We start from the raw sequence: 144,179 nt of genomic DNA on the forward strand, positions 1-144,179 counted from the left end.
TATAAAACAGTAAAATTGTGAGCTTATATGGTACAAATAGGGTTTAAAATCTGTTATAGCTTTTTGTCCACAATGACCAGAATGCACTTCACCTAATGCCTTATTATTGTAAAGGTGTGCCAGCCATACTTCATAACTCCATTCTCGTTTTTAATTTTCATGCCTTGCTTGTGGATTATATAATGAAAATGTGCATTATTGTAACAGCTGAGAAAGATGCATGCTGATTAGCTTTCGTTGTTTTGCGTTCATTGTCTAATGGGCGAAGGCGAAAGGTTGTGCCGTAATATTGAAATGATTAGCATAGCTTTCATTGTATTTGAGCCACTGTGTTTCACAATAGTGTGCAATTTGACACTAAAACACGTTTACTGTTTGGTGCCTGTTTATTACATTGTTTTATAGTTTAGCCTCCTGTGAATCACAAGAGGGCGCTGTGTTTCTCTAGTCAGATACAGTCCTGCAGCACCATACAAACAGCTGTCTTGATGTTTCATTTTGTACAGCATTGCTTACGTAACAGGGCAACCATTACCAGTAAATACGACCAAGAAAAAAAAAAAAGAACAACAAAAAAACATTCGTTTGCCATTGAATTTACAATGGTTTATTTTAGTATTTGTAAAATATACACATTTTGATTGTTGTACAGTTATGGATGCAATAATTACAATGCTATTGTTGTAAGATGTTACCAAGTCGTTTCATACTATTTCATTATCCAAATCCTAGCCTTAAATGACTAACGACAGCCACATAAGCACCCACTGCCTTGTTTAGTCGGTGTAAATGGTTCAGAGTTACAGTTACACCTGTTTTCAGCCACTGCATAGTATTTCATTTTGTAGATATTGCTTTTAAACAGGGACCAGATCGTACCATTTCAAACACACGGTGCCTAGGTAAGCCCTATTTAATTATAACATCTTACTTTAAAAGGTCATCATATATGGGAATGCAGCAGATGCAATCAAACAGCAATTCATGTTTAGGGTTTTGAACGAAGAGCGGAGGCTGGGTGACTCGGGTCAACAGCAGGGATTTCATTTTGCAGGTCCAGTCCGTGCTCGACTAATTGAGCCACTCAGTGCGTGGGGCAAGTCATCTGGCTGTGCATCACTTTGTGTCTTTCTCACAGTTCTATGTATAACAGTGGCTACATACTTAAAAGGTATAAGCACAGACCCCATGGCTAATTAAATGCTTTAAAAAAAGAAAGAAACACAAAATAAATATGATACAAGTTATTTTCAGTTTCCAATTAAAAAAGCGATGTGAGTGATCTCTGGTGGCCCATGCAGAACGAGCACGACTGAAGTGCAGCGTAATTCATGTCACCAGGTTAAATCCCAGCCCTGCCGTGTTTCCAGTCTTCTCTAGGGACCCGGCGGGAGCGCGGAATTGACCTTTGCACTCCAGGCGGCTTGGGGAGGAAAATAGGCTGGGGTTAGTTTGTCCCACTGTGCAACAGCTATCGTAAGAGAATGAAGTGTGGAGTACTAGTGGTTAGGGCTCTGGACTCTTGACCGGAGGGCTGTGGGTTCAATCCCAGGTGGGGGACACTGCTGCTGTAACCTTGAGCAAGGTACTTTACCTAGATTGCTCCAGTAAAAACCCAACTGTATACATGGGTAATTGTATGTTAATAAAATAATATGATATCTTGTAATAATTGTAAGTCGCCATGGATAAGGGCCTCTGCTAAGAAATAAATAATAATATATGGGAAGCGTCTGTGAGGAGACACACTGGGATTAAACACTAAACTGGAGAGAATGGGGAAATATATATTGTAGGAACACCAGATCATTTTAGAACACCAGCACGCAATTCTGAGAAACTGCAGTTGCTCTGTAGCCTACTTAATGAAACTTAGTAAGTGGAGTGGGGAGTTCTGTTTTCTACAGTTAGCCTGATTCTGACAGTGAAAAGTGAGATCAAATCGGTTTACAGTGAACTAGGAGACAAATGGGGCTGAGAGCTCTGCTATCTTTATTTTTTTTATTATTATTTTTTTTTTTTTTACAAAAAAACTGCCATTTTATGTAATTGAGGTTACTTTCCCAGATCGAGCACAGCGTCTCTCTACTGCACCTCCCAGACGCATTTTTATAGGATTGAGAATACATTAGCGTTAGGTCCTGAAGTCATTATGTAATTTCAACTTCCATCCTTCTCCTTTTAGAAATGGGTCTTCCTCAGTGCCGAATATTGATAAAGCAACACAAACAAACATATGCAAAACATTATTGATTCATTTGCTACAAAAACTCCATAACTGTACAGTTAGCCAGACTGTTAAAAACTGTGGCGTTGGTTATATATATAGTCCAATCCAAAGTGTCACAATGTAGCTTGGTTAATGAAGTTATATATATATATATATATATATAGAGAGAGAGAGAGAGAGAGAGAGAGAGAGAGAGAGAGAGAGAGAGAGAGAGAGAGAGTAATTGTGCTCAGGCCACAATCTACTGAAATAGAGCAAATGATTAATCCTCTTCATTAGCAACACTGTATTTGTCAAGTTGAATGAACAATGTTTAATTGTGAAACAGGCTATATTTATATTTGACAGATCGTATATTGGATTTTACTGAATTTCCATGCTTAAGAATTGCATTACTTGGTAGAATCAATTTCTAGCTACTGTACTTCATTGTCTAGGCTCTAATAGGCTATATTTCCATTTTCAACATTCATAATGTAAATACATCTTAATGTTGCATGTCTATTTCAGGGTTGCTCTGTGAAGTATAACAGCCAGAGAAGAACTTATATTTCTGGTGGGTTCCTTTAAAACGACAGTCAGAAACAGTCTGATAATTACAGATTTCCAAACAAGGATGACATATTAGTGCACCAATCACATGTCCAGAAGGTTGGTCATGTGCTGATTTCCAGATGACAGAGTAACAGGATGTAGCCTCTTTGCTGATGAATTTCAGATCAGCCCTTTAGAATGGCCCTTAGGGGCGTAACGGAGAAGATGCGCTCCTGAAGTGGGGACCTTCTACAAGTTGTGAAGGACTTCCAGAAAGTAATCATAAAAAAAGGACGTACTACTATGCAAACTGAAGCAGACAATGCCATGCACATGCATAGAAAAAATTAAAAAGAAAAAGATGCAAGCTGCTTCCCTGGTCCCTCCAGCTGATGTTATTTATAAGCACCACGTTGTATCTAAGCCCCTGTCGGCTTGCTATCCTCCTGAACCCCATTTTCCAATGTGATGGATCCTCTTCTGCTGCATGGACCACAGGGTATTTCATTGCACTGCATGATTTCAAGTGCACTTTGTGGCAATTAACTGCAAGGTGCTACTGAAAACATTGACCTCGAAACAGTCTAGTTCATTATTTTTGAAAGCTGGGTTTGCATGGGGGGCGGCACGGTGGCGTGGTGGTTAGCACTGCTGCCTCACAGCTCCAGGGTCCTGGGTTCAATTCCGGCCTCAGGGGCCTGTCTGTGTGGAGTTTGCATGTTCTCCCCGTGTTCTCATGGGTTTTCTCTGGGTACTCCGGTTTCCTCCCACAGTCCAAAGACATGCTGGCTAGGTAGAATGGCCTCTCTAAATTGTCCCTTAGTTGCCCTGCGATGGACTGGCATCCTGTCCAGGGTATAGTCCCGCCTTGTGCCCCTATGTCTGCTGGGTTAGGCTCTGGCTCACCGCAACCCTCTATAGGATTAAGCAGCTACAGATAGTGGATGGATGCTGGCAGAAAAGCAGCTCGTTAATATTGTGGTTGGGAGAGCAGGGAGGGTCAGACAGCAGCTGAGATGGTTTGTGATCCCAGAAAGCCTTTGGCAGACATTGCTAATCATCTGCTTTAGAACTTGGCTTGATGTGTTAACTTTCAAAGGTGCTGTTTGCTCATTAGCTTCTGAGACATAATCTGACTGTGCATCTGCGCTTGTTAGTCCTGCTCTCTGCTATGCATCCTATTGATGCATAGCTTTAAAAAACCCAACCATAAGAAATAAGACTTACTGTAGTTTTAAAGTTAGACAAATGCCAAAAGATCTTCAACACAGCAAAAGGGCAGACCACTGGTCATTTTCCTAATTCTAATCAGAGAGAAGACAATGGAATTCAAATCCATATGAAATTGTGCTAATTCCTAGATTATTTCTTTAATAATAATTGAGGGGAAGTCACTGATTACATGCTAAACACATAACATACTTGAATAAATGACATTGCTCATCATTAATCATGCAAAGACGATGTATTTATATTTGTGAATAAATGATTATGAAATGCTTATTGCATAATTGAAAAAACAAACAAACACTATTGAAACAATGAACCCATCTACCAGCAGCCCTCGCTAACAAGATTTCTAACAGCAGTTTACCTAAGAGACGCTGCTATATGTACAGCGGCTAACACCTCCAGATAAGTGTCAGATTTAACTCCTAAACCCTTGCATTAATAATAATAATAATAATAATAATAATAATAATAATAATAATAATAATAATAATAATAGTAACAATAATGTCATGAGGCTCTGATGAAAACAATTTTAACATCTGTTTGAGAGCTGTCATCTAGGGAAATCCGTTACAACACTACCCATTGTTAGTTTCAAATGTTCATTCAATATCTTTATTGTGTTGCCCTGACTGCAGATTGCTTGACCTACAGAACAGTGAATGAAACAGACTGAAAATGTGGCTCTGGTAACAGTAAGATGAAATGGTCACAGTTTTGAGAAGGACGGAGAATGGAATTACACACGTCAGCTTCTTTCTGAAAGCTGTTGGGGGGGGGGGGTTGGTTATCTTGCTACAAGACAAGTCTTCATCTCTTTCTTCAATACTTTCCGAGATGCTGGTCATGCTTGCTGTAATGTGTTTCCAATTCCTGCACTGACTCGCTCTTGACTGAAGGAACATGTTGCCATATCCACATTTCAAAGCGCATCGCCACACTTCAGAAGGCGAACGTGTGAACTTGTAAAATTAGGTTTTAGTCAGAAAGCAAGGAATCAGCATTTTACTGGAGCAGTTTTTCTCCCCTTCTTTCTACAGTGCAGGTTTTCAAGGTCTCCTCCATGTGGGGTTATTAAAATCGACTGGTCTTTTACATTGACAATGGATCTTTAACAGTGAAAGCCATATCCCGGACCTCTGCTGCCTCCCTGCCACCCCCATGCTCCGTGTCTTTACACACTGACCTGCTCACTCTGAAGGTTAAACAGCTCGCTGCTGCCAGGGACCTGTCAGACCAGTCACTTCACCCGAACACCACTCAGAATGCCTGCATCAAAGCACTTGTACATCTTGCTGCTTGCATAATGTACAGAAACCATCAGTGAAGCCTTCTTTAAATGATATATTAGTTACATCTGAGGAGAGAGCCTGCTGCAGCTTCTCTATTGGAGGTGGGCCAACAGCACTGTTAAAAACACAATACACCAATTCATTTTAAATGATTTAATAGTGCTGTGGGAGATTGCACTTTAGCGAGTGGAGGACAACATCCACAGCACAAGGTCAGGCAGCAAGCAATCTGTATATCTCGCTGTGTAGAGTCTGGCTCCGCTCCTCTCCTCTCCTCTCTGCTCCTGTCCACTCATCTCCTGGCATCCCCCAGTACGACTAACTGCCTAACACTCACACTTCCTCTATATACTCCAGACTCCACCCCCAGAATCAGCCCTGCACTTATCCCTAAGGAACAGGTGCAACTAATCTAACAATGACTCAAGGAAATGGTGTCTGCAGCACATGTGTGGATTTCCTCTACCAAGATAGATCATGTAAAAACATATGCTGATGAAAATTACACTAAGCTGGTTGAGAGCAAAAAGATTTTAACTAAGAAAATTATAGTGATAAGACAATTATAGTGATTATATATATATATATATATATATATATATATATATATATATGTTTGTAACATGGCAGACACAGACAGAAACAGGTGTTGAAACAGCTCTATAAACACAATAGGTAACATGCTTTAATCTCATTGGTTATATTGTATGACATGCTGAATGATGGAGACTAGCTCAGATGTTTCACAAAGCTCTGTGTCTTTGACTAATTGAAACCTCCAATTTAATGGGTCTTATGATGACCTATGTAAAACAGGATGACAAATGCCTGTAGTTTAACAATTAATCAAGATGTCCTCTACTGAAAGAGTATGGGGATTCTTTTGCTGGCTTTTCTTCTTAATGTTAAACATACTGTACATTTTAATCTAATTTCTTATCACTGGTAATGCATTTCTTTTTTTGTAGATTAGGTTTGAAATTCATTTCCAGTTATTGTCTGCAGCTATATTAACTAATGCATTTCTGAAGAAGACCAGCTGGTTTTCATTCCAGGATTAATTTGGAAGATAGCATATTTTGTACGGCATGGAGAATTCTACAGCAAACTGCCTGACTCAGTCACTGCTATGAGTGCACCACACAGAAACACATAGCCACACTATGAGCCTCATGGGTGAGACAGCGTGCAATCCCAACTATATTCATTACTAATAACTGACCCTCAGGCGATCTCCGCTCATGGTGGCTGAATTTACAACCTGGTTAGGGGTTTAATGGTTCAATGTCATAATTAAGGCTGTGATCGGAGGAAAGGCGTGGATTTGCAGTGTGAAGGTTGCCTACCCCAGTGTCTTAACAACAGAACAAACCGGATGATACCAAGAAGCTGAACCCACACTGTGAACTTTACACAGAACATGTTCTTGCAGCTTCGCAACATCTAAGATACATTATTCACAGCAGTGAACCTTTCATGTCTTGGCGCCAGTTGAAAATCACCCTGTATCCCCTCTAACTGATGCTGCTGTACAATATAGAGCAATGTAGGCTTTAGGCCTGTTCATTTTTGTCTATAGTTACTTCATATAGTGTATCATATACAGTAGAATGGCCTCATTAGTCCAGGGAAGGGATGGGAGATTCCGTTACACAGCCTTATGAACCAGTTTCTTCACTTACATAACTGGACACTTGATCCTCTCCACCCTCTGTACCGGTTTTCTATTGCACTCATGAGGATATTGTATCCCCCTCATCTCCTGAAGAGAATAGGAGGCACTTTCTTTTTACACAGGGAGTTAGAAATGCATGGAATAGCCTGCCAGGTGAAGTAAGAGGCTCTAAAACACTGGGAACATGGAAAAAGACTAGATTCTGTTCTTTTAAATGAGTTTCCCCCCAGAATGGTGTGCTAACGATGGACGAGCCTTGATGGGCTGAATGCTTTTCCCCCGTTCCCAAACTTATGTTCTTATATTCTAATATGAAACTTGACAGCTGTGCATGTATTTGGTTTCAGTTCCCATTTAAAAGCACTGTGAGCAAGATAATCTATTCAGTGTGAAACAGCTGACTCAGTGGCACAACTGGGTAAAATGAAGTTCATAACAGACTGAACTTCACAGGGTTCAAATAAACTAGAATTTGCTTCTGATTTTTTTTTTGTTTACCCCATCATATATTACATTTAAATATGTGACTACTGATTTTTTTGATGTTTATAAGGTAGGTGCATTGGCTTGTACGCAAGACTATTTTAGAAAAGAGCATGTCAAAAAGTGAAAATTTATTAACCATTCACAAATATGGACATTATTATTTTTGCTATTACAACTTACCATGCTATTGTAAAACAATGCACATTTATAAAGAGATATTAGAAACAGGTTTGTCTGACCCTGAATATGCCTTCATGCTGTGCTGTACAAAGGGGTGTCAGGGTCTCAGTGCGGGGCTCAAAGGGGTGTCAGGGTCTCAGTACGGGGCTCAAAGGGGTGTCAGGGTCTCAGAACGGGGCTTCAGGCTGTGCTGTACAAAGGGGTCAGGCTTTACGGGGTTCCCTCTTATCAAGGAGGATTGTGCTGTTTGTGGCACCACTCTTTAGTGAAGTAATCCCAGAATCCCCACTAGTAACAGAGAGGAGAACAGTGGAGGATATGCAGAGAATTCCCCAGACCACCTCTTCCTGAAAATACTCTACCCCACCCACATTAACAGCATTGCCTTCTCAGCTGTTCAGTCTGCCCACCAGACTCCCTGCTGAGTCACAGACACCTGATCCCTCATGTCTGGTATGGTCAACCACAGTTCATTATGACTGTTTCCTGTTTCTAGAATATATTATGATCTGATATTCCTGGATATGAATTATTACTGATTACATCTTAAAAGCCATATCATTTTCAGGTTAAACTTTAATAAATATATCTATATCTATATATTTTTTTAAAAACCGAGTCATATCTGGGCTCAGCATTATTCCACATATGTCCAGAAAGAAGTGTGATGTCAGTATCTGGCGAGATGATGCCCCATATTTTGTTATTATGGAAGGTTGCTCATAATAAACAAACAAAAAACGTCAGACTTAAACTAGATTTTAAAAAATGACCTGTACCCTTTAGAAACATATAGAGACGTCATCGCTGCCAAAATGACACAATAAATGCCTCTGTTTCTGTCAATGCAATAAGACTTACCTACTGCACGCAGAACCTGTCCATGCGTGCTGAAACATGAAAGGGGTAAGGGTGATTTCGGGTGGGAAAATCCAGGCATGTTACCCCTGATTTATCAGTCTGACCTGGCAGAGAGCAGAAACAGAAACGATCTGCCTTAGGTTTTGTGTTGGCTTGAGGAATCTAAAAATCCCGGCTTTTCATCCCAAAACATTTCATGTTCTGTGTCGTATAGCGTGGTAAAACTACAGGGAAGTGAAGTGAAAGCTTAGCGAAACATCGTCAATTACAGAGAAGTATGACCAAACTTGGTAAAAGTGAAAATAATAATAATAATAATAATAATAATAATAATAATAATAATAATAATAATAATAATAATAATAATAATAACAGCAACATGTAAGCAGTTGTGTTAATTTAGCTTTGCTCATTTCAATATTCATTTAGCTTCAGGGTATATTCCTGATTGAAGCCTCAGTTTCGTCATGACCTCCGGTGGCACTTTGCGCTGTGTGGATAATGCAAGAAAGAACATGCGTGTTTTTCTTGGTAATGCGAAAACAAAGCAAACAAGCACGCGATAATTCTTCTTCTCCATACATGGACATCCCGCTGATGACGAGTTGTGATATATGCGAGGAATTGGTCGCGTAAGCTCCACCCCCCGTTTACCTGATACTGGGTGTGGCTTTTCATTGTCCTCGTTGAGTAACAGCCTGTTTGCACGCTATTCCAGGAAAGAGCCGAACCTCCCTCCGCACCCACACGCGAACAGCAGGACAAACAAGCAGTAAAAGAATATTTCTCATAGAGAGGAACATAACAAGTCGTATTCTGACTTTAGTTCCTAGCTTGTTTAGTTTGATAAGTTTCCATCGTTGTTTTGGTGTTTTATTTTGGGCAGAGGTTGTTAGATTAAAAGGGAGGGAGTGTAACAGCCATCTGATCCTATTTCCTCTCTGAGTTGGAAGTTTGGAGCTGTGTGGGAGTGAGTGGACGGCCTCCGAAACAGATTGTAAAACTTTTAAGAAATTTCTCAACGTCGTTTTTTTCCCTCTGAGTTTTGAATTAAAAGCAAGTTGGTCTGGGCTGTGTTTTGAGGTAAGTGTATGTGATGTTAGTATAATTCCTGTGATAAAATAACATTTTCTGATGTTTTTTTTTCTTCAAAACATTCCGGGAAGTGGTAAAGCTTGGGGAATGTTCATCCATGTTGAATGTTTGGGACGGTTCGGCGTGTTTTCATTTTTCACTCGTTTAGCGAAACGCTGCTAAATGTGTTTGCTAATTATCAGTTCTGTTTATGTGCTGTTGCACAACTTGTTTTGCGACTTTGTGAAATGAAAACAAGCAATTGAAAAGTGTTTCACTTTATTTGTATGCAATGACCGTCATTATTGCTCAACTTACTTTTTAGGTTGATTTTAACGTTACACATTTTAAAACTGGGTGGGGATGGGGTTTATAATGGGTTAGTTGCATATTACATTGTGGTAAATCTCAAGCGTTTGCAGCTCTTAATACTAGTTTCCAATGTAACTTTAAATGCGTCAGTCAATAATGTTGATCCTTATCTAGTTCAGCCGTGCCTCCTATTTCTTAAAACTGTGAAATATTACTAGCGTGAGAACCACCGCGAAAAAACAACAAAAAAGACACTAAATAAAATACAGAATAAGTGAGAATAAGCATTAATAAAATGGCCTAGTAAGGCAATTTAAGCCTCACTACTTTATCGTTGTTATATGGTCAGCACACGCACTTTGGCAACATATTTTTGGTGATCGCCCAGCAGTTCTGTACAGTGATCAATATACCGAGCCCATATGGTGGGGGATCTAACTTTGGCTATCTTGGGTCAAGAATGCCACAGCTACTGTGGCAAGGACTTGGTGTGTCTTCCGTCCCACCTGGGCTGTATGGTATGCATACAAATGCTTTTGCCATGTGCAAATTTAGTCTATTTCGATCTAATTGATTCAAGCCTAAGCATTCGGGTTGAACAATTTATAAATCCTAATGATAACAAAACCTTTTTTTTTTTTTAAAAACAAGACACTAAAGAAATATTTTGCAGATACACTTGTCTGAGCCACAGATTAGATATGTGGGAAATCGCAGCATATCGCTGTTAACTTTTGAACAGCACGAATCGCATTTCTGCTCGTTTTGATTTATTGGATTACAAGTTGCATTTTATGTGAGTCCCAGAAATGGGATCTACATCTTGTGACTTGGTTTTGCAGTAGATTTGTATTAGTTATGCGTAGTAGATAATGTAAACCATTTTAATTGGTTGTAAAATCACTGGGTGGAACTATCCCTTATCCCCAAAATGATTTGGTATTTGTGGACAGACCAAAGATTCAGGTCAGCGGGCTGAGGCTTTTCTTTCATGTTGCTCTTCGGTATAAACCAGTAGATGGATTTATTTTCTTTTGAGTCCTTCTGGTAACTGATCATTACTGTTTGATGAACATCGAGACACAGCTGGTTATGTCCTTCTGTCTGGTTCCCTAACACTCAGAGTACCCTCAGGGAGGGAGTGACCTTGATGGACCATGCTTGATGGCTAATTGATACAAATATGAGCATGAAGAATATTTTGCTGTACGGTATGCCTGAGAATTCATGTATTACAGATTGTCAGAGTATTATGTAGAATCAATCTGTTACTTGAACAGTACAGTAGGTTTATAATTTCAGATTAACTAAGCCCTTACAATATTTTCACTGGGTTTGTATAGACAGTACTCCTTGCTTCTAAGGTGTTCGTTTTTATTTAACATGTTCTGTGTTTTTGGACTATGCTGTAGGAACCAACAGCTTACACAAGTTAAAATGAGTGCTGTTGTAAAGTGACGTGATGTACAGTAGTGCAGGCTAAGTATTTTACTTGACATGTTTACTGTCTGGGTACTGATGGATAGACCAGTACAGCAGTTACTTGGGACTTCCTGCTGTGGATTCAATTTGAGTCTGCCGTTCACTATGTAGATCTGTGTGGTCTTGCTTTACATTTAAAGCTGGTGTTCTCCCCCAATACAGTGAATCACTTAAGGGAAAGCTAGGTTTATTATTACAGGGGCTAAAAGTAGTGTTCAGAACTGTTTGATATAACTCGTTTTCTTTCTTCCCCTCATTGCTACCCTCTTACTTTAAGCCACTGAAGAAAATCTGAGTTTTCGCTGTTCGTACTGTCCTCCAACACAGACTTGTTAAAGGACAAATCTTGCTGTTGCTCTTACTTTCTGTAGACTCTCATAGCTGTGTCTGTGACCAGTTAATGCAATCTGACACAGCTGCTGCAGATTCACACTGCTGGCTTGTGCCAGAGATTCTTTTGGAATTTGAAAGCTGTTAACGTGGTCTTGGAGTTGGATAGATTACTAGCAGTTTACTTGCCAAAAAGCTGAATTGAAAAAAAAAAAAAAAAAATTAAATGCTGGACGCAGTTGGTTTTAATTTACGACCCTGTAAAAGGCTAGCCTATAAACAAGCTGTGTAACTATTCAGTTGTGTGTTATGGTAAAACTCAGACTAGTGTTTCAGGTACAACCTTCTGTGCTTTGATGGAGGCACTAGCAAAAAGGTGTGTCTGCATGATGGGGTTGGTTTCACAGACCCAGATACGATCCAATGTTGAAATAACTTTCCTAATGTAACTTTTATTACATCATTAAGATTTAATGATCATTGACTTCTGTGTATTATACCTTTTTGTTAAATTTGATTATAAATGAATCAGCAGTGTGGAGTAGTGGTTAGGGCTCTGGACTCTTGACCGGAGGGTTGTGGGTTCAATCCCCAGTGGAGGACATTGCTGCTGTACCCTTGAGCAAGGTACTTTACCTAGATTGCTCCAGTAAAAACCCAACTGTATAAATGGGTAATTGTATGTAAAAATAATGTGATATCTTGTAACAATTGTAAGTCGCCCTGGATAAGGGTGTCTGCTAAGAAATAAATTATTATTAGGCTACCACTACAGCAATCGCAGTTAAATTCATCGGTGACATTTAAGATTTCGTAGGTGTAGTCTAATGCTGTCCATTTACAGCTGGATTAGCCATCTGTCTTTGCATACACCTTTTAATTTAGTTTACAATTACCATTACCATTGATTTTGGTGCCCAGTGGCAGTCAGCCATTGCCTGCAGACCTTGCCTGTGGTTTAGTCACCAGATGCTTCTCTGTACTTTTACTGGATTATAGTATAACATTCATGTTTTCTTGCAGATTTGTAGACCATGACGACCATCAACACAGCAAACATCAACTTCAAATGGGATCCAAAGAGTCTGGAGATCAGGACTCTGGCTGTGGAGCGGCTGCTGGAGCCCCTTGTCACTCAGGTACAGTAGGGTTTCACATACACTGCTGCCATCCTCTTTGAAATGATGATTTACAGTACTGTAGGTGTTCCACTGGAAAGCAAGCAGTGCACATTAGGATTGCTGTGCTACATACCTTTTGATCTTTGCTTTTATTCCTGCTTGTGGTTCTGCTTTGGAAAGCATTAGCTTGGGGCCTCGGTGCAATGTGCTTGAGTTGAGCTTGTAGAGGGGAAGTACCCGTGACGCTCTTCTGTAGCCAGTGCAATCTTCTTGAGCAACTAATTCCAAGAAGTTGCAGGATGTTAATTCTGTCTCCTTTTAGGTCACCACCCTGGTGAACTCCAGCAATAAGGGTCCCTCCAACAAGAAAAAGGGCCGCTCTAAGAAGGCACATGTGCTGGCTGCCTCGGTGGAGCAAGCCACAAACCACTTCCTGGAGAAGGGGGATAAGATCGCCAAGGAGAGCCAGTTTCTCAAGGAGGAGCTCATTGCTGCCGTGGAGGATGTGCGCAAGCAGGGTGAGGAAGCCAGGGGTTGGCTGAGTTTGTGTGTGGTGGTGATCCGTGTTTTGCTAGTCTGGTAACCTCTGGCATAAACTTACCGTTTTCTACGTAAAGTAAATGTGTGCCTCTTTGATCTGGATTTTTAATTCGATCTGCCAAACAAACGATAGACAGCCTTCTATCATAAGGTGTGTATTTGCATTCAGATTGCTGCTCTTTCAATCTCTGAAATGGCTTTTTATAAAGTAAATGTATTTTGTGATTTAATATTCATAAACCACTGCACTTCTGTCATTTGCAAGCTGGCAGGTAAGTTGTGCACTGGTATGAAGAAAAGGATTTGCATGCGGCGCTCAATGCATTGTGTTGTCTGGATGCTAATCCAGGTATTTCTGTCAGCACTGCTGGGCTGTTGTGAGGCTTGGCAGGCTTGTTACTAAGCAGCCAATGCTGCTGACTGGCCTTATGCTGCATAAGCAGGTCGGTTTGTATTAAAAACGATTGCCATGCCTATATAAAAAGGCGACTAAGTAGTCTGTCTGTCTCTTTCTCAGATACATTAATGGATACCAACATTCACAACAATGGTAGCAGGATCTAAACGGTAGTTTTGAACAAAAAAAAAATTCAACTGCATGCCTCTTGTTGTGTCAGTGGGTCATGCTTCCTCCTGGGATGCCTGGAGTTTTGGCCTGCTTTTATCAGGGTGGAATCTGAGGGCTGTTGGCTGGTGCCTGGGAATGCCTGCTATGCAGCAGTCACGGCTCTATTGCATGGTTGGAAAGATAATGCAGCTGCTGAGTAACAGGATAGCTTCAAGATTCACCCTGTCTAATCGCCCTGTCCAGCTCTTACGTAAAACCAAAGAACTGAACTGCTGTGAGGATCTTCATTTACATTGCTTCTCTTCCCTGTCAAAGGGTTACACGCACAGTCTTAAATGTTTTTGCTTAAGATTGAGTTTAAGCTTCTGCTTTCTAATGCAACTTGCTGCTATTAGAACCATTGACCTACAGCACTGGAATAGAGGGATCCAGGAGATGGCTTTAAATCACTTCAGCTTTTAAGTGAAGGATGCAGCTCTATGTGGTTCCCAGCTTGTACTGTGTGGATTAAATGGGAGTTCTTCCTTTAGAGAAGTTCATTTACCTAAACTGTACTTTAGGTTTTTAGCAAGACTCTCCTCCATGGTCTTATCTCCTTATTGCTCTGTCCTTTAGAAAATACACTACAGATTTCCAAAGTTACTTCATACAGTAGTCACAGATGTATTTAATAAGCCATTGGTTTAAGTATTGCATGTCGTTGTTTCTTTGGCTTGATCCCAGTGAAAAACGAAAGTGCTTTTTTCTCTGGAGGAGACTCGTTGGTTTGCATCATGGTCAATGATTCATTTTCATCCAGTATCTGTTTGCTGTATTTGTGCAGCAGGAAGTGGTGATTCATTCTAGCACAATGCTGCCAGTGACAGGTGGACGGGAGGGAAGCTTTGCTGGTCACTGCCTGTGCTGATCTCATTCTCTCAGAGTGAGAGAATGTATCGCCATAGTGATATTTATCCCCCCCCCCCCCCCACCTCCCTTTTGAGACAGGGCGGTGGTCCATATAATTGCGTTCTATAAATAGCTGTAAGAATTGCTGTATCAATATAGTGCCTGTCCATGGACAAACACAATGGAAATGTAGCACTTGGCACACTACAGTATCACCTTTGCATGCAAATTCAGCCAGTTTTGACTGTCGCATGTTATTCAGGAACTAAGGCTCTATAGGTAAATACGACCTTTCTAACCCTTTTTTCAATTTTTTTTTGTGATATATATATATATATATATATATATATATATATATATATATATATATATATATATATATATAACTGCCTCTAGCCTTTTAAAGTCTAATGGAATGAGATTTGGGTTATTGTAAACTGCACGTCCTACTGGGGCAACAAACAAGTAACAATAAAAACAGGCTGCTGTATGAGGTAGTGTTGCTGTAGCATTAAGAGAGCTAGCTGTAAAGGAGAGTTTTAATGAGGCTTTGCTTTTTCATGATGCAGATGCACCAGTATACCTGTGGTGATCTCTGCACCACTACAGTACAGTATGCCTGAGTGTTGACCCTCTTATGGTTTACCTGCTCCAGCAGTGTTTGTTTTCTTGCTGTTTTTTAGAATACATGTTTTTGTTTAGTTTTGGAACTCCCCAGTACACTTACAGTATGCCGTCTTGATTCTTCTTGGTGGTAACTACCTGCTAGATTGATCAGAGTTCTAATGCATTGCAGCTAGCATGTAAACACCATGTCTCCAAAAATGGTCCCCCTCAGACTTCCTTCAACAACCACTTGCTGTGGGGGCTGCTGAAGACCTTTGCATTTATATATTGATGGCTGAATGTGTTCATCCCTGCAGGAGAAGCGATGAAGACTGCCTCTGGGGAGTTTGCAGATGACCCCTGTTCGTCAATGAAGAGAGGGAATATGGTGCGAGCCGCCCGCGCCCTGCTGTCTGCTGTCACTCACCTTCTCGTCCTGGCAGACATGGCTGACGTCTACAAGCTTCTGGTGCAGCTCAAGCTGGTGAGATGGTCTTCAGTTCTGCTAAGCCCAGAATAAGTTCTGCTAAACCCAGAATATCTGCAATACTTCTAAATATTCTTCTGCCCCACCCCTTACATTTTGCTGCCATTCTGATATTTCTTATAAATCAACATTTTGATGGCTGATCATTTTTGTCATCTGGTCAACCTTAACCAAAATAGTGCTAAACCGGGTTTGTGAAATCATTTATTTAAGGTGTTGGTCTACATGGCTACTGACAGCTGTAATGTGTTGGTTATATCCTTGGCTGTGCATATTGTCATAGAGTACCTACTGAAAGAACTGGCCTTGACATTTGTATCTGCTGGAAACTGCAACGTACAAGAAGAGTAAAAGCCAAACTGCTTTTAAATGTTATGTTTCCGTAGGTGGAGGAGAGTCTTGTAAAGTTCCGCAATGCCGGCACGGAGCAGGAGCTCGGGATACAGTACAAGGCGCTGAAACCTGAAGTAGATAAACTCAGCTTGATGGCTGCCAAGAGACAACAGGTACAGTACCGCTATATAGTTTACTATTATTGCCCTCCTGCAGCGCGGCTCGCCTCTTCACTGGGCTGTGAGCAGTTTGCCCATTGGATGTCAAAGGCTTACTCTGTGTTTGAATAGAAATCCACATTATACACAATGGGGAAGATCTTGAGTGACACTTCTAAAGGATTTTCCTTGCCTGTCTGTGGCATTGCCAAGTTTTAGCTTTAAGCACTTTTTCCTGTGTTGCTTTCAGCAGGAACTGCAGAGAAACTTTTCAAAGCAGACTTAGAATTATAGAATCTAGTGGTTTGAATCACATGGGCTTTACTCTAGGCTGGAGGTGTGTTTGGAGAAGACTTTGCACTGCATTCTTATAGATCTAGTATACTGAACGCATGACTCTAAGATGTTAAATGCCGATCAGGGGTTGTGAATCAATCCCAGAACTGTAATTGGTTTAAGATTTCTGATTTCAAATGGCATGCAAAGTCAGTACATTGGCCATTTGTTTGATTAGACTCCCAGAACTAAAGAAAATCTGACCTGGGGCTTTAAGTGTAATATTAATGACTTTAGATAACATTATTGCATGCAGTTTGAGTGGTTGTTCTGAAGTTCTGACCTTGTTTAAGTAGGTTGGATGATGTGAGATTAGTGCTTTCCAATCAAAGTGCCAGACAGCCTTTCTGAGCACAGCCTGCATGCTGGGATAGCTTTTGGTTATGTTTTTTGTTCGTTCTCATAACTATGCCAAGAGATTTTATACTGGTGTTGACAGCCAATTTAATTGCCTCATTCACAGTGGTGAATGCAGTTAACCTGTATATCTAAAACCAATCTAACTGACTTGAATACTTCAAGTTAACCTTTCATGATGTCGACATCTAGTCTTATCATAAATTATGCTGCCATATTTTAATAGGGCAATTATCATAATGGAAAGTACTCTAATGTATAGCTGACATTTAGACATTGCCTTCTGTCTGGGGGGGGGGGGGTTAACATAAATAGGCTGATCCATTTAGAAGGTTTGACGGCAGGGTAGACCTTTCTGGTTGGCTATTTCATAAGAACTCCATATTTTGTACTTTACTAATTTCTCCTTGCAACTTTCCCTGTGTTTTTGTAAAGGAGCTGAAAGACGTGCACCACAAAGACCAGATGGCAGCTGCCCGTGGGGTTTTGCAGAGAAACATCCCCATGCTGTACATCGCCTCCCAAGCCTGCCTGCAGCACCCTGACGTGGCCGCTTACAAAGCTAACCGGGACCTGATCTACAAGCAACTCCAGCACGCTGTCTCTGGGATCTCCAACGCAGCTCAGGCCACTGCCTCTGAGGACTCCGCCCTGTCTCAGCCCGGGGGAGGTGGGGAGCTGGCCTACGCCCTCAACAACTTTGATGTGAGTAGCTTGGGGTTACTGGCAGGAGCAATGCAAACAGATGAATCAGGGTACTATTAATGCTAGGAATCCCATGGAGACAACCCCACCCCCCCACCCCCGGCGCTTTGAGAAATTCTGCCACTAGAAGTTGTAGTTAAACTCCGAGTCAGTAGCAATAATTCTTATCCTGCAAAAAACATGGCAAGGTACGCTATTGATGGCATGCCTAGATGCTGCTTCACAGGCAGACAATAACGAAAAGGCAGCTCCACTTCACCAGCTTGTCGAGCGCTGCCTGTAAAAGCTGGGAGCAGTTAAATGCTTATTGATCCCTTTTAATAATCCTTTCTTTTCTGCACTCTGTATACATCGGCTCTAGTCTGTCCCACAGCATGTGATGTCTGACCCGTGTTGTTTATTATTTGTTCCCTTATACATCACCTTGGTATCCATACAGAATTTGAATGATAAACTGTTTTAATTTTAATTCTAGGAACTTTTGTTTTGGCTCTTTAGCTTTTAAATGTAATATAAATGGCAGCATATGGGAGTACCAGGAAAATGTTACAACAAGATAAGTTTATGTAAAAATATTAGCTTCAATTTATTTTTTAAACAGTTCCGTTTGATGCCTGTAGGTGTAGCTCTTGAAACAAAATTGATGTATTGTCCATGGGTCCACACATACTAGAACAGTCTTGAGTAGTATAGAGCTGTCTAAAGGAACAGCAATAATTAAATGTAATTTTTATAGTACTAGATAATGTGCAGTACAAAAGAATGCAGGGTAATAAATGGATACATACTCAATAGCATGATGCTTAAAGGTTAAAGTGGAAATAGTCGCTCACTGAGTAACTATGTATATTGGGAATAACTGAGTGTAGTTACCATGGCATCAAAAGCCTAGAAGTACCTTCACTTTTTCTCTCTCTGTGTGTGTGCGTGCGTAATGCTCATACCAGTTTTATATATTATTTTGTCACATTAGTGCTCAGAATGGCCTTATAGGTTTATAGTAACAGTTGGTACATGCTCACTATTCTGGAGACTTGATTTCATGCAGCAGCTTCATAATTAAAACATCGGCTGTTTTCATGGATACAACGTGTAAGCAAAGCAGTTATGGCAGTAAGATGTAATAAATAAAATGCCTAATATGATAACATGGAACTAACAGTAGCTGTAGGTGGAGATCAGGGTACCTTCATGCACCTGTATGCTTGCAACTTACTACTGCAATAAATCCAGCTATATTAAAACAGTTTCATCTTTGGGTGCAGCATTAATTTTAAAATGTTTACTGTGCTGCCCTCGCTAACCAAAACCTTCATCCTTGGAAAGGACGGTTCACTTTGGATACTTCCAAGTAAGAGCAATACAAAGCATAGCTTATTATACTGCGCTGTTTTCAGAGACACAAGGAAATATGAAGTTTAATTATGGTCATTTACTCTCTACGTCCATTCACACGCTTACAAGGACATTTCAAATTTCAAGCCATTGATTTCTACTGAAATGCTCAGAGCCAGTGAATAAAATGGCTGGTTTACTGCACTGTAGTATAAAAGGCAGAACATTGTATAGAGCAATGAAATTCAGCATGTACTACTGAGCTTAATTACCTTTTAATGTTAACCAAGGCCCAGCAAAGATGCTGCACTGTTTGATGGATAGTTATTTAATTTGAGATAGTCCAACATGGATTGTAATGTGCAAATCCAACCCAGGTGCTGGGATCTCCGAGCTAACTGCCTGCATGACCTTGCAAGTCTTTCTGGGTTTGTTGTACTATTGCTCACATTGGAAAGAGCCACACTTTACTGATCCTTTTGGATTTTCCTTGCAGGGAGCTCTGAAATGTAATTGGTTTTGTTTTCTGCTGGATGTGAACACTAAAACTGCCAAACCCCTTTTTGAATTTGGCAGTGCTTGACTGCCATAGCTAGACTGAAAGACCCATTTCTCAGTACAGCAAAAAAAAAAACTGATCTAGCTTTGCCTTCTAACATCTTCTGATTAACTTGTTTCTTTTGTTTACATCGCCTTTATTACAGCCATGACTTAAATGCTTTTGCAGTCTGCTTTAGGCTGCTGCTTTTTTCATTGCTCTCTGGGCCCCAGCGACTGAGCTGATACAGCTGCTTGTTATAGGACTGTGGCTTTTTCTTTCTTTATTTTCTAGACTAGCATTTCTGCTATTGTAGCTAGCCAGTGCTTTAACAGCACCCAGGGCAGCAAGTGTCAGATCTGATGTGTGAAATGTAAAACTTTAAGAAATGAATTTGGCAAATCTGTTTTAATAGTAATGGATTAGCTTTATTTTGTTGGTATTCAATTAGACTGGAAGATGCAGTATTTTGGGCCCCCCTTTTTAAATGTAATTCAAAAAACAATCCCTGTGCACCACACTTTTTTGCAATCTGCAGATGTGCTCCTCCCAGTCGGTCTGTGCCTAGTTGCCAGGGAACGGCTCTGAAATTTCTTCATTCTAATTCGGCTAGCAATGTTTGCACCCTACCCAGCTCTTAGTAAGACTTGCATGCAAGAAGACATTTAGTGGAAGATGACATGAATGAGTAAGCAGTTTAATTAGATTGATAGTGTCTTGTCTGCAAGAGGGAGAACTGCAAATTTTTGATCAAAAGTATTTTTTTTATATGCATGCATACATATGCAAGTGGAGTTGTTTGCTCACACATGTATGTAGGTAGAAGACTCCAGAAGTACTGCCTTGTATTCTCTAAAGTTACTGGAGTAGTGTTTACTCGCCAAGAACGCAGTGTAGGCCAAAAGTCCCACAATAAAGGGTTTGCTGCTTTTATTTGAGCAAATGATCAAATTGTTGTTTTGGTTGTTGCAAACATGCCTGACCATGGGTGAGCCCTGAACACTTTTACATTGCATATTTTGCCTTTGCAGGGAAATTTTAATTGTAACATCAGAGTGTGTCTAGTGCTTACAGTACCAGAATACTTTACATACTCACCAACAGCAGCACGCCAGGGTGCCACATTTATAGATCAATTATCAATTGATCTATTAAATTTAAAACGCTCGATCATACATCTAAATACATTGCAATGGTTAGAAACTTACTCAAGCAGAAATGATTTAACCTATTTCCTCCTTCACTGTTTTGTCTGAAAAGCCACTTTGGTGAATGCCAATGTGTTCGGTACTGAATTTATTTTTGACTACCCTGCAATAGCTTGAACTCCCTGGAGTTGTTATATTCTCTTTTAAGTTGGCACTTCACCTTATCTACCAATTGAACGTGTTTCCTGGTGGGAAGGATTGTATTCTTTTTCGTTGGTTGGTTCTCCGCTAGTTCAGATTCTCCAGTCATTTTAATTCGTCCAAGTCGTTGGTTTTAACAGAATTTCGTTGCTGTATTATCTATGTTGTTCAAGCGCAGATTAATAAAGCTAACCCTTTTCCTCTTCTCCAGTTATCCCCCAGTTCCGAATGGCTGCCTAACTGATAAAAGCTTTGCTCGTCGGACTTGCTGGCCTCAATGTTTTTAAATTGCTTCTTTCTCTCGGCTCTTACCCACCCCACTTAAATCGGTGTGTGGTGTGTCCCCCCCCCCCCCCCCAACCCCCCCCACCGGCAGTGTTAAATTCTGAATAAATTGGGAATGCTGAAACAGTATTTAAACTTAAGCAAGTCCTTGCCTATTACAGAAAGTGTGACTTGGTGATTTTAACCCCTGTTTTTTCAACTCTAGTGGGCTGTGTGTGTAATATATATATATATATATATATATATATATATATATATATATATATATATATATATATATATATATATATATATATATATATATATATATATATATATATATATATATATATATATATATATATAATATATATATATAATATTTTTTAATTGATTTTTAAGATGGATCTTTCATAAATGTTAACACAATGTATCGATCCTTTTAGTCTCCTGCATTTAACAGATTGAGAATACAACCCCAGAGGACAAAGGCATCTTTCCCAAGTTTGTGTGAATTATTTGTTTGCTTTTATAAATGCTGGAAAGGACATCTTTTATTCCTTTTTTTTTTTTATTGTAAAAAGGACCATGCTATTAATGCAAGACGAGAACAATTCACTTCAAAAGTAGTTGCACTTCACTTGATTTGTACCGTGCTGGTGGTGGGATACTACTATAACTACATTAGTAAGGTTCTGAAAGTTGTATAAATATATTTGTTGTGTTTGTAAAGTGAGATTTATTCCACCCACTCTCTCCTCTCTCCAGAAACAAATCATTGTGGATCCCCTGAATTTCAGCGAGGAGCGTTTCAGGCCCTCCCTGGAAGAGCGTCTGGAGAGCATCATTAGTGGCGCAGCGCTGATGGCTGACTCGTCCTGCACACGTGATGACCGCCGGGAGCGCATTGTGGCAGAGTGCAACGCCGTGCGACAGGCCTTGCAGGATCTGCTGTCCGAGTACATGGGCAATGTAAGTCCTTTTCTTTCCCAATGTTCCCCAACATTTATGAACCCTAGCTGTTATGGAATTACTGCTCTTCTGAAGCCCTGTTGCGTTGCAACCTATCGCACACTTTCAACCCTTTTTAAAGGGCTTTTGATTTAATTTCTGTCCTACTGCAATTTTTTTCCCCTTCCCTGAGGTTTAAAAGTGTGGGTTATTAGTTCATGTTTTCTGACGAACCTGAATTTGTTGAACAACTTCAGATTAAAGATTAATCTTTTCTTGTTGGCAAACAAAATCCAAAGCACATTTTCGTATGGCTCTATTAATCTGGCAAAGTAAGACTTTTCTGAGAGTGACATTGACTTCAGGGCAGGTCTGCCGAATGCACTGAAGAGCTTCATTATACTCCCAGCCCTTGTCTGGTGTGTTTTTTTTGTAAATATAAGCTGACGTTAATTGACTAAAATCTAATTGTTTTGAAATGTGAGAAGGCCAAGCATCTGTGGCATATTTATCCATCTAATTAAAATGCAATTAGAGGATCGTGCACTGCTGGCTTTGCTCTTTCACCATGTTGAAGAAAGGGTTCTGGAATGCATTGCACTAACATGTACTTCATAAGTGGCTTGCTCTGTAGTGGAAATGACTGAACTGTGCAGTGCTAGGAGTCTTACATTAACTAAAAACCCATGTTTTAGCAGGGATGGATATAAGACTCCCATTGCATAGCATTTCAATCCATTCCTTGTTTTACCATTTTATAAGATGCATCCTGAGATTACCCATACTGTGGCTAATCCAGTTTGTAGTAAAATCTGGAATGGTTGAAACTGCTATGCAGTCTTATTTACATCCCTGTTTTTAGGAATGCTAAAAGGAGCCAGATTCCTGCATCCCAAATTTAGGGGGAATAATCCTAGCATGATGCTACAGTCCATCCAAGACTTTTTCCAGGATTTGCTGGCATGCAATGTTTGAGTTCAGTCTTGTGGACCTTATTCCAACTCAAAACTTGTTTGCTTTTATTACAAGAATCCACAGACCCTTCATGCCATATACCAGGGTTTATTAGATTTGGAATTAAAACGTCCTCCCTTGTACTATATCTTTGACATCTGTTTTGCCGTCTGCACCATAGAGGCATTCACATTGTCCAGCTTCTGAGTAACATTAGTGTCCGAACACCATGCTAAAGTATTGGTTGTCTTGCAGCTAATCTCAAGGCACTTTAACCTTGTTCTTTTCTTAATAGCAAGTATTACTTGTTTATTCCTACATGGATGAAGACTTGGTGACATTTGATTTTGAGAATAAAGTCTGCTTTACAGTAGGACTCAAGTTGTTTAGCTTTATTTAAAATGTCTTCTGTGATATAATGGAGAAAATGGGGAGCAGGATCACATGTGGGCTACAGGAAGACTATTACTGGCAACCTGTTCTTCCCTCTGCAGCAAGGTTAGATTAGTGAATTTAAAAATAAATAAATAAGTAGTTCAATAGCAATTTGATCCTGTTTCCCTGCTGTTGCCTGGTTGCTTAGCATGTTTCCGTGCCAAAGGCTGCCATTTGTATCACAGTGTCTGCAGCAATATATTTGTAATTTGTCTTGTGAAATAAAAACAGAAATGGTCATTGTACATTTGATTTAAGCTTTATTATTGTAGAAATGGAAGTGAACGCGCAAGGCAATGCACTGATGGAGATGTCTGCAGTGCAGGTGCTCTGCTTTTTATATTTGCATTCTGGGGAAAGATGAGCTGTTGAACGCATTAATCTGTGACCTTTTCAGCCTGCTGTCAGAACTAAGCTTGCTCTGGAGAAAGCTGCTCTGAATGAAGAATTAGCCCCGCCCTCCTCATTTTCCCTTGATTTACTTTATTATACTTCTGCACAAGGCAGGTGAACTAACAAATAACAAAAATGTGCTGATTTGAGACAAATTCCCACACAATTGAATTGTGATGTCTCACAGCTGTATTGTAGGTTCATTTAACAGCTAGATCTTAAAAGTTTAGAATTGTTCCAATAGAGGATGTGTGTGTGTGTGTGTGTGTGTATATATATATATATATATATATATAATCACACGTCTTACACAGAATCTTAAAGAATATGGAGACTGTAAATACACTAACCTAATGTGCAATTAAATTCCTATTTATAGAAATGAATGGCATAATTCTTAGTCTTGATGTCCCGCATGTGTACAAGACTTAATTGGCACCTAGCCTTCTCTCTAATGGCTGAGAACAGCTGGGATGTTTTGACATCTGGCTGTTGAAGGGGTTCATTAAGAATGCAATGTGTGACTGCAGCCGTTGACTGAGCGGGGCTTAAATCCACAGCATGCACTGGCATCTTCCTCCTGCCTGCTATTTCAGTCATGGCGAGGGTAGACACACTTCATAACCCCGTATATACAGACAAACACTTATCCCAGTCCCATTGAACACTCAGTCGTAAAATTCAGTAAACCAAAGAAATTCAATTTCAGTGATAGGTCTTTGTCACGGCCCTTGTCTTGATGACAAAGTTTGATATATATGACAGTTTTACAATACACTGTACACAAGTTAGTAAACATTCTGCTTATCTTAATTCCAGGACGCAAGAAAAATGCACATGGCCAAAATATATCAAAGCTTCACATTTGTCAGATTAATGAAGAGGCTTGGTTGTAATGATCCTTTGGCTGTTGGGCAAAATGATATCGCCCTGGCCTTCTGTCGCTCTGAAAAGTCTTAAATGGATATTGGGTAGGGAGTGCTTAGATATAAGTGTGGCTCTTTTTGTAAACATGTTGAGAAATTATTTTGCTATGAACGATCTGATGCCGACCTCCAGAGTAAAGTGAGTGGTCATGTTACCTGGGGAGGTGGGGTCAAAAATAAAGGCATTATTATGCATGCAGTTCCTGTATGTTGCTAGGAGCTACGGTTTTAAATCAGTTTCTATAGCAGCTGTGTAATAAGCACTGTTTCCAAGTAATTGAACAGTGGAATTGCTACTTCATTCCATGTCAAACTGACTTGTATGGGGCCTGGAAGATTAATCCATTGGCATTAATGTTAAAACTATTTTTTTTTTATAGTTCTGTTTTTCCCACAGTCCTTTTTTAGGAGGAGGGTGGGGGGCTCTTACTAAGAAGCTTTGAGGAATAAAAAGCACTAATGATCGTGGAGTGAATTAACAAGATTAGTGAATAAGGGGTGAATGCTTTAAATCCTATGCAAATCTTTAAATAGGATTTTTTTTTTTTTTCGTGGCAATTTGACTAATGCATCCCATCTTGGAGTCTTGTCTTGGAACAGTGGTAGGTGTGCAGCTTATAACTATGATGAGGGTTGAGTTGTTGTACAGTGTTTTTTACATACATGCTCAGATTAACAAAAAAATGTGTCTGTTTTCCAAGTCCCCTACAGTATAAGGTAGCTGAGCAAGATGGCCACACAGTGAATATCAAGCAGGCTTCCACAAGGGGATGCAATTGATGCAGTGCCTTCACCCAGCCAGACTTTGCTTGGGGGGGGGGGGGGGGGGGGGAGGTGATTGCTAACAAAGCACAGGCAACATACACGGGGAGCAATTATCAACTCATAAATATACTACTTCCAAAAGCTTAAATGTGCATCTTTTGTGACCTCGGGCTCCCTTTCGTTGTTTGGACAGCACCTTTTTATACAGTGTTTTAGTGACCATACTCACAAGTTTTGCCCAAAAAACTCTTATTGCTGCTTACATTAAGCAATCTACATATTAGCCTTTTATATATATTTTAATACAAATGTCCTAACCTCATATACCACAAACCAGCAGAGGTGGTCCAACACCTTTTTTCAGATTGCCATACATGTTGAGGGCCTATTTGGCAACCTGGGGCCAATCTTCTACTGCAATTCAGCCCGGGTTTTGCATTCTCAACTGATTTGACAGTGCTTGAGATGCCTCGTGCACTCTGCCACGAATGATGTCCGTCTAAGTGACAGCAGCTGCCCCTTTGATCAAGACATGGTTCATTATTGACGTGATGCATGTCATCTGCCAGTGCAGGGACTGGCTTTGATGCAAGTCGAGCTTTGGCAGTCAGCTGGCTCTGACCTGGTGTTAACCTGCTGAGTAATCCTCTCCTGAATGGAATATGGTTCTGTTGGGATATGCTTGTTTTTGTGATCTCCAAATAAGACTCCCTAATAGGTGATTGGTATTTTTATTTTTTTAAATATAAATTTGCCTATAGTCTCCACAGATTTTTCTGCTGTGTTGTGTGCTTAACATTGACAGTGTTTCATTAGTAATACAAGAGTAAGTAGCCCATGGTGTCTCTGCACTCTGAAGCAGATCATTTCTGGAACCCATTTGCTGAAATGATAGCATGCTGCTATTAAGTGTTTTTAAACTTCTCAAAAAGAAGGCTCGGGCTTGTGGGTTTATGCCCTCAACATAAAGTGCATATAGTTGGACAGTAAGTCAGCAAGGCCTTTATCCGAAAGGGCTCCCTTCTAGATCATGATGGACCTAGCATATTTGCACCACTCATTTCTCCCAAGTACAATTGATGGGTGTTTAGTGGTGGTAGGGATTAAGTGGTTCTATTTACACCCCACCGAAAGATCTTGGTTGGTATTAGGTTTAAGTGCTTTGTCACTGGTTTTGCAGTGACAAATTGGGTTATTGTAACACTTGTAATAAGCAGTTAGTTGCTGCTTTTGAGTGATACAGTAAGTAAAGGGCACGTTTATCAAGCAGGCACTTTGAATCGCCTTCCGTCTAGGATTCCAGCATCTTGCTTTGTCTGCAGATTTGCTGGCATTTATCTAGAGAATGCATGTGCTTTTGTTTTGTCAATGGCACTTGGCATTTAAAATAAAGCAACTCTTCAAGAGATGTCTGAACATCTGAATTAGTCTTTACATTTCAGTTGTATCCAATGTTAGTTTTAAATCGCTGGCTTCCTCCAGACCTCGTTGAATGTTGTTGGACACCAAGTAGGAGCATTTGCAGATAAACCTGAACAGAAGCATGAGGTGGGGGTAGTGGGGGGGGATTTTGCTTTTCACATTGTACAGTAGTAAAAAAAAAAAAAAAAAAAAATTCAGGTTGGGTCTTTACTTCGTTGGCTGAGGTTACAGTTTCAAAAGGGATCTTGGCGAGTTTGAGAGCTTACAGGGTGAAAGAACCAATTGAAAATCTGGCTGCAAACTGGTACTGAATTTAGTTGAATTCTGGTAAGCTCACATACCACACAGTTGAGGTCACAATTTTTCAGAAGTCCAAGTTTGCCCAAATTAGAATAATGTGTTGAGCTCATTACAGCGGGATTCCTTTGTTTTTAAAAATCAATCATTTTCTGGTTGGCATGGTTCAAAGACGATGTGCATTCATTCATCTTAATTGGGTTTTCCTGTACTTCTGCTAACTCATTTAAATGAATGTTGCAAGTGAGGTTAGTGCAGCTCTATTACATGGATTCAGGACTATATACCGAGCATCAAAAGAAACTTATTGGTTTCTTTTTAATCACTCGATCATTTCATCCTTGACCATGACACGCTTGAGTGAATATGACTGAAGCATATGCACTTAATCACCTAATTAGTGAGACAGTTGATTGGGTACTGGATATGGAGTGATTTCAGCTGTTGAATTGCAAGCTTGAATAAAAGCAATAAAGAAAATCGCAGAAAAAAAAACATGCCACGTCTTCAGGTAGTGCTGTTTATCAGAAGTGTGGATGGATGCCAATACCGAACTACATTTGTTGTGTATCCTCCAGTATCCCAAAATGCTTTCTGATGTGTTTTGGTGCATGGATATTTCAAATACAGTACTCGGGACAGGCACCTGAAGGGGTTGAGAGACTATCAATACTGCTGTACCGTATAAAATTTCTGAGGCTTGTTATAAAATGGTGGATCATGGAGCAACGTGATCAGATGCCGAAATCAAGGCACATTGATCTCTGGAGCGATGAAATCGGTTAAGGAGAAGTTCAGAGTTCAAAATGAAATACACACATTATGATAAAATGTACCCTGTGTTTAAGAAACCAAGCTATAACATTCATGCTAAGGAGCACTGTCTTCCATGAGCATGGACTCCATTTGCTGGATTGTAAACATAAAATACAGTCCATTGTGCTGCTAGGAACTGTAACCCAACTATTTTAATAGTGTTTGTACGCATTAAGCCAGACCTACACAAACTGTACTTTAGTGTGGATGATTTTAGATGGATTAATTAAAGTTTTGGAGTACGGTTCTTCAGATTGGTTATGTAGTGTGGACAGGGCCAAAGACGACTCCATTGACTGTCACAGTAGAAATCCCTTGTTTCTATTTAGAGTGCAGTAATCGATGGCTCCTTAAGGAAATATTTTTAGTTAAGATGTTGGTATTTAATTGGTCCATGACATTTATTTTTATTTAACAGTATTAGTGAATCCTTTTGTATTTCTGTGCACTGCGTGTGTGTGATACATTGATCCTTTTTAATTAGAATACTCTGACCTGGCATTCCCATCTTGGATGAAAGACTAAGTCTTAACACAGATTTGGCATAGTTTCAGTATGGCTCTCAATTGGTGTTGCTGCTGTGGATCTTCTGTTAGAATAGTAGCTTGAGTGAAGGAGCCCAGTATTGTCTCCATAGTAGCTTGGGCAGGAGGAACTGTGCAATTTTCCGGACAACCAGACGATGATTTTGGGGGACATGGAGTTGCTATGGTACAGCAGATATTTGAAGTTCATTAAATTTGTTATCCAGGCCAAAATGTGGCATTTGTAAGCCAATTGCCTTCACCTTGAGTTTTTGTTTACTGAGTGCAGCACTGCTAGGCTAGATTGTGGATCAACGTAAAAAAAGACTCTTCCCATCACTACTTACTTCACCCCTGCTGTTAAAGGGATAGAGTGAGACATAAAGCTGTGTGTGACACAGAGTGTATTAAGAAAGATTACCAAGTCTGGTATTGACTGGTGATATGAAAGCTACTTCATATTCGTTTACGGAGTAATTGACTTTTTCAGACCATGACGGATCAGTTATTGCTGGCAGTAGGAGCAAATGTTACCTTGGGTACTGAGATATGAATTGATTTTCTTGCACCTTTCTCTCCTGGTTTGTTTGCTTTCTGAGTGATCCCTGATGTTCTGCAACAGTCAATATTGCTAAGTGTTTTGCTTGGCAACTTCCTGTTTGCAGCCCCCCCCCCTTCTATTTTATCTGCATTAAGGTAAATGAGTGGTGTAGCTCCATTCAAGCAAGTTCCTCGTGTACAGAATCTTGGCCGTGTCCCAGAATGGGAGAGCTCTCAAATTGAAGGTTTAAATGATCCCTTCAATGGCCAGAAGTCTAATTTGCGAACTTGTACCTACAGTACTAGATGCTGGAGTTCCTTAACTGGGTTTATTTAAAATGCAGTATATTTTAAATGAAATAATTTGGACGCTTCCTTTTAAAAGCCATGGGCTCTGTTGCAACGGGTCCCACCTGACAAGCTATAGCTTACCTTGACTGGCTTCAGCGATCCCTCTGGCACAGGGCTGACTGTGACCTCCTTGCCCTGAAGCCCCAGTGTTAACCACCAGGTCCGTTGGACATAGCCATGAGGAAAATGAAAAACTGCTGTCAACGAGGCTCAATGCACAGTGTGACTTCATGTGTGCTGTGTTTATTTACAATGTATGGGGTTTTCAGTAATCTGTTAGACTTTAAGGCGATCTTGCTCATTCTAGGGTAGCACCAGCTGTATTCTGGAGGGGATGACTATTGCATTGCTGTAGTATTTCCCTTCTTGCAGAAAAAGAGGAATCAAAAAGTCTGCTGACTTTTCATTCTGACCTAAAATGGTCACATATGCATATGTTAAAATAAGTGACCATGGATGGGATGGGGGCTGTTTTGAATACCGTGTGCCTTTTCTTGCATGAGCTTAGTTTGTTCCCAGTTAGAATGGGAGATGTCGCATCTGTTCATGGTCAGTGCACAGGCAGCATCGACATGCCTTGATTTGCATGGCAGATGTAGCCTACCGTTTCTCTCTTTTTGGCCATGTTCCTGACCTTGCCAAGAGGAAATGTATTGTGCAATGTAGCAAATAGAAAAAATCTGGCCTCATTTATCATTTCAAAGCTGACATTTGTATTATGTATTGATATTGTATATTCTGCTCCAACGTGTTGACTGTTTCATTGCCCCTATCTTACAATATGTTTTTTTTTTTTCCTTTAATAGTCTCGGTAGGCTGAACAACCTTGCTGGCGTACTGTAGGCATGTGCTGTAGAGTGCTCTCTTTATAAAGTTACATTATACCACTGTTATAAGGCGGTAAGTAGATCCCATTGCCCCGTAGTCATTCTGCTTTTATCTGGTGGAACACAAATATAACGGCATGCCTTGAGATCCTGACTACATTGTGGAGGGCTGCATGTACTTAGTGTACAGTAGTAAACATAGCTCTAGTTTATTAACCCTTTTGCAAATTGGTTAGCAGTTAGTATTTCTACTTAAACAATGTTAATACTTGAGCATTTTTAAGGGTTGTATCTTGGGTTGATGCCCTGCAAAAAGTCGTGTGCTCTTCTTGGAACTGCTTGTAATTTAAATGTAATAAATATCCTGAGGTAAAGGAATAAATCGTCTGCAAACAGATAAACGAGGTCTGGAGAAGATTAATTGCTGCAAATATTTCCATTAGTTTTAAATGGAACACACACGGCTCTACGTGCTGTCAAAAACGTCGGCATCCAGAATTGATTACAAACGCTTTATGCAGCATTACAAACGCTGCATTAAAACTGTTTTGTGGACTTGGTCACACATGCCAATGGCTGTTTTGATTTTTGCATATCAATCTTAGAATCTTTGTTTTTTGGCAGTGTATACAAACTGAATCAAATTAAGGGATTCTAAGTCAAATGGATTATTTCATGCTAATTGATGCATACATGGTACTTTTTTTTTCTTGTGGTTTACACAGGCTGCCTACATGAGTACTTCAAAGATAACCAGAGTGTGCACCAGTTTCTAAACTGAGATGCCAGTGCTTACTTCACATAGCGATTTTGCTTTCATATCTGAATAAAGATGAAGGTGATCTTCTGTTCATTGCTATTGGAAAAATAACTCACTAGCTGATTGGATCCAGGCTATACCATGGAGAAGGTTAAACTAATTAGGACCCAGATTGTCCTTCTAATCACTGCCTGATGTGAGTTTCGCCTAATCCTACTCCCTTGTTGTAGAGCCCTATAGCAATGCTTGTAATTCTAAACAGCTCTCTCCAGGGTAGGGATTTCAATCATTCCACACATAGGCACAATGAGATGCAATGACGTGTGTTCATGCAAAGTACCTTATCACTGCTTGCTATGGCTTCACAAATTTAAATTTGTATGTACAGTAATTGCAGCACATAACTGAGGTGGGGAGATTGATGAATCTGTCACTTCTGCTTCCTTTGACCTTTTTTGAGGTCACTCGCTGTATCCATCTGGCATCTTTCAGACTTTTCATCCACCTTTTTAAAAATCTTTCAATTTGGCAGGGTTTTTTTTTTTGTTTGGCCCAGTGTTTGTAACCATCTCTTTTAATTAACTTTATGCAGAATTCCTGTATTCACATGCCATCCTGAGATATTGAAGGGCACATTTTGAGATTTCTGTTTCCACTGCATAGCACTTTATTGCTTGTCTAGGGTGCTTGAGGGACATTTTGTAAACTAGTAACCTTTTGGCTTCCTTCAATATTTTATTTAATAAGGCCCTTTTACAACATTTGATGTATAATTTGAAGAGTATACATTTTTGCATGCACCAAGTCTGTGCAAAATTGAGGACAAGATAGATGTGTGTGTGTTAATTATTTGTTAGTTTTAAAATCACTTTCATATGGACAACAAGGAGACGGCCTTCTGCTAAAGGTCAGGGTGATTCCTCAAGGACTTGGGTGGCTTGTTTCTGCATTGCTAATGGAGGTAGCTGTGACTGCTAAGCAGGCCAGTTCCCTGTGCAGGACTGCAGCTTGGCTGTGTTTCTGGAGCCTTGCATTGATTTTTACATTTACTTCCTTATCTTTTTATAATGGCTCTGGTGGGGTACTAAATATTAAAGCCATTCACCTGCTTCATGTTTTTAACAGGACTGGGGCCATAAGTGTCCATGTGTGCCTTTTTCGAGGGGCTAGGCATTCTATCTCTGTTCCTTGATCATGTGTGTAACTAAGTACAGATCGTTCTGTATCTTGTACTTTTTTTTATAGCGCAAATATACACTACGATGCTCCTAGGATAAATTTTCTTCTGACGAATGTATGCAATAATTATAAGTAGTTGTATTTTCGTGTGAAAACTTAGCCTAACAATCAGGCTTACAGTATGATGAATATAGCTTTCCTATCTTCCCTAACAAACATGGGATATAGCAAAGAGTTTAGTGTTCTGTAATCATTTTAAATCTATAAACCGATGCGGTATAGATCTAAACCTGTGTTTTCCAATAAAACTGCTAGTAATAGACCTGTTATAAAGACTGTTGCTAGCAGTTCCTATCCAAAAGTGCTTGGCATGCATGTGTTAGACACTTGGATCTGTTATAAAGTTTTATTGGTCAATTCCTTTTCTTATCTGTTTTCAAATTTAAAAGGCGAAGGCTGCCCCCCACCCCACATTTCGCTTTGCCGGGCTGGCTTGTGTTTTGCTGTTGGACTTGAGTCTGGCTGGCTGGGTGAGCAGAGTCACAGGTGGGGGGATGTGTTCGGAGCACTTCCTCGGGGCCTGACGAAACGTAATAAAGTTGGTTGAACTGATGCAATGTGCTTTGTTTAATTAAAAAAAAAAAAAAAAAAAAAAAAAACTCCCTACTTTTAGTGTCTGTTTACTGAGCCTAATCTTTATTTCCACTGATCTGATTTCAAACCTTTACATTTTAGCTTTTAATATCCACCCACCTCCCATTCCAGAAGCTACAAGATCTGTCGTGTGTGTGTGTGCATTCTTTATTTATTTTTTTTGCAGTGTGAACCCAGGGTCTTGTCTTTTTTAGGGTGAGCAAAGCATTCCCATAGGGATGTCCCAGCTACTGCTATCCATTACAGCTCTATTGGTTCTGGATCTTAGGGTTTGACGGTCCTTTCCGAATGAATAATCTTACACAGGGAAATAAAAGGAAAGGACATTTTAGCATGACAACATCTATCACTGGCAAGTGGGGGATTTAGTACTGGTGCCTGAATGCTCTTAAAATTTAACAATCCTCAAGTCGTGAGCTCCACGAAATAAAACGCATGCACTTAATACATTGACAATGACATCTTTCTGCAGTGTGGCTTTTAGAAAGTGGTGATCCCTGTGAGAACTGTAACTTGTAAAGGAAAATCCTCTAAGCATTGTCAAGATGGCAAGCTGAGCATGTGGTGGCTGTTGGTCCCAGGCAATGTGTCTGTTCTTGAATGGCATCTATATTGGATATCCCAAACCATGTATTTCGCCCTTGTGGATGTCAAGTAAGCAGAGTTGTCCTCTGCAGAGTGTGTGTTTGATTGAGGGGGTTGAAAAAGCAAACTGCATTGTAAATTAAAGATTTTGGGGATTGATATAGACTAGGGAATGTGATCTGTTTTGAATTGTTAGAATAAAGGTATGGTGTGTTATATAAAATCTCTCTCTCTCTCTCTCTCTCTCTCTCTCAATATAATAAATGGGGTGGGGGGGGGGCTAGAGTATATATTGCACCTTTTTATATTGCAATCCATATCTTGTCAGATACCTTGAACTACTTTTGCTCAATAGTGGCTTGCCATTTCTTGACCAGAATAAAGAGAAATGTTGCTGGGTAGTTATTCACTGCTCTGTAGGATCTAGAGGATTTAAGTTGACATAGAAGCAGATTGCTTTGTGAAGATAAATGACTGTTGGCTGGAAACTCGGGTATACAGTAGCTGCACTTTCACAGCTTGGTACAGCTATTGGTACCTAGATGATAGACAACAGGCTTCCTTTGTTAGGGTGTTTCTTTTGGAAGCAAGGAGCTGCCAAGGGAAAGGGGTTGGGTTCTATACGGAACCACAGCCGTGTACAATGCTCACTGATGAGAGCAACAACAAATCCAGTTAGTGTTTCTGAGACCACCATACAAACATGAAAACAATGGCATTGCTTGATCCAATAGGAGAGACTCCAATATATAGTGTGTGTTTTAAATGTCTTAATAAACACTCCCATGCTCATTACATTGGGATGGGGGACTGCATTTAAAAATGTAAATATGTTTGGCAATTGTGTCCTGATATGGGTAGGGGGGATGTTAAAGCAGCAATTGATTTCAATGCATGAGAGCTGTGGTGTGTGGTTGTGTTTTTGGGAACCCCTCCTAATAAGGTTGTGAAGAATTTCTTAGCAGCCAATACATTAGGCAGGTATTTTGCTGATGAGAAACTAGATCGATACGTCCTTCCTAGTAAGCATTTTGTAGATTTTATTGGAGGACCCGTAATGAATGCTTGAGGAGTGCACCAGACTGCAAGTCCTTGAACCCCGCAGGCTGTTGGAGTCCTGCGCTCCGCTTGTTCGGTGCTCTGTCCTGGCTGTAATCAGTAATTTTATAGTAGAGGCTGGGGCTGCTGCTCTTGGGAGTGTATGGTGTTGAAGGCAGTCTATGGTGTTGAAGGCAGTCTGGAGGTCTTTTGGCTGTAATATTGTACACCATGGTCAGGCTTTTATAATTTACTACAGCAGTGTCAAATATGTTCTGGCGAAAGACTGAAAGTATGTGCAGTGGGGTGGATTCGGATGATCCTCCACTTGTCCGTGACCTTTAGCTTTGTAATTGTTGCAATTGCTACATAACCAGGCTATAATATAGACTGCTTTTCTGATGCAGAACCATGCCTCCTACATAATGGGATATAAATGAGCATCCTTGCTTGGCTTATGTTATCGGAGCTGTCAAATGCAGATTTTTAATACAGCATACTAATTGTGGATCTCCTGACCTATTGCTTTTCTTAATGTGTACACAATAAAAGCAATATAAAGCAAAGAGAACATGTCTGCTTTGTCTGACTGGATCAGACATCCTTGGCCAATATGACTTGGTAGGTGACTTTTTTGTATTAGTGTTTCTGATAATGGCAATGATGAGATTTTTACAAGAACATATGCTTTCTGGACAGCAATATCTTTTTCCAAGAAATCTATTTTGGCTTACCCCTGCATAAACTCTGTTTCTGTATGTTCCCATTGATTTTTCAACTTTTAACAATGCGAACATGAAACTGCATAAGAAAATGCTTTTTGTAAGTTGAGTTGCTGCCAACACTGTATGCTACTTTTCAGCTACAATCTCCACCATCTAGCTGTCCAGTTCCTTTTGTGAGTAGAGCAAATGTGTTGTAACCATGTGTAGTGTATGTCTCCTTGTTAACCTGAGCATTGTTTTAGGTTTGGAGAGCAAGGACTGCTAAAAGATCTAGCTGGGGGCAGAGCTCTGCAGATAGACAGCTCTGTTTGTTTTACATACTAAAAGGTTGCTATTCGCTTGCTTTCACTGATGTTTTCAGGGTTTGTGTTGGCCAGCAAAGGATGAAACGTAGCCTTTGTAGCTGCTATAACACAGTCCTGGTTAGAAAGCCACAAGGGCCAGAGGCTGTCCTGTCAGGAACATTACAAAAAAATCTAATGCTGCAATCTGGTTTTTGTACAGTAGTCAGTAAAAATATAATGGCTTGACCACCTTTCCACAACTAATTTTAGAGGAAACATTTACCACTATTTTTTTTTTTCCCCCTCTGGAACTGTATGCTGTTTGGTACAAATGTACCCATTTACTTAGAATCTATGGGGTAGGGCTACAGTAGGCATTTAGCTGCTGCAGCATAGCTGTATTAACTTATTTATTAGACGCCCTTATCCAGGGCAACTTACAATTGTTACAAGTTATCACGGTATAGAACTGATTTTCATATGCCAGAATAAGGGGAATTGTTTGTCACCTGTGGAGAATAACCTTATTGCTGCTGTTCTGAAGTATATGCTGACAAAGCCCTTTCAGCCGCAACACCCTTCGCCCTTTGAAACTCCTGGCTGCAGCACTTGTGTGATAAGACCAGAATGTCATATAGAGAAACGGTTATTAGCATAGTGATTTGATACTCTGATTAGACACATCCAGTGATCTACCAATTCATTTGCATAATGAAAGATGAAACGTTAGAACGCAGTCTAATCGAGCTCCTCCCTTTTTTTTTTATTTTTTTTTTATTATTTTTTTTTAAATAGCTGTGTTCTTGCACAGTCCTGACTGGTGAAAGGGGTCATTTTGTTCTGTGCGTCATTTTATATACCTGCTGTCACTAAATATTTACCAGAGAGGACGAGTAATTTTGCATGTTGCATTAAATTTAGCAGACAGTTTACAGTCCTGACAGACAAATGAAGAATTGGTTCCAGTATGCTGTGTAGGCAGCATTCTGGGTGCAAGCTGAATCGCCGAGCACAGTGGAGACCAAAGTTGGGGCTTGAGGCTCTCCAATACTTTTCGCAACCTGATTTTGAAACCGAACTCGGTGGATGTCGGGGGTTCTTCTCCCAGGGCCTCACTGAAAGACTTTGTCTTTTTGAATAATATATCCCGGTTCCCATTGAACACACTGTCTGTTCGCTGCCGAGCAATTAAACCTGGCACCTGGAGGTACCATTTGGCAATGCCCAAAAGATTGCAGATATGGTTCCCTGGCCTCAGACGAAGTCTGCAGTCTTGGCCCCACTGTTCTGATCTTTTCCTATTTGTCTGACTGCATACTGTTCCAGTTGCATTAGTGATGAGGTCTGGGCCACTTTATAATGCATGTCCGCATAAGTGATGAGGTCTGGGCCACTTACAATGCAGATGCTCATTTGACTTTTTGTTTTTATGCTTGCATAAATTTGACCAGCTCTCAAATCGCAGATACGTACGCACCTTGCTTGACTGAAACAATAATGCTGGCTATAAAGCTGCTGAGGCTTATATATATAAAAAAAAAGTTGCTGCTTTGTGTGATGTTACAAAACATCTTGGAATTGAATTAGCATCCATGTAGCTAAAGCAGCTAAAAGCCGTTTACCGTTCTGTCAACTACCCAAAATTAGGAATTGCAATTCAACAAATGTATTCGATGAGTGTGGTTGAGAATATAAATTGTACACAAGACATGTGCATGAGGGCAAAAACCTATTCCAATCAAAAATATGCAACTTTTTCATTAAAGAGATTGAGGATCAGAGTCTTGCAATCAGTCACAGCAGTACAGGAGAGAAACAGTTGTGTATTTTTCTCCTGCTTGATAATTCTATTCAGGCACCCCTAAAGCTAAATGCCATGACTCTGGCTTGATGCAATTCCATCAAGTTGTCCAACTAGGCAACACTAGCTCATATTTCATCTTGACATGATTCGCAGGGTCAGGGTGCTCTAGAGAGGCTTGCTTTGTATTCCTAATATAAGCTCAAACCTTTAACCATGTCATTCCAGCTTTACATTGCTTTCAACATATTTCAGGAACCTGTGTTTTGTGGTTAATTTAGCCTTATTTTTTGAGGGGAGGGTTCCATATTTTTAATTTTATTTATTTTTCCCTCCTCTGAGGTTCAGGACTGAATGGTAGGAGTGAGCTGCCATGACCGTTGGTTGCCCTGAAGGCAGCTTCAAGGGATCTGAAGTCATTCAGCTTGTAGCCTGGCTTGTTCACCAGTACAGTGGGGTAGCTGATTATCATTTTAACAGCTCCTCGCTGAGTGGCGAGGATAAAAATAGAAGCCCAACTACCGTAAAGCTTTTCAATAATTTGACCGTCTCTATTTCCTTTGTTTTGACAATGAAATATTAAAAATGATTCTCAATTGTTACACACCACAGTAAAGTTCTGTAGCTGTCTTGTTCTTCTATTCCTAACTTGATTGTCTCTGCTTTTAACATGTGAAATACTTAGTTGAAGACGCTGACGCAGGATTGTATCTGAAGAGTATCACTGTTTCATGCAGTTCCCAAGACCAGGCAAAAGACTTATTTTTAAATTGTAACTATTTTTATTTAAAAAATATATGTTTTTAAGGAAAAAAATCTTCAGTTAAAGCCACATCTTTACTCACTATACAGATATGAAATTGTACATTTTACAATTAAAAATAAAGAGCGAGCATTAGTTATGTGCACAAGGGTGTGTTCAGTGAATAGGTGGGGTTGGAAAGTTCAGATGTCTGCAATAAAATGGGTTATGGAGCTGGAATGTGTGGGGTTTTTTTATGACATTGAATTAAAGCCTGACAGTCAAGTATAAGCTGTGTTGGACAGACTGCAGTCACTGTAGCTGCTGTCAACTTAGTCACTTAACTCTTTTTGCATGCTTGATTCTAGGGCTTAAATCTGCAAGGGAAATAGTCTTATCTGAATTTTATTATTTTTTTGTTTTTGTTTTCTTTAATGTTTGGCATGTTGCTGTTCAAGACACGTGATTTTATAGTTGACGCAAATCAGGCTCATAACTTGAGTTGGAATGGCTAAGTGGCCATCAAAGAAGGTGGTGGCACAATGGATGCGGTTCCCCAAAGACAATAGTATACTACAAACCAACATTGAAATAGTGATTCCAAACTGAAGCCTCTAACAAAGTTCTGCCGCAGTGCCCGGCAAATTGTATCTCACTTTTATATGGCTTACAAAGAGCTCACCCTAAAGGCTGCTGTCTGTCTCATCCTGGTACCTTTCATGCGACACTTGTGGATTACTTTAAGCAAAGAATAGGGGACAAAAAAAATCATGAATTTGCATTTCAAACACAGCTACAGGAAGTATGTCAAGGGTGTGTTTTGTGGTACATTTGACCCCTTATGCTGGGTTGACAATAAGACTCCTATTGCGCAGCAGTTTCATGCATTCCAGTTTTGATATGAGCTTGATTAGCCCCATGTATATAGATAACAAGCTCAGGCATGTTCTTACACTCCTAGAAAAAACAGGGATGATTCAAACTGCTATGCAGTGGGGGTCTTATTTCCATCCCTGCTGAAGGAGAGATCGCCACTCTGGCCTGTCCAAAAATACTGGTTTACTCCAACCTGCTTGAAAATAATCCCTCTGCGAAGCAGACTTGAATTTTGCAGTTTTCTGTTCATGCAGTACAATGATTTGGTTGTGTTTGCTTGCATACATACACTAGATCAGTGAGCAGAGCTAGTTTCCATTAGTATTCTTTGCATCTCCAGCTAAGGTGCTGCCGCCAGCCACTGTTCGTCCTCTATGCTTAATTCCCTCACCATTTTAACTCTGTGCTTGTTGGATGTAGTGAGCTGAAGAGAAGTCTTTTATCTCCAACTACATTTCTTGTTCACATTTGTTGTATCGTAATACTGTAAACAAATAATTGTCAAATGTGTGTGTTTGTTTTTCAGCTGGAGGATTGCATTCTATACAGCCTTTCCAAGGGAAGGAAAAACAGTGGCACCTTACATCTGTTAGCAGATTTGTAAAATGAAGTATCAGAATATACCTAATACAAAGCAGAACTCTTGGTTCTTTGTACATCGTGGTTCTAAACAATGGGCAATTTTTGCTATTGTCTTTCACGATTTATAAATTGCGCGTGCTAAATCGCTACTTCTGTTTTTGAGGGTTATGTGTTTTAGATGCATTCAAAGGTACCCAATTACTGTATACCATTACAGGGTTTAGAAAGCCTGTTCTCACAAGTGCAATCATGTGGGTGACGGAATATTACATTCTTTCTGTCTGTCCTTTTTCAATTGGCTCAGTCTTGAATCTGTCACACTTGATTAGGACCAGGGCTTGTAAACCTCTTGACAGTGGGTTCTTGGGATAAATGAAACATGCCAGCAATTAAATGCGACTTGCCCGATGGATCACTGCTTCCTTCTCACCTACTTGTACAGTAAGAGGCAGAACTAGAATCCTCTTCTTCTTCTTCTCCTCCTCCTCCTCCTCCTCCTCCTCCTCCTCTCAACCATGCAATAACCCCCCCCTGGAAATTTCACAAGTTTATTTGTATTACATTTCTAGTGGCTGGTTTTTGGCACTTACCCTGTTTTTGCTATATTTAACAAATGTCTCAATTTGTAAAATGGCATGACTAACACTGAACAGAAGTAGTAGGAATATGTCCTTGTCTAGTGATGTCATCAAATCTTTTACATTTAGGAACTGGACCTTATCAAATGGATGAGAAGCAGTTTTTCTTTTGCACTCTTTAACTGGTCATGGGTTTCTGAATGGCCCTAAAAATGTATTGCTTTTATTTTTAGTACAGTGCTGGTATGGCTAAAAATAAAACAAAAAAAAAACACACCCAACCTCAATTAATATAACTGAGAAATACATTAATCTGGCTTCTCCAATAAACACCTCAAATGGGAGAAAAAATGTAATTAAATGAAGATACATTTCAGTGTGGCCCAGCATTATGCTCAGATTTCAGAACAATTTCCTTGCGTCGTCAGAAGAGGGCAGGGCAGTCTCTTGAATTGCAAGTCTTATTTTACCAAGGGCACAGACTTGCTTAAAACTCAAGCCTCCTTTTTCAAAGGGTTTATATTCTAAATTGGCTCACGTAAATATACCTCACAGTTAATCCATTTCCCCTCGTTTTATAAATTTATTTTATTTGTAATGGTGGCCTTGGAGTATGCTTGTATCATAAGTATCTTGGTGAAATCTTCAAATTTTTCAGAATTAAGCCTATATGAAATACAATTTTCATATAGATTTCTTTGGGCAGGGAAGGGTAACATAGGACCAATTCCAAGTAGCACCAGCACATTGTACTGCCATTGTTTGAAATGAATGGAGCATGATATGCTTAAAGAAAACAAGTGTGTGTGTGTGTGTATATATATGTATATATATATATATATATATATATATATATATATATATATATATATATATATATATATATATATATATATAAAAAATAAATAAAAGTATTAATACTTTTTACTTGGTCACCCACTTAACTGAAAACCCTGTATTTCTGGGAGCGAGTGAATGGTAAAACATGATGGTGGCAGTTCATACTTCACACTCTTTGTAAGGCAGCTGCTGGCACTTGCACTGTCCATACCCGTTGATGATGACCAGCGCACCTTCCTCGTGGCTGGGCTCGTATTCATTATATGGAACCTGTGTGGCGAGGTCCGCCATGGGCTGCCGCACCTCGGTCCTCATCTGTCGGCGGTTCTGCACGGTTGAGCAGTGCCTAATCCGGCGCAATGTGGGCAGGCAACACCTGCGCGAGACGTAGACCACGAAGATAATAAGAAAGAAGGAAAACAAAAGGGCCATTGTGCCTATGATGACCCGTTGGGTAAGGAGGGTATTGTCTGCCTCTGGAAAGTCTTCCTCTGTGTTGACCTCGGTTGCTGCCACTGTGGTGGGGTTTGTTGTGGGGGAAGTTGTGGTAGGTACAGTCATTGTAGTGAAGCTCCCTACATCCTGTGCATGTAAGTCCTGTGTGGGGGTTATCCATAGTCCATAAAAATCGCTTGGGGTCTCTTGAGGCAAACTAACCTCTGGGGAACCCGTTGTTGGTGCAGCTACTGCTGCTGAGAAATTCTGGCAGAGCTGGAACCCATAAACTGCGTCCAGTATATCCTCACCCTGTGCATACTCCGGACTGTGGCACACTATGGAGTGTTCCCACCTGCCCTTAAACATGCCGAGCCAAGTAGCTAGAGAGCAGATACTTTTGGTACATTCCCACATGTTGCCTGAAAGCCCTACAGTAGTCACAGACTTCCATAAGCCCAAGGTCCGAGGGTCAAGGCTGGTTAGCTTGTTGGTGTCCAGCAAGAGCACCTTGAGGTTGGGCAAGGTCTCAAACACTTCCGGGGAGATTGAGCGGATGTCGTTCCCAGTGAGATCCAGCTTCTCCAAAGTTGTCCAAATCCACTCCATCCCGCAGGTAACATTGCTGATCTTGTTCCACTGCAGAAAAAGTGTTTGGAGATTGATCAGCCTGGGGAAATGGGCTAAATTGATCTTGGTCAACTGGTTGTGCTCCAAGTGGAGCTCCCTTAGTTTAATTAATCCTGCAAAGCCATTTCTGGCCACGCTCCTCAGGCGGTTGTTGCTGAGGTCCAGGAACTCTAGGCTTCGGCAGTCCCAGAAGACCCGGACTGGAGTGGTTCGGAGGGAGTTGGAACGCAGGTGCAGGGTTTGGAGCTTGCGCAACCCGTGAAAAAGCTCTGGCTCCAGGGACGTCATCTGGTTGAAGGAGATGTCCAGGTTTTGAAGGTTAATGAGGTGGACGAAGGTGCTGTTGGGCAGCTGGGTGATGCTGTTCGAGCTCAGAACCAGTTCCTTCAGCTTGTAGAGCCCCTGGAATGCGTCCTCCCGCACTGTTGAAATTTGGTTGTGGTCCAAGTGGAGCCAGGTGAGCTGGCTAAAGCCAGAGAACTGATCTGGCTGCAGCTCGGTGATGCTGTTGTGACGTAGTGAGAGACCCAGGGCCCCCCGGTCCACACCGTCTGGCGGTGCCTGTAAACCCTGCGAGTCACAGTAAAACAGCAAGTCCTCGCAGCGACATTTCTGAGGGCAGGCCGTGCCTGATGCAGGCAACAGGCGGAGCAGCATGCTGATCATATAGAGTGCCACTGGTGTTGGTCCCACCAATGGCCACCTTGAATGGAAACCTGTGGGTTAAATAAGGGGAAGGGGGAGAAGAGTACTGTGTTGGGTTTTATTTTGTCTCTCTCTCTCTCTCTCTCCCCTCATATTAACCAGACAATTGAGTGGTTTTACATATCCCTAATTTAACCCTTATCTTGAACAGCTTTACCTTTAACATTACCTAATCAAATATCAGTGTTAGTAAAGGTTTTTGAAACTGGATTTGGTTGCAGAATAAAAAATCCCCCTATTTCAGTTTTTATAAATGTTATATTGTGTTGGTAAGAGCAGTTTTTCAGTAACCATAGGATTTGGTTATAGAATAAACCTCCCAATTTATAATTTTTTAATAATTTATATATAAATGCAAAGCATTGTCCATTTTAAAGTTACAAGTGTTGCTAAGCAGAATCCAAGCAGAGCTTTTGATTTCTAAAAGCCCACAATTGTCATTTTTAATTGAGCAAATAAATATGTGGTGTGTGTGTGTATATATAATTTTTCCTTAGCTTTGGTCTACCTTACTATTTTTCCACTTAAAATATGAATGATATAACCTTTTTTTGGAAAGGTTAGGTGAAGCCCAAATAGTTGTTGCATCAGGCATTCCATTGTGTAAAACCTTACTGCGTGATTTTTTTTTTTTTTTAATAGCGGCATTGAATTTTTAAAGTACATTTACAATATATCCCATTATGAATCTGAAGTAAGCAATTGTACATTTTTGGAGGGGTTTTAAAAAAAAAAAAAAATAATAATCTTGATACAGTCCTTGCTTTCATTCAGTCTTATTCAAACCCAGACCAGTGTATGAAAGAGCAAACTTACCCATTCTTTTGTGCTCATTGGAGGCTGCATTCAACTGTCCTCTTCTGCAGAGTCTTGGAGCAATGAGATGGAAAAGGAATCCAAAGAAAAGCCCTTTTGAGGAAAAACAAAAGGAACTGCACTTTCCTCAAATAAAGCAATGTTTGGTCCCCCCAGCTGTAACAAAAGCAGAAATTCCATGTCAAGATAGATATTTAATCCTCCTTTGCTTGCTTTTGGTGTTTGTGTTTTTAGATAATTCGTTTTTATTTTCTCCTTCTGACAAAAAAAATAATTTGACTAATATCTAAATCCGAAGGAATCCCTGTAAACCATTATTTTTTGTTTGTTGTATTTTCTTCACTCGAGCTGTCAGCTCGATGTTGCTTAATTTGAAGACCCAGGCATCGTTTTTACACAGTTGGGGGTCCACCATCCTTAACTTGTTGAGCACTGGCAATGAAGAGACCCTGTGTGGGAGCCAGTTCCAGCAGCAGTGTAGTGCACTGAGCAATCTTCTCCTTTTTACTGAGATTTTCTACAGAGCTGGAGAGAGCAGCAGAGATGCTATACTGTGCTATTGGGATGCAGCCACTCACTGCTACAGAGTGGTGGCGGGCTGGCGTCATGCAGTGACGAGTTCTCTCTCTCTCTCTCTCTCTCTCTCTCTCTCTCTCTCTCTCTCTCTCTCTCTCTCTCTCTCGGCACAACTAGAGAGAACAAGGAAGTATTCCATAACCTACTGTAATGACAGTTGAGAGTTTAGTATTAAAGCTTTTTCAGTGTAGTGATTCGCTGCTGTGCTCCTTAACTGCTCCGTAGGTAAAGATCTAGATACCATGCTTCCCATTTGTATTCTCACTGTACAATATGTGCTGAAGGTTGGAATTGGTTTTGGAATACTTTCATCCACAGAACATTTATATAAATGTTCAATTGTTTTTGTTTTTAGGGTTATAGTAATGACTTTTTACTGCCTAATCAAATGACTCCAGCTTGCATTCTAAACCTGGGGTTTGAGCCTGGGCTATGATGCATTGTTTCCAAGAAGTGTTATTCAGACCATGTGTTGCGTCATCTTGAGAGCTTTGTTTCCTAATGCAAAATCTCTCCTGCTGTTGGAGAGAGAACCAAAAAAAAAAATGCACAATTATTGAAAATGTTCTAACCACTTAACAGAGCTAGCAGTTTGTTCTCAACTGCATTATTATATTTACACTGCTTAATTCCTAATATGAAATTTATTAAAAGCCAATAGCAGCAGCATTCTTCTAATCCAAGTGTCTTCTTGATTAGGTACCCTGCTGGCCATTTTATTTATTTTTTGGGGGCTTAGATTGTGTGTAATCATCAGGAACAATCCACAAACTGCATTCTGTCCATGTCTGTCTCCTCTCTCGACCAATTTAGGAATCATTCGTAGAAAATTGTAGATGTAAGTCTAGTCCCATGCCTTTTTATTAATGCATGTTTTTGGATGACTAGATGCAAGTTCCTGTCCACCAGTTACTATAACTTTGTTCTATGCAAAACTGCCATTCAGATCCTAGGCTCTTCCTTTCCTGTGAGTGGTCCAAGTGATTTTGTGATGGTTATAAACTTGTGATTTGTTGGGGAAATTCGTTGTTTTACTGATCAGATCTATCATGTATGTATTGCAGACGGGCAGGAAAGAGAAGAGTGATGCTCTCAACACAGCCATCGACAAGATGACCAAGAAGACCAGGGATCTGCGTCGACAGGTTCCTATTTACTTGTGTTATGTTTTATGGCCGTAACCCTAGAACAGTGACATGGCCAGAGAAATGGAATAACATCAAATAAAACCCCCAAATCTCTCACTTTTTACTGTAACATTAGCTATTGATTGGCCATTCACTTAACTCCTGTGGGAGTGAACTTCCAACAAAATGCTCCAAGAATAACGGGCCGGGGGTGGGGGGGTTGTTCTGTTACTCTAGGGCAATGCACAGCAGGAGTGTGATGCGCTGCTTTTATCAATGTTGTTAATGCCCCATAAGTATAGTTCAGTTTGATAAAACATTGTCATTTTCATGTGTGGTTTTTATATCTCTCCCCTTCTCCCCCTCCCGCCCCATCCTTAGCTGCGCAAAGCGGTCATGGACCATGTTTCAGACTCTTTCCTGGAGACCAACGTTCCCCTGTTGGTCCTTATTGAAGCTGCCAAGAATGGCAATGAAAAGGAGGTGAAGGAATATGCCCAAGTGTTTCGTGAACATGCCAACAAGCTAATTGAGGTAAGTCCCTACCAGAGCCTTTCCTGAAAGCCTGTTTTACAATCGGTGTTGCAGTTTCTCCTGTTTTTACCAACCAAATCTGACTCTCCCTGCAGCAAAATAGGCGAGAGTTGCAGAAGGGACTGCGTTGAACATTCAAGTCATAACTGGTGACTTTATAGCAGCTGGCAGTGCTGAATAGATGGCTCCTAACCAAATTGTTTAAATAGTAAGAGATTCAGACTTACAAGGCACGCTGGGCAATCCCCTTAATGTAACTATTTGAGTTATTGTTTGTGAAAGGCGATGGATTGACAAGACTGGGGATTGACACTAAATGTCTATCCATCTGCTTGTACAGGCACTCAAGTAAATGTACAGTAAAATACATGTATAGCGTGTTGAAACTACAAGTTACAGCCCCAGTGTTGTAGCCGTGAACAAATTATACATTCTTAAGAGTGCAAATTTTATATTTTAGAAATAAATTAAGCTTTTTTTTTTGCAGAGCTGACAACCTTGGACCTTTTTTTAGTTTTCTATAGTTCACCTCCCTGCATCCCTTTTGAGAACTGCATTGATGGCCTTTACAACCCCCCTTCCCCCCCCTTTCACTTGTAGCAGATGTTGGGAATCACATTGGAGAATGGCATGCCTCTCTGTGCTGGATCATTTATATCGCCTGCCTTTGCAGTCTTGAAAAGAGCAGTTCATCCTTAAGTGATTTTTATGTTCAAATGATTTTATATTTTTCTAGTGTCTTAATATATCCAGATTTTGTGTGTGTGCATCTGTAAGGTACTTACATAAACTCCCAAATTTAAGCCCTTTAACGGGTGTGTGATGTTAATACTCTTATAAAACGTCAAGTATGTTGACTGGATATTTTAATACAGAATGTATTCAAGACTTGTACAGGGTGATTTCAAGGTTGATGAGTAGCCTGCTATCAAAGTATTACCCAGGAGAGCTGATGAAAGCTCATTTAAAACACTTGTGTGGCTTTGCATTTTAAATCTAAAATAAAGGGAGTGTTCGGGAGGTTTTTCCTTTTCTTAGACAAAGGTAATTAATAGTCACTGTCCCAAATCTGAAATAAAATCTCATGCATGCGTTGGTTTCAAGAATTGTGGTGGAGGAAATTCCTGTAACGCTTTGCAGAGATCTTGGTTTAAGTATCCAGTGGTCATGAAAGGAATCATGCATATTGTACATTGAATCAAATGCCCGTCCAGTTTGCAAAGAAAGCAGATTGTGTACAGTTTTAACGGGGGGGGGGGGGGGGATGTGATGTATTTATGTTGCACTTGCATTGCTAGTTTAGATTTATGATGCAATTCTGATGGGATTTGAAACAGTCTTTCCTTGTTTTTGGATGCATCAGTCCAGGTCATGGAAACCTCATGTGCTTCAGTTGTGCGCTTCCATTTAGTTGCAGCCTGTTCATTTCAGAATGGTTAGCCCTGAGTTTTGATGATAAATTTGTTGGAAGAAGTTGTTGTTCATACAGCTGCTGTTAACATGTGGTGTTTTGACCAGAATGCATGTTCAAATTATATTAAACATAAATGAAGATAAATACAAGGAAAGGAGTCCTAATTATGAAGTGTTCATTATTCTGGCAATGTCGAGCTGAGGCATTTTGTGGATGTGCCCGAGGAAAGGTTGGCTCTCCCCCAGTCTTCACTAGTAATTGATTTCAAATAGTAGTTTGTCTTGCTCTTCGCAGTTTAAAGTGTATAACATGGCTGCAAGGTATTGTGGGACTTTAAGACACAGACCACCATAATTGAGTTTGATTCTTGGAGATTTGACAAACTGCACAGTAACAATCTGCAGGGTGCAATGAATGAACTAAATGGACAAAGCAAGGACAGTTTACACGTGTGCCTTTACATTTATGTTCAGCCTAATAGGGTTCCGCCACACCATACTATTACATACTCTTACTGACATGCCTTGTTTTAATGTATTGGGGTAGTATCCTTTTTTTGGGGGGGTGAAAAACTCTTTTTTAATAGTGCATCCTAACTACTGATTTAGGCTGCCAGATTTTTATTGGTCTAATATATTACAATATAACCAGGCAGACCTCGTAGACTCCCCACCAGCTGTAGTATTTGTTCAAATTAGTTCAAGCTTTCTAATCAATGTAAATCCTAATAAAATGTAAAAGGCTCTCCAGGCAGTAAATTGAAGACTGTACCATGATTAATCCAAGGCAAGGCTGCAGCATGGTGTAACCCTCCTCCCTCCCCTTATTCTCTTGGGCCACGTAGACATGGCTGAAGGCTAAGCTCTTCATGACTATTTTATCAATTTAGTAATAAACTGAAATTCTGCCTGGAGGACTCTCGGTCCAGAAATTTTAAATAATTCTCAAATCCTGGAAAGTGTTGCCTGAGATTGCATCTTGCAGTGCATATATATATATATATATATATATATATATATATATATATATATATATATATATATATATATATATATACCTCATACCTCCAGGTGGTTTTACCTAGTACCCAGGAGATTAGAGCACATTTGTTTTCTTTCCTGCCATTTTAACGAATTTAGCCTCGAACATGAGCATGTGCTACTAAAGTGAATGGAAATCCTAATGTGTTCTTGCAAGGAGGACATTTACTGGCTGCAATCTTTCATCTGAAGGGCAGTTAAAGTACTCGATCTCCAGACCTGTGCTGGAAGTTCAGTGGTATCATTGAGGAATGTCTCTCTCTAGTGTGTTTCACACACTGTATCTGGGGTATAAACTCTACCTGGCATTTAGAAGCAATAGTTTACTTTTATTGTGTGGCAGGCTAAAAGGTCCAGTCTCCAAAGGACTGGAATTGTGTGATCAGGTGTACTGTGGGCAGAGTTCACTCCCCTGTGCATTCTTTTTGTACAGTTTTTTTTATGCCCTGCTCTTCCTTTAACGCACCGAGTTAGTTTTCAAAGCTGTGTTTGGTTTCTTAGCAATTAGTTATTGAATTTGAGGGTGGGTGGTGTGCATTCACCCATATGGGGCAGCAGTGTGGAGTAGTGGTTAGGGCTCTGGACTCTTGACCGGAGGGTTGTGGGTTCAATCCCCAGTGGGGGACACTGCTGTTGTACCCTTGAGCAAGGTACTTTACCTAGATTGCTCCAGTAAAAACCCAACTGTATAAATGGGTAATTGTATGTAAAAATAATGTGATATCTGTATAATGTGAAATTATGTATAATGTGATATGTTGTAACAATTGTAAGTCGCCCTGGATAAGGGCGTCTGCTAAGAAATAAATAATAATAATAATAATATGTACAGCTATTTCAACAACAAAAAGAATTGTTGAAATGTGTAACCCCCCCTCAAGCTGTGCACCTGGAGTCACATGGTACCGTTTTTAACTAGCTCTTTGTAGCTGGAGGTGATTTTTAAATTGTCAGTTTCTTTAATTGAGAATTGAGACCAATGGAGATTTGAAAGCTGCAGTTAGAGTATTGGTGCTGCCTCTGGGTTCTTGTATATAGAAGCATGAATAACTGGAATGCTACAGTTAAATAAAAATAATAAATGACAACTGGTCACTCCCCCCGGTAGTGGATGAGATTCTGTTAAGCTTGGATATTCTAAATTTCATACACTGTTACACCAGCATTGTGGCCTTGGGTGGCTTCTTAATACAGATGTGCCCTTTTTATTAAAGCTTGATCAGCTTTATTGCTAGCAATGATATGAAATGCAAATTGGCCGTTAACCATGCTGATCTTTTTTAATTCATCTTTTTTTGTATACGATTTGTCTGAAAAGATTTTGTTTGGAAGACTGGTTCCCCAGTTTTGAGTTCCTACTTTTTTTTTTAATGCATTTAATTCATTTTTTGTTTTTAGCTAATTTTATTGGCTATTAGTGATGGTCAGGGGGAACTGGAGATGGTCACTTTATTAAATGCTGCAGTTTTCTTGGGAAGAAGTACTTCACTAAGATTTCCAGCTGCAGTTGGATTAAACGTGTCAATAAACCAGCTTCACGGTAAACTGGGTAATGTTTCATAGCAGAGCAGTAACTTTAAATAAGGGTTTGCTGGTGTGAAGAGAACCCAGTGGATGAATTGTTAAGCAGAGGAGACACAGATGCATGTTGTGTTCATCAAAAATATGGATATTCTGTGCCTGATATATTTGTAGACCCTTAAACTGACTGATTTAGCTCCCTGCATTAAATACATTTGCGGACTTTTTGTGCAATTTGATATTTCTTTTGAAGGACCAGTATGGTTTCATTATTATTTATTTCTTAGCACACGCCCTTATCCAGAGCGACTTACAATTGTTACAAGATATCACATTATTTTTACATACAATTACCCATTTATACAGTTGGGTTTTTACTGGAGCAATCTAGGTAAAGTACCTTGCTCAAGGGTACAGCAGCAGTGTCCCCCACCTGGGATTGAACCCACGACCCTCCGGTCAAGAGTCCAGAGCCCTAACCACTACTCCACACTGCTGCCCGTTTCATCACTGCCAGAGCCTCTTGTGTTTACAGTAGCTGTAGTTGTCGTGATGGACTGGAGATTATATGATTTGCATTTCTAAACCCCTTTCTGCTACTGAAGATTTAACAGGAATGCCTGAGCAAATATGAACTGCTGTTTAAACACATGCTGGTGCTTCATTCTCCAATACAGCAGACACAGACAAGTAAACACAGAAGATAGTGTGACTTCTGTCTCCCCTTTTGATTTTCTGCATTCTCAACCAGCAGCAGCTCCTACATTTTTTGCCCATGCTATTACTAAAATATCCTATTTAAATGCGAGTCTCTACATTTCTTTTGTTTATCCGTTCATTTTATTCAGTTTGTCCAATCCCCCTCCCCTTGGTCTGCAGCCCTAGTTCAACAGCCGCCCCCCCATGTGATATATAATTTAAAATCCTTTTAAAGCTCCTGTTCTGGTTTAAAGGACCTTGAACGACCCTATCCCAAGTAAAGTTCTGAACAGTGATTCAATCCTGCTTCCTCAAAGCAACAGTGCCCCGTTCTCTTATCGATCTCTGTGTTAGATTTCCTGTAGCTAGACTGAATTGAAGTGTGGGGATGTGTCCACTTGATTGGGAAAGACAAAGAAGGTGCTGTTTGATTGATGTACTGGGAACCAAGTAGTAAAAACAACAAATTCAATTCCAGACCTTCAGTCCACCTTGCTTTTGCTAACAGCTGCCGAGCACAATCCCTTTGTCAGTAGCGCATTGTGCAACTGAAGATGAGCCCCATGGTGAATTGGTTTTCGAAATGTACCAATTATAATTCAGTCTAGCGCTCCAACTACTCTGGTATACTGTCAACAGTAAGAAATATCATTATTTGCCTTTTACTTCCGTGATGAAAGCGGTTCTTTCTCAACAACCGGCATTCCAGGGACATTTTTATACTTCATCTACATAGAAACGTCAACTGAAGTAGCTCTGTTATTGAATTTATCGATGGCCTCTTGGAAGAGATTAAGTATATAATTGTGTACAGTATGGTGATTGTGTTTTGTCGGCTTAATGATTATTAATGGTTTGCTGTTTCGCAGGTCGCTAACCTCGCTTGTTCCATCTCCAACAATGAGGAAGGTGTGAAACTGGTCCGTATGGCAGCCTCTCAGCTGGAGGCTCTCTGTCCTCAGGTATTAATTGTATTTTGCTGCATGCATCAGTCACAGGTGCAATTTAAATTATTCACCTATAAGCCTTTACATGTGTTTAAAAGCGTATTTTATTTTTATTGCTTGCAAATTAAGATGTTGAAGGGATTTTATTTGGATGCCAGCTGATCACCAGTTAATCCTATGTAGTGGCAAACTTGTAGCAGATACCCATTTTAAACCCCTACCCTGTGTTATTACTTTCAAAATACCAGTATAGTAGAGAATAGACCCCCCCCCCTCCCATTTTTTTTTATTTATTTTTTTATAATTGCTCTTGGAGAAGGGGTACTTAAAGTAGACTCTGGGTTAACTCCACATGATTAAGTGTTTGAAACTTGGTTTGTAGGTGATTAATGCCGCTCTGGCTCTTGCTGCCAAGCCCAACAGTAAGGTGGCACAGGACAACATGGATCTCTTCAAAGAACAGTGGGAGAAGCAAGTGCATGTGCTCACTGATGCCGTTGATGACATCACTTCCATTGACGATTTCCTCTGCGTGTCTGGTAAGGAAGCCCGGATTTATGGTTTTCAATTGGCTTAACAAATTTGAAAAGAAGAAATCGGTGTCTGAAATTATGGGCATGCACAGTATGTGGCTCTGTCTAAATGCTGCAACTAGTGGGCAACTGAAGTTCTTCCTCTTGCGCACAGTACGGTAAATGACTCCTGGTATGTAACTTGGTACAACCTGCTGGCAGCCAAGCAGCATTTTTACATTTACCCCAGTGTCTCAAAAAAAAAAAAAACTTTTGGTTTTGAACAGAGAACCACATCTTGGAGGATGTGAACAAGTGTGTGATCGCGCTGCAGGAGAAGGACGTGGATGGGCTGGATCGCACGGCTGGGGCCATCCGGGGCCGTGCTGCCAGGGTAGTCCACGTTGTCACCTCTGAGATGGACAACTACGAGCCTGGTGTCTACACAGAGAAGGTTATAGAAGCCACGAAACTGCTCACCAATACAGGTAAACTCAGTCTACTTGGCCCTCGTGCCAAGTCGATAGTGATTTTAAAAAATGTATCTTGCTTGTTTTACACACTATGAAAATAGATGTTATCTTTTTAAATCATGCTTTTCAAGTGATTACCATTTAATATTTACTTCAATTTAATAGTCATTAAACAGTAATTGTGTCTAAATGCTATCTGTTTCCAGAGAATATTATTTAATGTAATAGTTTAGACCTTTAATCCATTGATGTCTGTATTGTGTCTTATAAACAACCGTAAAGACTATCGATTTTCTAGGCCTTTTTGGGGGGCCCTAAAAAGGGGGGAGCGACGTATGCACTGGTGTGTAATATTAAACAACGGTACTAGTGTCACAATGGTATTACTACGGCCACGATTATGCTAGATAGAAACATATTGCTGGGTAGAAACACAAAACCACTGTTCTAATTGGTACTCTCAATACCCCTAGTCATTTTGAATGTTAAATGCAAGCTTTGAGACTCTTGACTGACCTCCTCTCCACCCAGACACGTGTAAGTGGAGAAAAAAGCTACTGTTAACACAATAGTTGTCCATCTCAATGAATTTCCTTATTTCCACCCTCCTGAACCATTGTCAACATTAGACTGAACCCACCCCTGGGATCTGTTGCAGATAGCTATTGGTTAGAAAGCCAAATATATAAAGTGTTAAATTTTGTTGTAACTGCAATGCAGTATTATAATGCAGGTGTCTTTTGAGACTGGATACTGTAGGACAGTCATGAAACAGATACATTTTAAATTTGGCAAAAGAAAATAGTTTAATACAGATGTTATGTAGGATGTATAACTTGATTTTACCTACTGGTGCACTGTTATTTCTTATTTTTTTATGGAAATAGGTTGTTTTGAATTCTAGTGTTATAAACAAACCGACATCGTAGGATAATTTTAACTTAACCATTCCTGATTTTATTCCAAACTGACAAAGCATCTGTTCTAGTTGTTTGCCCTCCCTACAAGTTTAAATGCTGCCCCATCCATGATTTTAATCAGTTTAAAATCCAATCATCATTTATAGCTACAATTTCTGTAGATCATTTGAAATGTTATTTGTTCAAAGGCAAGTGCTTTTAATTTGTATTCATAAAGAGAGCTTATTTTGTAACAATAAACTACAATTAGTGGCCTGGAAGGCTTGGTTGGAGCGTTATTTGATTCTGGCTGGCCAGTTCAGGACATAAAAGGGGGGACCAAATTACATTTTGGCTTAATCAACCGGGAATTCGTGTACAGTGATGCTGTGGCTTGGCATGTCTCGGTGACTCCTTTTGAAACCTACTTCTCAAAGCCTCGGGGGCTGGCCTGAAACTGTTGTTAAAGCCCAGAAGGCTTCTTTCAAACATCCTTAAACTGGTGGAATAAAACAGTGTTGTAAAGGGCAACAGTTTTGTTTTTAAACCATTTGATTGCCTTATAAAAATAACTTTGACAATTACTTTAATTAGGATTAAATGTGATAATTGCTCCCTGAGGCTACAGGAATTATTTCCAAGCAAGCTCCTGTAACTGTCAGAGTGCATTTACAGATGTTCTGCCAGCGTCTTCTAAAGTGCTGTTCTAATCCAGCTATTTGTTCTTGCCCTGTGCAGTGATGCCCCGTTTCAGTGAACAGGTGGAGGCTGCGGTGGAAGCCCTGAGTGGTAATCCCTCTCAGATACTGGATGAGAACGAGTTCATTGATGCCTCGCGCCTTGTGTACGATGGAGTACGGGACATCCGGAAAGCAGTGCTCATGATCAGGGTAAGTCAGAATTTCGCGCTGAAGACATTTCCTAAATACATATAGGGTAGGGATAATTGTGGTGTTAATGATTCAGCTTGTTGTTTGGGCCCCCCCAATTTTTTTTTATAAAAGTCAGGAGTCATAGTTACGAGACTTCTATTTTGTATTAGCTTGTAGAGAATCCAAGTGCTTGCAGAATGGCATTATAGGTCAGATGGGACATAGTACTGCAATGCATTATACTGAGGAAGCACTGTGTGATTTTGTAATTTAGATGAAGACCGAATATTCAGGCTAAAATGAAGGATCAGATGACCCAGACTTGACTGTTTGTGATATAGTTTCATATCTAGCTAATAGGAGGCACTTTTATTTAGTATGTTCCTTTCTGGTGTATAAACCCACTTTGCCTTTTGAAACAGTTGTGTCAAATTCCCTCTACTCTGTACTTTTTTGTATTCTGTACAGTACCTGATTTTGTGTTGACAGTAGGGCATACCTGGATAGCGAGATGTGATAAGCAGTTCTGTAGGCTTGGTGACAAAGGTGACCCCTGAAGCCTATTCCAGTTCTGTACTGTAGACGTCTTTTTGTGTATTAGTTGGAAAGCTGTGAAGTGACTCATTTTTAATAGGCAGTCTGTGGTCTGGTTTAGCTTGTAGCTCCAGTTGCAACATGAGACCCTGCAGGTCTCTTGTTTCATACCTGCATGCCAACACTCCTGTCGTTTTGTTGTGATTAAAATGATGCCCATTTGCATTGCAGCCTCCAGCTCTCTCACAATGAGCCGCCTCATTTGTTAAAATGAGGAATTTCCTGACCTTATTTTAGCTGACAGCTTAATTAGTTAACTTTATATATATATATATATATATATATATATATATATATATATATATATATATATAAATAATATGTTACTTTTACACATTTGATGGCTGCAAATTATATTGTTCCTTTCATGTTTAACTGTGGACTGTGAAAGCAGGCATTTTGATTTTAGTGCTAGTGGTGTGTATTTCATTTGAGTCTCCAGCAATCCACCAAAAGGCAAGTATCAGCACAGGGGTTTATTTTTTTTTTTGGGGGGGGGGGGGGGGGGCACTGAGGGAAGTGTCATGTCTGTTGCCTGGACAGCCTGGTGAATTCAATTCAGAATAGTTTCCTAGAAATGTCAGGGTAAGAACACTCTGCACGAGGAGGTTTGTGCATTCATGTAGTGCCTCAGTAAGCTGAGACATCCATTCCCTCATTTTTAAATGCACTAAGACACGATAAGTCTTGGAAATGTGGCGCTCACATTCATTTGGCAAATCAGACTGGTGTGGGCTCTGAAATGTAAACGGACACTGTTGCAGTTCTCGCTAGTTAAGATGGACAGTGTTTTAACCTCTAACTAGAATGATTATCGGCCACTTAGAATGGCTCCTGGTGTTTGACAGCCAGGCAATGCTGGAGGTATCTCGTTAAGGGTGCAAGCAGTCGTGTCTTGTAGATTTGAAACCGCAGAGGTGACACACTGACTGCTAAAGCAGACTTCACAGTTGAACAGTGCAGCTCAAGAGAAACTACTGATCTGCTATACCCAGGGGCTGCAGTAGCATTGGTGGTTACAACATGCTCCATGCTGGTGTTGCACTGTGAGGCAGTGGGTCTGTGTGGTGTGTGTGTATGCACTACTGTATTACTGTACAAAGCAGGGCATTTTAGAATGAGCCAGGCATTTTTTTTTTTAAAGTTTGTCCCTGCACAGCAGATGGTTTGTACAGCAACCCAACATCAGGTTGGAATCTGTCAAATAAGTAAATCTTTGAATTGGAAAATCCTAAATGGATTCCTTCAGGAATTATTAATAGGAATTAATTTAATAATAATTTAATAATTGTTCTGCTCTGAGGAGAGCTACAGAATACATGAGCAAAACTGCTGCCAGGTTTCTTTTACTGCTGTATTTTAAATTGCAGTTATTAATCTCAACAATAAATGTCATTTTGCATAGTCCTTGTGTCTACTTCCTTCCATATGGTCGCCACTGACCTCACTGGAGTGGGTGGATATATGCAGAAGTAAAATAAAACCACAAGAGAATAGTGATTGGCAGGCGATTTGCAAAAGAATCCCTGATTTGAATTATATGGGGATCGACGGAGGGGGGGGGGTGGTTTAATGCAAGGAATAACATATTTTATCCTTGCATTAGTGCCAAATACAGAGGCAGCACATTTGCACATACCCTTCATTTATTATGTACATTGGCGGATTAAATCAAATTGGTCGTCCAGGGTCCAGATTTGTGTCAAAGTGCTACATCGGAATCAAGCCACTATGAAGCTGGTCTGGAAATGCCCCTTGTTTGGAAAGCAGTCGGTGAATCACTGCTTGGAGGATTTCCAAACAAAGTTGTCGGCTTGTACCTTGCTCATGTGCGTCCTGCATAAGTGTGTGTGACCATCTGCGGTGATGCCATGCTCCTGAGGCTTCCTCGAAGCAGAGTTTTTTTTTTTTTTTTGTTTTGTTTTTTCTCATTAATCATTAACCTTTTTTTTTTTTTTTTTTTTTCATTAATTCTAAATATATAACACAGATTTAAGGCTCAGAGCACACTAAACTTATTTTTTATATATAACACAAATCTGCATGTACATGTACATACATTAAGCAAATCATGCAATGTGCAAAGCTTACTCTATGATCTCATTCCCTTATAACATTTATTTTTAAATAAGCAATGTCCTCCTATTCAAATGCTGTGTCCACTGGGGGCTTGTGCATATTAACATGTGGGAGAAGAGTTATTGAATGCCTTGTGCTTGGCATTCAATGCAGAAATTGGAATGGGTGAAGTGCTGGCATTGGGGGGGAGGGGGGGTTTGCATGAAAAAAATCTCTCTGCAGTATGGTTGGAGGCTTTGAGCTGAAGACTACCCTTTTTTATTATTTTTATTTTTTTTGTAAATTCCTTCTTGAGGAAGGAACACAATGGATTTGGGAGCACAGCATAATAGCTTGCATATTCATGTGCCACTTAATTTCTTCTCTTTAACTGGAGGTCGTGTAGTAACAATGTGACTACATTTGCATTCCAATATGAATTAATCTGGGATATCACAGGCAACTATGCACTGCCTAGATAATTTAATTGAATGTACTTTTTTGTGTGTTTATCTATATATCTATCTATCTCCAGGTTGAGTAGTTTATAGGTGCATTTTTTTTTTTTTTTTTTTTTTTTAGCAGTTCATGTTCAAGTCTGAATCTCCTGGTTTTCTGCTTGCTTTTTTTTTTGCATTTTTGTTAGTCCTTGCTGTGTGTAAACATGGATCATCATTGAAGAAAAGTCTTAATGTCTTGCTAATGACAGCCAGGTAACCTCTTCCTGTAACACCTCTCCCCTGCAGACCCCAGAAGAACTGGACGACTCTGACTTTGAAACGGAGGACTTTGATATCAGGAGCAGGACTAGCGTCCAGACGGAGGATGACCAACTCATTGCCGGCCAGAGTGCCAGGGTGAGGAATCTGCATTGTTTCACATTGCGTGCTGAATTCAGATAACCTTTTGAATAGTGTCACACAGCCTGATCTCCATGCATCCGCTGCTTCCTGAATTGACTAGTTGGATCAGAGCGATCCGAGTTCTAAATCTCTTAATTACAAGTATTGCCTGCGTGGTTGGTTGGTTTTGTTTTTGTGTTAGAGGAGGCGTGATGGGTTCTCAGTGTTTATGTGGATTCTTAGAAATAAATGAAGGCAGTACATGAAGTTTCCCTGAGATTGACAAGGAAAACTGCAATCTCGAATTCTTTAGACATAACAGGGCTATAAAGAAATAACCCTAATTGCATCTTAAAGGGTACTGTCACAGTTGTGTTCATCTAGAAATCAAAGCAGAACTCTTTACAGTTAAACACACACTGCCTCATTTCTGAGTGATCTGCTACAGGCTCAGATGCTTTGTACTGAACTGCCTGGTACAGAGAAGGAACTGTAATGGCTACAGTAGATAAATGATTTTGGTTGGTGGGGGGCAGCAGCACAACACTAACTCCTACTGTGCTTTTCAGTGGGGCTTTGTGTAATAGTGCCTTGGGTTAAGGAACCATTTGCGTGTTGGGTTTGTTTTATTTTTTATTTTTTTAAAAGGGATCCATACGCCTCCATCTCACACAGGCCACTGCTGTTGCAGTATGACAGCATTCAGACTGCAAAAGACAGCACTCTTTCTGAAGGCAAAATTTAAAGGGCATTAACAGCATTTTCTGTGAGTTTACGAAAGGGGGTATCTTGCAGCTAAACAAAACTATTTTGAAGGCAAAACCCAAAGATGTGAGACCTGTAGATTTTAACTGAATCTTAATTGGCTTCAAAATAGAGCATTTCCCCTGCAAGCATGGGAGGAATATTCAAAGACAAATGTGCTGTTTTTAAATAAATAAATAAATAAATATTTTTAAAGCAGCAATTGTTGGGGTTGAAGTTGCAATTTTACTTTTACAAATATGAGAAATGTTTGCAAACATATATATAATATATATATACCTCACTCACCATGTCATTTAAAAGACGGACATGTCTTTTAAATGACGTGGCGAGTGTGCGGCTGATAATACACATTTGATACGATACTATTGTCTTGCTTTGGCCAGCACCTCATTGATTACTAAGCATTGGAGTGCACATAAGACTTTTTCCTTTTATAGTTTCACCCATGCTTCTGGACAAATAGGTGCAAACTGGAACAAATGCATTCTCTCATGCCTTGTTTACTCTTAACTACATTTGGAGCATTGCTCTTTCTGCACAAGTTGTTTTGTGGCAAAAGCTGCCCTGAATAAGTACAGTATGCATGCTACCCCTGATAAGCCCACAATTGATCAGATGTTTTCCACTTCCAAGTTAATACATGCCTGATGCGAGTAGAAACCTGCGCAGTTAGGAAAATGAAATGCCCCCCTACCATGCAGACACATTCACACACTGACTGTATACTGTACAAGCAAGATTGATGACCCTAAAGTATTTAGAGCATGATTTGAATTGACACTAGTCTTTCTTGCACACCTGGCTGGTACTACCGGATTGAAGTAGACCAGTTCTTGTTCACGTGTCAGAGTTCCCAGAGCTTTGCTTTTCTAAATAGAGGTTGGTTTACAGTAGTTTCAATTACAAAGGGCATCCTTGTTGGCCAGTCTTGGCAGATTGCACTACTCATGTTAATACGTTTTTTTTTTTTCTGGCGCAATGAAACTGGCCTAATAATAAATTAGACCCATGAAGTGAAGTCAAAAGCCAGTCAAACAGTATTTTCCATGACATCTATCTAAGGACTGAGCCAAAAAAGTGATAAAACAAGTTTCCACAGGAAATTAAACTTTGTAAAGTAAATGCATATGGTATGCAGTCACTATGTATACAAACCGTGGATTGGGCATGAGCGTGGCTGACTTGCAGCGCAGAGATGCATCCTTTTTTGATGCAGTAGTCTATCTGCGTGTTGAATTCCAGTATTGCAGTGACTAACAAAGTTCTTGCATTCTTCCTAGGCTATCATGGCTCAGCTTCCCCAAGAGCAGAAAGCCAAGATCGCCGAACAGGTGGCCAGTTTCCAGGAGGAGAAGAGCAAATTGGATGCCGAGGTGTCCAAGTGGGATGACAGCGGCAATGACATCATCGTGCTGGCCAAGGAGATGTGCATGATCATGATGGAGATGACAGACTTCACCAGGTGGGTATAGCAGATTTGCAGTAGGTAATCTCGTGAGCATGGCTTTGAGGACCACTGGTCTAGGACTACCTAATGTTACCTTGGGTAATAGTCGGAGGGTTTCTCACTGGCGAAGCTTGATTTAACCCTCCTTTTTTTCTATTGTTATAGGAAATACATTCAATATTGATCAGGATATTGGCTCAGTTGCCATCATAAAATGTCCAATATACGGTAGACATGAATAAGCCACAAATCTAGAAACTACACATTTTAAGCTTTCGGCGTGCAATTTTTGTATGTACACATCCTGTGTAATTCTGTAGATCTCTAGGCATTGCTTTGAGTGATTATGTTCGTGTGGACGTACAGGCTGGTTTTCATGACTTGCACTATGTTAATGCTTCCCACAAAGGGTTGAACTCTGATATGCTGAACACTTGTTTACTTACAATAAACTTTAACCCTTTTACTCCCTGTCTTCCCTTTCCTTGCATTAATGCTTTATTGAATAAAATAACCTTGACAGCCATATCAGTTATGCAAACTGGAAATTGTGAAGCCACAGTGTTGATTTTATCATGGTCTGCTACCTTTTTAAAGTCCATCTGACACAGGCTCATTTATGTTTGGAAATCTGCTTCTCCCCAAAGGATGAAGGAACTTGCTGTAAAGCCGCTTTAAATCCATTGTGTTGCATGCAAATTATATGCAGATGTATGCAAAGCTACTTGGCTCAAATAGTGGGGAATGTGGGAATATCGACCATGTTTTAATTACAATGCGTATGAGAGAAACATGTACAAGGTATGACACTTCTCCGTTTTATACACCCCCTGCAAGATAGTAAACCTTAGTTCAGGTGATGGCACATGCTTGTGTAAGGAGGCCACACTTCTGAATATGGCAGGTGTATTGGAGAGTGTGTGTAGGCTTAACTGGCACACTGTGTGGTTAGTGTTTAGTAAAATTTGAGCTTGTGAGCTTGTATTTATTAGTATAGATCATTAATTGGTTTAAACACTATGTTGGCAATTCATTGTAATTTTAACTTCTTTATTCTAGGGGTAAAGGGCCACTGAAGAACACGTCTGATGTAATTAGTGCTGCCAAGAAGATTGCTGAAGCTGGTTCAAGGATGGACAAGTTGGGTCGTACCATTGCTGACCGTGTAAGTTACCCTTTTTTCCTTGAACGCCAGCATTTTATAACTGCTTCCTTCCAGCAGTTGGATTCCAAGGAAGAAAGCAGTCTTTTTTTTTTTTTTTTTTTCTTTTAAATGCAATCAAAAAACACCCCCATCAGTCTCAACATTTCCTTTTTTAACCCCTGCTCTGCCCTTCTCTCCAGAAGACTGCGAAGGCTCTTGTATTTCAGGATCCTTTTGTTATCGGCCCATTTACCATAATTAACAGACTTAATGTTATTTTTTTAATTGTATTATGTCTTCATACTCCTGAAAACCTGATATGAATCTGCCAGACCCCTACAAGTTTAAAGAAATACTCACCAAATAGGATAGGATGCTGTATGTATGCCGATGCCACACCTGTCTGCACTGCAGTTTATTAACAATGTATGGCAGGACTTCTCATAAGAATTTCATGTGAGCTGTAGTAAACAAATCATGGCCTGTTATTGCACACTAATGTCAAGTCAACAATACACATGGTGCTCATTTTAAGCATTATAATGCATACACAAGCAATTGCTGTTCAACTCCTACGTAGTTTATCAAAACCATGTACACACAGGGTTCGGGCTTTTATAATGGTTCTGCCCTGTGCTGTGTTTTTTTTTTTTAAATAAACCACATTAATTGGCAACAATGTGTTCCTGTTTGCCTGGCCTGAGGTAGAACTGTAAAAAGCAACCTGTCATAAGTTGCTTTTAGCATGGCAGTACATGTAGAGGCGCCCTGTGATGTGCACTTGAACAGCAGCTGTGCAGGGCCAGTAATTGGTGCTGTGTAGTGGTGGTTGAGAACAGCACAGGATGTCATGATCACTGACATGAGCAGAGTGTGTGGAGTCCTGCAGCTTTGTCTGCACTCTGTTCTGTTTGTTCCATGCGTCCTTTTGTCATTTTTTTTATTTTTGTATCGCTTGTAATTTTGCTGTAGCCTTTTTTTCTTTCATTCTTTCTTTACATCCACAAACCACTGTTCTGTCTCTGCTGACTGGGGATTTGGGGAAGGCACTTGTCTCTGTGTCTGGTCTGGGGTTACAACCCTCCCTTTTGCATCAGAGCTTGTTTCAAGAGTTAGATTTGTCAGTCTGGTTCTGTTTTCCCCATCCATCCCGTTAAGGGGGCTGCTGTCTCTTATGGGAGTAGCCCCTCTAATGCAGAAGGCAGACATTATTGCTGAGCTTTGTGAAGCACACAATCTGTCATTGGATATTTTGTAGGTTTCACAAATATTAAATGACCTAAATCCTTAGGGAATTGGATGAGTGCACTTGCTTTCACACCTACAGTATACGGAATGGCTGCCTGGTTGCCATCTTCTAGGTTTTGCTTGTTGTAACCATTTTCTCTCAATGTGTTTATTTCTAACTGCGGAAGGCAATGAACTTTCAGATTCTGTAACACCCTTTTTTTTTTTTTTTTTTTTTTTTTTTTTTTTAGCTTGGAGGATTGGGTAACTAGTGGCCTGTATTTGTTCCCTTTTACATTTTATAGAAAATCATGCAAATGTGCTTCTCCTGTCAGAAGATGAATGGGCTTTATTTCTGCTTCATCAGTCAATTTCCTCTGCAGGAGCACTGGCAGGGTGTGTGCCTTTAAAGCCCTGAGGAACTGGCTGATTTTGATGGCATTTTCTGTCCCCTGTTTAACCCCGAAAGGGTCTTGAATTCAACAGTCGGTTCAATGAAATGCACTACATCGTTGCAGTAGTGGCATGTATTTAGTGTTTTATTCAGGACATTGCATGCTTTCCCTTTGTAACGGGGGTTCACATAACCATTAATACATGTACAGTTACAGCAAATTGTATAGCCCCTTTGAGTCGGAGATGGATCTCTGAAACTGTTCAGTTTCGAATGCTGGCCTTGTTGTGGTAAAAGACACACATGTACTCAAACTAGTCCTAAAAAGGAAACCTCCTGGGGGTGGTATCTGAAGACATCCCAAGCCTCTTTTGCCCTTAACAGCATGTCTCCTTTTTAAATCCTTTAAAAAAAAAAAAAAAAAAAAAAAAAAGGTTCCATTGCTTTTAAACTTTGCATGGATACATGTGTTTTCCTCAAATACAGTATCCACACCAGGGCTGTATACTCCCACGCATCCAAAAAAAGGCAAGGGATATTTATGAGCTGCAGCTGCAGCCACCTGTCCTGGAGAATAAATGCCCTGTAGACTGCTGGATGATGAAGCTCTAGCTACTATATTTGGAAAGGACCTCCTCCCTGCACTTCTTTGACTTTGGCTGCAGTCAGATTTGTTTTTTATTGGACAGCCTGCCATGTTATTTGGCAGCCCATGCCGTGCTTATTCCAGGGACAGACCAATTAATTAGACTGTTTTTAGGCCCCTGACAGGGAGTCTCTTGCCAAAGCTGCTTGCTTGGCTTTTAAGTAAAGAGTTTGTTTAGTATCTTGAGCTCTGTTTTATGAGCATGTGGCTCGGAATAGGTTTTTATGAAATTCTTGGCATTTTTGTATTGCCCCTCCCACCACCACCTCCTCAAATCTTGTGTACTTTAGTAAACCATTTCAGTCTACTGCAAATGTCTCCTCATTTGATAAGTGCAAAAAAAAACAAAACGTAGCATTACAGGGTTTTCAATTAGTCTTAAGGTATGTGGCACTTACAAGGTTAGGGGGCTCCGATCTTGTGACACAGAGCCGAGGGGGGTGTTTACATGTTGCAGTATATTTTTCAGTAAAAAAGTGTAAATTGCAGTGCTTTGTTATATTTTCGATTTTATTAAATACTCCACAGCAAGCACATATTGTAGATATTTTCATTGGCACAATCTGAGAGCTATTTTGGTGATTTGCCGTTTTATTTCACTGCAGTCAAGTAACCTGCAGTACATTTAATTCCCTAAATACAGGTGTTTTTATTTTAGTTTTTTTTCTCTGCAGTACACTTAGTCACAAGTATTTTAATGTGTTAGGTTTTCACCTTTTCTGGTCAGTGTGAGCGATGAACTTTGTTTTCCCTGCAACAGCTGACACTGCTTTTAGTATAAAACTCACGCTACATTACTGTTTTTCATTTGTGGTAACGTCTTCAATATTACCATTCCTGCTGCTTTGGCTGATAAGATATGATCAGCTTATCTAACTAGGGAGTCTACTGTGTGATGAAATCATTCTTAAACTCCAGAACTTTAGGCACTCTATGATTTGACTGGCGAAAGAGAAGGTTGGTTTATTGGAGTTCACAAAACTTTCCAGTTTGTTACGGTAACCTTTTCACTTTTTTGTTTTAATAGAGCTTTTTGCTGCATTACAGCCCTTCATTTAAAAAAAAAAAACTGTTTTCTGAGCATTTTGTTAATGGCATGATGTGTGCAACACACAAACCTTAAGTGTTAATTTGTTCTAAATTTCTTGAATGCAACTGTTCATTTTAAGCATTTTTTTTTTTTTACACAACAGTACTCGCACACATTTTGGTCACCTTCACAACTGTTGCATGAAACTGGCGTTGACATATTCTGCTGCTGTTTTAATACAGTACCTCTGCACTGAAGCATTTGTATATTAGCTGACAAGGGGCTCGGCTGATATCCCATCGTGCCTGTCTTGGACGTACAGCGTCTATACATGAATCCCCCAGTGTGCATCTGACAGGCACTTGGGTAAATATTTTTACGATATCACAACAAAGGGAATATGCATTTTTTGAGCGCATATGTATAGCTATTACGTACTATATATCTCTTTACAGTATGATAATGCAACAAAAAATGGACTAATACCTGAAAATCATAGTATTTAATAAAGTAGCTGGTGCAAATGGAGTATTAGGTGGTGGATCATGCCGGTCGCTGGTTTATTTTGAAAACCCTGGCATTTCACCTTCTGAGATTCATTCTGGGAATTGTATGTACTGTTTTTCAGTTTCTGCTACTGAACATGAATTGTGTTGTTGTGAACATTAAGGAGTCTTCACAGCATTCTTTTCATCCTTTTTTTTTTTTTTTTTTTTTTTTATATTTACCTGCCGCTGTCTTGTGCATCTTTCCCTCTGTCTGTATGCTTTCATCTTCAAATGCAAATAGATAATTTGATGCATCATAATGCATTAGAAAGCACTCTCCTTGCTTGCAGCTCATTAACCCTAGGCATACAGGCATGTTCCACAAAATAAAAGCCTTGGTCTGTCCAGAAGGCTGTTGTCATCCAGACCTGCTCTTCTGGCAGGAATTAAATCATGACAACTAAGCAAGGCTATTCTGCCAACCCACCAAAGTTTTTTTTTTTTTTTTAAAACATAATCATGAAATGGGTGTCAAGTCCCTTTTTTAATGTGCATGATTCAGACTCCTTCAAATTCAGACTAAAATTCTTTATACATACAAGCATGTCTGGATGAATGACCCCCCCCCCATGAGGTACTAAAACTGATGCGGTCAATCTGTCGCACCTGGTTCCAATTTCTCTTTAGGGGGGGGACATCAGCCATTGAAATAGGTAATGGTTGTCACCAAATAGACCGATCCTCTTTACAAACCTTTTGGGACACAAAGCAAGGTTTGTTTATCCAGACTTTTCTAACTTTTTATCCTCGCCCTTTCCCATACCGTAGTTAAGGACATTCCTCCATTATGCACAACAACAAGGTTTTTCTTTTAGACTAAACTCTGCAAAGTGCTGTAAAACAAGTGTGTGGGGGTGGGGGGGGATTCATTTTCTGATATTAAGTGCAACCCTGCGACTGTCTTTCCTCACTGCAAGGGACTGTGTAACGAGTGCTGTTGGAAAGGAAATGTAATTATGCTTTTAACTCCATGGGAATAGCCGGGGGAGCTGGTTCATATTCCAGCAGTGCTTTGTTGGTATTCTGATCTGAAAACCTTTAGAGTTTTGTAGGAGTTCAGGAATGTAAGTACCTTTTTACTCATGAAATGTGTCAAGTATTTCAGGACTTGACTGGTTCCTCTCCCCTCTCCTCACCACAGTCTCCACCAACACTCCTCTGTTCTTTCATTTTAGAACTCCACTGTAGTATACAGTAAATACAGATTCTGTCCCCCTCCCACTTTTGCTACTTGCAGTCTGTTGCGCACAGTGGAATGAGATGGACTTCCAGCAAGTGAAATGCTGCAATTATCATTTTGGGGGGAATCCCACCAGTGTACGGGAGAGCAGCTCTCGTGGGCCAGTGTGTTTTGGAGTTCTTTTGTTTCGGTACAGTACAGGCGTGAGGGGAGCTTCTGTTCATGTTATGTGATTAATGAAGCATGGCCGGGTCTTCTGTACAAGATGTTACTTTCCCAGGCTACCTCATCTAAAGATGGCACAGCGTGTCTACCATTGAGGCAGTACTTTGCATTCTCTGTCTAATTGCCCACTACAGCGCAGTGTATTCCAATATACAATTATCTGACCTTTTTTAATGGACATGGGGAGCAGGTTTTTTGAGCTTTTGCTCTTGTATTTTATTATTTCTCCCACCTAAAGGAAGACTAATCGTCCAATCTGTAGCATGGAAAAAAAAACCCATGAACGCAGCTATTAACTGCAAAACAAAAACCGTGATTAACTGGATCAAACTTAAGAACACTGCAACACGGTTTTTATTAATTTTTATTTTTGAAAATGCTAAATTAGTTCAAAGCTACAGCAGGTTTTTTTTTTTTTTTTTTGAGATGTCTGATTTGATCCCTGTCCTTAACAGAAGTCATTTTACTTTTATAGTTTACTTTTGAGGTGTCGTGGCTTGCATTGTCTTCACTGAAAAGCTACACAATTTCTCAGCAAGTGTATACAAAGATATTAGTTACACATCCATATCCAATACATAGTCTGTGAACTGCAATGATGGCATCTTATGCCTCCCCACTTAATCAGCTGAACCACAGACTGCTTATCAGAATGGGGTGTTTCCAATTAAAGATTATTGGAATGACCTAGGGGGGTGCTCTAGCCTTATTGAGATCTGATAAGAAATTGGGACCGCTTTGTTTTTGGGCACCACTGGGTCAACACGTGGACTGGTTACACCTATAAATGAGTCTGGAGGAAGTATTTCAACAGTATTTGCCTGTTCTCCAGGATTACCTTTTAATGCCTTCTCTTTAATTTGTAGTGCCCGGACTCCGCCTGCAAACAGGATCTGCTGGCATACCTACAGCGTATCGCCCTCTACTGCCATCAGCTGAACATTTGCAGTAAAGTCAAGGCTGAGGTGCAGAACCTTGGAGGAGAGTTGGTTGTGTCTGGGGTAAGGAACACACAATTTTATATTCACTCGGCATTAGGAGATAGTGGAAACGTCTCTCCTTTTGAGCTACACATGTAAGTAAACAGTGGCTCCAGCAATGATTCCAGGGTGAAGGGTGGGTCGGGGTGGCTCTTCAAATGAACACCTGGCACAAGATCACATTAACAGTAGGGCCACCCAGGTCTAACACATTAATTGGGTAACTGAACAAATTTTAAAAATACTTAAAATTGAACTTTGGTAGTCGCTGAAGCCAATTTTCTGTTGCGTCCTGTTGGAGAGCCCTTTGTCAGAGAAATGTAACCATGAGGGAGGTACGAGTCAATTGGCAATAATTTTATTGAGCTAAAGTTTGTAGCTGTCCAATATCTGACGACCCTTCTATGCGGGACTACTTTTAAATAAATAACTGGTAGGATTTCTAGTGCCCATTTCTGGTTATTCTTTGGCTTCAAGAGAAAAGCGGCTTTTCATTTTACAATGTTTTTCAAAGTGAATTGTTTCTCAGATACTAGTTGTATTAAACAGTGCTATTCCCGTTGACTATTTCAAGTTATGTTTTCATGTCCTTCTGGTAAATTGGCTTTTAAGCAGATGCATTTCTTTGACAGGAAGCCAGTTTCTATAGTTACTGGCTTTATTAAAGTAGTTGGTTTTAGCAACCCCCACCTACCACAATGAACAGGAATATCATGAAGTGTTTTGGATTCTCAATTTCAAAGTAAACCACAATTTGTGAACTCGTTCTTCACTTGCCTATTTGGTAGATGTGCAGTATTTTTGTGGGTATCTGATTGTAGGTTTTAGTCCTGATTTTTTTTTTTTTTTTTTTTTTTAAATATAACTGCAGTCATAAAGGAGGTAAAATAAAACAAATTTGCAATTCGATTAAATGTATTTTTAAAGCCGCTCCATGTTACTGTAAAAGACAGAATTGAGTCTATTACCATCAAGATACACCATTATCTCTGTTTGGTTTATTTAATACAATAAAGTAGCATGGGGAACCATTGCAAGTAAAGGTACTTCTAATGGTGGCTGAAAATGGAACAAATTAAATGCATTTTGTGCCAAGATTGAAACCCATTTGTAACATCCTGAAACTCGGTGTTGAAGTATGTATACAGAATTGGTTGAGGAGATTGACATTTCCACGGGTTCACTGAAGTCCAGGTGCCTAATGTCATGGAGCATTGAGCCAAGTTTAGGAACTAGAACTAAGGGTCTATTCTCTATTCAAAGTTGCACCTTTTGTTTCCGCTAGACTGACTATTTAGGTCCTTACCAAGATTTGAACTCCTATGAGACATAGCTTGAACTGCTGTAGTGCAGAGTTAAGTAATGCTAGTGTAGAAACTGCAAGAACAGGATGTATGCCAAAAACAAGCTGGCTATAATGGAGATCTAACAAATGGTACTCAACCGCCAGTAAACTATGTGCATCATACAGCACATGGAGCTTAAGGGATGAAAATGACGTGCTGCTTTCTCTGAAAGGGCTTCCTGGCTCCAGAAACAATACAACTGTGTTGCAGAGAACGGTTATACATTAACAAAGGTTACTGTAAGAAACTGTTTTCTGAAGTACTAGTACATATTTTATACGCAGTCCCTAAATCCTCCTGTTCCATTGTTTTTAAAGTCACATTTCTCACAGCAATGCAATGAAGCTTGGCAGATGAAGGCAACAGTTTTCCTATATTCTAGTACTGCCACCAATGTGGCCATGGGGGCACTGTAGTGAGTGCGCAAGTGTTGAATTAATTATTCAGTTCTCAAGGACCCCCTTTTTAAATTGACAATTGCGTGGCCAGGTGTATTAAAGGCACCCTGAACTGTTCCTTGCAGATTGAGTCAGCATTGCCATCAAAAACACAATTGGCTATTTTGTAGCTGTTTTATTTAACCCTTTGCGGTCCATTTATTAATTGCGCGTCAGGCACGCCAGGTCTAATTAATTTTCACACGCGCAGTTAATTTTAGACGCGCTGTTTAAAAGTATTTTTTTTTCACAGTCAAACGGGTTTAAATGGCCCTGCATATCAACAAAGCACTCACTAGGCATCTCCAGCCCCGCCCCACCCTTTGTTTGCTATAGCGTTCACCTATGTAAGAAATTAATAATAATAATAATAGTCGTACATACCGATCGATCATCTCCGGATCACTCGTTTTATCACCAAACTCCTCAGTAATGCGATCGAATTCATTATTTTATTACTATAACATCTCAAAAAAGCTCTGCAAATGTCCGTGTTTTCTGTGCGCTGATTCAGTCAGCCAACTTGTTTACTTATGACCGCCCCCGTTATCTGATACCTGATGCCATGTATGACTAATCATGAGATACGCCTTTTTTTTTTTTTTTTTTGACTTGTCTCGGCTCCTGTCGCTACCACTCGGCAATTGAACGGTTTTCTCGGCTTTTTCCGGAGAAAAAAACGACTAGACACCCGTTTATTGCGTTGCTATAATGATGTCGGACCCAGTCCGACAAAGGACCTGTGAGGAATAATTGCAATGTCGGACCCAGTCCGACAATGGACCGCAAAGGGTTAAGAAATATAATGTTAAACACAATCTTAAATTAAGATTCCATGTAACCAAGGTCCAGCAGTTGCACAAATGCCAAGGTCAGTTTTTTGTTGTTTTGTTTAAGAACTTAAAAGTTCAATAGATAATAGTAAAAAGCTGTTCTTGCAAAGAATCCAAATGTATTAAATAATCCGAAAAAATGCCCCACATTAGTTTTATTACCTAAGCCTCATTTTTTGGTGTTATATCATTTTTTTTTTTTTTAATATAAAGTGTACATACAATTTTAAGCATTTCGATTTGTGTTGCAGGTGGACAGTGCCATGTCTCTGATTCAGGCGGCCAAAAACTTGATGAATGCTGTCGTTCAGACAGTGAAGGCCTCTTACGTGGCTTCCACCAAGTACCAGAAGTCCGTGGGCATGAAGTCCCTGAACCTGCCTGCTGTCTCCTGGAAGATGAAGGCACCTGAGAAGAAGCCTCTGGTCAAACGTGAGAAACCTGACGAGAAAACTACTATGGTCAAGAGGGCGTCTCAGAAGAAAAACGTCAATGTGGTGCAAGCCCTCAGCGAGTTCAAAGCTATGGATAGTATTTAATAGCCTGGGATGAAGGGAAATGCTTGATGTGTTGGCGGACAGGAGTGGAAAATATATAGAGATCAATTGAACTGGCCTTTCAGAGTGTTTAAGTGAGAGAGGTTTCTTATTTTGTTTGCAGCAATTGTACGCCACTAGCAAACCATTTAGTCTTGTGTGCATTTTTGCAATTCCTGTGCGTCGTTTTCTTAATACTTTTATTTAGTTTGACACTCAACTGTTCACCATTGTTTTGATTTGTCAGGGAAAACCATAGCTCAAGCAATTATGTATTTCTTAATGTCTGCAGTTGGACAGTTTTAAATTCCAGCGTAATTCCAGCAACATTAAGTATTAATGCGCTTACTTGTTCTGTCTGTTTTGGCACACTGTTTAGATGATGCAAGCACTATTTCTATTATAGCTTGCTCCAGTTTTATATATATATTTTTTTTAACTGTAATCTTAAGGGTATATGGGGATGTTAGACTTGATCACCATAGTGTTCTGTGTTTAATTCCAGTGGTCGCAGCCTCTACACCCCATTACATGATTAATAATCCAACCATTTTCATTTAAGGTTTTCTCTGAAAGGTTCCAGTACATAAGAGTAAAGGTGTTGCTCAAGTGTGTTTGTAGGAGAGGGCTATTTAGTTTAATTTCAAACTGGAACCAAAGACACTATTTTCAAAAGTAGAGTGAACAGATTATTATGTAGCCAAGGTTCCGTTTTAGAGGCGTTCAAGATGTGAATACAATCACTTTCCATACTAACAGCGCTGTGCTGTAGTAATTCATTCATTCCCACAAGAGGTGAGACCATCAAACTGCAAAAGATATTTTGTGACTACGCATTTCAACACTACGTTTTAAATAAATAAAAATTGATATCCAATGCTGTACGTGTTTTGAACTCTCCTGAAGTCCTTGCAGTTTTGCACTGCAGTGCTTTTAATGCATCATCCTTTTCGGTATGCATTTTGCAAAAATTATCAATCATGAAGTCTGTAGCTTCAATTTCTGTTAACACAAAAGGGCTTTGGCGAAGTTGGCCTTTTAAAGCATTCTAGTTGAAAGTACAGTGCAAAGTTGAGCGATGCAAGATTTGGTTGCATTTTGGAGTCCCTGATAACATTTTAAAAAGATGGGTACAATTGCTTAAACAAGTCTCCTTTTGATGAACCCTGGCAATTAACATTCAACTGAGGCAACGTGCTATGCAGTGATAGATGCTGGCGTTGAAAAGTTTGTTTTGCTTCATATTTTAAAGTGACAGTAACTAGACTTCACAGAATTGTGTAACCACAGTTCCATTTAAATACTTTTAATTTAACACATTATAAATCAGTTGCCTATTAAATGTTAAGCAATAGTAAAACCATATTTTAAAATAGTTTTTAGTCTAGGATTTTGAGATGTGGAAAGGGGAGTGGTTTTGAATGGTTACAACAGCTTCAATGCCTTTATCTGTTTTAAACCTCTTGAATTCTCACCTCTTGAACAGAGAATCCTGTAGCGCTAAGTATAAATATATATAAAATATATATTCTTGTAGTGTCAATTTTTCAAAATCTGCAATGAGTTTTACTACTTTTTTGTTATTGCAAAGTTGATTAAATGTATTTCTGTTCCTGCTTCCAGACAAAAGAATAAAGTTTTGTTTTTCCTGAATGTGTGTGTTTTTTTACATGAACAATGTGTTTACTAGCTAGTGTAATCCTCTATTAAAAGGTCATATCAATGCAATGTTACATGAACATGTAATTGCTGCAACACAGATTTCCAATAGTAACGTGTGATTTTAACTTTTACTGTAATTGTATTTTTCCAGATGTCTTGCAGCTGGAATAGATCCGTAAACTAAACCAGCATGTTAATGCTGCACTTGGAAACTAAGAAGATACAAAAGCCACTATAAAATAATGCAAGCAAAGCAGCATCTGTCAACAATAAACTGGTTTAAAACAGTAACTTTTAGCTTCAAAACATTTAAACTCCAGTAGCCTTTATTTGAGGAATGTCCTTGGGTATCTACTATATTTAGCACTGTTTGAGTAATTGTGTGTGGGGAGGGGGAAGGGGAAGGGGTTTGCAAGCTGCTCCGTTGAGCTACTTTGCGGTATTAATTTAATGCACGGTATGTGAATTTAATTGGGAACACACTAGTCAATGCCAAGGTAGGTAATCTGACCCACACAAACTAAGACGGGACTTGTCAACCCTGTGGGATTTCCCATACAACCCATGAATAATAATGCTCGCTCAGCTTTTGCAACAATCCAAGCAGTTGACGGTGTAACCTCATTGATTTGCTACTCCACCCCCTCTCCCTCGAAGGACAGCCGCACTCTTCTATAACCCCCCACCTCACTACATGGCCATGATTCTGAAACTGTCACTCTCAGAGTGTCAGAGCTAGAGTGACAACCGGTGCCCTTTCAGGGGACAGGGTCAGCACACTACTGTATAGTAATGACGTGAACAAACCAATAATTCTGCTATTGGCTGACCTTGCAGAGTTAGCACAATAACACTCTTACTTTCTTCTCACCCTCCCATCCTGATTTTTAATTGCTTTTTGTTTGTATAATGGATTATTAAATGCCCAGGTAGGATTTCAGATTTCCATGCAAACCTAATAATTGGTTACTATATGTCTTGGGGGAGGTATCAAATAACCACTGTCGGTTTCTCAATATATCAGGAATGAAGGGTTCTCGATAGCCATTATTAAATACCTTGGTGTGCTGCACTTAATCTGCCTTTACCAGTATCCATTCCTTTTGCAACATTTAATGTAAATTTTATATTGATTTTAAACTGTTTTACAGTACTAGTGTTGCATGTGAGAACACATATACTAAGAAAGATAGCACTAATACAACAACTGCCAACTTCTGTGTCATCTGTACCACACATACTCTCCCCAATGCAGAGTAAGAGGGCCTGCACTGTAGATCATTGAGTGGAATAGGCAGGGATTCAGTATGGCAATAAAGTTTAAAGGCGTCAAGGATGAAGTACTAAAAAGGAAATAATAAAGCAGTCATAAATGAATACCCTTAGTTTTTAGAGATTGTAATAAAAAGTAAGAGTATATTGAAATGTTTTGTTTTGGATTCTGCCATTTTAAGGAAGCAAAGATTTAAATTAAGCTTGCATAAAGTGTGTAGACTAAGAACAGTTGCAGTGCTGCCTGAGTGGAGGGAATGTGTTTGCATTTAATACATAGCAAAGCTTTTCTGCACAAAAAAGACATTTGAAAGCGACAGATAATTTAGTTCCCATGTTTATTACAGGCTTTTTTTTTTAATATACTCAATTTCCTACACAAATGGGAGAACTGCGACAAAATATAATCTGTTCATTTATTTCGTTTTCATGTCGGAGATTGCCAAGTCCTGTAAAAACTAATCAGACGATTGTATGTTTGCACATGGAGTTAAAAGGACTGAAGTCAATTGCAAAGGCTTGATGCTGCCAAATCCTAGTCCCCTATTAAGAGCAAAATGCAAATTGAGGTTTATTCCTGAACTGAATGCTGGGGCATTAGATTTGTATGTATTATGTTTAGAAGGAGCATTCAAAATCAAGGCCTCATCTTTCTATTTAACCAATTTCCCATCTGACCCCGGGAGAATCTTTATCTTCTATAGATTCTACCTGACTGGGATTAGAGGAGGTTTTTCTGCTTGATTTGCAGTGAGATTACATAACGAGCAAGGGGATTAATAAACTGTTGGAACATTTTATTTCACTTGTAGTTAAAAATGTTCTCTTGCTTAGAATGATGTCAGGCGTCTCCCGAGACTGAATTCAAATGCATTTGCACTTTTTAAGCAAGTCGTGTGTTTTGATGTTAAACGATTGCAGCACAAACATTGAATATTTTGTTGGCAAAACAACAAAGAAAAAATGTGTGCGCGCACACAAGTGTACTCTTAATTAGTTTAAAACCGCCATTGAGTATCAAAACACTATTTGTCTTCTGATCAACAGGAATATATTCTATTATATTGTATATTATATGAAGTGTGATTTTTTTGGGGGGGGTTCAGTGGGTGAAAAGGAAGAATACTACTATAAAAAGTAGATAGTAGACATATTTATTTTTTATCAATGCCAAGGACCTGTTCATTCTGAATGACCCCTAGACAGTATCTCAAAGGAACACTCATTAGAACACTCCAAGCTCGTGGAATTGTGTAAGTATTCTTACATTCTCAATAATAATAAAAAAATTCTTCTGAACAGATGTGCGTCTGACACGTGCCCCTGATTTAAAATAGGTTTTGTTAAATAAAGAAAAAGGTCAAGGGTATTATTGTTTTGATAGGGCACATCACAATATCTGCACGTAGTGAAGATATCGTTTATGGCAATAGCTCCACTGAGGATTTATAAAAGTTAAAATCTTTATTTCAGATAAAATATAAATACAGCCAGTGCAATTCTCCCTTTACTGGAAAATGCTACAGTTGTTACTGCAGCATAGACCATGTTTATTTTTTATTTTTTTTTAATGAATAGCAGGTGATGACATTGATAGTGAAAAGATTCATGTGAAGTAATAAGGTTTCTTCTAACAGTCTCATCACATGTTCCTATAATCGGTCTATGTATAGCCTGTTGTAATAGACTAAGATTTTGATAACGTCCTTTATAACACATTGTAGATGTAGTATTGATTTATAACAGATTAACATAAAACAATTGTATGTGGATGCTGAATTTTGCACAACTGAACATCTTAATGACCTCATTCCTTCAATGGGACGCATTCCATTTCTAAGATCCCACTTTAAAGCAATTCTTTGTCCGTGGTAATAAGAGATGCAAACAACAGACTTGGTTCTAAGCTTCTCACTGGTTCAGGTCACGGTCTGCACAGTTTTGTTGGCAGAGTAACCTGGTTGAATCCATCTGCCTCGTTTTATACTTCACTACTTCTTGATAGCACTGGAATGAAAAGCACAAATGACTACAGGTATACAGATATACTGAAGCGTGCAGTCTGTGTCAATAATTACGCAGTGTTGTTCTGCTTCGATGTTGCAGCTTTTCTTTCACTGTGTGCATGTAAGCTATTCTATGCACGTATTATTGATTTATAATATTTACGAGATCTGTTTTAACATCGATAGCAATGCAGTTTCCAAAAGGAACATCAACCTTTGAACTTGAATGCCTTGTATAGTGTTAACCCCTGAGCAGGGGTTTAATAAACCCTTTCTACAATGAGAATTCCTTGCAGATCCACCCAGTATCCTTCGCTTTGACCCAAGATTAACCTCCTGTGATTAAACCAAGCCCCCTTTTCTCCCCTGATTAATTTAAAGTGCTGATCAGGGAACAATGGAAACACACACACAAGAAGTAAGTAGAACACATGTCAAAAGATTCTAATTGAGACATTTTTACCACACTGCAATCTATTTTTTTTATTTCAACCAAGAGAGTGGGGCATCATTTATTAATTTACAATAATGGAAAAGGAAGAAAAATGTTCAGTGTCTCTCCCTATCCCTGCTTGGGTTAAGTCCAAAAAGCTGCGTTAACTACTCCGGTTTTGGTGCCAAGGAGGCTGGTACCACTGTCACTTGCATTACGTCTCCTCAAGAAAGTTAGCTGCCATAATTATTTATTATTTCTTTTTTTTGTCACAGGAAATTAAACATACTTATGAACTGGCGCGGAGTCAACGCTTCCATTTTGCTTTTGAACAGCTAAATACCTTGGCAGAAGAGTGTCGTGGTGGCTTGCTTTGGTACCCTCTGGTGGAAAGAGGATAAAGTGCCGGGATGTGAAGTGCTCTGGATTGAGTCATAAGTGAGTGAATTATGATTTAAACAAACAACAGCAAACAAGAACAAAAAAATTGAAACCTGCCAGGGTCATTAACTGCAATGCAGTACAAGCTAATTGTTCTGATCTGCTTGAGAACCACACACTAAGTAGTAGGGTCTTCTATTTAATGTTACATACATGGAAATAACTTTTCCTAACATTTGTTCACCTCCCACACTCGCTTCTCACTTCCGATTTTTGTTAAAAGATTCTATTGCCCAATTTGATGTAATTTCCCAGTTTGTAGTCCTTAATCTGACTATAGAACGATAAAAGCAATTTTCTACACTCATTCGGTTTGGAAATACCCATTATGCAGCTTGTGAATGATAACAGATGACTTTTTTGTTGTTGAAATTTCAGTTGAACCCTAGGCTTCATTATCAGAACCTTGTTTATAGATAGATCTTTGTAAAACGTATTATTCAGTCAATTCGGAAAAGGACTTGATGAATGACGTACATGGACATAATTCTGCTGCAGATATAATGCTGCTCCAGATGTTCTACTTCTCTGTACAAAATTCTCCAGGGAAGGTTTCCTAGGGTGGCAAATTGGAAATGTGTTGTGGTAGCAAACTACACTATCAACTCTTAATTACTGCTCGTTACAAAATGGTAAGCTCGTTTAACTGTGGTGTTCGTAATTCCTTTTATTCCATCTGTTTACAATGCATACAGAGAGACTAAGATTCCAGCTTTGAAATGTTCTCTCTGTGCTAGTCAAACCCAGGGCTCCTGAAAGGCATGATAAGCTAGCATGAGCCTTCTCATTCCACAGTATGAGTAACAGCACTGGCTCAGTCCATTTCACAACGAGACAGAGGTAGAGATTACAAATAGAATGGCTGAATCATGTCACGCTGAGGGTTCTATATGGATATATGTGCATTTCTGTCCTTTTAAACTTCCTCACTCATTTGCCTGCTGCTGTGTTCACATCCTCACCTTCCTCCTCTTGTCAAGGTCATTGGACATTGGAGAGCTTTGGACTGACTGGTAGAGATAAGAGCTGTGATTTAGTGAGGGGTTTTGTTGAATAGCATTTGAATGGCAGCAGTCAAGTCCTTCAAACTCTTTTGTTTAACTGTACTGCCTGGATGATTATGAAAAAATGTGGATAATTCAAGCCAAAATCCTTTCAAAAGGAAATAATACTTGATCCAATGTCCTCACTTAATATTTAAAAAAAGTTTCCCAGCTAATTCTTTTACTGATTATGAAAACACAAAACATGAAGACAATCCCCAGCTGAATCTTGATATATTGGACGAGAGAGGAGTCCAGCTGGGCTGATCTCCCATATAAACTGTGTGTACACAGACTTTGTGTGGCCTGCAGGCATTGCAAACAGGAAGAACCCTCACAGTAGACTTCACTTACATGCTGCTTGCACCTGTTCTTGCCAAGCCATACCTGAGGGCTTGATAAGCAGAGTGACCTACACTATGGTTTTCACGTGTGTTGTGCATGAACAGTGTAGTAAACTGTACATTGAAAATAACTTGTATTGATGTTGTAATCCATGCATTACCTGAGTTATGTAGAAAATCTTTTTTGTTGTTGTTTCCAGATTGTGACAAGCAGAGAACCAAAACGTCTTCAGTCGAAGAAATGGATGGCCAGAAATGGATGGCCTGTAGTTCCCTTTTCCAGATTAGCACTAATATTGCATTAAGGTACCGTACTGAACATTTTCATTTACATGGAAGGCTGTTACTCCCCGCATCTGTCTGCATGCTGTATGTGCAGCTTTAACCATTAAATTCAATGGAACACAGACTTTGTGCCAACTGTTTAAATTACGTATTTATTTCTAATGTGTTATTGTGGGCTTCCATTTAAGATTTCTAATGCTGTGTCGTATGTTTTATTACCAGACATTCAAGCCCTTTTGTGTGAAGCGTCATTTTTACTCCTCACAGCCCAATGGACAATGGAAAGAGGTCCCAACAATTGTGGATTTCAATGCTTGTTACCTTGTTTCTATGCATGTTTTATAGTTTTCACTAATGTTGATGTAAGGTTTGGTCTTCCAGATTTTAGAGAAATCAGCAGAATTAAAACCAAGCTATAGGGTGGCGCTGTATTAAGATCTGCTGCTGTTTAGATTGTTAGAGTCTCATTAAAGTTTAACACTAGTGCTCTTGTTCCACTGGTGCATGTGTGCGTGCGTGCGTGCGTGCGTGGGTGGGTGGGCGTGTGTGCGTGCGTGCATGCATGGGTGTGTGGGTGTGTGTTGCAGGTGCAATGGGTTACAAACCTCAATGGGGTCTCGCCTTGTTTAAACAAGTTGTTCAATTCAATATTGCTTTAGGAGTGAAACCTCAGTATCCCTCATCTCCCTCATTAGCACAATGACAAGAGCGTTAAGCCCTATGTTGATGGGAGCTGAAGTTATTCCATATCTTTCTCATGTTGGAGCATATCAGCACTTAACACATACGTTGTTTAGCATACCGCACCAGACGACCTGGTGGTACAATATGGTTGGCTAGAACACTGAGCTTTATTTTTTTAACACATTAACATACTGTTTAAATACCTGATATCCCCTAGCAGCCTCTTGAAAAGAAGACCCTTCTTATACATTTCAAGAGGTTCCCTACAGTAATTCAACAAGGCAATACTGTATGTAAGAGTATAGTTATTCTTTAAGCAAGAAAAATATTAGCCGTTGAAGCTACTAGTGGGAAGCCACTAGTAAAAGGATGCTGATATGCTGACAGGGTTATCAAGGTAAATCCTTTAAATGCTGTTGCCTTTATGTTTATGGGAAAGAAGATACTAAAGTGTTTTTATCCCATTTCATCACCAGCTCCGAGTCTTACAGCTCGTTTGAGTTTGCAATTATCTGACAGCCCTGAATGAACGAGAGGCTGTAAGAAAGGAATACATTAGCACAGGGGAGTAAATCGCTCACAATGGCCTTTTATACTGCAACGCGACAAATGCATTTTTTGTTTCAATTTTGGAGAATATGATTTAGAACAGCCTTCTGTTTGCCTATAACAGTTCAACAGTAGCAAATGTATTTCAGCAATCAAGTGAACTGCTCATTTGTGCAGCCTTCCCTCCTCAGGTCCCATGCCCTCTCTGCCTGCTAATCCTCTATTTTCAAGTTGTTTATACAGTTTGAATTCGCTGCCTAATTTAGGTCAGGCTTCCATTAGTTGCCAAGCACCTCTGTTGCACAATACAACAATGCATACGGGTAGCCATATTCCATTACATTTTTTACATGCACACTTAATAAAATATTGATTCAGAACTCAATATACCTGAGTGTTGAATATCAGAATGCTCTCCCTGGAAATTTTGAAACCCTCTCACAGTAAATCATCAGAATGCTGTTTAGCTGATGTAGATGCCCTTGAGTTAAAGTGGAACCAGATGTTTTCTGTAGATTTGTGCCAGTTTTGTGAAGAAAAGATGAAAAGTGAATGGCTTGGATTGTAAGATCAGTAGTAGATATAATGTGGCAGCATCAACTATTTAAAGTAATATATATGTTTGTTTATACTGTAGCTAAAAGCCAACGACTAGAAAGTCTACCTGAAAACTGCAGTGCATTATTGAAACGTAAAGTATGGCAGTACAATATGGCATGCAGAACAGCCTACAGGATGTTTACAGCTTTCTTACGTTTACTGAACACTGTTGTAACCAATGCAATACCTCAGGTATGCAGAATAAACAGATATTTCTATGTTTAAAATGTTTTTGTTTTTTTTGCCAGATTGTGACTTTTTTTTTGCTTGCTCCCTCTGAAGTGATATTAAAAGAGTTTGACTTGTAGTTAGGAAACAGAACGACGCTTCACTGTGTGGGACTGCACCAAATTAAACTGTTTCATGGCTGGCAGCCAGAGAGGGCTAGGGCTTTTGCTTCCTCCTTGATCAAAGTAATCCCCTGCGCTGCAATTCGTCTGAGTTTCCAGACAGTATACGCAGTCTTGTCAGTTTAAAAGCTCCAGGAACATCTTTCTCCACTCTGACAGTTTGGGCTGGACATCCAAAGTGACACCATCATTTTAAAAAGTAAAAATGATGAACCACCAAATGATGCATTTCTGGTGTTTATAAATTGTGTCTGTTCTTAAGAGGAAGTGGAGACGCAAGCACCAGATGCCCTGTGTGGCCTGGAGCCTAGAGGAATTGTATGGCATTAATGCTGCTGTAAAGTATGGAATTAATCTTTCCTCTATGTGCCTTATGAAGTCCTTATTTAACAATAGAAACACACACTTGAATACTGTTTAACCATTGTGAAATTTGGAACCGTTTTTTTTATTTTGTGAAAAATATAAATATCTTAGAGGAATAGCTTGCATTTACCTATTCATGCTGTAATGTACAAACTGTGAAAGTTTGCATGGGATAAGAAAAAGTCTTTTTTTCACTGTCCATGTGGTCTTGATGGTGCAGTCTGCCTACCAGCACTTGCAGGTCCAATGGACTACTTTGAACTTGGATCTTGGAAGTAGAGAGACATAATTCCAAAAACTTGTGCATACTACAATAATAGAGACAGACATATTTTACATAATGCAAAGAAACCTTCATCGCCAAATATGTATGCATGTACACACACAAACACAGCCCTACAGCTATGGCCAAAAGTTTTGCATCACCCTATAAATTCATACATTTTGCTTCATAAAGTCGAATTAAACCTGCTGAATAATGTTATGTTAACATATTGAATTACATAGCACTTTGAAGTTTTCCATATACTGATCGAAAAAATTGAAACGTGACATTTTTAATTCTGAAACATCATTTCACTGTTTCACGGTCATTTTTTTATTGCCTTATACAGCTGCTAATAAAGCTTGCCGATTGTGTTAGTAACTACAGGGGATAAGTAGCCATGTAATAACAGTGTATTACAATGTAATTGCATGACCTTTTTAAAGCGGCTACAGCAAGGTTTAGCAGTCAGATTTTCTATTTTAATAATATATCTCTGCTGTACAACTGGTAGTGAGACACACCCAGAAATGAGACTTTTCTATTCATAAACAGTTTAGTTAATTTGGTAGAAAGCCATTATGATTAACTGTAACCTAGCACCTGTCTAGAGTTCTCATAGATGAGTGGTAGTTGAGGAAAAAAGTTTCAAGCAGCGAAGGTATTATTACATATAGTATGTAGGAAGAGTTATTAGATCGGCATTTATTACATTCACAAAGTTATTGCACTTTCAGCATTAATGAAATAAACACATTAAATAATGTAAAAAGCATTAAATAATACAGACATGTATTTAAAACAACAGGTATGCCAACCGCCAATGGATCAATGTTTGAAAACAATTTATATCTTGTTTTCTCTGTCTGTCAGATTTCTTTTTTCGTTCCACATTTCTGCTTCAGGAATTTATTTGTTTCTCAGTTCAGAATATATTATTATTATTTTTTTTTTTGCACTGTTAGAATGAACTCATGCAAGCTTTCATGAAACCATTTTTCATAGCATGCATGAACGGGACAGTTTGAAGTACATCCTGAAGAATTAGGCTGTACTTCAAACTGTCCCGTTCATGCATGCTATGAAAAACTGCATAAACAGCTGCATAAACAATGTTTTATTTCTTCTTTCTTAAGTTTTTGGTCACTGAATCACGTTTTGTATATTGATATTGCTGAGTCACTCCCTTACATGTACAATAGGCACTCTTAATAAGTCTCCACCATAGCAACAGTATCCTGGCAACCACAGACATATATTACGCTTCTAAAAATGAAAGGCAATATCAGTAGTCCACTTTGTACATTGATGTGGGGAGGAGTTGTGGAGGCAGCGTATGAACTGATGCTTATTTTTGGGTTACATAACATTGACCCTTGGCTCTGCAGCTACGCATATCTATAAATAAACACTGAAAAACAGAAGCAATAAAAATACTGTGGAAAAAAATCGAGGTTTTTTTTTTTTTTTAAAGATTACGATTTTATAAAGACATAATTATTATTCATTCAAATTGTACTGTTACCGTAATCCCAATGCAAGACCATCTGAATGTGAATGGAGCAGCGTGTTCAGATCTACAAGACACAATTAATTAAGCCATCAAGAGGAAAACAACAATGCAGTCAGGTGGAATTCATTTAGGATTCTCTGGCTCAGGGTCAGGATTCACGAGACTAGATACAGAAACACTGTAACACTCTCCAATCGTAAACATCTTGTACACATCGAGAGAGAGAGAAAAGAAATGATGTATTCTGGGAAAGATGGTACAAAGTTTCCTTAACTTTCAATTACATGTTGGAGCAGCGAATCCTGCCCTATCCTCCGTGTGCTAGTCTCAAGTTTCATCAATAAGACCCTGTGTGCTTCACCAACATGTGCCAACAGCATATACTTTTAACGCAGCTGAAATATCTGAAAACATACTGGATTTCTAAAAGAGAAAAAAGAGAGAGTACTGTTTTTGCTTATTTTCCCTCAACCCCCAAAAAATCAATACGTCTCTTACCTCCTGTGCATTATTAAAACCGCAAAGGACAGGAATATCATCAGTGGGTCAACACTGCCCAATAATGAACTATCCAACACGTTTGGTGGGAGGAATGCAATTATCTACTTTTTTTTCTTTCCATTGACTTGGCAGGACTTAGATGTAATCTTTGCAGCTCGGGACTGGTTGTAAAATTAGACGAGAGAAGAGTATCAAGTTTTTTGGTACAACAGAGAAAAACAATCTCACAGTGAAACCAGAGTTAGTTAATTGTCTCCTGGCTGTGCAGAACATTTATTCTGATTTTCTAAAGGACATGTTGAAGATGTTCACCTTGACATGTCACCTTGAAATATGTATTCATGGATGACACTTTTGCATAGCTGCTATGTCCCTCACGTCACTGATTAATTTGTTATGTACAGTAAATGGTATCTCTGATTTGTATTCTGCAATGCACACAAGCTGATTCTCTCTGTATATATATTGATGATATGAACATAAAACACTCAATAGTGTTACATTTAGAAGTGCTAAAATGAAACTTAAATTCAATGACAAATGTTTAGGCTAGAAGTCTTTTTCAATGTCTTTAGATGTTGGGATGGTTTAAGATTCACTTTCTTTATTATTTTGGAGTGTGGACTGATGGTCATGAGGATCAGGTTTGGCCATTCTGGAGAACCTACTCACATATTTCCACAGCAGCGAATGATTGTACCATTGTATGCAGATGAAAAAAAGCGATATTTAATTAGGCTGCTGATAAATAAGCCCAAAATAATTATTGATGTTGAATTCAAAGTTTAAATTATAACTGCAAAACAGCTGCAGTATTAAATTTTATTACATCTTATTGTTTAACTTAACTGGTTCTAAAGTACCTTCAGTGTAATAACAATTGATTAAGATGTTCCTAATTCAATAAAATAGAAGCTGATTGAAACTAGATTAATTCAGCATGGTTTAATATCTGTATTTACAATGGATGCAAAATAAATACCAAATTGATTATTTCAATATTCACAATGCATACTTTGTAAATTAGCTAGAATTACTGCATTTATAACAGAAAACGATCCACCAACGTTGCTTTAATGAACAATAAGGCAAGTTATTCAGAAGGGCTAGCTTCCCAGTACCACATTTCAATCCTCAGCAAAAGCTTTAACCAGTTTTGATAGTAAGGGCTTGATAATGCACCACTAAAGAACTGCCCTGTTTCAAATCAGAATCACACAGGTTCATTCACAGAGGGATCGTCCTCGCTAATCATGTATCACAAAACAGAGAACATCCTCTTGTGTCATTCAACACACATGTGCTCACACTACTAGTTCTCAATTAAAATTGAGTGATAGAGCAGCATTACATCATGTAAGAATAAATCATGGATTTGAATATAAACAATAACAAGTAGTTGTCATGCCGTCAAACACCTATAAATACCTCCAATGTTTTGATTCAAACACAGGCTCCCTTGAGAAAGATATGTACAACATATCAAAATGTTGGGCAGCTGGCTCTTTGAGCTGATATAGTGAGTGAGAGAGAGAGAGAGAGAGATAAAGATATATATCATTTAAAAAAAAAGTGCTGTACTTTGGATGGCATAAAACCCTGCAAAAACTTTCAACGGATTGGGTGTTTCTGAAAATAATTAATCCGTGGATAGAAATCTTCTTTTCCTGACGGAATGTAAATGTTACCAAAGGCAAAGAGAGATTACTGGGGGTGGAGTGCTGCTTGAAAATTATAATAAAAATGATGCTGCTTCATTATTATTGTTTTCCACACTTCAGGCAAATTCTGTATGCCCACACTGCTTATCAGAAGCACTTGAGTGGGTCACAGCTCACAGGTGAACACAGTGGATACCAATCTGTGAAGGAAGAATCAATTGGGATTTCCATTCTGTTCCTTGCTCTGCTCCTCTCACCCCTAGGGAGCTGCAGTCAATTTAAGTGTGTCCCCTGGGGCTCCACGAACGCTGAAGGCTGTGCGAACAGATTAAGTCTTAAATAGGATTTTGTATTTATTTCTTTTTTTTCTGTGAAAAGCAAACATTAAAAATAAATGATTTTCCTCACCCTTGGGCCACTAAGACATAAACCAGAGAGATGCATACAATTAACTTTACTTCTGGCAAGGATGCCACATTTGAAATAGAATATTAACGTTTCCCTGTGTCAAATCGGTATTCTCAACGCTCCCCTAATTAAAGAACTAGAAGGAATATAAGGCAGATCTTCTGTTTACAGCCCTGGGCTCTGCCACATAGGCAATCGGAGTTTTGAGCATACCAGAATGCCACCTACTCAGAGTCATTCCCTGGCATTGGAAATGTATTGCCTTTTCAGATACAGTTGTTAAAGATTATAAGTGCAATGTAAAAAAGAAATAATTCAGTACAGTAGACTTGGCATTTCTGTTCATGGTCCTGGTTTCATAATAAAAAGCATGCAAAGTACATTAAGAAGACCTGCTGTTGTGTTCTTCATCATCTTGATCTAATGGGATGTAAAGGGAGATTAACCTTGGCTGCTGTTACTGTAGCTAACTTGCTTGCTGACTCTGCACTGAACCATTTGACCTGTGTGTGATCTTGCAGGGCTACCCCTTGAACGCTGTAGGTCAGAAATGAAAATCATCTTCTAGACACACAGCATGTAGGAATAGCTGGGTTACAGAACTCCCATATTACATCTCCGAGCTCCACTGGCAGCAAACTGATTGTGAACAGATAGTGATATAAAACTGCAAACGCAAAACACAGAGAATCTTAAAAACCTTTCCTCACACACTTGTATATGTCGCATTACTAGATCCGTATTTCTGTATCTGTTTAGTTAAAAAAAACATTTAAAACACATTTCTAAAAATATATACTTTCTGAAATCAAAACGTATTTGAAACTTGCACCTTAAAAAAACACACCCACCTTAAAAAAGCTACTGTCCAAGGTTGCAGTTGTTATTGTGCAGGTTCTTTTCAAAGTGATCAAGGAGCTGAAGAGATACATTGAAGTTGATTTCTGCTTTTCACCTGCCATCAACCTTTGTTGCTCACATATATGTATATTATGTTAAAAAAAAAGTGCTTCAGTAAGTTCCCTGACTATATCCGATATTATAAAACACACTCTGATCCAATAATCAGAAGGCAGGGTTTATTTCTTTCTAGTAAAGAAGCAATGGCAGTATGTATTCATGTATATGTGATAATGGTGCTTAGTGGGCATTTGCAGCTACATACACTGTAACATAAGTTTATCATTCTTTAGAGACCCAATGCACAGTTCTGTAACTCACTGTCTTTCAATTTGTTTCGACAGTATTGGATACTTATGTGGTTGTCTTGGTTTTGAGCAATAATATATGCTTTAGTATGTGTTCCGAGTGAATGTAAACAGCTAATGCAATGATTTCAATAAGCTTACATTCGTTTCCTTCATCCAGACTTCAGAATCAAAAGGTCGTATTTGCAATGCAGAGTTTACCTATGAAAGAGAAAGTTTGATTGCTGATATAAAATCCATATTTGTAGGTGTAGGCATGCAAAGTCTTTTCAGCATTCAATTTAGAATGACAGGTATTTCAGGCACATCTCAAAATTAGCTCTGTGATGGGAAATATTTGTTTTTTTGGTTTTGCTCATTTTTATTCTTGTAGCAACACTATAAGCAACATCCTTGTGAGAATTTGCCATAGGATAAAAGGCTAACAAAGAGGGAAATAAAAAATACATCAATGGAAAAAAGAAACAGATACTGTATGAACACAGGTGGATGAGTGAAGTGAAATCAAAGGGCAGTAGAACCATATGGTTTTTTTTCTCAAAGTAGTTTAACAATGCCTTCTCCAAGTAGGAATCATTGTAGAATAACGAGTCCTGGACTTCAGCGTTGCTTGCTGTGAAATGGTAAGAACTGCTCAAAGTATAATCAAGGTCACAGAGTCAGTAGCATTTGTTCTTCTTACTCATCTGTATTCAAATGCCTTCGGCTGCTACAAAGTTTCTGGCAGCTGCCCAGACTTTATTACAAGACCCTGGCCATCTTTGTAGAAACAGTACTGTTCTTTAAAATGACAGGAAACCACGTGAGTGTAAACTAACACAGCATTGTAGTAAAACCAATGAAGAGGAAATGGTTTAATCGTTTACTGAAGCTGATATTTTCAGCAGCCTCCTGCAGACCCTGTGTCTGATCAGTGAATAAAGCAAGGGCTGTAAAACAATGCCTTTTAAAGAAAGTGTATCTATAACATGCAAAGGCCCCAACAAAATCAAAAACGGGAATCTGTTGTTCAGCGGGCCAATCAGTCAAATAGTTCAAGTTAATCAGGCAGCATAATTGCAATTGACAAGGGCCGTGCAAACCTAATTGGGACTGACATGCTAATGAGATGAAGGGTGTAGCTGGATCCTGCCTTATTTAAAGTGTGGACGTGACATTTGCTAATGTGTTTTATTTTTCATGTCAGCACATTTTGAGCCTGTGCAGTTAATCTTACAAACCCAGTTTTCTAAGCATTTGCTTGACTGCAACATTGGCCCTGTTGTATTTTACGAAAGTAAAATAATAAAGTAAGAAATCTGAGACTTCACTTTTAGCTTGCATTCCACCCAGGGAGCACATTGAGCTCTTAATTGACAGTAATCAGAGAGCTCTGGACTTTATCGTAACATACACCACTCAACACCTAGGGAACAAGCTACAGCATTGTGTAAGAGGCGAGGTGAGCTGTGTCTTAACTTCTCTGTGTTTCTCAGACCATCACATGGATAAAGTCTAAACCAAACAGTATGTGCAAGGTTCAAATATTTGGTTTATTTAACAAAACGGTTATATTCAAAACTGGGACATTTTCTAAAACAGGCTATAAACCAGTTAATAGCACTTTTTATAGAAATGCAGCAGTGTGGGCAGCAGTGTGGAGTAGTGGTTAGGGCTCTGGACTCTTGACCGGAAGGTTGTGGGTTCAATCCCCAGTGGGGGACACTGCTGTTGTACTTTACCTAGATTACTCCAATAAACACCCAACTGTATAAATGGGTAATTGTATGTAAAATAATGTGATATCTGTATAATGTGAAATAATGTATAATGTGATATCTTGTAACAATTGTAAGTCGCCCTGGATAAGGGCGTCTGCTAAGAAATAAATAATAATAATAATAAATGCAAGATAACAGATAACAATATAAAGGGTTACCTTATGACTCTATGTACACCAGGGCAGTGTGGGACAATCCAGGATTTTCAACTCACATCGCAATACCTTCTGGCACGTTTTACCTCTCGAGTACCTTTCACAGCAGGACTACACTTACCAGAATGCATTGGGGTGCGAGTTGTGTACATGGAGTCATACGGTAACCCTAACAATATAGAAATAAACATGTCATCTAGAAAGTTATGCAGATAGATATGTACAGATCCAGGTCCAACAGCAAAAAGTACAGTACTGTGTTTCGGTCCATTCATAACCACGTCCCCTCACACTGAGTTAAGGCGGTATGACGGCTATTAAAAGACCAATAGTAACCACCATTTCAAGGGTATCAATGAAACAAAGACAAACAAATATTGTCGGGGATAAGAATTTTTTACAATAACAAGCTTTGCATTTTTCAAGACTATTTAAGACCTCAGCCAAGAGCTGATTCTGACCCAAGGCAACACAAAGAGAGAAGGGTCCTTAATTAAACATTCACAAACCAAATATTAATTGTCTTGTTTGTTGTGTTGCTTTTTAAGCAGCTTGAGATTCATCATCTGCAGAGACTAACAAACATTTCAAATCTAAACTTTTAAAATAAAGAAGTAAAGTTTTAACAAAAAAGTAATGAAACACAATCATCTTAGATCATCTTCAATGTAGATTTTAAATAATTCAAATGTTTCTGAACTAAAGGGCATTCTGGGGCTCTGCGGTGCCTTGACAGAACTTCAACTTGAATTTAGACCAACTCAGCAAGTTGTGCAAAAGAACGGTGCAGCATCCAGAGATCAAAGTGTAAACGTCCTTCTTTCCACCTTGTCTCTGTGCATGGAACAGCTTTTTCTAATTGTGCTCCCAGACTGTAGAATTCGCTCCCTCTGGGTATTCGCCTGGCTGGCTGGTTTTTTGATTTTTAAAAGTAGATTAAAAACGTACCTTTTTGATTTGGCTTATTCTTAATTGTTCAGCACTTTGTGATAACTGTTATGAAAGACACTATTTAAAAAACAATTGTATTGTATTTTAATGTAAATTTAACCTCACAGACATTTTCCCATCAGATGAGATTACATTTCATAGTTTTAAATCATATATTTGAAATATGGTATTTTCTTTGGGCAGCTCTCTTTATATAATACTGTATCTTCACCATTCTCCGTACTGGTTAAGAGTTAAGTGGCCGGGAGGACCCAGGTCTAAAACAACGTTACCCACAATGCAACACCCAGCACAGGTTGCATAACTTCAGTTTGCACGTCACCATTTTGCCACAATGTATTCCATGTATATGCGAAGCACAGGACCATCTGCTTTCTCTGTGGCTTATATGGGAATCACCCAGCACCAATATTAATCTAGAAATGTCAATACAATTTAAAGTACATCTTCGTGTTATTGTTGTCATCCATGTAGAAGGTGTATTTGATTCTGACAATACAGCCATTTACTCGCCCTAGCCTCACTTCTACTTTGCAAAGAACAAATTAACTGCAATCTTAACTGAATGAATATTTCTTTGAGCCCTTTCACCGATTTTGTTTCATCTTACTGTGGTTCCTCTTTTATCAATCACGCAGTTGTCTTTCAGGTGTTTTCCATCTTGTTGTGCTGGCTGTGGTTTGTAATTAACACCTCATGCTTAATTGCTAGGGGTTTCACGATGGCTTTCGCACTCGCTGCTAATTAACAGATGTACCAGATCAATGCATGCTCTCCAGCACCGGGTTCTTCATTTTAGCTCTCAAAGTTGAGAATGTTAGACTTAAAATACTCATCACCTGCCCACTCCAGAAACACCATCTGTCATTAGGAGTATTTCAATTGGACACTATGTACTGCAGTATTCATAGCACTGTATAACAACATGCCTTCTCATTTCATAATCACTTTGACAACCAACACAACATGCCTGCAAGTATTTATCACACTGCTGTCAAATGTTTTTTTCATAACTTGTAACTAAAATGCTGTTGCTTGACAGAATTTGATAATTACAGAGAAAGTGTTAAAAAGCAAGTCACAGAAATGCACTTGAAACTATGAATGTCCAATTACTTTTGCTCTAACATCATATTATGAATGAAAAACTATGCACGTGGTTATACTGTACAGCCTGATGTTCAAACAGAAACATGCTTCTTTCTTCCTTTAGCCTGGCAGTAGCTACAGCAGGGGTGGCCAACCCTCGTCCTGGAGAGACGCAGGGTCTTCTGGTTTTCATTCCACCCGCCTTCTAAATTACTGAATTGGACCCAATTATTTTCATAATTGCTAAACAGATCTTTAGCCATTAATGATTTAGTGGTACCCAGAAAACCTGCAGGACTGTGGCTCTCCAGGACCAGGGTTGACCACCCCTGAGCTACATCATCATCCAGGTTGGAGAGTTGTTTATCCATTGGAAGCTGTCGGGCATCTTTGCAATGAAACAAAACAAATCAGTGATAAATTAAGGGAATCAGACGTGATATCACACAGACATTTGTTATGTAAGCCTTTAGGCAAGGGGCTTCAGCTACACCCTATTAATCAATTAACACATTTTGATTTATTCATTAACACCCTGTACGTGAAATCACTTAACCCACCTATTTAAAGCCAAAGTGTTTCTGTTCTTCTGTACTGCCTCCCATGCATCCGGTCTCCTCTGGGGGGTAGCGAGTCTCACTTCCCTGACCTCCCACAAGCCTCCGTTGAGGGAGGTACTCACCACGTGAGTCAGAGGGGACCCCGGCCATACTGTGCATCGGTGCAACTAAGCACTCTACTTGAGGCTAAGGCTCGGGATGAGGCTCTATTCTAATCGAATTTGAATTTGCTCCCAGCGATCGAGTCCCAAACTAACCCAACACCTTGCTGTTTCCTTCCTCTTTCTGTCGACATGCTCAATGAACTGGACATCTATTATGTGTTTTCAGGGTATCTTGGGGTTGCCGGGACAACCAGACTTGGAGGCAGTACCTCTTCCCAGCAAGGCTCCAGCGCGACAAGAGCCCTCTCCCTATTCTATCCTATATCAAGGGGCCCCTCAGCGAAAGCATTCCAAAGCCTCGTATATTCAGCCGCTAAGTGGAAATGGCCGAAACTCTCTATGTAGCCCCTGCTTTCACCCCGTGAAGTTATTTAATATACAAGCATGGGTCAGTTCAGGGTCTGCCTAGTTTCATGCAATGGAGACCATGATGAGTATATACTGTGTGTATATATATATATATATATATATATATATATATATATATATATATATATATATATATATATATATATATATATATATACACAGATTTATATTGTTCTAAAAGACATATCATTTAACATAAATGAAATAGAAAATACTTGACTGTCGCTCTGTTTCAGAACTGTAATGATTTATCAAGAAGGCTGTGAGTAACCCAAGCATGATCCATTCCCTCTGAAAAGATGTAGGCCTCCTTTAAAGTATACAAGAAAATAAGTTTTTTATCGTAGAAGAGAAAGTTTTGCTTTGGTATCATTGACCATACTTTTTTTTATAGATTTGCAAGGAAATAAGTTTGAGTCTTGAGGAACCTAGTCATTGCTGACGTATAAAGACCCATTATAGTTCAAACAGATAATAATCCTCAATTAAAATGCAGATAGCATCCACTGGAAGAAACGTAAGCCCTGAATTAAATACTATGTTTGCCATTTGTTAGGCTAATTCTTTTTTATAGAAAGTGTTAATAGGTATTTAAAAGCATATCTTAGATAAGCCATCAACTCAGTGATTCTAAATACCTACAAAACTATTCTGATATATGTAGGCTGCCATTTCTGCACCTCAATAAGATACACATTTCTATTTTAGTTGTGCTAATGATAACAATGGCTGCTAGAATATATACATGGTTCAGTATGTGGTAATAACTTTCTCCACACGCCTACACTGTAGCTTAAATTTCAATTGCGAATGGTACATTTTGTTGGTCTTGCATTTTGAAGAGTTATATAACCAATTATGCACCTTTTTCAGCATCATAAGGTCCTGTAGACAAAAAAAGTCTCATTTGAAATTACAGCTACAGATTAAATAATTAATTTAGTTTTCTCTTTTTTTTTCTTGGATGACATTATTAATGTCAGAAGTTTATAACCAATGTTTATAAAAGATTGAAAAAACTATTTTGTCCGCACAATATTAGACAGATGTGTTTAATCATTCATAAGCCCAGTAACTAGGTATCACAGGTATGTGTTCATTATAAGTGTTTTTTATACAATCTACTAACATTGATAAGATCACTGTTTTACAATACAGTTTTTCCTTTGCTGTAACAATTTTATAAGAATGTTACAATTCAGTATATGTTATTACAAGATTTGTATACATTATCATGGTAACACTTTATATCAAGTGTCTAATTACAGTGTATTTACACAGTACTTAGTAAATACATGTGTACTTACACATAATTACAATACAATAAATGGAGACAGTACTAAACCTTACCATCTCCCATTTTATTAAAAAAGAAAAACAGGCAACAGCATTCTAGCTGGATATCTTACGAATGAACACACACTTACAATAAAATATTAATCGCTTCTGTAAACAAGGTTGCCTTTCTGTCATTTTGAAAAAGTTTTAAGAATACACCCCTGATCCACAAATCCAGACTTTTTTCTTTTTTTTTGTTAAGAAATTAAAACCAAATCAATGCAATACCTCTAACCAATCCTGACATTTACTTCCACATTACAGGGCACGCTTCTTAAAAGCATGTTCAATGTGTTTGCAAAGTATTAATGCTTCAGAATATGCAGCAGTTAAGAGAGTCCGGTACTGACCGGAACGTGTCTACTGTCAAGGGATCCTATGCATAAACTAGCTCCAGCTCAATCACATGTTTATTATGATCAAGGAGGAGAGCGAATAATCTTGAAACAGCTTTATTATACCCTGTTGTGGCTGTTTAGTTCAATGCACTTCAAGTGTATTTTTTTTTGCATGATATATGCAAATACACAATTGTATCAGAAAAGGGTTAGGATTAGATTTAGAGTTAGGTTCAGGTTTAGCATTAGGGTTAGGGATAGGTTTAGTTACACATTAAGTACATTGTAACTATGCATAATAACATTGTAAGTACACGTGTATTTACTAAGTTACTACTATGTAAATCCACAGTAATTAGAGGCACTTCATGTAAAGTGTTGCCAGCTATACTGGATCTAGACCTGACTTCCATAGATTTGGGGTCCATTCCGGCTCACATTCCTAGGACTTACTGCTTCTATACACCCAACAAGCTGTAACCATACCTGACCGCTTCTCAGCGTCTGTGGACCCTTCTGGAAAACTGGCTTCACTGCAGATGCCCCAAGGGATTAGGGCGAGCCTCTCACATAGTGTATTTCTACATCACTCCTGCTTTGAATTGCCATCATCTCCAGTTTAATAGAATCTGGTGGAAATAAAACAACAGTAGCAATAATAAAAATGGTCTAATTTCCATTGCATTTTCCACACAATGCAGTAGACATTGTAGCATACACTTCATTACGAGCCACCTCCAGCAGCTTGCCTTTGAAAACAAATCTAATTGTATGGTAATCTTTTTACAGGCTGAGGATTGACAAGTCAAGTACTTTAAAAAGGGCTCAATCCTAAGCATCCTTCGGAGATTCTCTTCTTGATGTGGAGCTGGGTTATATAATGCTCCCACTTTTTAATGAGCAGGGATATAAATTAATTATGTCATTTACTACATTTATGATATGTATGCATACGTAAATGGAATATCTTCAGTGCCTGTGTCTCAGGCGTGGAGGATAATGATGCAGATTGCAAAACTGCTTAGGATTTGTTTTTTAATGCGCGGCCCGCTACGGATGGCTTAGTAAATGGATGCCTGACAGTTGTGAAGACCAGGAATTGATACTGAAGACGAACATTTATTCCTTATTACTGAAACTGGTTTTGCTGGCAAGTTTAAAATGTTTACAAAAAAAATAAGGCACAGTTTATTGGTTTCTTATTGCAATAAAACCCAGAATATCAGACAGATGCTGACCTTGTCTGTTGGTACACCTTCCTGAGGTGGCCACAGCAAGTCAGTGATGCCTCTAATCAGGGCTCTGTTGCTGAACCCGATTCTGATTCTTTCTTCCTTTAGCCTGGCAGTAGCTACAGCAGGGGTGGCCAACCCTTTCCATAGGGAGACAGGCAATGTGTGTCTTGGGCACAGTGCAGGCTGTGCTTACAACGCAGTGAAATGTTCACACTTTTGTTAGAACATCACAGAAAGCTTGGTAGACTATCTGCAGAACTGGAATGTCAAGCACTGGAATGGAACATGTGTTTAAAATGTGCCTTCTGAAACTCATTTTACGTGTCATTAATAATAAATTGGTGCTATCAATCTTAATGATGACTTTTCATTTTTACTTATCAAACTGTATTAGGCTTTTTTTATTTTGTAATATATATATATATTGTATATAGTAGTAGTGAATCCATCACATTTACACAGAGGTTCTCAACAGGGAGGGTGCAAAGCAATCCAAGGGGGCCAGAAAAAAAATTAAAAAAGGAAAACTTTTTTTCTATTATTTAAAATGTATACGTGACATGACGTTCTGTAGATGCCCCGGATTGATTCTATGGTAGTATTAAAGCAGGTTGATTCTATGGTAGTATTAAAGCAGGTTGATTCTATGGTAGTATAACCCACCCCCCAACCCCCCCTCCCCAAATGTGCAAAATGTCTTTTGTAAAAATGACTTTTACACAGCAGTGTATATCATGCAACTTAAACCTTCCTGAAGTAGACATGTAGCCAAATAACACATGAAGCTTGCAGGGGATGCAGTAACAGCCTGCTTCTGTGTGTGTGTGTGTGTGGGGGGGGGGGGGGGGTGGGGGGGGGGGGGGAATTAAACCATTTCATTTCTTCTCCCAGGGCAACACTGACCTTTCCAATGTCACCTGCAGTGTGTCCACAGCTTGTCACTCCAGCAATTATTGTCTTCACTTTGCTGCCCAAGCAATAGCTGCTCACCTAAATTCCAGTCTCATAAGAACAACCCTGCAAACGCCAGTATCTTTTTTCAAAACAGACTTTCCTTTGGCAAGTTATTTATTGGGTACAGCTAAGCTGCAGCGCCTTGTTTCCATGAGATTTACTTCCAGTGATGTTGTTGGGGCACAGCATTCATTTTTTGGAGGATAACCAACTAGTGGGGGCGCAGGTAATTTAAGTGATCCAGAATTACTTTCAGCTGGATTCTTTAAACAGGAGAATGGTATTAACACTGAAGCTTTCTGTAGTTCTAGAACAGAGCCTGAAATGTTGGGGTGTTGTGTGATACACTGGCATCATGGATTCTGCCTCCTGTTGGTGAGATGATTCATGTTTAAAATCTCTATGACTACTCCCGGCTGTTTTGCATAGTGGTTAAAAGGTTCACGCCCAGCCTCCACTCTTTTGCATTGGTGCAGTGATTTGATCTCATAGATCTGCTACAGGCGATGGTCGATGTTAAAGGGGAAGAATGTAACAGGCATTTATTGATTTTTTTTTTTTTTTTGAGAAACATAAGAAGTCTGTCTGCATGTAATCCTCTTCCACCATTGTAGGATCATCATTCATCAGACATCAAAGTCAGCTTAGTTTTCGATCACCTTCATGGTCAATGAGGCTTCGCACAAAGGAGACCATGCATTACCTCCCCCCCTATGCATCTAGCTTGTCAGTTTGTTGATTGAGGTGGTATGTTCGTTGGAGTGAAAACTGACTTTATAATTACAAGATCTTCATTTAAGCAGTGGGAGTGTTTGCTCTGTTTATTTATGCTTTATTGTTATTTCAGTGTGATGCCTCAATAATTTCCAATTTAAATGCTGTTCACAAAAGCTTCATTATATTTATATATATATATATATATATATATATATATATATATATATATATATATATATATATTTCCATTATAAGATCAACTTGAAGCTGTCTTCATGACTAACAATGCTTTCTGTACTTCAATACAGTACAGAGTTCATAAAAAGGTCCACAGTACAACTGCAGTTATTGCTTTTCAATGCGATTGTGCATCTAAAAAGCTGCTTGTAACAATCACTGCTCAAACTACTCATTGAGAAAAAAGCACCTAGTTAACTGCTGGAGATATTGTGCTCATATTTCGAACAACGGTCTAAATATGTAGTGCAGTTGCTGTTGCTTGGAAATCTCCGGGAAGTGCATGGTTCAATTGCCTTTATTGGCTGTGCAGGGAGAGTAGTTGTGAACTGACTCGCAGCAATTATTTAGTGATAAGACACCTTTCTCAAAATGCACTGGCTCTCAAGGCCAGCTGTGTTACTTGACATTCCTTTTTAGCTGATATTGTGTAACTCTAAGAAACTCAGGGGCTGATCTGATCAACCACTACGCTGCTGAACTAAGCTCTGAACAGAAACTGATATACCTGAGAATGTTGAGTAATATCCATCTTAGGACACTTTGTGCTTTAATAAGACATTTTTAAACACCTTCTAAAAAGCATACATTTTACCATTTGTGGCTGTGTGTTCTCTTATTATTTTTAATTAATTCCATGTGCGGCCTATTAATGTAATCAATTAAATTAGAAAAACACTAATTTGCCTAATATATATATATATATATATATATATATATATATATATATATATATATATATATATATATATATATATATACAGTGCCTTGCAAAAGTATTCAGACCCCTGACCAATTCTCTCATATTACTGAATTACAAATGGTACATTGAAATTTCGTTCTGTTTGATATTTTATTTTAAAACACTGAAACTCAAAATCAATTATTGTAAGGTGACATTGGTTTTATGTTGGGAAACTGAAATATCTTGCTTGCATAAGTATTCAACCCCCACACATTAATATTTGGTAGAGCCAACTTTTCGCTGCAATAACAGCTTTAAGTCTTTTGGGGTAAGTATGTACCAGCTTTGCACACAGTGTCAGAGTGATTTTGGCCCATTCTTCTTGGCAGATTTGCTCCAGGTTGTTCAGGTTGGTTGGACGACGCTTGTGGACCGCAATTTTCAAATAGTGCCACAGATTCTCAATGGGATTGAGATCAGGACTTTGACTGGGCCACTGTAGGACATTCACCTTTTTGTTCTTGAGCCACTCCAATGTTGTTTTGGCCTTGTGCTTGGGATCATTGTCCTGCTGAAAGGTGAATTTCCTCCCAAGCTTCAGTTTTTTAGAGGACTGAAGCAGGTTCACTTGCAGTATTTCCCTGTATTTTGCTCCATCCATTCTTCCTTCAATTTTAACAAGATGCCCAGTCCCTGCTGATGAGAAGCATCCCCACAGCATGTTTCCACCACCACCATACTTCACTGTAGGGATGGTGTGTCTTGAGGCATGGGCAGTGTTAGGTTTGCGCCACACATAGCACTTTGAGTTTTGGCCAAAAAGCTCTATCTTGGTCTCATCTGACCACAAAACCTTTTCCCACATCGCAGCTGGGTCACTCTCATGCTTTCTGGCAAACTCCAGATGTGCTTTCAGATGGTACTTTTTGAGTAAGGGCTTCTTTCTTGCCACCCTCCCATACAGGCCAGTGTTATGCAGAGCTCTTGATATGGTTGACTGGTGCACCATTACTCCACTCCCAGCCACTGAACTCTGTAGCTCCTTCAAAGTGATTGTTGGCCTCTCTGTGGCTTCTCTCACAAGTCTCCTTCTTGTTTGACCATTGAGTTTTGAGGGACGGCCTTTTCTTGGCAGTGCCTGGGTGGTGTGATGCAACTTCCACTTCCTGATTATTGATCCAACTGTGCTCACTGGGATATGCAAACACTTGGATATTATTTTGTACCCTTTCCCTAATCTATGCATTTGTATTTCTTTATCTCTAACTTCTGTAGAATGCTCTTTGGTCTTCATTTTCCTTCAGATTCACAGCCTGACCAATGATCCTTCAACAGTGGGGTTTTTATCCAGAAAATGTGACAGCAACTTTAATGGTTCACAGGTGGAGGCCAATGGTAAGGTAATTGTGTCCTCATTAGGGCAATTTCTTTCATCGGTGTAAACTGGGAGCTTCCACAGCACAGGGGTTCAATACTTATGCAAGCAAGATATTTCAGTTTTTTATTTTTCTTAAAAATATTTCCCAACATAAAACCAATGTCACCTTACAATAATTGATTTTGAGTTTCAGTGTTTTAAAATAAAATATCAAACAGAACGAAATTTCAATGTACCATTTGTAATTCAGTAATATGAGAGAATTGGTCAGGGGTCTGAATACTTTTGCAAGGCACTGTATATATATATATGACCTTGTGTTAATAGAGCATCCAGTATAGATAAGTAAATGAAATAAAGCTGCAAGACTTAACCATTGTGCATGATATGATTTATGCTGTAGAGGGGTGGCAAATCTGATAAGCGAAATGCATTATCTGACTAGGTAATTGCATCCTAACAACACTAATATCCTTGGAGGAGTTTTAGACCATATTTTAAGAAACAGAATATGAAGGATGAGCTGGCTATCAAGTGTGAAAAAAACATCTTTACAAGTAAAAACAAAGTGTTAAAGCAGGGTAGCAGTGCATTCATCTTCTCAAGCAGCAATGAAGCATACGCTTTAGTGGTGGAACATTTTTTAACGTTATGGGTCTAATGTGCAATAGGAAGTAAATGCTAATACATCTATCTGTCATCTATCTATCATTCCTTATCCTGGATCTAGATGAAACATCATGCAGGTGATGCATCTAATGCTGATGAAATTGTACCTGCTGCTGAGGATTTCTGTGATAAGGTGCAAAGGCTCATTCACACCCCATTGTTAATTTCAGGTTACCTTTCTATCAAGGGTTTAATGAGTCCTCCGACGCATTAAACTGCCTGCTTTTGTCACAATGTGTAAGATATATAAAGAAAAAGGTTTATGTTTATACGCCATGCTTAGGAGGTGCGTGATGATTGTGAGAGTAATGATTCGAAATGCAACCAGCAGAACAGATTTGTGAGCTGTTTTCCCCTAGTTTTAAGTCTGTATTTCAGATTTTATTTGTAGATTTTATTGTTGTTGTGGACTTTGTCTGTCACTGTAGCTGCTGTTCTGTCCCGATGGCAGCGCGCTGTGTTTATACATTTTTAGAATGGGAAACGGTGATGCAATTTGATTGTAGTTGTTTAATGTGACAGTGTGGTGCTGTGAAACTCAGGAAAGAGTAAAAATGCATCACTCTGATTGGCTGAAACACTTTACAGCATGTTGATGCGGAGTCGTTATCGGCAGGAGATGGGATGTGGGTGTGGTTAAGTTTTGCGTACCATGTGAAAGATTTCTGGGGCGCTCCTGACTAAAAACAACATCACTACAAAAAACAACAGCATACATTTGCACGAAACAGATGCAACCCCATTTCACTGATATGATGAACTTGGAGCTCATAATGACTAACTAGGGGATTTGATATTTGCTGAGCATTTTAAACTGATCTCTTTTTTTAAATATATCTCTATGGCGTGTACTACCATTAACAAAAACAAGCAACGTTTGTTAATGCTTTATTAAGTTTGTTGTTAAAAGTTAATGGAGCAAAAAGAAAACAGCAACCCTTATAGTACACGACCTACATTATTTCTATTGTAAAATACGGATGGGATCTAATTACAGTATCTGGTGCATTCCTGGCACATGAGAATGTAGATGCACAACATGAAATATTAAATTTACTTTGTGTGTCTAAACTTCTATGAAGCATAAAAAAATTTGATTTTTTTTTGTTCTCTTTATCGATTAATGGGTGCTTTTAGTTTATTGTAAAAACGGCATGTCACTGACATTTTGTAAATTAGAGGCTGGTTTGATATGTGGCTGGTTGCATTTCATTAAAAAAAAATCTAGCTCAATGGTAAGTCAGTGTTGTGTGTAAAATATTTAATTTACCTAGATAGATATTCAATATTTAAAAAAAAAAAACACATTTCAATGTTTTTGGTAAATGTTGTTTTACGCAGTCAAATGGCGCCACTTCCTCTCATCTCACAGATGCATTGCTTTGTAATCTCATTTATCTGAAACTTTTATAAAATAAATGGATTGCAGGGTCAATTTTCTCTGCTCACACCTGATGCTGTCAAAATGATAACTGACCTTGCGTGCCTTTGTATTATTTTTTTAGAACGTTTGCATTTGTGCCGCAGACCTAGATGTTATTAAGAAGCCAAAAGCCTACAACCTTTATGCTGCAGGAGAGAAATGCCGAGGGAACCTTGGGTAATGAATATTTCAGGAGGCAAGGCATTCTGGAGCAGCCGGAGCTGCCTGCCAAGGAGCAAAATCACTGCAAACCATTCGGCAGAAGATCCAGTCCTTGCCTGTTCTCAAATCTAATAATGTGTCTTAAACCATGTTTTTTTTTTTTATTCATTTTGAGTAATCTATCTTCTTGTATTGCTGTACTTGGATCTATTTAGTCAGGTATGTTTATCAAGTTATCTCAGGACATCTTGAAAAGCCATGTAGAGATATTAGATAAAGTAAGATGGATACTGTATTTTCTCTCAAACACATTGATCTGGAGATTCTATACAAAATGAAAGACTCTATCTGGTTACTTTATCTCAGAGTGCTGCAGTTTATCTAGCATGTGCTAAAAGCTTCTTGATTACGCGATGCCAGGAACCGTTGCACAAGTGCAAGAGATCTGTTAGGACAACTGCTAACTGCATCACTTTGATCTGATGACAGGTTCTCTTTAAACGTAACTTACTTACAGTACAATAGCACTTTATTATTATTATTATTATTATTATTATTATTATTATTATTATTATTATTATTATTATTATTATTAATAAGCCAAAGCTGAATGGCTTTTGTCAGTTTGACATCGCCTTTAGATTTCCTGCTATCAAGAATATTATCGCACAGTAAACAATGCAAGACAAGGAAAAAAGAAGAGAGAAAAGAAGATCTCAATGAGAAAAAGCAGTCAGGACAGAATAATGTGAAAGCATTAGTGATCTTACATCTTTACAGAGCACAGTGGAAGCTCTACCATTTTCAGTAGAGCACGACTCTGGATGTGTGTGTTATACAGTCCCTAGCAACAGTGATTGATCTTATAATGCAGAATGTCTGCTGTAGTAAGATTTCAAGGAGCTTACAGCATTAGAGACATTCAATGTCCCAATTTACCCAGTTTAAAGGGCTAATACAGTGCCTTGCGAAAGTATTCGGCCCCCTTGAACTTTGCGACCTTTTGCCACATTTCAGGCTTCAAACATAAAGATATGAAACTGTATTTTTTTGTGAAGAATCAACAACAAGTGGGACACAATCATGAAGTGGAACGAAATTTATTGGATATTTCAAACTTTTTTAACAAATAAAAAACTGAAAAATTGGGCGTGCAAAATTATTCAGCCCCTTTACTTTCAGTGCAGCAAACTCTCTCCAGAAGTTCAGTGAGGATCTCTGAATGATCCAATGTTGACCTAAATGACTAATGATGATAAATAGAATCCACCTGTGTGTAATCAAGTCTCCGTATAAATGCACCTGCACTGTGATAGTCTCAGAGGTCCGTTTAAAGCGCAGAGAGCATCATGAAGAACAAGGAACACACCAGGCAGGTCCGAGATACTGTTGTGGAGAAGTTTAAAGCCGGATTTGGATACAAAAAGATTTCCCAAGCTTTAAACATCCCAAGGAGCACTGTGCAAGCGATAATATTGAAATGGAAGGAGTATCAGACCACTGCAAATCTACCAAGACCTGGCCGTCCCTCTAAACTTTCAGCTCATACAAGGAGAAGACTGATCAGAGATGCAGCCAAGAGGCCCATGATCACTCTGGATGAACTGCAGAGATCTACAGCTGAGGTGGGAGACTCTGTCCATAGGACAACAATCAGTCGTATACTGCACAAATCTGGCCTTTATGGAAGAGTGGCAAGAAGAAAGCCATTTCTTAAAGATATCCATAAAAAGTGCTGTTTACAGTTTGCCACAAGCCACCTGGGAGACACACCAAACATGTGGAAGAAGGTGCTCTGGTCAGATGAAACCAAAATCGAACTTTTTGGCAACAATGCAAAACGTTATGTTTGGCGTAAAAGCAACACAGCTCATCACCCTGAACACACCATCCCCACTGTCAAACATGGTGGTGGCAGCATCATGGTTTGGGCCTGCTTTTCTTCAGCAGGGACAGGGAAGATGGTTAAAATTGATGGGAAGATGGATGGAGCCAAATACAGGACCATTCTGGAAGAAAACCTGATGGAGTCTGCAAAAGACCTGAGACTGGGACGGAGATTTGTCTTCCAACAAGACAATGATCCAAAACATAAAGCAAAATCTACAATGGAATGGTTCACAAATAAACATATCCAGGTGTTAGAATGGCCAAGTCAAAGTCCAGACCTGAATCCAATCGAGAATCTGTGGAAAGAACTGAAAACTGCTGTTCACAAATGCTCTCCATCCAACCTCACTGAGCTCGAGCTGTTTTGCAAGGAGGAATGGGCAAAGATTTCAGTCTCTCGATGTGCAAAACTGATAGAGACATACCCCAAGCGACTTACAGCTGTAATCGCAGCAAAAGGTGGCGCTACAAAGTATTAACTTAAGGGGGCTGAATAATTTTGCACGCCCAATTTTTCAGTTTTTTATTTGTTAAAAAAGTTTGAAATATCCAATAAATTTCGTTCCACTTCATGATTGTGTCCCACTTGTTGTTGATTCTTCACAAAAAATTACAGTTTCATATCTTTATGTTTGAAGCCTGAAATGTGGCAAAAGGTCGCAAAGTTCAAGGGGGCCGAATACTTTCGCAAGGCACTGTATCTACCCCCATTCTCCCTCTGCCGCAACCAGCAACCAGTGGACTGAGCTCCAGGACTAAAGGTCAAACTTGAGGTCAGAACTACTATTGAATATTGAGCCCATAGTGGACTCGACTACACAAGCCAATCGAAAGCATTTCTTTACCTCTGTATTACCTCTGTCCCCCTTTTTTCCATTTCATAAGCAAGGGTGCAGCTGCGTATATGAGAAACTGATATGGAGGCTTGTGTTGTCATGGTTGTGGAGTTCTCTGACCTTATTCAGGAAGTATTTCTATTTACTTCTACATGCTTTATCACTTAAGGTTTTGCCTAATTATACTTTGTTTCTTTCAAAGCAAACCGTTTTTATCAATAAAAATAATAAATAATCCGAGTAAGGTCAGAGGTCCCTCTAGTAGCCATGGAAACACACACCCAGAGCTACCGCAGCATTTTAGATAAAATCAGAGGCCAGCTAAAGCAGCTGATTGATTGCAATAAGAAACTGAAAGTAATACATTGAAAACGATTCTAAACCTAATAAACATATGTGCTGTGACTTCAGCGCCATCAAAATGTTAATGCAGCACCATTCACTCGGTTGTTTTTTTATTTGTATTTTTTGTTGCATTGACACTGGAGTGGCTTTTTTAAATGTGTTTTGTTTTTGTTTTTAGGAAGGTGGACAACGTGGACAACATACAGTAACCCTTAAACATATACGCCGGAAATCTATCTATCAAATATCCAAAATACTGTACGGAGGAAAACTATCACTTTGCCCTCCTAATTGACCTTTATATTAAACATGAGCGGGGTATTGATTTTTATTATTTTTTGTGTAGTTTACATCATTTTGATTATAGTTTAACCTTGCCATCGTAGATGAAATACTAAAGATGTTTTAACAACCTGGTCTTTAAAGTAGTGGGGTTCCGAAAAGTATAGCATCACACGCCCCCACGTGTTGCTACAACTGTTTAAATAACGTACCTGTAATTTTTCTTTTCATTGTTAACTTCCTGACAACTTTTTACCCTTAGAACTTTAAAGTCTGTTTCAAAGTTTTTTTCAAAATGTCCGCTCTAGTGCCCTGATAGTGTAAGGATTATTGCCCACATTGTCAAACAGGTAACAGCCAGAATGGTCCATGATGTGGTATGGAACAGAAAAGCCAAGTGATTTAGAGGACAGATCTTAAACCCCAGTCCACTAGAGTGGACATTTTGAAAAGAGCTTTGCAACAGACTTTTAAGTTATAAGTGTAAACCGTTGTCAGAATGTAAACAATGAAAATACATATTACAGGTCTGTTATGTAAACAGTTGTAGCAACATGTGGGGACGTGTAACACTATATTTTTCAGAACCAAGCTACTTACTCTTCATGGGTAATGCAAATTCACCTTTAAGTAAAGCTGTCTGGCTTTTTTTATTGTTCTGCACGGATATTGACATGCGGCGATTATAGTACAATTTGATTGCTTTGTCTTTTAAGGTGGTGAGACTTTATGGAAACCATTCTGAGTTTCCGGAGCTAATGAGTTTATTTAAATGCAAATTCAATTTAATTGATTTTATTTTTCCAAACCTTGGAAGACCAGGCACAATGTATTTTTAAATGAAGACATGAATATTAAAATAGGATTTTATCAGTTAAAAGACTACAGCCAACTGATGTTTATTTATTTTGTTTGGGTAAATTATTATTATTATTATTTCTATTTATTTTGACGTACATGTGTCAGCTTTGTTAGAAGATGGAATGAAATTTGAGAATGCATTTGAAATAATTAAGTCACTAACACATGAAAGACTGGTAGTTTGCTTGTTTTTTAATTCTGAAATATAAATCAGTACAGATAAAACTAAATAGAAAGGGTTTTAAATGGGAGTCAGTCTGCTTTTTATTTAAACAATATGGCACCTTGTATTTCCTTTTTTTCATGTGCTGATATGAAATTACACTTCCCAAGGGTATGTTTAATATTAAAGTCTCTTAGAAAGTTAACACAATTTTTAGACCCTATTTTTAATTCAGAACAAAAAAAAACAAATGTGATGCATAAGGCATAACTGTGTTTTTCTTTTTTCCAGAATCCCTCTACACCTGAAATGAATGCAACTTGCTTACCTTCCAGGTGTTCTGGAGATCACGGGGCGGCCTGTGCTGCCGCTGTCAAGCCAATTGCGTATTTTCATCTGCTGTATCTTAGCAACAGACGTTACCTGAGTGGTAGGGTTCCATGACGAAACACCAGCGGGAGAGCGGTGGCAAGATAGTGGGTAAAACGTAAGTGTTTCAAAATACACTGTGTGGTTCCACAACAATTACCTCCTAATACACAACCTTGTGTGCAAATGCACTGCAACTACACCACCGTCTGTGCAATTCCTGTGTCACTACACAGCAACTACTGTGCAGTCATGGTACTTAACGCAAAGTGGAACCAACGCGTCACAATCAAATTTGACAAGTAACCTTCCTGGAAGAGCCCTTGTACTTCTAGCTTCTACTCCAGGTGGGGGGGGGGCTGTCAGCACCATTCCTCTCCAGGTTTAACAGGTACAATGAGATCACTAACTACCTCAGGGTCTGAATGGAGGTTTAATTTGTCTTTATCATACAATAGAGAATAATGCAGGCAACTGATCAGCCTCAAATGGCACCATAACCTGTCTTAATGTCTTAAACATTTTGCTGCAGGCATTTCCATTTGGACTGAATAATAGAGAGATTTAAAAAAAACTGGGACAGCCAACTACATTGATGGCTGCTGTGACCATTTGATGCTGCTTTGATGTGTTTAATGGGATTTTCTTTTACAGATTTAACATATGCACCTGATGCCCTAGTCCTGTGGCCACTGCCAGAGATCCATTGGAACTTCCAATGTTTTTGCCAGCAGAATAGTGTGTCTGTGGTAATGTGGGTGTTTTCATTACAGATCTTTCAATTGCTTGATGAGTCACCTCATTGCATGGTTTGTCAATAACCTTGTGTATCACATCTCCAGTTCTAAAGTGTTCAGTTTTAAATGGGACCTCAAAATGGCAACCAACGAATAGAGAACTATGCTTGTCAAAGTGACTTGCTGTAGCTCATTCTGGAAGTTTTAGAAGAGTTCTAGAACTTGATTTGGAAGCTTGAACACTGAATCTACTAACAGTCTGTATTAATACCGTGGATCAAACCTGTCCCCCCTGGGTATGTTGGGTTATTCAGTAGATGATGATAATGGAGTGAGAGATTTTGTAAAGCCACTCAGTGGTAATGCATTCTGAATCATGTTTTATTAAACTTCCACAAGAAATTCCATATCTTGTGCGTGAGGGAGTTTGCATAAGGTGGACGATACAAATATTTAAACAATCTGACGAGGGAAATTATATACCATCTTCATTTCACTCTCCACGGAGTCTCAATATTTAAATCTTGTGTTTCTACTAGGAGCTAATAAATATGATTTTTGGGGGATTGTTATCTTATGACCTAGATATTTATTTGAAGTCTTGTTATGTAAAAAGTGTTTTGGATGATATTAAAACTGAATGAAATGTATTTCACCCTCCCAAGTGATTCACGAAGATACTGAGCAACAACAGTGAACGCCTGGCCCAATCAAAACTCAGATCCAAACCATAGATGGAGGGTTAATTATTGTGGATTTTAGCTATTGTGAGATCTGGAATCTCGAGTTTAATTATCATTTCGTGGATTTGCTGTTCTGAGCATTTTAATTTCAACTTTTCTTCTCTCAACTTCAGACAGAGTGCAGGTGACTTATTAACCTTTACATCATCATAAGTTGACAAAACATGAAGCACTGGGATGTGAGGACAATGTGTTTCCATAGTAACCTGGTTTTAAAATTTTAAACTTGGGTGTCTTTTAAAGAATGCCAGCTACTGACATTTTATATGGAGCTTTTTCATCTATTTTTCAAAACATAAAAACAACATCTTCACAATATCCATTTACATCATTGACCAGGGTTGTTTTTTTATGATTGTTTTAAGTGTTTTTGTCCTGTTTGAATGATTTATCTACTTTTGCCATTGATTGTATAATGTAATTTCTTGCTGCCTTCTACCAGGAGCCCCTGATTAAATAAATAAATGTGGTTAGGCACTCTGTGAAAAACGTCTTTCATTTTCTATGAAAGGGTGAGATTGTAATTGGTTACTTGGTAAAATGAATGCTGTTCTGATGGATTCCCCAGGATATTTTCTTATTTAGCATGCTGTAAAACAAAAGCTTGTCATACTAATGTATATTTCATGCAAGGTTCCCAGGGCGAGTCCATAACAATACACCATAGTTTTTTAAAGGGTGTCCTGCATGCAACAGGCATCATTCCCAGAATAAAAATGCAATTTGTATACATGCACTCCCTTGAAGTCTCTTAGATTGAATGGCAAGCTAATGACCGAGACAGTCTTAAAACACAGATTCCTTTTGACAGCCATCAGCGTTTTTTTTCTTTCTTTCCTTTTTCTACCAAACTATGTAGTAAAGCAATTTAGATAAGCTGCTAACACACATCAAAATTGACCCTTTCTAAACTGAAATAAAGTGCTTGTTGTATTCAGCATAATCCTTCACCTCAGGCAGATAAAGGTTTAGGTGGCAAAGCTTGTTAGTGAGTATTATTTTATGTATGTATTTATTTATTTATTTTTACTTTCTTATGCATCTTAAATATAAGGCAGGAACTAATTGGACCAGCCAGTGGTCAGCTGACAAGAGAACGATTTGGTGAGAGATTGTGAGATCAAAATACACATGACGATGTCCCATCTCCCAGCTGGCACTCCCTGCGTGCTCCAGGAGTATTGATGTCCAGTAATAGTGTACCTACACAGAAAGCTGTCTATCTGTGATTTTCCAGAATCTATACTCAGAGCCTTCTGATGTGTCAGTGATTTTAAAATGGTCTACATTCAAAGACTTGTAAGCTCCTCAAATCTCTAACAATATTGAGCCCTGAAGGAAGCAGAGTTCAGATTTTAAAGTGTTATCATGTTGTATTTCTTTTTTATATTATTATTATTTACCCTGCAGAACTCTCCTGGGATAGCTAGCTAGGGGCTGATTGTTTGCTCCGATGTGCATGGTTTGAAGATCTTCTTGCTTGTGTGGAGATGGAAGTGGACATTTTATCATGAAACCATTGTATTCTTTCCAGCATCTTAAGCATTTGATGGTTTCCTCTTTATCTGTTTACTGTACTGAAGAAGAATTCCTCCCTCTTCTATCTTAACCAGATTATCCATGATTTTCTTAAACAGCAAAGCTCTGCTAAGGCTGCGTTGGTTTAGATTCGCAGAATCCAGATAATCCCTGACATAATAATTTATTGAACCTTGTGCTCCGATAGTAGGGAATCAGAAATGAGAGAGGAAGCCATAAAGCAGTGGATGTGATTTCATGTCGGTCACTGTCGGTCACTGGGGGCGTGCAAAAATAAATAAACACGATTCTGCAACAGCAAACTGTTCGAGTGAACTCTGCCTTCCTGAATCAGATGAATTTCTGAGCAAGAGGAATAAATAAATAAATAAATAAATAAATAAAAACTGCAACTCAAGCAGTGTAATCAACCAGAGCAATTTGGGAAACAGGGTTCTGGAGTCTGATTAAGGATGCCAGCCAGATGTGTGAGCAAATACCTAATCTTGTTGTTTCCGGCTCAAAAACTGCAGGCAGAGCTTGGTGATTTATTATCAAAACGTTGAACCTATTATTATAGTCCGACCTCCGAGTCCTGATGTGTTGATAAATTAGACGCCTGCTTTTACACCACAGGGATCGAATCTCAACATCTTAAACCTTAAAGGCCAGTGTAGTCTGGATGACATGATCCTTTTTATTTTTCACTTCAACCCTTTCCTTCATTCAATATTTGATTAACACTGCTCTGCTAGGTTGCAATACAAAGCAGCTTGCTTGAGATGTCATTTATTTGCTTATTTAGTTCATCATCAGCTAGTAGGAATCACCTTACTGACACTGGTGTTAGCTTTTAAGACTTTTCATAACAGGATATGGGAGGAGGACAAAAAAAAAATAACATAATGCAATTTTTTAGATCTGTGGTGAGATTATCAAGGGCACGAATGAACGGAGCAGCAGGGTTCACCCCAGTGCTGAGTGCTGGAGGAGTTCTGAGGATAGTAAGGACTGCCCAGAGGCTGGGAGTGAACCAACGACCCTCCGCACCACAAGCAAGCGTCTTAATCACAATACAAAAGAGCCGGGCTCGTCTGAATTGTTAGAGCTTTTCACCTCATCTCATCTTACCGGCAGGGGGCATACATCAAAAACTGGCCTTTTATCTAAAAAGTGAATGCAAATAAATCATAAGGTGTGTCCTAAAATTAGCATTTCTAATGAGAGCAACACATTGATGAACAGTTATGAAAGTGTCTTGCAAAGCTCCCCATACACCACGTATTTATTTACAGGACTGATGAGTAAAGAAGCTATAAACCCATTCCTCAATCCCATTCCCCCTCACAGGATGAGAGCTTCATACACTACCATGCGTTCGTTGTCTTGGAACAGGAGATGGAAGGTTTCTGTGAGGTTGGCCATGACTGCTCCTGCTGACTTTACAGACTCAGCAGTTTTTTAATGTCAATGCCAACTTTAAATTATTCTGTCTGCTCTGTCATCCAAGATGGATTGGTTTGAAGGGGCAGGATACAGTTATGCTAGTTTTGTTGTTACAGTTCAGTAATTATGACGAAGCGTGCTCTCTCAGACTAGTCCTATAAAATGAACTGTATCTACTCTGGGAGTCTACAATCAGTAACAATTCAATCTTTAATAATTTGAGCAAAGTTATTACAAATAAGGTGTTCAATTAACTGATGGGAACACATGGCACACAGAACAGATGTGCATTACAAATGTGCTAAAGACATCTGGGTGAAGAAGACGTCCAGAACAGAATCTGATTCAAAACATTCTGCATTTTACAGTAGGTTAGCATTGGGTTGCACCAACGTGGATTAAATAAAACTCAGGTTAGTGCTAAACTAGGGTTAGTTTATCTGGGGGTTATGTTTTAATCACAGTTACATTGTACCACAACAAATTTTAACCAAGCTTAGTAAATCTTGGATTAAGCAGGTAGTCATAGATTTCTGATTAACAGTCATTATTTGCATACACTGTATTCAGCAAATGTAAATTTAAAAGCAAATGTAAACAAAAAAGAAGACTTTAAGCATAAGGAAACTTCCATTCTATTAGTTTTACTCGTTACTATTTCTCTGCTCAGGTGACACTTTCAATTAATTATCAAAAAGCGACAACATAGGCTCCACATGCAGCCTGCGGCTTTCCTACAACTCTTAACATTTTGATGGCGCATCCTAAAATATATCGTTACAGAACACTTTTGTCATTCAATTTGTGGAGTAGGAAACCTTTTTTTTTTTCATACGGTCCATTGCAAACTGTATGATTCTCACCTGTCAGATAAAAATGTACAGGATCTAGGACTCGCTGCAATCGGCACACATGGACCCTGTGTACATGTATATACTTTTAACATGCTGCATACCATTTTTTTGGTAAACAGTATGCTTTCTGAACACACCCACACACAAACACCTATGCTTGTTGTTTGTGGCAGTAACATCAATTGTTTGTGGATTGCTCCTTGTCCAAGAAATACAGTTAGTGACTTGATTATATCATGCTTTCTATTGTATAACCTCCCGTTCATAGCCCGCAGCCATCGATTCAGGCAAATGTAATTATCAGCTCAATATCTGGACATTTGAACAACAGTTTAGGTCAATAACATACTAACAATTTCGTTTTATTTCGCTGTCATGTAATGATTTATTTTCTTGGCAGTTTTATCAATATCTCATTTTTTTTTTTTTGTTGTTGTTTAACCATAATATACCACATCTAAAATAATAAAGAAAGGGGCTGAATCTAATGTTCGTGCTCCAAGATGATTTATTGCACAAAGCTGCTTTTCAAGGGAGGTGACCCCCCAGATCTTAACGGTCTGAATAACATTGCATTTTCCTCTTTATACCAATTTATATCTAACATGACAGATTGTGAATTTCTGCAAATTGTCACGCTCAGGATCCTTATTGCTTTTTTGTCCCGGCTAAGGAAAGTGATGATAATCTCTGCTGTGTTAGAATAAGTGATGGGTGAGCTAGCTTTGATTTAATCTTGGTGTTTTTCACTCAAAATAAAATGGTGTATATAGAAAGTAATACAAAAAGATTCACTTCAAGCCAACGTGTCCCTTTTATTAGCATAATCATGACAGCGTCTTTGTTTTTTTCTCTTTTCTATGCTATATTTTGTACAGCATTTACCTAAAGATAAATCTTCCATGTTGCCAGTTTTCCCATCAGCACAGGTTTACCCATCAAATGGAAATCTTGTGCAAAATGTGGATTCAAACCTAATTATAATGCATAACTGTTAAAAAACATTATTCATAACACGTTTATAGATTTTAAATAACCACTTGTTATGGATCTAAAGTGCCATAATGTAACCGACTGTACAGCTATGGCCAAAAGTTTTGCATCACTTAGAATTTTAGGATTATGACATCATTAAAAAAAAAAACTGTATGAACATAATTTTATTTAACATCATGTAATCAAAGAAACTACAAAATGATATCGCAAAAGTCTGCCATAATAGTAGTATGGAATTTCACTTTAGATTTTGAAATGTCACATCTTTACCTTTTTGTCAGTTTTTTGTTAAGTATATGGAACACTACATAGCGGAATGTAATTCAATATTTTAACGTAACATTGTTCTGCAGGGTTCATTCGACTTTATGAAGCAAAATGAGTTCATTATATAGGGTGATGCAAAACCTTTGGCCATAGCTGTAGGTAGGTAGCTGCTTTTGCAAGGAGAGGGGGGGTTGCCAGTCCCCACCTCTCTGACCCCGGTCTAACCTTTCTTGGCTTGTTTTTTAATTTTTGATCTGGAAAACTGTTTCACTCCACCACAGGTTTACAGCTGCCTGTTTCTGGAAATTGATAATCCAATCTTGTTTACGAGGAATGCATCTCCTGCACCAGGACTATTATGAGTGCAGATTGAATGTCTATAAAAATGCAAGGCAACCTCAACAGAGTTTATGCATCATGTCTGTTTTTTCAGTTTCCGTGCTAAAAATGTAATTCAAAATGTGCACCTGCCAGCTGCTGTCTTTACAAGGTTCCAATGAATACAAGTTTCTCTATCTAGTTGAGTCTGCAGCAGTTATGAAAACTGCTTTTTAATCTTTTTTTTTTCCTGCTCTGTGGTTAAATGGCCTCAATGGCTAGGTCAATGAATATTCTGGGTTTAATTAAATGTTTAAATAATTTAACCCATTTAAACAATTACTGAGTCCTGGAAGACAGAAGCCATAAACAATCACACAAATTCTGAGCATGAAAAGTGAATTACTATTATTATGTTTTTTTTTTTTTTTTTTTTACAAATATAACTTTTTGTTTGTTTGTTTTGTTTTTACAGCTGAAATTGCATTCTCTCATTTTTGTTGAGGAAAGTGATGGGCTACTTTAATAAAAGCCCTGATTCCAAAGCTCTAGCACCAGCTTCCAGTGTTGTTAACCATATCCTAAACATACATTTTTCTTTTTGTTATTAACAATGTGTATTGTCGTCTTACAAACTCACAGTGAATGAGCACCACACAATCTTAATGACTACCAAATGACTTCTAAATGTCAATGCACTGTTTTCTTGCGAGGGATTATAGCTGATAAGGCTGTTTGTCTGATTCCCCTTCTTTCTGAGGAGTTATTGCTGTATCCCAGGTGTGACGATTCAGATCGAGGGTTTCTCAGGCCCTCCTCTTTGATTAGCCGATCCCTGTTGATATGACATGTCAGCTGGGTTTAACCTGAATACCATAGCAACTACCTGGCCACCTCTGCTTTTAGCTCTATAGCAAACAAATGACTGATGGCAGGGTATTGCTTCAGTCAGGAAGATGGAGACAAAATCCCTTTACCTCTAAAGGTAACTGTTAGTATGAGATAATGGAACCTGTTGTTGTTCTGCGTCCAGTTTTTGATAGCTCGAATTCTTTCATGTTAAACATCTTATTGTGTGTTTTGGCATTAGAGAATATTCTCTATGTGAATGAATATTTGTTTTACACTGCATATCTTGTATTTATGAAATCTTTTTGCAAGTAAATCTTTTGCAACTAATTAAATAGTACTATAAAAACATATTTAATTTCTAGCGATATCATTTTTTTTGTTTTTATTTTACTCATATATAAAGCAATATATTTAATATTGTTATTATCATATCCACGAGTCTCGTGATTGCAAATGCATATCAATTCCTTACCTCTATATCACAAGTGCCGTGTTTCACATACCCCCCCAACAAACACAAACACAGTAACACAGCATTGCACAGACAGGGGCACAGTGCTGATTTGCCATACTTCCTCAGTTCTTTTCACAAGGGCACACAGCCTCAAGCCAGAGCTGCCCTGCACATCTTTCACACCTGGCAAACACACAAACCCTGTCTGTTTGTTTCTTGTTGAAACACCTCAGAGGTTCAAAACCATGTCAGTCAGCACACAAGGAGCTGTAAATCACTTGAAATAAGCACGGTAGACAGAGTGGAATCATTTTTTCATCTTACTGTACATCACTGCATAGTACAGCTATGGGCAAAAGTTTTGCATCACCCTGTAGAATTAACTCATTTGGCTTCATGAAGTTGAATGAAACCTGCTGAATAATGTTACGTTGACATATTGTTTTAATTATGTCTCAGTCTTAACATTCGAGGTGATGCTAAACTTTTGGCCAGAGCTGTACATGGTTCTTATACATGGACGCTGTATACTCCAGTGCTGATGCACCAGCCATTGCTTGTTTTAATGCATATTTAAATGTAATCATTGCAGTACCCTGGCAGGAGAAATAAGACCCTTCTCAGTTCATATACTTAAAAAACACAGCTGATTTGAAAGTCCTGACATTCAAAAGGATATGTGCCGATGGAATAATGAGAGCCTTTATGTGGAAGTGACTATGGCTGTGTTCTGCCAAGTCTGAGGTGCTGCATGACAAGTTGTTTAGAAGTGACGGTGCTATCAAAGATTTATACAGATGCTTCAATATCAGAATTACATTACTTGAGTGCATGTGAGGATAGGTTACTGTTTTATTTTATTTGTGGAACATTGTATTGACAATATCACAATTAATGCATATACATTTATTATTATTATTATTATTATTATTATTATTATTATTATTATTATTATTATTGCGCTGTGGTTACACTGTAATTGCATGCATGGTTATATACAGTAGTTATTACATTATAAAGACATAACCACATGTGTAATTGTTATTATAAATACTTTGTGTAAGGTGTTATCTAGTTTTAATATGTCTATTTTGTTCTTTTTTGGGGGAAGAGACTGGATTACACTTTTGTACCATGGTGTGGGGAAAACAAAGTTGAATGAACTTTCACAAAGCCACAGTTGTTGTTAATAACTACAGGTTAGGGAATGAATACTTTCTAATACATTCTATAACAGCTGTTCCCATAATTCTAACTTGGCTGTTTGTGTACAGATGGAGTGTTCTGATCAGAATGCTAATGCAAAATGTACTGGAAAGCTTTTAAAAAAACGAGTGATGTCACCACTTCATATGAGAGAGGATTAATGTTCTCTGCAGTTAGACTGCATCCTCTGAGAAAGGTCCGAGCACTCATTGATCTAAATATGCAAGATTTATTTAATTATGTTTTTATTTCTTCTTCCCTTATTTGGTAACAAATAGGCTGCAGATGATATCCCTTTTTCTTTACTTTTGGTTGATAGTAATAAAAAAGAGTTACAAGTAAAACAATGCAGAAAACAAGATACTGTGTTTAAAATCAAGAAAAAACAATAAAGAATATATGATTGGTATATGATTGAACACATATACCACTGCCATTTAGGTTGATGGAAAAATAAATGTGCAAGCATGTACACCAAACACACTTTTGCTGTAGGGTGACAATGCCCAACGATCTTGCATTGATGTTTCAGCATGAAGAGATCATTACACAACCTGTTTCTGGTGCTGTACTTTCCAACTAAATGTGCAGGAATTTTGATAAGCCTTGTTTGAAAATGGAAAGCAAAAACAACATTTAAACATGCTAAATATTCATAGAGATGTTTGGATGGAGGCTATTTCTCTGGAAACGGTAGAGAGACTCATGACTGTGAATTACCTACAGGTGCCCTAAAGCAAGTTTGGAGTATTTTTGTACTGTCCTAGACTGGTGTGTGTTTACTTGCATAGAGACTGCTCTGCATGCTGTAGCAATTAAGCCCACAAGTTTGGTGTGGAATACCCTCCAGCCCCCGCCTTCACTCCTTCATCAGCTGCTCCTGGCTTTCTTTATTCTTTATAAAAAACGATTCGTCAACATTCCATGAAATATTCAATGTTTCTTTCTTTTCACTGAAGACTAGTCTTAAAGAAAATAAGTAAATCCTGCTGCAGATTTGGCAGGTTTTTGATCCTAAAAGCATGCCAATTAAACGGCCTATCGATCCCTGGACTGGGGATAACAAGGCTCGGAGCACTGCAAGGCTTTTGTACAGCACTTCTGTTTTTCAGTGGTCTCTTTTAGCCTGGTAATTGCAGTATGTATCGATACCTCTTGTTAAAGCCTCTTTTGTTAAATGATAGCTGCATGGTTCCATGTTATTTGCTGTTTTTGCTGTTGTTTTCCTGCTGCCACTGGTTTTCAAATCAATTTTTATTCCCATTATTAGCATTGCAAGCATTACCACTGGTCCCATTTCATCATTACACTGTGCTAAAGATCTTTTTTGTTACTGGCGTATAACCCTGTAGTTAAAAGTCATGATTGTTGTTTTGAAACCCTGGTGTACAGGATTAGGGTTTAGTCAGAGATAAGATAAAGGTAAGTGTAACAGTAAGGGCAAGGATAAGGGTTAGGGTATGATTAAAGTAAGGTTAGTAAGGGTTAAGGTTAAGGATAGGCTTAGGGTTGGGGTTAGGAAAGGGTTACGGTTATGGTTAGGTAACCATGTGGGTTTAGGGATAGGACTAGGGTTTGAGTAAATATTAGAGTAGTAGTAAGGGTTAGGCTACCTTATCACTTCTGAGTGTAGCTATACAATTAGGGTGGAAGTGATCTGCAGCACAGTAAATGAGGAAACGATTTGGTATCAATAAGCGGCAGCAATTGTTTTCAATCTATCGTGCACGTATGCAACGAACGGTGGTCCCGCTCTGTTAGTTCTTATTTAAGGACATGAGTACGCTCTACACAGAGCCTCACAAGGAGATCAAAGTCTTTTAAACCCAGTCCAGTAACTCATATGCTGCTACTGTATCTGTCCTGGAGTCCTTCCCCTCTTGCTGCTAATACTCTTCATACATCATTAAGGGATGTGTTGCTCTAATAGTCTCTGATCTACATTAAAATACCCATTAGTAAAAAAAAAAAAAAAAAAAAAAAAAAACCTTAAAAGGCTACCGTTGCCTTTTTTGCATTATACACATCAGTATTTAGAAGTTTCAAACATATTTGGACACAATCATTGAAAAAAAAAAAAAAAACACAAATTAAACCCTTGGCATGCAAGGCAGCCATTGACACGCCATGAGTAGCACAGAACTACCAGGCAATGCTGTGGAATTCCTAGGAAATAGCACAGAACTACCAGGCAATGCTGTGGAATTCCTAGGAAATAGCACAGAACTACCAGGCAATGCTGTGGAATTCCTAGGAAATAGCACAGAACTATCAGAAAAGAGTTAGGGTTAGGGTTAGGGTTAGGGTTATATCATGCACAGATATTTACACATTAAGTACATTGTTACTATGCATAATCACATTATAATAAGGTGTAAGTGCACATGTATTTACTAAGTAACGTCTACGTAAACACACAGTAATTAGAGACACTGAATGTAAAGTGTTACCCAAACAAGCCTGTGGGCAGCAATCAGGATCATCTGTAGAAAGCCAACTGTGAATCTTGTTCTTTCTTTAGAGTGCTGGGTGCATTTATATACCATTCAGAATTTCAATTGATATTTTACTCCTTTGTTGTGGTGCACAGAAGTTTCTAAAATGAAGCAGTACCTTCGGAAGGCGTTTGAACTGTCTGGAAACCCTGCAATGCCAAACATGTCACGACTATGCAAATATGTGTTCCAATCATTTCCAGTTTAACAGACAATCATTTTTTTTTTATCATTATTATTATTAAAAATGAGTGAAAACAAATCTTGTTATTTCAGGAATGTTGGTAGCCTTTGAAGGAGGGAGTACTTTTATTTTTGTAACACAAGAGATCTAAGAATCGCTTAGGGCTGCCTGCAGGAAATGTAAAGGAATTGCTCCCTACAACTGTCACATGAAGGCATTTTTCTTTTCATTAGTATGCAGCAGCCTAAAGATTTGCTCTGTTACGGCTGTTGTATTAGCTACCCACAAGGCACAGACTAAGCCAGAGCATCTGTCAGGTCTGAATTTGACATTTTCTTCTGCCATCCTCATAAAGCATTATCAGGAGTAACCTCGGATATTCCTCTGCTACAGTCTGATGGCTTGGTATGAATACAAATTTACCAGGATCAAAACTATTTTAGAATTAAACGAGACATTTCTTGTCTTTTCTTCTTCTTCTTCTTTTTCTTTTTCTTTTTTTTTTACTTTAGCTTTGGTTCTCTGTAGTGCTTCGATGTGTTTATGAAGTGCATGACAGCTTGTGAAAGCTCTTGCCAATTTATTATTTTCTTGATCATTTTTCAAAGTTTTTTTGGTTTCACATGCCACCTTTGATTTACTACTTAAGTGCTGTGACTAACCATGGGTAATATCCGCTTGGTAAGTAAGATTTTTAACATTGCACATGTTAATCCCATGGCTTTCCCTTGCTTCTTTAATAACTTCTTCTGATGTTAGGAATAGCAAGGACATGCACAGGGTGATCCTGTCTTCAAGTTTCTCCTGCTCTTTTGGTTTTCCAGATCACTTTCTTTGAGATGAAGCATCTGTCTCTGTGTCTTCATGTCGACTTGAGTTTCTGTTGACAGCTGGCTGTTTCCCCTTAGTCAGGATCAGAACCCATTTGGGAGCTACATTGTGAATTGACTAATGTCCTTGCCGTTAGAGAATTCTTGCGTCAGATTCTTTCATGTGAGCCATACTGCTGTTCTGGACCATCTTATTGCTTGATGGTGCAGTGAACATTGAGCTATAAAGTCACCCTACTAAAGTTTTATTTCGTGAGCATTAGTTATGTGTTTAATCAAGTTCATGCAAACATGGAATCTATAAGAGGCCATGGTTTACCAGCCTATGTATACATGGCGATTCCCAATCCTGGTATACTGTGACTGCAGTCTCATTAAACAAACATTATAATGGTTACCATTGACAGAAGCGTTTAGTAAATGACTGATCAAAGTCAGACAGAGCAGAGGCAGCGTTTACCTGACTAGTACTTGGTATCTAATAGCTCAAACTAGAGGGCTCACTGAGTATACTTGGGGAAAACTATGTCAAGTATAAAAACCTTGACTCAGTCTCACAGGTTATCTGCTAGAAAGACTCCTTACACACTTTATGTTACTATAAACCAGAACTTCAAAACTCTTAATCAGATTTGTAAGGTACAAATTACAGGAAACATAACCAAGAAGACAAACGTTTCAGCTAGTGCCTTATTCAGCATACCCTATCAACCCTTTACAACAACCAGTACAGGGAGATTAGGTATGTCAGAACTGAGAGGTGCTCCTTTTATTCGGATAGCTTGACTGTATTGGTGGCTCTAATATAACTCCTACCTTCTATTAATGCAGTTTTTTTATATACAGTGGCACTGATTTCCTCTAAAATCAAATCCTTACCACCACAATTCTCCAAACTGCACAAGGGGCAGCGCTGTGTCTGTAAACCACTCTGTGCACAGATTTATACACTAACTGACCTTCAGGCTAGTCACTTTTACACGGATTGCTTGTGTCCTCCTTCTGAACGCCCCAAAGCAGTTATGATTGGAGAAGGAATCAATTTTTGTTTGCTTTTTATTCAGTATCCTAAAAGTGGTAAAATGTATAAGAGCCTTATTAATACTGACACATAGAGTGAAATAATCCAAGCAGATCATTATCTCTAACCCCACATTATAAAACCTGTGACCCCAGGACTTAACAAGTCCTTTAACGCATCCATCGAGATTTCTTCAAACTCTCAGTGGCACGTTTAACCTCTGTTTTTAATAGGTGTCCCCCAAGCTGAGTTTCCTGACCAGAGAGGAAAGCAGAGAAAAACAATTACAATGGAAAACAGCTGTACCTGTGCTGGCCCTGTGAGCACAAAGTGAATAAACTAAATTAATAACATAAGGACATAATACAATTTACAAAGAAGAAGGGAGTATTGGACCCAGCTGCAATTGTCCAATTTATAATGTTTGATCTTGAAAGTCAATTTAAATCACACTTTTAACTTCAGGCTCAAACAATCCTCAAACTGAATTCTGCATTGTGACAGTGGGTTAAGTTATCTGGTACAGAGAATGCTGTCTTTAGGCTCTTTTGTGACATACTTGCCCTTATAGTAAAGCGGGCACCTTCAATCCCCATTGCTTCCATGTGGATATAGATAGACAAATGAATGCTTAGCCCAAACACAATCCAGTGACGATTGTTTTCCTTCCTCTACAGGGGACATTACACAAGCAGAGACACGGCTATCCATAAAAAAGACAGGTAAGCTTGGGGATGAGTGTGCAGACTTCTAATGAGCCACTACCTTTAGGACATTTACAAATGAACACAACATTAAATATGGCGCTGCTGCATGGTGCTGATGCACATTTTTGCACTGAACCAGTTTTAATGAATCCTGTCTTCAGCCTTAAATGTGCGTCATTTAAATGAATCAATTAACTTGGAGTTATTTCAGTGAGACAGTGTCTAGGATATTCATTGGGTGCTTTTAAAAAACAACAACAACAAAACAACGCAGGATTAATTCTTGTCTGTTGGAGTAGATCATGCCTGGTAGACTCTTTATTGTGTAAAATGTTAGGTCTAATGCTTTACACTCACTTTGATTAATTACAAAATCAGAAAAACTGCCACACTCATCTGTATCATTTATTTACTTCATATATATTACATATATAATCAATATTGTTTTTAATCTGTATATTATGACATCGGTTATCAATGAATCTTTATGATCTTTGGAAATCATACAAATGTATCTTGTGGCAGGGTGAGGTTCCCCTGTCACATTACTAGTAGAGTGTGTGTAATCAGCCAGGGATAGGGTTAAAGCTCAAACTGTTGCTCTAATGATGTAACCCAAGGAGACCCAGCACAACGTGGGGGCTTAGGTTTTAACAGCTGTGACTTTCCTGAGGGGAGGAGGAAGGAAAGTCTAGAAACTTGCAGCACTCAAATATTGCCCTTTTATGGAGATGCCCATTGTATAATTCAAACACTTCACTATGGTTCCACCTTTAAAAGTAATCTTACAGTTATGCAGTTGGAAAAAGAAAATCTCCTGTTATTATTTATGGGCTGAAATTCTTTCCAGGAAGCCTGTTTTATTCCACACTTAATATCATTCGACTCATTTCCTGAAATGAATAATAATGAATGGCTGAACAGTTTCTGCCAATACTCAAACGGAATTAGAAACTATATGGTAATGTAGAGTTGTGTTTCTTTCTAGGGGGATATATGTATATTAGTATTTGACTCCATCATGGCCTATGTTCGTTCCTGGAACATATTCAATTTTCAAATACCACATAATATGACAGCTTGACAAGGATTTTGCTGCTGATTGAAATCACTTCCACAATGGCAAAATATAATTTTAGACATCAATGGAAATCCCTTTTTAGCTTCGCTCCCAAGCAGGACTCATATTCATCATTGTGTAGTTTGACAAGGCATATATTTGCCTGTGTGTGTTGTGGGTGGTACAAAACTGTACACGCCAGATTTGCATAAATGAACGTCCTTGACCGTTCAAATTAGTAATTATATTTGGCTGTAGACACCCAAGGCTGAAAAAATTACAAAAACTAATTTTGATACCCATTCTTCAGAGATTTGCACAGTGGACATCAAATGTGTCCGCACTCTCTGATCACGCTGGGTGTTTTGATAGGGCACGCAACGTTAAAGGAAGTTCACAGTTTGTATGCCATACTTTCTGTAGTCTGTTATACTTGCACTTCCTAAATCATTTCATACCACCCTACAATCCCATTTCTTGTCATTAACCCCAGTTTAGATAGAGATAGATAGATAGATAACACATTAAAATACTGCACTGCACTGTTTTCGAGTGTGCTTATTTCAGAAATGCTCCTATGTGACCAACATAGAAAATGGAAGTGCTCAACATTCTGCATTATTTCATTACCAAGAACCCCTTAAAAGCATGCTTGAACAACTCTTTATGAACTGCAGGAGAAAACACAATGCAGTGCAGTCTTTTAAAGAGTGAATGGCTTAAGAATGTTATATGTTTTACCTTGGACAAAAAAGGGCATTTTTATCTTCCCTTTCACACTAACTAACATATATGACAGATCAAGCTAGTTATATTCTGTATTTAATAACAAAAGAAAGAAAAACTGCCACTATAAACTACAGATCATATTAATTCAATAAACTGCATGCAGAACTGGGATTAAAACCTTCAAATCAATACAGAAACACACCCTCAATGTGAGCTGTCTGACAGAACTTTAATTTATAAACGACTCAGAGCTCCAATTCCAATTACATTGAGAAACTGAATTACCAAATCTTATCATTTAATATTTCTCAAATTGGTATTTCTGTAATCAATATTTTGAAATACACACAGCATGTCTGAGAGACTTCAAATAACTCACAGAGGAGAGCCAGCATACGTCTTAAAATGGAATGTTACATTTTAATTTCAAAATGATTATTAGTTTTGGAGACCATGTGGAACAATTGAAGGTCACAGTAAAGTGAAATTGAAATTGTATTGAATGATGATGCAACCCCTCTGCTGTGAAAATTTGATTGATATACTGTATATATATATATATATATATATATATAGAGAGAGAGAGAGAGAGAGGGAGAGAGAGAGAGAGAGAGGCTCATTAGTTACAATTTTTCTTGGTATCTTGGTAGGCTACACATGTAATGCCAAGCAAAAAACAATACTAACAAAATAAAAAATAAAAAAACAATGTGACATTCCTATTGAGTTAATTAGCTAAAACTAAAGACAAACTAAACGATCCTTAATGTTTTTCACAAACAATTAGGTTTGTGTTAAAGACATCCATTTTTAGCTGTGCCAGTGAGACTCAAGATAAATATCCATTTCTCATTTGCTTACTTACAGGCATCTGAATAAAGCATATCCATATATTTATTTATCCATTTATATTTTATTTTTCTTGCTACATCAGAATTAAGTTTTAAAACAATATTTCATGTTTAGGTTTCCTGTGTCTATTGTAGTGAATTTAACTGTAACTACAATGTATCACTTGCAGTACAATGCATTGTTAACCAGTTTAACACAATATATTAGGTATCAGCATAAACTTTGAAGTTTAACCTTGTGTGTTAATTGTGTGGGGAATCCTGGAATGTAATAATTTCCTACACAGTTTGCGTGAATATGTTCTTTCCCAGCGCATCACTAAAAGGCCGTCTGGCTTCCATTTATATTTCACATGGTGCTTAAGATATATAATTCACATTCCTATGGCATTATCACCTTGACAGCTCGGAAGAGCTTATTTCCAAGTCAAGCAAGAAAATGTCAAAGGTAAACATGTATAATATATGACATTTAAATAGTACAAAAGAATGAGATTACGGACATGAAGCAGCCTCTCTAACCTCCATAAACAAAATTTGATAACAGTAACCCTTGGAGAAATATTTGTTTTATGCTTAAAAGCCTCTAAATTAAAAAAAAAACAAAAAAAAACATTGCAGTAATAAGAATGCCATTATACGAACGATCAATGGTTCAAAGAGAGGTCAGGGTAACAATACTTTTCAACTGAGCCAGTTCATTTCTTGCATTCCACAATTGGAAATATAGTTTCTGATAGCTCTGCATTTACGTCGATAACCATTTGCACATAATTGAGTTTTTAATAATTAAAAAAAAAAAGAATCTAATCATTTTAATAGCGTAGGTGACTGCATTAAAGATTGAGGTTTGTAGCAGATTTTCTTGCAGTTTTTTGTGTGATTTAAATGTGCTGAAACACTAAATGTTATCTTGTTTGCATGTCTTTGCATAACGCCATGAAGGTGGAATGCATGTTTTATAAAGAATGACACATCTTTTTAAAGTGTACAAATCATATTTAGAGTGTTCAAAAAAGGTATAAAAACATGGTCAACACCTACTTTGTAAATGCATAGCAAAAGTGTCAGAAAACCATTGTAAATGGCAAAAGCAACGTTTATAAGGTATAGTGAATAAAAAAGAAATAGAAAATAGAATAATGAATGACCAGACCCATCTCCAGAGATGTTATATAAATGCTGTAATAATCCATCGGGGAACATGGGGCATGTTAGCAAGAGCTGCACAAACAAATAAGACCATTTCTTTCATCACTTCCCTGTTAAGATATACTCAACGGGTTTGGAGACAATTTGATCAAAATGGGAGCTGAAGTCACAGACCATCACTGGATTGTGAGGCTGCAGAAATAGCCAGCCATTCAATTCTGTTTTATCAAAAGTGCTTGAAAGGGAACCAGTGCCAAACAGCTAGCTGAACACGTTGTTATATCTCTGTCCATTTACTAACACTCCTTTATGTGTGCATTCATGAAGTTCCTTCAAACCTTTTTGAGGTTGCTTTTTTTAATAAATCAAAACATATATATATATATATATATATATATATATATAGAGAGAGAGAGAGAGAGAGAGAGAGTATTGCAAATGTGTTAGAACACCTCAAGAGTTGTTATTAATATCCTTTATATGCCTACCTGCATGAAAACCTCAGGTGGTGAGAATTTCAATATCCATTCAGTAGTCTGTGATATAGAAACAACAGGCACGTGTGTGCGAAAATGTTAGGCCACTTTGTGCTTTAATTAGGCATCTTAAGCAACTCTCATGGACTATTTTAAAGTAATTGCATGTGTGGCCTATTAAAATCGTGAATTAAATGAGACAATCACTAATTTGCCTATCTTGACAATTTTCCTCGGTTTTCAGTAGCAGTGGTTTGATTTCCTATGCACAGCAAATCAAAACAACAGATGCAAGGGGTGTTCTAATAAATGTGCACACTGCTGTGTTTATCTATCATTTTATTTTTTTGAGTACAGCTTTTGAGCCCAATTATACTGTAAGACAATAAGTCAGTTATTTTCATGATATGCCATTTCTGAAGAAAACATGGGTACTGAAATTCGAGTGGTCATCTTCTTTTACAGTAACAAGAAGATAAGTACTCTAATAGAATCAGAGGGGGGTCGCGTAATTGACCCTTGAAAGGGAGGAGGGTATTTCAGTATTTTGCACAACCCTAGTATGCTTCATACCGATGTATCTTACAGCACAGGTGAAAGACGTTGGAAATTCCCCAGGTGATTTGGAATGTGCATGGCATATAAGATAGAACAATCATTAAATATAAAATAAAGCTGGCATTTTTATTCTTCATTATTAAAATGTCAATTTTAAAGAGCTGTGCGTGCTATAATACGCGGTCAAAAATCTAGAACGTTACAACAACAAAAAAAAACACACACACAGAAAGAAATGTTTAAGAGAGAGGGCCTTATTTCTGAATTCATGTTAATTAAATGATAAAGTTAGAAACTTAGAGAAACACCACCTGAACTGGCAGTGGTCAGGTCCCGTGCTATATATATATCAAGCAAGCTAAGCAAAATGTTAATTACACCCAGTTTAAAAAAAAAAAATCTAACTGATAGCCTTTTTATATGTGACAGGATGGAGGGCCCAGTCCCTTTGTATGACAGCTGTGAGAGCTCCACTTACACAAACAATAACAATGCACACATCTAGCTTACAGTTACTGTCTGCCAGCAGCAGTGCTTTGAAACATTGCATGAGAGGCTTTAGCTGTTTTTGTTTCCTATTGTGTATTTGTACCAGTGCTGCGGCATGCAGCTAGCATTACCTCTGGGCCAAATAAGAAGCTCCACCTTGCCCCCCACATCATATTATACAGAATCTGTTATATTTACAAGAGACATTTGCAGTAATGGTACAGTGTCTTTTTAAGTAGAAACATCCCTCTTCCAAGAATAAAGCAGTGTAAACCTCAAGAGATGATATACATCCTACGGTTCTAGCCCTTTGATTCACCAGCAGTGAGAAAGCTGAGATTAAAGTGGTCTGGTGGTGGTTCTATGCAGACTTGTGATGAGAACGGAAATGCAGACGCCTTTTTATTTTATGAAATTTGTTCTATTTCTTGTTGAGGAGCAAGGCTGGGTCGTTCAGACTCTCAACATATTGAAGGGCGTATGGTGTTTTACCACATTAGTAATGCATACAGCAGTATGGATACAACAGCATGCAGTATGTGTCACACAAAGTGATACTTTCCTGGTAATGAAGTGAATTGACTTTGAAAAAAACATTGAACGGGGGAGACAGGAAACCAATCAAACCTTTGCAAAGCGCAGTTCCTGAAAAAGACATCCTGCTGCTATTAATGCACATTAGATCCCACTCATATCATAATTAATAGATAGTATAGTCTTTACCCGACTGAAGGGCAGCCTTGATATTTGATTAGGATACATTCTCCTAGTAATTATTTACACTGTACTCAGAATCTGTCTTTGAAACAAGCTTTTTTTCACCCATAGTCTGTTATGGGATGTGGCAGCTAACAGCACACAGGCAGAGCAATTTCTCTTTAGCACAATTGCAGTTTGGTCAACAGAAAACAACTGATAATTTCGTTTCTTGTTTGAGGTTAGAGAAAGATAATTCGATCCTGTAGTATCAAGTCATTTAAGAGTCAGAAATACAAATAACTAGAAGGCAGATCATTATTGATGCCCTTTTTTGTGACTGCTTTGTATAATCACTTGTGGAAGGAAAGACTTTTTTTGTTTATTTTTTTGTAATTTGATTTCCCTCTTAATCGTGAAAAAGAGATTTCGGTTCATCTGACATATATTGAAACGTGAAACATTCAGCAAGCAACAGTCTTTGCTTATGCCACCATTTGAATATGGTACTTGTAGGTAACAGTAGGTAATGAGGGAATTAGTTATAGACAAGTAGATCATTTAAACATACAACTTAACCAGATAGGGCAGCATCTCCTTTGTGAAACAATAACCCCAGTGCACTGAGATAATGGCATGGGCAGATTGCTTTGTGCTGCCTTCAAACCTGGCCAATCACAGGCTGCTCCCTCAATCTGTTCCATTGAGATAAAGATGCAAAGAAAACAGCAGGTAGGACACAAAGGATGAGGCCTCAGCCAAAAAAAAACAACCCAGGTCTAGAAAAAGGCAGGCTTTCATAGGAAATTGAAATGCTTTTTTTCTGAGTTGAGTAAAGCTTGTACAACAATATACAACACAGTGTACGCCCAGCAAGACCTCAGATTCCTGTGGAAGTGCAGATCTTTGAATGGAAGGCGAGTATAATGCAGTATATTTTTTTGGAAAGCCAAAGTTGTTCTCCTTTGGTATCAATGAAATCCAATACATCCATTATCTGTGTTTTGGAGAGTGAAAAGATCATCTGAGTGATTCAGTATTGGGCAGACAATTGGCATTACATAGTGTTCTGAACGGAAACACTTCTAGAATGGCTTTAGAAACTACATGTGCAAATAATACCGTGTGTACTTGGCGTCCCTGGTTTTCCTGGTTGGAGGACAACACTGTGATGTATTCGTGTAAAGCAAGCTGGGGAAGCATCGCGACCCTGATAAGAGGCTTTTCACACTGTAGTTTTATAAATATTTACTATGTGGATGCTGAGAATTTCTATATTGAATTGATCACAATGTGTAACAAAATAATGTGCAATTCATAGATTCTTTCCATGTTGTTATAAATCCCAGTAAGAATACAAAGAATGAAGATTATCATTTTTCTTTTTTTTCCAGTGCAAACTATATATTCAAGACCAGTGGACTCCAGTGGAGGCCCAAACAACTACAGCAATGTGACGGAAATGTGGGTGGCAGCTTTACTGAATGCAAAACGTTTTGTCAAATACAACATAGCTACCGTTGAACCGCAGTGCTGTGAACACAGCGACACGGGCATGGGGAGAATCAGGCTGTCTGTAATGCTAGCTAACATACTTCATCCTGAAGCCCAGCACAGCATTCCCTTCAAACAGCCACTTCATGTAGTGAGGTGTAAGAATCCTGCAAACAGGGATGAGCTGCCCTGCATGTGGGAAGATAAAGGGCAGTCATGTAAGGCTGTAAATGGACAAAGACCAACAAACATTCCGAGTAATCTCCCGGAGGTCCGCAGCCTGGCAGAGGGCAGGCTTGGAGGAGGAGTGGAGCAGCATGGACACCCTTGAACTGAGCAAATAAAAGAAAAAAGATAAGCCGACAGCTACTTGGAATTCTCAAAACTTTTAAAGATTCTAAACTTTTTTGCTTTGACTGGTTTCATTTTGACCCCACATCGAAAAATAAAAGATCTGCATTGGTAATAATCACAGCATTTGTGGATTGGAAAGTGAAAAAAAAAATCACAGATATTAAATAGTAACTGTATCATTTAGGAACATTTAATATATAAAGAATAGAAAGTTGGCAATTAAATATTGCAACCAACCAACTTGTCATGTGCTGCCTATTTTCTTTCACTTGGCAGAAATCTTTGATATCTGCTGTTCAATTTTTAATAGAAATATGTGGGAGTGTGTTTTGCAGTTCCCATTTAAATATTTATTACTGCTCATTTGGATGAGACTTAAAACCAAGGTCCTATTGTAAGTGACTTTGCAGCAGCAGTTGTGATGCATCGTTCACCCCCTAGCCTCTGTAAGTTGCTTTGGATAAAAACATCTGCTAATTGACTCATTAATAATAATGTATTTTGCTGGAAGAGGCAACACTGCATCATGTTTTACTCTATGTTTGCAAATTAAATTAAAATCTTTTGGGTTTTTTTAAAACATGCTTTGTCATGGAAACTATCTAAAAACGAATTAGGTAATCAACATTTTGAATAATTTGAACATTTGTTTTCTCAATAAAAAAAGCAAGAAGGTTAACACATTACATTACCATTAACTACACTGTAATTACAATGTAATAACACAGTGATGGTGCATATGGCTGTGTATTTAAACTGTAGTTAAACACGTGATTGTGTAATTACAATGTAATTACTATGCAGCCATGCACACCATCACAGTGTAATTCCTCTGTACTTACACACAATATAAAGTGTTACCAATAATGTTATATAACACCTCTGTCTTCTCAAGATCTATCTTCCCTTTCTAATGAATTTTATCTAAAATAAAGTACAAAGCAGTTGCACTGTAAAAGCTTTTAAGCTACAATTTCCTACACTGTAGGGACATCAACATGGAGACTGAGATAATTACCTACATCAGAGTGTTCACTGTTCACCCATGATATTTTAAAGTATTATATTAAGCGAAGAAAGAAAACACGTCCTCCCACCACCAAGGTCTAAATGCAAATGCTATTCAAGGACAAGATTATCCTAGCAATATGTTTCCTTTCTCTAATGGTAGGTGACAGGAAACAGGGACCTTTACAATTGAAACCGCTATGCTCTCAGTGCTACTGCCAGTCACGTTTGCTCAGGAAATGAACCTGTATTGTAATGTTTGCAATGAGTGTGTTGCTCATAACCTGACTTCGTGTCACATAAAACCATTTCTACTCTGATTAACCACAAGGTTTTAACTATTGTTTGAAGGCATAAAACAGCACATGTTCATCCAAATGATATATATATCTATTTCTCTCTCTCTCTCTCTCTCTCTCTCTCTCTCTCTCTCTCTCTCTCTCTCTCTCTCTATATATATATATATATATATATATATATATATATATATATATATATATATATATATACAGTATGTTCTTATTGATGTATATATTCATAGCATAAACAGGATATGTCATGCAAACCCACATGTCTTGGTCAGAGTGCAGCGATAACAAACGAGCCCTTAGGCACACACAACATATCTTGTTTATGCCACAAATGTTCACATTTTCTATGAATAAAATATCAGTAAGAATGCTGTAGCTACCCAAACTCATTTGAAGATGTTGTAAGGGGTAATGCGTTGGAGGCAGTATGGAGCGTGTCCCTTCTAACAGGTGAGCTGGGTGTAAAGAAGTGCCTTCTTCCTGTAAAGTCTCTTTGAAATTCATCGATTCACATATTTACATCACAGTGTATTTCTATTGTAAATGATTTGTCCTCTCTACCAAAACCCTGCATGCACCATTATAACCCTCACAAGGTAAAGATCAATCAATGAAGGTGGAAGCTAGGCATACAAAAACCATAAAAAAGTAAAAGGAGTTTGTGGACAGAATAACTCATTAATAGAAGAAACTTTGTGAAACGCTCCTAATATTCTGTGGGTGTCTCTTCAGGGTACATTTTGTCTTTAACAGTATTTATATGTGCCGCTAATAAGACCAATGTTTAAAGCTTTGCCGGCTGGCAGTTTAGGATTTATCAAGCCATTTTCATGTAATGCCTCTATTTGTAGCAGCATTGCTTTTTCAGCTGAAATCTATTGGGATTTCTGAAGAGGGGGGTTGTACTGTACAGGCTGTACATATGTTACGTGGGCTCAATGAGCAGAAACGCAACATTTCAGTTTTAGTATTAATCACATGAAAGAAACATCATATTAATGGCCTCATTCAGGTTTAAGATGTGTGTTTTTAGATGTGTCATAACACATTTAGTGCCATTGTCAGGACAGGCTTCTTTGTCATTGTTTGGAGCATATTTAACTGTTATTTTAATTTTCTATATTGTTATGATAAATTAATTTGTGTTAACCACAAAAGTTACGCCTAAATGTTACTGTTAATTCTGCAAAGATATCCCTTTAGATGCTTTAATGACACCTCAATATAAAATAAGAAACTGAAGCCTAAAAATGATCCATGTGATGGTGTTTTCCAACCCACAGTGCTGATGAAGCTCAATTGTCTATGTTTTGAGCTTCATAGCTGGCGTGAAATCTCACTGGTCTGATTATGGGCATGTCTGACTTGACTGTCTTCAAAATAGGATGAAGCAGTTTGTAGCCAGAATTAAGGATTTCATTTAGTTTTTCTATGAAGAAATATTGATTTAGACTTATCAGATTACATACATACAGATTATGTTCTGTGTCTTTTCAAAGAAAACTTTATTTGGTACATAATTTGGTTCAAATAAAATGCTCTGTTTGTATCTGAAGTGATACTTAGTTGGGTAATTTATAGATTGCAGCTGCCTGAATAAGAAACCGAGAAGCGTTTAAATGTCTTATTATGGGAACATGTGTTTGTCCTGAGAAGTGGAAGAGGGAAGAGTGAGGAGTCAGAGACGAGCTGGATACGTCTGACACACAAGGCAGTGTGTGTGGTACTGTAGGATCATCAGTCTCTGTTTGACCATGCTATTGAACACTCAATAGTGTCAACTAAGAAAGAATACACGTCCTTCTACCAACAAGATCGAAATGCAAATGCTATTCAAGGGCAAGATGATCCTAGCAATCTGTTTTCTTTTCTCTACTAGTAGATGACAGGAAAACGTGACCTTTACCATTTAAACTGCTACGCACTCAATAACACAGCCAGCTACCTTTGATCAGGAAACGGCCCTATATTGTAAAACCATACATATTATTAGAGGGTAACACTTTAGTGTCTCTAGTTACTGTGTAGTTACATAGCAGTTACATAGTAAATGCATGTGTACTTACACATCATTACAATGACATTGTGAATAGTTACTTTTTCCATTATATATATGTAATCAGTAAAGGGTTAGGGTTCAGTTTAGAGTTAGGGTTAGTGGGGTTAGGGTTAGGTTTAGAGCTAGGTTTAGGGTAATGGTTCAGGATTGGGTAAGGGTTGGGATTAGGGTTATATCATGCAAACAATGTACACATTAAGTACATTGTAACTGAGCCTAATAACATTGTAATTATGTATAAGTACACATGTATTTACTAAGTAACTACTATGTAAATGTACAGTAAAATACAAACACTTAATGCAAAGTGTTACCCATTAGATAGAGTTTTAATGACATGCAACTATGATGCATCGACCACTGAAATGAAACATTCTACTTTACTCTAGAAGTGTATACACTTTGCTGAAATGGCAGAATCATGCCAGATTTGTACCAGCCCTTCTAAAAAGAAGAAGCAGCTGCCAGATTATACTTGTGTGTTCCAAGAGACATGGGCAACAGTGTGGAGTAGTGGTTAGGGCTCTGGACTCTTGACCAGAGGGTCATGGGTTCAATCCCAGGTGGGGGGACACAGCTGCTGTACCCTTGAGCAAGGTACTTTACCTAGATTGCTCCAGTAAAAACCCAACTGTATAAATGGGTAATTGTATGTAAAAATAATGTGATATCTTGTAACAATTGTAAGTCACCCTGGATAAGGGCATCTGCTAAAGAAATCTGCTAAAGAAATAAGAGACAAAAGCAGCCTGAAGCATTTAATTCTCCTCCCTGTGCTCACAATGCGGACAGTCTGCCTCAGCAGCTGCTCATGATTCAGGTGTTTGAGTCTATCTAGAGTAGCAGACGGAGAAGAAAACACACTTATGAGACCAAAATACTACCCCCTGCCCTGTATAAAAAGCAGTGTTTAAGTCAGTATTTTGCCATGGCAGGGAGATCAGAAGAAAACTTGTGCATCAAAGACAGGTAATGTATTTCAAAATCGCTTACAGCTAGGCCTGTTTAAAAGACATATAATAATTATAGGTATAAGAGAGCCCAAAAGAAGACAGGTTTCATAGATCAAAACAGGCTGAAATATCCTCCACTCTTCACAGTTCAGGAGATTAACTGCATAATTAGACTTCCATCCATAACCCATTTCTAGGAACTAAATGCTTCAAATGTGTCCTGAATGATCCAGAATTTGTGCAGTCTTGGATATAGAAGCACCTCCTAGCCATTAAAACGAATGAGTCAGTCAGGTGAGGGAAAGTCAATTCTGTGTGCATGCCCTATACACAGTATACTGTACAAGAAGGCACAGATCCAAATGCCATGTCGACCACATATTTATTTATGTATTTATTGATGGGCTATTTCTCTGAACTCCGTATCATTGAGATAATAGAGCTGTGTAAAGTGGCTTCAGATAATGGGTTTCCTGCAGGTCTGAGCTGCGAGGGGAAGCTTGCATGTCACCAGTCATTGCCATCGTCCCTCTCCTTTCACAAGCACTCAATTCACAAGCACAGTGTTTTATAAAGTGACGGCTACCTCCAAATCAAATGACCTTCTCTTCTGATTCCCTGTAACCAAGGTTACAGTCATCTTGTTTTTGGTAAATAGTCACCAAAGGAATTTGATGTCGAAGCCGCATATTGCAGAGGATAAAAAGGTTAAAAAAAAACAAAAAAACATGAAATTGCTTAAATATGTAATTCCCATGCATCCTCGATAACAATTATAGCATATGCATATCCTGTTTCATTGAAGCCAGTAACCTTACACTTTGTTTTCAATCTACTGTAGAAGGTTAATCATTCATGCATCTTTATTAATATGCAGATTCCAAAGGTTGGCAGCTACTTCAGTCCTGCATAGTTATACTACAATAATGCCTTACAGTGTGTATGCACTGTAATTGACATACATAGAAAAAAAAGTGATGCTAAACAGACACCCAGTTAGATTCTATTCAAACATTTTATTGCAGGTGAATCCACCTGGATTCATCACTCACCTGTTTTTAGGGTTAATTATTATTAGTTTATTTAGCAGATGCCTTTATCCAAGACGACTTACAGAGACTAGGGTGTGTAAACTATGCATCAGCTGCAGAGTCACTTACAGTTATGTCTCCCCCGAAAGACGGAGCACAAGGAGGTTAAGGGACTTGCTCAGGGTCACACAATGAGTCAGTGGCTGAGGTGGGATTTGAACCGGGGACCTCTTGGTTACAAGCCCTTTTCTTTAACCACTGGACCACACAGCCTCCTGTATTGTCATGTTAATAATGTACCTGGATATCTGTGAAGACGTGGATGATGCAGTCGAGATCTTCACTGTGTAACACAGTGTAATTACAGTGTAGCGAGAGACACGTAATTGTAAACTGTTACAGAGAAATGTTTAAGATAACGCATCTGTGTTAATGCACATATTTACTTTTATATAGAAACTTACATCCTGGCCAGAACCCCTGCATGCACGAGGGTGCTTCTCAAACAGATACATCTAACTGTGCTGAAGTGTATGCAATTCAAAATCATTGTACTCGTCATCTGAGCTCCAGCAATAGTTATTTTTCTTCTGTACTTTTGCTACAAACAACACACACACACAGACAATTACAGAGAAAGAAAAGGGGGAACAATATAGTTTCACATCCATTATCTCTTTCTTGATATTCTGCTTAAACCAGATGCATGCATTGATTACTGTACAGTCCTTGAAAGGAACTATGAAGTTAATTGTAACTATGCATAATAACATTGTAATTACATGTATTTACTAAGCAACTTCTATGCAAATGCACAATAATTAGAGACACTTAATGCAAAGCATTACCAAAGTATTTAACTGATAAGCAATTACCGATGCATTGAGGTTCATGTTAATAAACAAACAATGGACATGCAATAGGGAAATGCATCAATATTATTATTATTTTTTTTACCCACAGCAAACCATCAAGCCAACACCTTTACATTATTGTTGGTTTGTTCATGTTTCATAATTCTATATGGCTACACATTTGAACATCATCATAATGAACAGAGAACTGCTCCTACTCTATGTCTCCCTGTACCAGTACTTAGTAAACAGCCCTTTGACACATGCAAGAAACATCTGGCTCTGCAGTATTCAGCTGAGTGTACTGCGTTATCTCACTTCTCAGATACAAACGCGTTTGTAGAAACTGACTCTGCCAGGGGTAACCAAGATCCTGGGCACCATTACCCTGGCAGCTTTGGGATGGGAGCTACATATCTCCTAATGCAAGGGCTTGCTCTCTGGTATATCAGAGTCCTAAGGTTTTACTAAGCTTCCCCAGACAACATATTCAGGGGCACTTTAGTTTGTGCTAGAAATCAGACACCTTCCCTTTACTGAATACAAAGACATAGTCAGCCCTGGTGATTTTATTGTAGTTTATTGTAACTTTAATGTTACACTTTATCTAAGAAAAGCAATTAGTGATACTGTAGTAATACCTCAAGTCACAACCAGAATCAAACGCACAATCATGATGCTTTTGTCTTTCCAGTTTATTTTATTGTTCTGCTCATAATTAAACCATGTATATATACTGCATAAGCACAATATTAAATACATACATTGCCTAAGCATTCCAGTCATGTTATTCCATTGCAGGTGCTTTCCTTTGATCAATTCTTACAACCTTAACTTAATGTAGCCCAGAATATTTTGCAGTGAATGTCCGTAAGGCAAGAATTGAATTTGGGATCTGCCTTACATTTTTTAAAAACTTTTAAGTTAACTTTTCACTTCAGCATGCTATTCACACCGTGCAAATGTGTATTATTTGTATGTCTAACCCTTGTATTATCACAGTGCATTGCAATGTATTGTCATGTTTTATTTGTACGTATACAAGAGAAGATTGAACTGTCAGCCTAATTTGCACTGACAAGCATGAACAAGCACAAGCAAGCACAACGTTGACAGGACCATGAACAATACCCCTGCCAATCAGCACCCTCTGTGATTGCTAGGGAACGCCCACTGCCCATCCACTGGATATTTCTCTCAAAACTGCAGATGTTTTGTTTATTGCAGTGCTTTTGCTTTCCTAATTCAAACAAGAGAAACTCTTCAATCCTGATTTGTCTCATTTTGTTTTAATGTGTCCATACGCTGGAATCACACCTTGTGAGGGCAGAGATTTAGCTCAAAGGGGAGAGTGCCCTATTCTTGACCACCAACTTATAAACAAGCTTTGGCCACCAAGGTACTTTACTGGAAGGTTTACATTAGCTTGACCTTCTCTGAAAACATCCACTATAGGAACTGCTGTTTTTTATTATCTAAGACATTACCACAGAATTGCAGGGGCTGCTTTAAACTCCACAGCCATCATCGTTTTCAATGCCAACAGGAAACCAGTTCTGACCTAGCACAAATCACATTTTTTTGGATAAAATAACCAGGTCACGGCAACAGTTGATCCCAAATCTATTCCTTATTTCATGAAGTTCCTAATAGACTACGCTATGTGACTCAGCTGCTCTTCCAGAAGAAATGCTGCACAACCTACAAGACAAAGGTAAATGGTTAAGGAGGGCAGGCGGGTGAGGACAGCCTCTTGTTGACAAAGACACCAATCCTGTAATGCACGTCGGGTGTGTCAGCACATCATGACGTTAACATTCAATTAAAACGTTCTATTATTTTGCAGCCTCTGAGCACACTACTGTACTTTTAATTTCATATGATCACAGGAGACATTTGTTACAAAAGATTGCATAACAGCAAAGTCTATATATCCCGTGGCATCTTTTTTTTTTTTTTAACTCGAGGTTAAAACCACTGCCCAAAACAACGTGCAACAAATGCTGTCAGAGAATTAATTCAGGGAAGAGGTTACTCTTGCTGGAATCAGGTCAGCAATGAAATCTTTTTTAATGCTACAGGAAACACAGTTACAAACTCCTCATGCAGTACATGGTATTTGCCTTGCCGTTTCTATACTATATGAACATTAAATAAAAAAAATGTTTTAATTAGATATATATCTGGAAGATATCTACATGTAACTTATGTATATTATAACAGCGGATTCTTTTTGGATAAATCCTTTTCATCAGTGCCAGTCTACTGTCTCAGTGTTTGCTAGTTGTCATAATGGCTTGTATGTTCATATCTTATTGCAGTCTCCAGGGGTCTGCTTTTTCTCGGTCTACACCAGGAGTCCTGCAGAACAGTTTTTGTCTGTATCATATCAAAACAAACATGATTACTTCAGAAGGCGCAATTAGTCATCCTTAACACAACAGAGGCTACATGAGTTCACTGATGCCCGTTCTAATGCCAGTGAAATAGGTTTATGGCCAAAAGACAAACAGATGTCATCGTTGAGGATACATTCCTTCAGGGCAAAAGCTGGTATGGATTGTACAGCACCCTGGGGACTCTTAAAAGCCTCTCTTTGAGTTTTTTTTTCTTCTTCTTGGCAAGATGTCCTAAAGCAAGATTCTGAGATCTAAAATGCTTATAAGAGGACGTTTCTTCATGTTCACAGCAAATCTAGTGATATAACCAATGAACCTATATCAAAGTAAAAAATATGTGAGGATTCTGATATATCACTGTATGAAGTATACCAGATTACTGTATATATTAGTGCCATTACATTGCTCAGATTGGCTTTCCCCATGGCAAAGAACTAAAAGATTCTCAACTCAATCAAAACAGGGACAAGTAATAATGTGGTAATGGTGCTCTAACACTTTAGTTAATGGATATACAATCTACAAGCATGTTTTTAATCATACTATTTCGTTTATTAACTACATGGTATTTTGAGTGTATGAGATAAGTCTTCTGAGTAAATACAATCTAAAATGTATATATAAACACTTATGCATGTGATATAAGCGCAAAAAATGTTTACAGCTTTCAGACAGTATAGCAATGTGCAATGACCACAGGTGATCAAAAAAGTTCCATATAAATTGCAGTTCAACTTCTGCAATTTTGCAGTTCAACTTCTGCAATTTTCACAGTTTTGGTCTGATCTCAAATATAAATCAACCAGGTGCGTATAAAACTGAGTGAGAGGATGACAATTGAATACATAAAGATAGGGAGCGTCAAAAGCAATATAATCAGCTGTGCCACACGTTTCAGGGTTTGTCACTTGATTTAACTGTTTCCTCAAGGTGCCTATTGATCACAAACCCTCAGGGTGAGAATGCACTTCTCCGCTGTTTTATTCCCCTCTGTTATTCTTCAAAGTAAGCGCCAACCTCCTTTATTCTTTTATATATATATATATATATATATATATATATATATATATATATATATATATATATATTTTTTTTTTTTTTTTAAATTTATTTATTTATTTATTTATTTATTTATTTATTTATTTATTTATTTCTTAGCAGATGCCCTTATCATGTCTATGAAACCCTCTTCCAAGCAAGAACACGTGTCATTTCAGTAAGCTGTATCTGTTCTGCTGGTCTCGTTAGCACGGCTCTGCATTGGACTGCACCAGCCTTGGCAGACATCACTATGTTAATATATGTTTTAAAGATGTTCAGTTGCTGTACATGTGCATGTTGAATAAACACAGACACTAAGGAGTACTGCTGTGTATGTACTGTTTTGTCTCTTAGATCTTTAGACTGCTATATTTGCCAAGTTATTAGTTTAGCTGATCAGTAACGTAGCCACGTAGTCCCATTGGAGTTGAATGAAAAGATAATTTGAAACTGATGTGCTCTCAGATGAATATGAATGAGTTTGCCAAACAGTGAATAAAACATAATTCAGATCTCTGAATGTATTTCGAATTGGTCGGAAGTGATGACCAGTGTTTTAATTTGCTTGTTTGAAAATCATTCTGCTTTCTTTCTTGTACATAGCTCTTGCAATGTGTTGCTTTCAGGAGTGGGTGGAGGGAAAGCTGGATCACTATGTTTCATTGTTAGTATTTATGTTCACAGCTATATATTTTCACACAATGGTGATGGCTGCTCACATGCAGACAGTGAAGCAAGCTAAGAGTGGAAGTTAATTCCCTCAGTGCAGGGTTGTGACATACCCAGAGTAAAAGGTAAGAATCTAATAATGCCGTTGCATTGAGGATAAAAATGACTTAGTATTCAACGCTGCCATCCCAACACTTCCACAAACAGCAATATTCTTAAAAGAAAAAGAACCAATAATCTTCAATTCTGACATGGCGAACATGGTTATCTTTTGCAAGCAGTATCTGACAATGTCCGTAGATATTAACTCAAAACCGAGTGTTGTCTGAGATGCCTTTCAGTTTATTAATACATTAATACCATCAACAATAAAACATACAACAGCGGCTTAAATAACTGTTTAATCAACAGACTATATGAGTCAGATAACGGGATAACCCGAGGCCTGATTAATATGGTCTGTAGCAAGTAAAGTGATAACGTCTAAGCTGATTTGTATTTAATAACATATTGATTTAATTAACAGCTCAAGAAAACTGACTTTAGAACCTTAATGTTGAACCCGAAATCTTAAAATCCTAAATTTCAAAATGTTGACAACCTTGTTATTAGTATAATTTAACTACTGGACACCGGGCAAGAGTTCATGCAGTGGGCAAAACATAAAAAAGCCAATATCCTAAGCAATACAAATGAACGCTATGCCTTGTTCTGTCAGATATCATAGCACCATGTTAATGATCTAGTTGAGAAAACCCTCAGGCAAAACCACTGCAAATTAGTCACTAATGACCAGACTAAATCAATTAAATGGTGTTTCATTTTTATTTTGCTCTTATTTTGTATGATGTTGCTTAAAAGTTCAAGCAAGGTCTTTTAGCCTGTTAAAGCAGTGTGATGTCTGGTCATTTGAGCTGGAACAGACTGACTTCCTATGGCCTTGGGTTCACACATCTCTTTGAGAATATGGCTCCTGTTGGCAAGTTATCATTGTGGTATCCCAGAAGGTTTGTGTTGTATAATGCATTCATATTTTTTAATTTAATACAGTATAACAGTATAGAACAGAAAATCTCTACCATTGTGAAATATAAGTCTGTAATCACTTTGGTGACTAAATAACTGAACTATGCTGTAGTAAGTAGTCTCCGCGTTCTTAGCTCGGATACAAGCAATTCATTGTTTAAGCACTGTCTGTAAGTAAGTGCTTTATCCATTGCAAACACAGCACCATATGTGAAATGGAATATAAGCCTTATCCACAGAAAGTGAGACATTTCTGCTGGGTTCCCATATGAAGATATATCAAAGTTTTACACGCAAGCAGATTGAAAACTGGACGTGTTCCGCTTGTTCTGATCTCTTGTAACTGTAGCCTTTCAATTGTGACTTCATTCCCTTGGGGGTTGTGAGAATGTGCCTGTTTATTGCTGAAGAAGCTATTATTCTCACTCTGGGTAGATGGGATGGGATGAGTACAGCACACCTATTTTAATCCAAGAAGCAGAACAGTACAGTATATTACTAGCAAGAACCAATGTACTTGAATGAAGAAGAAGAAGAAGAAGAAGAAGAAGAAGAAGAAGAGGCAGAAGAAGAAGTAGAAGAAGAAGAAGAAGAAGAAGAAGAAGCAGAAGAAGCAGAAGAAGAAGAAGAAGAAGAAGAAGAAGAAGAAGACGAAGAAGAAGCAGAAGCAGCAGAAGAAGCAGCTGTAATTCTCTGGTCTATCTATTTTTCTATCTTCCATTCTCTGGGTTAAACATGTTATGTAAATTCATGGTAGCCTGGCAGCATAGTTAATAAAGCGTTCCACTGGAGTAAATAAGATGCAAGCTCTTCCTCTATACCCTTAAGCTCTTCTTTAATGAAAGTAAAGACAGATTTCCCATCCTCTGTAAATCACATGCTAATTAGTTCCTTCATTGCTGATTCAAATAAAATAATGTCTCACGGGCTTAAAAACATGTTTTTTTCCTTCATATTAGTTTGTATCTGAGGCATTGCTTCGCCAATCCCTCTGCCCTCTGCAGCTATTTTGAATTTACATTTTTAGGATATTGACAATGCTGGATTAGCCTTTCTTAGTCTCTGCTCGTGTTAATGAAACGTCCTCAAACAGTTGTTTACTTAATCTGAATTAATTAACATACCAAACATGGGGCTGCATTTCATAATAATACACATATGTCAGCAATTAGATAAAAAAAAAGCAACAAACAAACTGAGGGTAGCCGCCTGGATTCTCACTTGCATTCTTGCCATCCATACAATGATACAGTACATATCCCTAATGCCCAAACACCTTCAGCAACCAAACACCCGCTACTGCAGGTTCAGGGTCCTCAACATGTAATGCATAGCTGCACTCACACAGCCAAGGACCTTGCCAGGACAACATTCAGAGGCAGTTCAAAAGAAAGCTATCCTCCGCGTGTTCTGGCTCACACGGCATTAGGATGTGAATGTTTCCTGTTCTTTCTACGTAAGCCACGGATGACCTTCACCTGAAACATATGGTAAGTTTTAATGTCCTTTTAGTCATGTCCCATACATCACAATTACTGCTATGCTTTATTAGATATGGCTTCAAATAAAAGATTCCAGGGCAAAGGTGAAGCAGTAATTCAGAAGATCATACTTTCTAATATAAAGGAGCTTGCAATATTTAGATCATTTAGATAGCTACGCTGTAGTTTGATTACAACAAAGATTTTAACCCTAGCTATACAAACGACTATGTATATAAAGGCAGCTAGCTGTTGTATGTTGACCGCAATGAATGCGTTCATGACTGACTGAATGCAAACTGGTGAAAAGCAATGCCAGCCCAGTAGTTTCATTTAAAAGTTAAAGCTTTGTAATATTTCTCTTGCTGGCACATCATTGAAAATGGCTTTCAAGCTCAATAAATGCCTCCCAGTTCCAAGCTGCATTGCCCTCACAAATCATTTCCGTGTGTAGCAATACATTTGTGCAACACGCTGTCTGCCACACTGCGCTTACACATATATACATATTTATTTATTCTTGTTATCATTGGTTAATGATCCCACAAGGCTGTTAGTGTTATGTGTTAGCAGTTCTCCATTTTGTATTATTGTTTGTTGTTTGTTTATATTTTAATCCCAAAATAAAATTGTGTGTTTTAACAGAGAGGTTGTGTGGGGCTTTTCAGCCCCCATTCTTAACTGGACAGTGTGGCTAGCCTTGTATAATGGTTGTCTATGTCAGAGAGAATGCTTACGTAATATCTGAAATGTATCCCTACACAATATACACTGTATATGAAAAAAGGGTTGTACTGTACATAGGCTCTGATTATATGACCATGAGGCCCTGTACTGCAAAGCAAGCCCCCAGCTCAAACACATGCCGACACACAATTTACCAAATGGTAATCTGAGTTAATTGCTTTTTAAAAAAAAGAATAATAAGTAAAAAAAAAAAAATATGTGTACTTTGTCCATTGAAGATCTGCTAGCAATTTACTATGTGTTTACTATGTGTGGCATGTTAACAACTATAATTACAAAACATCGCTAATGATTGCAAAATATGTTCAACAGGTTTTGTTCCCAAATGCATTGTAGCAATCTGAAATATTGTTAACCTTTTTGCTGATTTATTATGATACTAATTAGAAACTCTAATTATGCCTGTGCCGTTTCTTCTCTGTGCCCAAAAGACCATTATCTAATTCCGGTTAGAAGCATTTAAAAAAAAAAAACAACCTTTTGCTTCAGTCATGATAAAGGTACTTAAGTTCCATTGGTGCTTTTATCAAGCTTTGTGGGTTAAGATAAGAGCAACATCTATTACAATAAATGTTTAATGACATCATGGAAAGCTTCATTTGGATGTTTTAGAACACTGTGTTGCTATGGCATGCTGTTACTACCCATCTGATATTGAATTTGGCATTTGTCCTTTACTTTCCTTTAATATTTCCCTATGCCCTTGTGAAGGCTTGCTTGACACGATCTTGAAATCTTTCAGCTCACATCTTAAAGTCATATTATTTAATGAGAATGTTATTGGAGGCTGTGTGGTCCAGTGGTTAAAGAAAAGGGCTTGTAACCAGGAGGTCCTGGGTTCAAATCCCAGCTCAGCCACTGACTCATTGTGTGACCCTGAGCAAGTCACTTAACCTCCTTGTGCTCCATCTTTCGGGTGAGACATAGTTGTAAGTGACTCTGCAGCTGATGCATAGTTCACACACCCTAGTCTCTGTAAGTCGCCTTGGATAAAGGTGTCTGCTAAATAAACAAATAATAATAAAGAATACAGACATTATTGAAACAAGTGTGAAATATGGCACTTTCATAATAAACGTTCATTAAGTCACCACATATTTTTTATCTGTTCGAGATCACATAATACATAAAAATCTGAACTGAATGAATTGCTTAATTACAGACCAGCATTAAACCTTTAAATTACATGTTGTAGGCATGAAGAATGAAGGCAGAGGTTCTAATCAATTTTAATGTCTCTTCCACTACCGCAGGTGATGAGTATCAGCGATTTGATTCCTGCCACAGCTGTTGTTTTTGTGAGTTAAGATTTTCATTTCATTTTTTTTTTTTCCCAGGAAACATGAAAAAGCAGCACAATAATAGTATTATCCAGTGTGGGTGGAGCCATTTTGAAAATGTATTATACAGGCTGTCTGAGAAATTATCAGTAAAAGTATTGACTTAAGCAGCTGTCCAAGCCTTATAGCCTTGCACTGTTGGCAGTAGATTTTATTTTATTATTATTTATTTCTTAGCTGATGCCCTTATCCAGGGCGACTTACAATTGTTACAAGATATCACATTATTTTTACATACAATTACCCATTTATACAGTTGGGTTTTTACTGGAGCAATATAGGTAAAGTACCTTGCTCAAGGGTACAGCAGCAGTGTCCCCACTAGGGATTGAACCCACAACCCTCCGGTCAAGAGCCCAGAGCCCTAACCACTACTCCACACTGCTGCCTCCACACTGCTGCCTCTTTTAGAGACTTTTGAGGGAAACAGAGGGGAAATGGTCTTCCATAATATTGTAGGCTAGCCTATACATTACTATGATTAATGTAGGCTATCAGTGAAAAGGAGCATTAATTATACATATTTGCTGTATTAAGCTTGTAGTGTGCGTGTGGGGTACCCGTGTATTTCACTGACAGTGTCACTGACATACAGTAATGATAAAAAAAAAAAAATCTGAATCTCAGATAAGCTCTGCTGAGCACTGACATTATACCCTATGGCAATATTTTCCACGCATATTAGAGGATTTATGATACGAAATATGAAATATACTGTAATGTATTTTTATTTGTTTAGTTTTAATGTGTTTTTATTTTAAGAAATAAGAAAATAAAAACAAGCACGGCAAATGCAATCATACTCCTTCAAAACACTTCCATCATTTCTGTATAGGAGCGGATATTTCTGTGTGAGTTTTAAAGTAGAGAACATAAAAAAAAAAACAGAAAAAAATAATGGATTTAAACTACTGGATACATTTCCACTTTTGACAGTTTTAAAAAATACTGCATCAGTGGGGGAAAAGAATGAGTAGGCGTCAATGGACCAATTAAGGGCCAGTGAATGTAATAAAGGGGTATTTGGATTAGTCTTTAAAAGAGTGACCTTTTAAGGATGATATTAAGGGTTATGTCCTTTTGTAAATGTCCCCAGGGCTTGACTGCTCCTGAATCCCCCTAGACATTAGAATAACCTTTACAGCATCGAATATAAGAACATGGATGGGGCTTTCTTGACAGATTGCGTTATCTCTTTAGTTGCAATGGTACCTGCAACCCAACTTGAACCATTAAAATAAGAATGTGCAGGAGTTTGTTTGTGCCGGATCACACCGGATCCAAGATCCAAAAATAACTATATGTACATAAACATGTACAATAAATAAATACAAAATAAACAAAAAAAAAACAAGTGCTCTTGACAACAACAGTGCTCCTGTTCATCAGTATTAAGGCATGAAATCTGCAAGCAGATGAGAACTTGTCAATCAAGGTCAGTGCTTAGGTCTAGAACATGAAGTGCAATCAGCTTTTCATTTAGGATTTTTTATAATCCATGTTGGGTTTAAGGTGGACTAGACACTGATGCAAGTGTGTTGTAAAAAAACTGCAAGAAATCTGCACTTGCATACATATCTGCATACACTATGAAGCAACGCATGAGCTTGGTGGAGCCACTCATTGATGGGAATAATGTCTGTCAGCTCCTTCTGTGATGCAAGGAGCACCATCAGCGGACACTGGATCAGGCATGGA

The 144,179-nt window shown here is 38.6% G+C and overlaps 2 protein-coding genes across 2 annotated transcripts; one reads left to right on the forward strand and one right to left on the reverse strand.

Moving 5' to 3' along the window:
- The first annotated feature begins 9,155 nt into the window (after positions 1 to 9,155).
- LOC117413189 (catenin alpha-1) lies at positions 9,156 to 72,207 on the forward strand. Its single transcript, XM_034926572.2, has 18 exons — positions 9,156 to 9,574; positions 12,713 to 12,828; positions 13,133 to 13,328; positions 15,730 to 15,896; positions 16,286 to 16,405; positions 17,519 to 17,788; positions 22,043 to 22,246; positions 45,346 to 45,426; positions 45,790 to 45,942; positions 51,486 to 51,578; positions 51,946 to 52,102; positions 52,363 to 52,563; positions 54,186 to 54,337; positions 57,718 to 57,828; positions 59,862 to 60,043; positions 61,088 to 61,193; positions 67,289 to 67,423; positions 70,270 to 72,207. Exons 2-18 carry the CDS (start codon positions 12,724 to 12,726, stop codon positions 70,555 to 70,557), a joined length of 2,721 nt encoding a protein of 906 aa, XP_034782463.1. The 5' UTR covers positions 9,156 to 9,574; positions 12,713 to 12,723; the 3' UTR covers positions 70,558 to 72,207.
- On the reverse strand, positions 41,179 to 44,275 carry LOC117413190 (leucine-rich repeat transmembrane neuronal protein 2-like). Its single transcript, XM_034021996.3, has 2 exons — positions 43,706 to 44,275; positions 41,179 to 42,900 (listed from the first exon to the last, which is right to left on the reverse strand). Exons 1-2 carry the CDS (start codon positions 43,707 to 43,709, stop codon positions 41,279 to 41,281), a joined length of 1,626 nt encoding a protein of 541 aa, XP_033877887.3. The 5' UTR covers positions 43,710 to 44,275; the 3' UTR covers positions 41,179 to 41,278.
- Positions 72,208 to 144,179: the final 71,972 nt, after the last annotated feature.

This window comes from Acipenser ruthenus, chromosome 22 (assembly GCF_902713425.1).
Source record: "Acipenser ruthenus chromosome 22, fAciRut3.2 maternal haplotype, whole genome shotgun sequence".
Lineage (NCBI taxonomy): Eukaryota > Metazoa > Chordata > Actinopteri > Acipenseriformes > Acipenseridae > Acipenser > Acipenser ruthenus.

What these genes read in the sequence shown, in the direction of transcription:
- LOC117413189 (XM_034926572.2), top strand. Translation starts at nt 12,724, where the DNA reads ATGACGACCATCAACACAGCAAACATCAACTTCAAATGGGATCCAAAG. An exon ending in TGGAGCCCCTTGTCACTCAG is followed by an intron (nt 12,829 to 13,132) that starts GTACAGTAGGGT and finishes GTCTCCTTTTAG; the next exon opens with GTCACCACCCTGGTGAACTC. An exon ending in TTCTGGTGCAGCTCAAGCTG is followed by an intron (nt 15,897 to 16,285) that starts GTGAGATGGTCT and finishes ATGTTTCCGTAG; the next exon opens with GTGGAGGAGAGTCTTGTAAA.